This window comes from Physella acuta, unplaced genomic scaffold, assembly GCF_028476545.2.
Source record: "Physella acuta isolate Inbredline_101_S28 unplaced genomic scaffold, ASM2847654v3 ptg001200l, whole genome shotgun sequence".
Classification (NCBI taxonomy): Eukaryota; Metazoa; Mollusca; class Gastropoda; family Physidae; genus Physella; species Physella acuta.
This window is the reverse complement of record NW_026732717.1, coordinates 13,211-138,514: the sequence shown is the minus strand read 5'-3', so window position 1 is coordinate 138,514 and position 125,304 is coordinate 13,211. Positions and strand designations below refer to the sequence as shown.

General features: G+C 40.2%; 1 protein-coding gene across 1 annotated transcript; it reads right to left on the bottom strand.

The window, feature by feature from the left end:
- Positions 1-5,691: 5,691 nt before the first annotated feature.
- LOC131957058 (uncharacterized) lies at positions 5,692-119,938 on the bottom strand (the record flags this gene model as incomplete). The annotated part of the gene is made up of 4 exons (XM_059321759.1): positions 119,481-119,938; positions 100,186-100,816; positions 10,169-10,446; positions 5,692-5,911 (listed from the first exon to the last, which is right to left on the bottom strand). Coding segments are annotated over exons 2-4 (583 nt in total), but the record flags the coding sequence as incomplete, so codon positions are not given.
- Positions 119,939-125,304: the final 5,366 nt, after the last annotated feature.

The following is a 125,304-nucleotide window of genomic DNA, read 5'->3' as shown; positions in this document are numbered from 1 at the left end:
TTTTCCTTCGTGTGTTTAAACGGGATTTAGTAATTTTTTGTTGGAAGTTTTAGGTGATATAGGAGAGTGCAAGAGAAATTGTTGAAATGTTATAATTTCCTTAGAAAAATGCGAATTCGAATAGCGTGACCTTATTATCTGACGTACACAGATATAATATCCTGCAATTTGGCTTTTCCCATAATTTTACTTTGTTTGCATCGTTTACATTTGGCCCAGGTAAACACAGAGTACTTTTATTGATTTTTTTTATATTGCTGGATCGAAACCAGGCCAGACCTACAGCAGACAGATGCAGCAACATAAACTATATGTGTATGTTATGTACACATAGTTTATACATACACGCCTACCTGTGGTCTACTATAATTCACTGTACATCCGCACATAAATCTACCGTTTTATGCGGGCTTAAAAAAATCTGATAAAACATTAAAACTCTCTAATTAGAGTTCATTTCAGCTTTATATTATTAAAACAACTGTGGTAGGTGATCACTAAAATAGATCTGCATCAAACATTAGAGCCCCCCCCCCCTTCCCCCACCCTCCCTCACTCTTCATAGGTGGCGCTGTTTAATTGCCAAATCTTTTCCCAAGACAGCACGTCAAGGGCGTTAACACCGATGCACCTTTAATTCTCCGATGACTTCCCTGTATATTGTTAAACCGCTTGTCCCGAGCTTATGTTCTATATTTGAAGTGACATTAAAAAGTAGGAGGGAACGCTAGATGAAACGGACTCGTGTTTTAAGCGTATTTTTCTACCAGTAGAGCCACTAGTAAAAGGGGAGATAAACCAAGCCATGAAAATCTCGTGCAGGGTAAACACGAACTAACATTCGCACGTGCACTCACTGACTCGGTAGCTAAAAATAGATATGACCTCAATAACCTGCCAGAAAAAAATATGATTTCTTAGCTTAAGAAAACAAGTAAAATTACCAGGCCGTTTAGCCAGTATGTGATAATTTATTAAAAGAAACGTTTTTTTTTTAAAAATTAATTGTTTGAAAACAATAAAGTTTGTTTTTCATGATAAGACACCACCTCAACGTTTGGTCATTGGGTCAAATGACTTTTTGAAAATTTAAAATATAAAAAAAAATATCTACTTCCAGTGAGGAGTCATCCATCTATGACATCTACTAACAATAAACGGAGGGTCCCTTGTACAATTTTTAGACAATCATCAATATCTGCAGCATTTAATAGGAAATGAAGGCAAGTGCATCTGGCGCAGTTGTCTCCAAGTAGTACTCACTACACAAAGGTCAACTGGTTCATACACAGACATATCATGCTACGGACATCTTAGCTAGCCAGCCATGCTAGGGACGGGCCTAGCTAGCCAGCCATGCTAGGGACGGGCCTAGCTAGCCAGCCATGCTAGGGACGGGCCTAGCTAGCCAGCCATGCTAGGGACAGGCCTAGCTAGCCAGCCATGCTAGGGACGGGCCTAGCTAGCCAGCCATGCTAGGGACGGGCCTAGCTAGCCAGCCATGCTAGGGACGGGCCTAGCTAGCCAGCCATGCTAGGGACAGGCCTAGCTAGCCAGCCATGCTAGGGACGGGCCTAGCTAGCCAGCCATGCTAGGGACGGGCCTAGCTAGCCAGCCATGCTAGGGACGGGCCTAGCTAGCCAGCCATGCTAGGGACGGGCCTAGCTAGCCAGCCATGCTAGGGACGGGCCTAGCTAGCCAGCCATGCTAGGGACAGGCCTAGCTAGCCAGCCATGCTAGGGACGGGCCTAGCTAGCCAGCCATGCTAGGGACGGCCTAGCTAGCCAGCCATGCTAGGGACGGGCCTAGCTAGCCAGCCATGCTGGCCGGAGTCTGAAGTGCGTGTTTTGGTCTCCTAACAAACAATAAAGTGTGTTTATAAATACTTGTAAACATTGTTAGGTTCGTTAAAATAGACAAAGGTACGGTTAGTGCAGACTTGTTGAAGAAAATTTTAGTTGACATTTTCATGCATGAAACCAAACTGATCGCATCTTAGGATCTGTAGCATGAGTAGGCTAGCGTAGAAATCTGGTTGGTGTGTGTTGTTGTCTTTTACTCTCAGTACAATGCAGTGCTAGTCTTTAGGCTAGGTGCTAAACCAATGCTAGTTTCTAGGGTAGGTGCTAAACCAATGCTAGTTTCTAGGCTAGGTGCTATTTATATTTATCAGGGTTGTTGTGAGTGGGTGGGGGGGGGGGGGGTGAACTGGTTTATAAACTTGCAACAACAACAACAAACACGCTACTTTTTTGCTGTGCATCTATACAGCGCCTTCAACGTGGGTTTACGTTGGCATATTTCTTTGTTGTGAATGAGATTTTTTTAAAAAGTGAAGCAAGCTTTTTGTAAGTAAATGTATCTGCAAGTTTTAAGGTAGTAAATTTGGTTGAAGTTCAAGATTGAACCTAGTAAACGTCTGCTATGTGCAAGATATTAAGCAAGTAAATTTTAATGTATGCTGTAATGTGCAAGATTTAAGCTAGTAAATGTCTGCTGTAAAGTGCTAGATTTAAGCTAGTAAATGTCTGCTTGAATGGGCAAGATGTAAGAAAGTAAATGTCTGCTATGTGCAAGATTTAAGCTAGTAAATATGTGATGACATGTGCTAGCTCACGTGGATGTGTACTCAGGGGCGTAGCGAGGGGGGGGGCGGGGGGTGCGGACCGCACCGGGTGACACCATTTAGGGGGGTGACACCAAGGCAAAAAATAGCAAAATATATAGAGAAAAACTCGAGGGGGGGGGGGTGCAAATCGAAAGTTTGAGGGGGGGGGTGCAAATCGAAAACTTGAGGGGGGGTGCAAATCGAAAGTTTGAGGGGGGGGGTGCAAATCGAAAATTCGAAAGTTTGTCCCAGAGATGGGTCTCTATGCCTCTGGGGGGGGTGACACCATTAAGTGCCGCACCGGGTGACACCCGACCTCGCTACGCCACTGTGTGTACTACACACTAACAACACACCAAGCGCCACTAAATTATCGACAACACACCTTCCCATCATCAGCGGCGTCTTGTTAAGTTTAATCCCCCCCTAAACTTTTACTTAAAACTAACTCTAAACTTTTACTTAAAACTAACCCTAAACTTTTACTAGAAACTAAACCTAAACTTTTACTAGAACCTAACCCTAAACTCAGCCAACCTTGTATTTTATCTGGACTCAAACCCAAACCCTAATCAGCCGCCGCTAGTGATGGTAAGACACCTGGTGTAGTAGCAAGCAGAGGGGTTGTGTACAACAGAAATAATAATAAAACGTTTCAAGAAATCAAGAAAATGTAAACGTACCTGGGTTATGTGGAGGTTTTTCTAGAGAGATAAAAAAAATATATTTGATAATTAGCAAAAATAATTGACGGAATTGACAGATTATTTGTCAACCATCAACATCATATCTAAGTGTTTTAGACTAAATGGTTTCACTTTCCATGGTCGTTCATAAATGGAAAAGTCTTGAGATTGTCATTATTTAATTAACCTTAGCAAAAATGTTGACCATACAAAATTGACCTTCTATTGAAGATTAATCTTAGAAAATTGACATTAACAAAAACATTGAGGATAAATTACTAAACTGATCCTACATACAACAGTGAGGTGGATCTTACCTTCAACAGGTGGACCTTACCTTCAACAGGTGGACCTTACCTACAACAGGTGGACCTTACCTTCAACAGGTGGACCTTACCTACAACAGTGAGGTGGACCTTACCTACAACAGTGAGGTGGACCTTACCTACAACAGTGAGGTGGACCTTACAACAGTGAGGTAGACCTTACCTACAATAGTGAGGTGGACCTTACCTACGACAGTGAGGTGGACCTTACCTACAACAGTGAGGTGGACCTTACCTACAACAGTCAGGTGGACCTTACCTACAACAGTGAGGTGGACCTTACCTACAACAGTCAGGTGGACCTTACCTACAACAGTGAGGTGGACCTTACCTACAACAGTGAGGTGGACCTTACCTACAATAGTGAGGTGTACCTTACCTACAACAGTGAGGTGGACCTTACCTACAACAGTGAGGTGGACCTTACCTACAACAGTGAGGTGGACCTTACCTACAACAGTCAGGTGGACCTTACCTACGACAGTGAAGTGGACCTTACCTACAACAGTGAGGTGGACCTTACCTACAACAGTGAGGTGGACCTTACCTACAACAGTGAGGTGGACCTTAACTACAACAGTGAGGTGGACCTTACCTACAACAGTGAGATGGACCTTACCTACAACAGTGAGGTGGACCTTACCTACAACAGTGAGGTGGACCTTACCTACAACAGTGAGGTGGACCTTACAACAGTGAGGTGGACCTTAGCTACAACAGTGAGGTGGACCTTACCTACAACAGTGAGGTTGACCTTACCTACAACAGTGAGGTGGACCTTACCTACAACAGTGAGGTGGACCTTACCTACGACAGTGAGGTGGACCTTACCTACAACAGTGAGGTGGACCTTACCTACAACAGTGAGGTGGACCTTACCTACAACAGTGAGGTGGACCTTACCTACAACAGTGAGGTGGACCTTACAACAGTGAGGTAGACCTTACCTACAATAGTGAGGTGGACCTTACCTACGACAGTGAGGTGGACCTTACCTACAACAGTGAGGTGGACCTTACCTACAACAGTGAGGTGGACCTTACCTACGACAGTGAGGTGGACCTTACCTACAACAGTGAGGTGGACCTTACCTACAACAGTGAGGTGGACCTTACCTACAACAGTGAGGTGGACCTTACCTACAACAGTCAGGTGGACCTTACCTACGACAGTGAAGTGGACCTTACCTACAACAGTGAGGTGGACCTTACCTACAACAGTGAGGTGGACCTTACCTACAACAGTGAGGTGGACCTTACCTAAAACAGTGAGGTGGACCTTACCTACGACAGTGAAGTGGACCTTACCTACGACAGTGAGGTGGACCTTACCTACAACAGTGAGGTGGACCTTACCTACAACAGTGAGGTGGACCTTACAACAGTGAGGTGGACCTTAGCTACAACAGTCAGGTGGACCTTACCTACAACAGTGAGGTTGACCTTACCTACAACAGTGAGGTGGACCTTACCTACAACAGTGAGGTGGACCTTACCTACGACAGTGAGGTGGACCTTACCTACAACAGTGAGGTGGACCTTACCTACAATAGTGAGGTGGACCTTACCTACAACAGTGAGATGGACCTTACCTACAACAGTGAGGTGGACCTTACCTACAACAGTGAGGTGGACCTTACCTACAATAGTGAGGTTGACCTTACGTACAACAGTGAGGTGGACCTTACCTACAACAGTGAGGTGGACCTTACCTACAATAGTGATGTGGACCTTACCTACAACAGTGAGGTAGACCTTACCTACAATAGTGAGGTGGACCTTACCTACGACAGTGAGGTGGACCTTACCTACAACAGTGAGGTGGACCTTACCTACAACAGTCAGGTGGACCTTACCTACAACAGTCAGGTGGACCTTACCTACAACAGTCAGGTGGACCTTACCTACAACAGTGAGGTGGACCTTACCTACAACAGTGAGGTAGACCTTACCTACAACAGTGAGGTGGACCTTACCTACAACAGTGAGATGGACCTTACCTACAACAGTGAGGTGGACCTTACCTACAACAGTGAGATGGACCTTACCTACAACAGTGAGGTGGACCTTACCTACAACAGTGAGGTTGACCTTCCAAACCATTTTCTCCGTGGCGATGATGGCACACTGATACTCGCCAGCGTCGGCCATCTTGACCTCATTAATGACCATGTTCCATGCGCTGACCCCTGCCGGCCAGGAGTAATGGCTGATCCTCAAATTGGGGTCGGGGGCCCAGATGTCCGTGCCTATACTTAAGAAATGACCGATGCCCGTCTTTGTCCAAGTTACCTGGGTAAAAAAATTAATCATATGAAAATTGCAGCTTGATCGAGAATTACATGAGGTAACCAGGATAATACAGTCCTGTTTAATTCAGAGTTTAAGGATGCAGTTCTAGAATACAGTAATACGTCACTTAGGATACGCCGCAAAGCGTACAGTAACTTTAAAGATATGCACCATCGTAGGTCTAATACATTATTATATTATAGTATTAGATAACTAGGGATATTTTAATACCGTTTTTTTTTAAATTTAACTAACATTTTATTCCTTTTTGTTTTATATATTCTGTCGATTCCACGTTGCGTTTGAAAATAAATGAATTTATCAACAATCTATACGACTAAAATGTAAAATGTTCACTAAAATGTAGATTTCCTTGAAAATTAAACCAAGCTTGCACAGAGATTTAAAAAGATCTACGCTAACAATGTGAACTGAATTATTTCCCTATCTGGACTCGAGTCGCAGGGGTGGTAATAAAAATAATTTTGCGATGAAAATGAGTTAATGCTGAGTTACTTCACTATGTTATGAGTCTTGTTGGTATACAAACAAAAGCAGCAATTGCGTTCAAAGCAAGACAACTATTTAAATACATTTATTATCCCTAGTTATCTCTCTTTGTTTAGCGGGAACAGGGGCATCAGCGTTTAGACTCCGATCAAAATAAATATAAAATTAAAAAAAAATCAATAAATATTCTATACATGACAATGACACTACTTTTTCTTTAACAAATCCAATAAAAATTGTTGATGGTATTCTGGTATCAGCGAGATTGTTTGAGAATAGACCTCTATGACGTCACACAATGGCTAGACGGAGTTCAACCAAGAGTAGGTTTAAAAGAGAGCATACAGTCAGTCATTGATGAACTAGGCTGCGCATTTTTTATTTAGTCGTGTTACTGCAGGATAATGGTGCATAGCTTGTTCGATCATAGATGGTGGCAGTTTTTTTTCAGGCACCTTCTCTACCGCCCCCAGGAAATTTTAGTCCCCACACCACCCTAAAACTGATGTCTACACCAACTACCTTTCTCTGCCCCTATGATGTCTACACCATCTACCTTTTTCTGCCCCTATGCTGTCTACACCAACTACCTTTCTCTGCCCCTAGAACTGAAGTCTACACCAACTACCTTTCTCTGCCCCTAGGATGTCTACACACACTACCTTTCTCTGCCCATAAAACTGATGTCTACACCACTTACCTTTCTCTGCCCCTATGATGTCTACACCAACTACCTTTCTCTGCCCCTATAATGTCTACACCAACTACCTTTCTCTGCCCATAAAACTGATGTCTACACCAACTACCTTTCTCTGCCCATAAAACTGATGTCTACACCACTTACCTTTCTCTGCCCCTATGATGACTACACCAACTACCTTTCTCTGCCCCTAGAACTGATGTCTACACCAACTACCTTTCTCTGCCCCTATGATGTCTACACCAACTACCTTTCTCTGCCCCTATGATGTCTACACCAACTACCTTTCTCTGCCCCTATGATGTCTACACCAACTACCTTTCTCTGCCCATATGATGTCTACACCAACTACCTTTCTCTGCCCATATGATGTATACACCAACTACCTTTCTCTGCCCCTAGGATGTCTCCACCAACTACCTTTCTCTGCCCCTAGAACTGATGTCTACACCAACTACCTTTCTTTGCCCATAAGACCAATCAAGTCCTCATCGATTGTCGTCTCGCCAAGCAAACAGTTCGTCACAGCTGAATAAAGTTTACTCAAGCGATCATAACGAACAATCAACAAAGATTGAGATATTTCTACAAAACGGAAACGATTTCCTCTTAAATTATATATTTGAGCTTTTCTAAAGAGAAAAATGAAACAATCATTAAGAAGGCGGGGGAGGATGTGAGTGGACGTCAGTTGGTTGGGATGTTTGAAGAAAAGACGTCAATACAGGAACACAGAATGACGTGAAGAGGTCAGGAAGACGTCCTTAAAGGATGGGAGGACGTGAGTAGCACTTTACGAGGACGTGAGTGACGTGCACAGGACGTGAGTGACGTCATTAGGACACGTGCAGGGGATGATGGGAAGCGTCTGACAGCTGATGCCAGACATACACACACAGAAAAACACACACACACACAGACATACACGCATGCAGCAAACATCTCCAGGCTCGCGAGATTCTCGACAATTTAGACTTGCAAGCTGATCCAAGTCTCGCCATTAGCCCGGGGATGTCTGGGGCGTGGGTTGACCGTCAGCCGGACCCTCCCCGGGACAGCACTTAGATGAACCCCACGGGGTAGGAGGTAGAGACCCAAGGATCTTGAGGGTTAGTCTGTACAGGGGACTATGTCTTAATTCACCCCTCCTACCCCCCACCAAACACGACATGCTATCTAAATAATATTATAGTCGAATCTAGCAGCAGGCAGGATATGCTACATCTAGTTATATTAAGCTAGTTCTTGTGTCACCTCTAAAGACTGACCCTTTGTGTCACTGACCTACCGACTGACCCAAGTGCCACTGACCTGCCTAGTCCCCAGGTGTTACACCATACAGGGGGGATCGCCCTCTCCCCGCTGTGAGCGACACTGACCTACCAACTGACCCCAGTGTCACTGACCTACCAACTGACCCCAGTGTCACTGACCTACCAACTGACCCAAGTGTCACTGACCTACCAACTGACCCAAGTGTCGCTGACCAACTGACCCAAGTGTCACTGACCTACCAACTGACCCAAGTGTCGCTGACCAACTGACCCAAGTGTCACTGACCTACCAACTGACCCAAGTGTCACTGACCTACCGACCCAAGTGTCACTGACCTGCCTAGTCCCCAGGTGTCACTGACCTGCCTTGTCCCCAGGTGTCACTGACCTACCTAGTCCCCAAGTGTCACTGACCTGCCTAGTCCCCAAGTGTCACTGACCTGCCTAGTCCCCAAGTGTCACTGACCTGCCTAGTCCCCAGGTGTCACTGACCTGCCTAGTCCCCAGGTGTCACTGACCTACCGACCCAAGTGTCACTGACCTGCCTAGTCCCCAAGTGTCACTGACCTGCCTTGTCCCCAGGTGTCACTGACCTGCCTAGTCCCCAAGTGTCACTGACCTACCGACCCAAGTGTCACTGACCTACTGACCCAAGTGTCACTGACCTGCCTAGTCCCCAGGTGTCACTGACCTGCCTAGTCCCCAGGTGTCACTGACCTACCTAGTCCCCAAGTGTCACTGACCTACTGACCCGAGTGTCACTGACCTGCCTAGTCCCCAGGTGTCACTGACCTACCGACCCAAGTGTCACTGACCTACCGACCCAAGTGTCACTGACCTGCCTAGTCCCCAGGTGTCATTGACCTACTGACCCAAGTGTCACTGACCTGCCTAGTCCCCAAGTGTCACTGACCTGCCTAGTCCCCAAGTATCATTGACCTACCGACCCAAGTGTCACTGACCTGCCTAGTCCCCAGGTGTCATTGACCTACTGACCCAAGTGTCACTGACCTGCCTAGTCCCCAAGTGTCACTGACCTACTGACCCAAGTGTCACTGACCTGCCTAGTCCCCAGGTGTCACTGACCTGCCTAGTCCACAGGTGTCACTGACCTGCCTAGTCCCCAAGTGTCACTGACCTGCCTAGTCCCCAGGTGTCACTGACCTGCCTAGTCCCCAAGTGTCACTGACCTGCCTAGTCCCCAAGTGTCACTGACCTGCCTAGTCCCCAAGTGTCACTGACCTGCCTAGTCCCCAAGTGTCACTGACCTACTGACCCAAGTGTCACTGACCTGCCTAGTCCCCAGGTGTCACTGACCTGCCTAGTCCCCAGGTGTCACTGACCTACCTAGTCCCCAAGTGTCACTGACCTACTGACCCAAGTGTCACTGACCTGCCTAGTCCCCAAGTGTCACTAACCTGCCTAGTCCCCAAGTGTCACTGACCTACTGACCCAAGTGTCACTGACCTGCCTAGTCCCCAGGTGTCACTGACCTGCCTAGCCCCCAGGTGTCACTGACCTGCCTAGCCCCCAGGTGTCACTGACCTGCCTAGTCCCCAGGTGTCACTGACCTGCCTAGTCCCCAGGTGTCACTGACCTACCGACCCAAGTGTCACTGACCTGCCTAGTCCCCAAGTGTCACTAACCTGCCTAGTCCCCAAGTGTCACTGACCTACTGACCCAAGTGTCACTGACCTGCCTAGTCCCCAGGTGTCACTGACCTGCCTAGCCCCCAGGTGTCACTGACCTGCCTAGCCCCCAGGTGTCACTGACCTGCCTAGTCCCCAGATGCTGCACCATACAGGGGAGGATCGCCCTCTCCCCACTGTGGACGACAATCTCCGTCTCGCCCGGCATGAAACTCGGGTCTGGAATGAAGGGGCGTGGACCGTCCGGCACGAACTCCGGGAGTCGGGTGGTGGTGTCCTTGTCCGGGGGCGTGTAAATCATGCCGTTAAACAGCCCGGGGAAGAAGTCGGGGTCCCCCTGGCTCTTCTTGACGGGCGGGGCGCCCTTGGCTGGGGCAGACGGAAGTAGAGGCTCATGGTTGTCTGCAATAGATAGGAGGGACATTCTCAAGGGCAAGGTCACTCAATGGTCAGTGAATAAAGGTCACAGAGTTGTTTGTTGATAAAAGTCTCAAGGTCAAGGTCATTAAATGGTCAGTGAATAAAGGTTACAGAGTTGTTAATTAATATACGTCTCAAGGACAAGGTCACTAAATAGTCAGTTAATAAAGGTCACAGAGTTGTTAGTTAATAAATAAAAATCTTAAGGACAAGGTAACGAATATGTGAATTAATAAAGTAAGGACCCAAGGGCAAGGTCACACAGGTGTTATTAAATACATGACTACGAACGAAATAACAATGGATTATCGAATGGTAAATTTGGTGATCATTAAAATGGTGATCATTAAAATGGTCATCATTAAAATGGTCATCATTAAAATGGTCATCATTAAAATCGTCATCATTAAAATGGTGATATGAAAAGTAGAAAAAAACCTTTGAGTTATTTTAGTAATTTATTGAACCTAATATTATTATTTTAATCCTAATTAGATGTTAATATCAGATACATATATCAAAGATCACACAGATTTACTGTATTTTTTAAAATAGTATGTTGTAATGTGCTTGTTGGAGTTATTATTGATGAAAATAACTGGAGTATAGAAAATGGATTATTGGCTTAAAAGTTAAAAGAACAGTTACATTGTTAGACCGAATGGTAAATATGACAGCTGAAACGCACAATGAATAGTAAAAAACTATTAATGACAGGGGCGGCAACTCTAGGTTAAACTAATGGTATAGATTATCCTAACGGTATAGAAATGGTATAGAAATGAGACGGACAGGGGCGGCGACTCAGTGTTGAGTGAGATCAAACGTCAGGCCTGTGTTTAGCTGCACTAAAATATCGCAGGATGTCTTTTGAGCCGGATCATGGTGGAGGAAAACATCAAACACGACGGAGGTTTGGTGGTCTGGGGGTGGGGGTGGGTGGGGTGATACAAGGTTTACACAGGTAGGTGGGTTTACTTTAGACAGCTGGGCACGAACCAGACCTTCTAGCCCTAGAGCTAATGCGCTATTCCTGGGTGTGATGTATTTGTATGTTACCGTTACATCACAGGGACGGCAGGGTAACGAGGTGGAGCCGGTGCTCAGCTGTGCCAGTACTCAGCATTTGTTGGGTGTTGTTGTTTTTGTTTACTGACCCTGACGCATGACGCAGAGTCACAGATAGCCTAGCCAGTGATGTAACTAGACGCCATGCCTTTTTGATGCAGATTGCGACATGAGCGAACTCATGCAATTGCATACCTAGACGCTATGTCATGACACTTGTCTATAACAAGAGCAAACTTATGCATTCACAAACTAACCTAAAACTCACGATTAAACTGGCGTATGTATAAAGCAACACTAACCTAAAAATAACGACTAAACTGGCGTATCTATAAAGCAACACTAACCTAAAACTCACGATTGAATTGACGTATGTATGAACACTAACCTAAAACTCACCTAAAACTCACGATTTAACTGACGCATGAATGAACACTAACCTAAAACTCACGATTAAACTGACGTATGTGTAAAATAACACTAGCCTAAAACTCACGATAGAACTGACGTATGTATGAACACTAACCTAAAACTCACGATAGTACTGGCGTGTGTACAAAGCAACACTAGCTAAACCTCACCTTTAAACTGACGTATGTTATTGCAGCACTAACCTAAACCTCATGATAGAACTGACATGTGTGTCACATAACCAGGTTTAATGGCCGATATGTGCACAGTTAAAGTTTATACTTTGATCTGTCTGTCGTCATAGTCTGTCTGTAGGGGAAGATCTAAGGGTGATCGGGTGAGCTGCGGTAATTAATTAATGGAGTGTCGAGTAAACGTTGATGTGTGGGAGAGATCTATGGGGGTGGGGATGTGTGGGTGGGGGTGTGGGGTAAATATGTAGGATAGGAATGTGGACTAGGGATGTGAGGAGGGGATGTGGGGGTAGAGATGTGGGGGTATGGGGTATAAATGTAGGATAGAGATGTGGGGGTGTGGGTATATATATGTAGGATACCGATGTGGGGGTAGAGATGTGGGGGTAGAGATGTGGGGGTAGAGATGTGGGGTGGCGTGTGGGGTAAATTTGTAGGATACCATGTGGGGGTAGAGATGTGAGGTGGGGGTGTGGGGGTAGAGATGTGAGGTGGGGGTGTGGGGGTAGAGATGTGGGGGTAGAGCTGTGGGGTAAATATATAGGATACCGATGTCGGAGATGGGGTGTGGACTTTGAAATACAAGTTACATACATTACGACATAAACGAAACTTAAAAATAGAACAAACCCGGATTATCTGGCAAGGAGCACACGTTTGAACTTAAGCCGTGCCATTAATCTTAATCTGCTCCGATATATTCAAACTTAATTTTGTTTATAATCTGCTCCGATAATTTCAAACTTAATTTTGTTTATAATCTGCTCCGATAATTTCAAACTTAATTTTTTTCATAAATCATGTTTCAAAGCTGTAATTTCTTTGTAACGTAGCTAGCAATCCAATTATATTATGCCACTAATGTATATATCTTTATATATAAATAAGAACCCACTTAAATGATCAGAGGCTAGATTCTTCGAGATATGTCTTGCTTTTACAAGACAGCGTTATACGTTTTTTTTTAAAACAATTATTTCGTACGAAAAAACAAAGCGTTGTTACTTTCTGTATTGTTTAAAAAATGAATCTGTGGTATAATGGCTAGATAATGCTGGTGATATATGTTATAAAATGACTTAATAATGTTGTTGATATCTGCAGTGGCGTAGCGAGGTCGGGTGTCACCCGGTGCGGCACTTAATGGTGTCACCCCCCCCAGAGGCGTAGTGACCCTTCCCGGGGACAAACTTTCAAGTTTTCGATTTGCACCCCCCCCCCCCCCTTCAAACTTTCGATTTGCACCCCCCCCTCCTCAAGTTTTTGTCTATATATTTTGCTTTTTTTTTGCCTTGGTGTCACCCACCCCCCTAAATGGTGTCACCCGGTGCGGTCCGCACCCCCCTCGCTACGCCCCTGGATATCTGTACTCTCACAATTCAAGTCTTACGGTAAAGTTTGACTGGATCAATTAGTGAGATGACAGATAAAGATCGGTGTCATTCCGGATGTCATACAAGCAAAGATGTCGGTCACCATTAGGGATGCTCGACTCACTTAGATGTCTGTCATAAATGTCAAATAAAGATGTCTGCCACCATTTGGGGTGTCAACCAAAAATGTCACGCTCTAGTTAACCCCACCATGTACGCCTAACCATGACATCATGTACGCCTAACCATGCCACCATGTACGCCTAACCATGACACCATGTACGCCTAACCATGACACCATGTACGCCTAACCATGCCACCATGTACGACTAAACCTAGATGACACCAGACAGAAAGTGGAACGACTTTCCTGGAAGATTCGTATCGCTCCCTAACGTAATTAAATCAGTAATCGATTCTCGAGCAACATGGACTCATTTACGTAGATGATTCGATTACAACAAAATGTCATGACACAATGTAGTACATAAACATACGAAAAACGGGTCGGAAAAAGAAATATTTTTAAACAAAATCTACTAAATTTAATCGAAGTTTAAAAGGAGTATTGTATTCGTGCAAGAAATAATAGTCGATATTATGACAAATCTCGACGTTTAACATTCCATAGATGAAAAATCTCAATTTTGCGATCTTGTCTGTCTGTTTGTGTTCGTTGGCCTGTGTGTCCAGTGGCGTAGCCAGAAATTGGTCATGGGAGGGGTTCAACCATTTCTCCATATGTATACAATCCTATATATATATATATATATATATATATATATATATATATATATATATATATATATATATATATATATATATATATATATGTATATATATATATATATATATATATATATATATATATATATATATATATATATATATATATATATATATATATATATGTAGGGATCCATGGGAGGGGTTATAACCCCCCCCCTACCCCCCTCCTTGCCTACGCCAGTGTGTGTGTCTGTATGTGTATATATGTATGTGTGTTTGTGTGTGTGTGTGTTAACACGACAACTCAAGCGGATGGAATTTCACGTAATTTTTCAAGTATTTTTCTAACAACACCAAAAAAAAATCTAAATACCGTATCAGTTTCGTAGACGATATTTCATATACACGTAAGTAAAATACGTAGGTTTCTTTCAAATTCTGAGCAATTTCCGGTAACCGGAAGTGGCACTTCGCGGTTTATCAAAAGCCTTCAGTATTTTATGGATTTATTTCAAATTCCCATAATCAGAATATCCAAAGAAGTTTTCGCCTTCATATATTTTCTTGCTTAAATGAGCGGTTTTGTCACAAACTTATCAACCATTTCTATAGCTCAATTCCATTGGAAATGCCATTCCAACCACTACTGTTATATAAGAACATACAACAATACTTAGGGGCGCTTACTCTCGCTTTTTCTTTTTCTTTTGGTTTTGTTTTGAGAAACTCGGTCAGTTTAGTATTATATTTATAGCTTGCCTCTGAATGGGTAAACACCGTCTGTGACGTCACCTCTCACGTGACACTATCGCCTGCTCACACACATCTCAATGTCCCACACCGACGCTCTCCAAGTGAAGTGTGGGACACTCCCATTGGAAAACACATCCCTCCATATAAGGAGTAATGTCCTTCTTCCTCTCAGAGTGTGGCGTGTAGAAAGAATAAGAGCCACTCCACACCCCCCGCCCCTCTTAACGGCTGGTGTACTTTATTCGTCTCAAGACACAGCTCCAAGTTAGATACGTCTAAGACGCTCAATTCCTTGTCACTTCAATGGTTTCTTCCCCTTGTCACCATCAGAGTTCTCCCCCTGCTAGATAACTCTTCTCTCGCGGAGTTGGAATAAATTTGAATGATACCACTTGTTCAGGCGGTTCTTAGAGTGATTTCCCTTGGTAAATAGTTTCATCTTAAAGATAGGGTTTATACATAAACCACATTAGCGGAGCAATAAAAGATATGGCTCTCCTCAAGCGCTCCTACTAATGTTTCTATCCTGAGTACGCTACGTTTAGAAACACGCGAAACTTGCAATTCACATAGAAAAAAAAGACATTTTGTTGTGCTTAGGTCTAATGAACTGAGTTGATAGGAGATAAGGTAAATCCTTTAGAATAGACGTTCATCAAAACTATCTTAGTTACTGTGTTTATGTTTTTAGACTAGTTGATTACATTTTCAGTAGCGGATATTGTCAACAGTTGTTGATTTCATGAAAAGTGATATTCAGACTATATTATGATGGCCACAGTGGGAAATATGTACTTGAGTTACTATTGATCTAAATGATTTAAGAACTGCTTAATGTTTGATTACATCCATTAAAACATACTTGTAAATTTGGGAGATGGAAAAAGTACCCAAACGGTTTACACAAAAGTACTTTTTCCACTGGGCCTTTCACACTGTTGTCACTGTGGGTTATCAAAGTAAGCTGGGACTTATTTGGTGGGTTAATTTAAGGGCAAGTAGTAGTTATAGGGTTAATGATGTTTGCTGATCGTATGACATTGAATGATGTTTAAAATAACTTTCTGATGTTTGGTGCACGATGAACATCTAATGATGTTTAGTACAGATATTACATCTAATGCTAGTTGCTACATGTATTACAACTTATAGTCAGTTCATCTACACGACTATGTACCCACACAACTCTGTACCCACACAACTCTGTACCCACACAACTCTGTACCCACACAACCCTGTACCCACACAACTCTGTACCCACACAACTCTGTACCCACACAACTCTGTACCCACACAACCCTGTACCCACACAATTCTGTACCCACACAACTCTGTACCCACACAACTTTGTACCCACACAACTCTGGGCCCACACAACTCTGGGCCCACACAACTCTGTACCCACACAACTTTGTACCCACACAACTTTGTACCCACACAACTCTGGGTCCACACAACTCTGGGCCCACACAACTCTGTACCCACACAACTTTGTACCCACACAACTTTGTACCCACACAACTCTGGGTCCACACAACACTGTACCCACACAACTCTGTACCCACACAACTCTGGGTCCACACAACACTGTACCCACACAACTTTGTACCCACACAACTCTGTACCCACACAAGCCTGTACCCACACAACTTTGTACCCACACAACTCTGGGTCCACACAACACTGTACCCACACAACTCTGAGACACTACTCCCCGGTCCTATGGACCGTCGGGTCAAAGGTCGTGTTTACTATTTACTCCAAGTGCTTTGCACTTTAACTTGAGGGGAATATGAGAAATGAGAATGTGATTGGTTTCATTACGTGAAAAGCTTTAACCTTAGATATAAAATAATTCTAGCATTCGGATCGTCCTGATACTACTTTAACAGAGCCACTGATTGCCATTAACATACTAGAACACACACACACACACACACATATATATATATATATATATATATATATATATATAAACATACATACATATATATGTAAATATATATATATATACAAACACACATATGTACATATATATATATATATATATATATATATATATATATATATATATATATATATATATATATATATATATATATATATATATATATATATATATATATATATATATATATATTGCGCGTTTTTCTTTAACAGAATGTCTTTAAAAAACTGTGCACACTCTTACACATGAGCGGCCACCCAAGCCTTAAAGTAAAACATGGCGTCTAGTGGCGAGTGAAAAGATGTGTCCCTCACGCGAGGGGCTATCAATCTCCCGTGTCACCCCCCGTCCAGTTACCCCCTCCCCCCCTCCCTCTACAGAACGTGCTTATTATGTCATCTGATTTTATGGATTACATCACAGTTCATGCCCTTTACATCCGTCTATCGGCATTTACTCACACAAAAACGGTTTATTTACCCCCCCCCCCCCTTCCCCATCCCCGGGGTGTGGAGAAATAAAAGGCGGACAAGCACCAGGAAAACAGGTTGTTGACATGTAAGGAAGAGGCTAAGTTTGATAAACTACAGGGGTGAGAATCACAGGTGAGTAGTATTTGAGATTTTTAAATATGGGAGTGTTGAGGAAAGAATTGGGTATTATGTGGGTTATCGAAACATTAAGGACTGACAAAAACAGATATTAAGATATTATATACATTGAATATTTGACCCGTAGACAGATACTTTTATGTATACACATATTTATATTATATATATATATATATATATATATATATATATATATATATATATATATATATATACTTTTATATGTAAATGTGATATGTTTATATATAAATATGTACCGCCTATATAATTTTCATCTTTTATTTATTGATTTATTGTAAATAATCATTACGTATTTACACATGTATGTATCAAAACTAAGAAAACGGATGCTAGGCTGTAAAGCAGATTTAGTAATAACATATATGTAATGGCCGGCAACAAAATAAAAATATGCTAAAGTTAAATGAATCAACATGGCCGCCAGCGGAACCGGATGTTGTCAATAAGATTGCGGGGACCTGCAGGAGCTGAAAGACAGTACAAGAGCATCAGGAATCAAAGCTTTTAGAACATTGCTCGCCGCTCATGAATAAACCGGATAAAAATATGGCCAACCAAGTTACCCAACCGTCGTAAGCAACTGACCCCAGGGTGCCGTCTGGCAAGTGGTACAAGTTCTTTTAACATGGACCTGTTGGTCTGAGGGGTTACTGAAGAATTCACAGGAAGGCTATGTCCTGTTACATGTGTGCATCTATATATTATTGCATCTGTACCTCAATAGATGAAATACCACAGATTTTACGGAAATCTGAGGTATTTCATCTATTGATTTACAGAGAATCTGATGTATTTCATCTATAAATGCACACAAGTAATAATATATAGATGTACACAAGTAATAATTCAAGTATGACAACATAGGTGTACGCTCGTAATAATACAAGTATGGTAAACTGTTGGTATAGATGTACACATATAATCCTAATATATAAAAGGCCATGTGCGCTCTTCTCTCTCCCTCTCTCTCTCTCTCTCTCTCTCTGTCTGTCCGCAAAATATTTTCGCCGGACATCACGTCAGAATCGGCAGCGATATATGGATACCTTTATACGGACTTTTGTTGAAAATAATATCTTAGATGTTTTAAATGTATAACCACAATTTTATTTAAAGAAGAAAAATAAAAAAATAAAGGCGTATTCGAATGTAGAGAAACAGTATTCTTTATGCAACCGGAAAAGTGTATAAACTTGGGACAAGAACACATTTAACTATGACGTCGCTTATTGTTTACACTAAAAAAAGAGCACGAAACTGATAACGTCATCTTCCGAGTTTAGAATAAAAAGAAATGAACTATTTCATTCAAATATGATTTAGAGCTATGTACGCTATGAAATGTATACAATACGATTTTCTCGGCCTAAACTTAAAAAATTATTTTATCTATTTGGATTCTAGATCTAGAGATTCTAGATCTAGATATTGATCTAGATATTCTAGATCATCTAGATCTAGAGATTCTAGATGATCTATAAAGCCAAGTTGTCGGGTGCCCGATAGGGCACTTCCCGCCGCCGCAGGCGCTTCAAATTTGGCAGGATCTTGTCTTGGGGCGACAGAACACGGGGGCCGGTTGGCCGAAAAGTCTACGATGAGGGGGTCAAAACTGACCTCGACTGACCGGCGCCTTATATGGGCGTATTAATTAAGCATTCAAATTCTCAATGTTTTCGAAAGCCTAAGCAAAGCTGGGCAGCATGCCTAGTAGTTCAAGAATGGTAAATTGACGATAGATGTACGCACGTAATAATACAAGTATGGTAAACTGTTGGTATAGATGTACACATATAATAATACAAGTATGGTAAACTGTTGGTATAGATGTAAACAGATCATCAATACACCATCACTTCTCGGCTATTTGTGATTGTTGTGGTGTTAGTTTAGCCTCCAAGACTCGATGATTAAAGATCTCTGGTACCACATCGGCCTATTCCCATGTAATAGCAGGTATTGTTTTCGTGAGTTTTGTCAGATGTGTTATATCGTTTTCCTTCAGGTCAAGAGGGGAGTCCATATTTTATTTGTGTAGGCTGAGTCGTGGGTTTAGGAGAGTCAGTCTATGTGAGGTGTCCACGTAAACAACATGTCAGCTTGTTACAAGAGTCAGTTTATGAGAGGTGTCCACGTAAACAACATGTCAGCTTGTTACAGAAGTCAGTCTAAAAGGTGTCCACGCCTGATACAGGTAGTTAGTAGGACACTGGGATGTCAGTTAAATGCTAAGTTGATACAATGTTTGTTACCTATAGAAATGTAGAGTTGAATGACATTGTTTAGCAAAATCTCTCGCTAGATCGTTAAGATTTAGTTTTCTGGGTTCAACATTTACAACTAGAAAAAAGAAAGTTGAATATCTGTGATCGAGAGAAGTCAGTTCGATGCTATAGTGAAACACCAGCTTTTGTCTCTAGTTGTTCATTAACTGACGTCTGCACTTACAATAAAGGTAAATGTCCATTTCTTAGTCGCTAAAAGAAGCTGAATGAAATTAAACTGTTTTTAGTCAGGAAGAGTGTCATTTGATATACTACAGTACTGGCATTGTGATGCACGCAGTACTTGAGAAGAACTACGTGTCAAAAACACTTCGAACATTTTGGTCGGTTGTAAATATTAAGTCTATGTCAGTCTATGTCAGTCTATGTCAGTCTATGTCAGTCTATGTCAGTCTATGTCAGTCTATGTCAGTCTATGTCAGTCTATGTCAGTCCAAAAAAAAAAAAAAAAAAAAAAAAAAAAAACCTCGCAATTTAAAAAAAAATGATAAAGCAATGTGGATTGCTGATGAGAAATGGATTGCTGATGAGAAATTGGGCAATTAAGAAAACGGTACCAATAAGCGCGATGAGAAATGTTTAAAACAATTAATTGTTTTCGGTGTTAGTGTGAGATTAGTGTTAGTGTGAGATTAGTGTTAGTATGAGATTAGTGTTACTCTGAGATTAGGGTTAGTCTGAGATTAGTGTGAGATTAGTGTTAGTCTGAGATTAGTGTGAGATTAGTGTTAGTCTGAGATCAGTGTGAGATTAGTGTTAGTGTGAGATTCGTGTTAGTGTGAGATTAGTGTTAGTGTGAGATTCGTGTTAGTGTGAGATTAGTGTTTGTCTGAGATTAGTGTGAGATTAGTGTTAGTCTGAGATTAGTGTGAGATTAGTGTTAGTGTGAGATTCGTGTTAGTGTGAGATTAGTGTTAGTGTGAGATTAGTGTTAGTGTGGGATTAGTGTTAGTGTGGGATTAGTGTTAGTGTGAGATTAGTGTTCAACTGATTTAGTGTTAGTGTGACGCCCAGTGTCCAACAGCGACCCTACCCCCTCCGGGAGAAATGTCAGAATTCCTGATAGTGTGACGTCCAGTCCAGTGTGAAGCTAAAATCGTGTTATCTGGACGTCCTGTGGCTGCTTGATTGAATGTTTGCTCACGTCTAGTGCAGGGTCATGTCAGTGCAGGGTCATCTCAGTGCAGGGTCATCTCAGTACACGTCAGGTCGGTTAAGGTCAGTTGAGGACAAAAACGTTACCAGAAAATTGTTGTTCCAGAACGTCAGGAGCCACCGCTAGAGGGCTGGAACTGTGACGTCAGGAGCCACCGCTAGAGGGCAGGAACTGTGCGTCATCACTGACACGTGACAGTTGCCCGGGGCTGAGGCCACACCCACACGTCTCCATCTGATACAGCCCTGCTCGACAGCACGGCAAGTTTAGTGCCAGAGATCTACAGGCTGTTCTATAGTGGACATAGAAGCTGTCTTATAGTGGACATAGGGTCTGTCTTATAGTGGACATCAGGCTCTCTCTTTGTGGACATAGGGTCTGTCTTATAATGGACATACAAGCTGTTCTATAGTGGACATAGAAGCTGTTCTATAGTGGACATAGAAGCTGTTCTATAGTGGACATAGAAGCTGTTCTATAGTGGACATACAGGCTGTTCTATAGTGGACATACAGGTTGTTCTATAGTGGACATACATGCTGTTCTATAGTGGACATAGGGGCTGTTCTATAGTGGACATAGAAGCTGTTCTATAGTGGACATAGAAGCTGTTCTATAGTGGACATAGAAGCTGTTCTATAGTGGACATACAGGCTGTTCTATAGTGGAATTAGGGCTGTTCTATAGTGGACATAGAAGCTGTTCTATAGTGGACATAGAAGCTGTTCTATAGTGGAATCAGGCTCTCTCTTTGTGTACATAGGGTCTGTCTCATTGTGTTGTTAAATAGTTGCAATGAAGAAAGATACAATGACGATGTGAAAAGGATTATTATTTGAGGCTCTACGAATGTCAAAACAATAGAAGTATAGGCCAACATCTTTTAGATGACTATTCGAGTTTTTAAAATGAGATTAAATGCACTTTGAAAACCTCAAATGTAGGCTAATATGAATAACTAATTAAAAAATAACTCATATACAAAAACATATATTCTGACCACTTTCCTGATATTGTAGGTTCCAGTTAAAAATAGCGCCAGGAGCAAAGCGACCACCCTTTACTACTAACATCAATGTACCACCATTTACCACAAGGTACCATTATTTACCACCATTTACCACAGTGTAGTATCATTATTTACCACCATTAACCACAATGTACCACATTTTACCACAATGTACCACCATTTACCACAACGTACCACATTTACCACTAAGTACAATGTATCACCATTTAACACCATTTACCACCAAGTACAATCTCCTACCACATAATCCCAATGACACGCAACGCCCAAATCAAACACATTCACCGAGCGTTCTAAAATCTGCCATGCACGCGATGTAAGAAATATTTCTTGTAATTCTACAAGAAATATTTCTTGTAATTCTACAGATTTATCAACGTCACCCTCATGTGTTTGATGTCTAACAGCAGTGATATCAATGATTAGCTCAGGAATTGTAGCAATTAGCTCGAGCTTAAACTACGGCCATAATTCAAGGCGTTTCATCCATCACACACCCTAGTCCGTGAATTATAGCCAATGTAATTGAATCGCACGGCATCAAAGGCGCCATCTTGTGACTGAATGTAAATACATGCAGGTATTAGGCATGTGCGAGTAATTAGTAAAAAAAAACTTCAAGGATAAAATCTGTTTGTCACGCGAAAAGTATTTACTAAAACAATTTATCCAAACGATTAAATGTATTCTATTGCTCCAAAGTTTCAATGATTTTTCTTGTTTCCCAATTTTTTAGTTAAATGTATTGGTGCCGTAAATGTCATTCAAATGCCCAGCCCACAATTTAAGTGAGGTGACAAAGTGGGGGGGGGGGGGGGGGGGGTTGTGGGGTAGGGGCGTGACATTGAGTAGCATTAGGGAATTAACAGTAGCCAGACTTATTTCATTTGTTTCTTCTCCCTATTTTCTGGTTATCTCCACATTTGGAGCGTGTTGAAATGTTTTCTGTGTTGTATTAGCATTACATGTAAGATGTAATATTAATGAACCAGCCGCTGTAGAACAACATAGATCAATGTGATAACATTATATTTGGGCTGACTGAAACACAGTGGCGGCAAGTATCCAGCTAACAACAACAAATGTCGCATACACTTCAGCTAATGGTGTCTACACCCAGCAAATGGTGTCTACACACCCCAGCAAATGGTGTCTACACACCCCAGCAAATTGGGGATACACACCTAGCAAGTGGTGTCTACACACCCAGCAAATGGTGTCTACACTCCCGCAAATGGTGTCTATAACAAAACAAGCATACAACAACGATGATGACACTCAATGCCACCACTAGTGTATTGTAAACAATACAAACACGATCAACCAGCGTCGCTTACAGCTGTACAAACTTCATAAAACCATCCGTTGCTTAAAAAACGGTATCTCCTTTAGACAGTGAAAAAGAATTTGGCCATTTCAAATTTCAATGTTGATTAGCCACTTATTGATATCATGTAATACTAAAAAAGCGGGAATAATCTTTGGTAAACTTTTTCCGTGCGGCGTCAATTCGGCCAATGACGAAACGGCCCCGTCAAAACGACCCCGACAAAACGACCCCGTCAAAACGACCCCGTCAAATCGGCCCCGTCAAAAGGGCCAGCGACATATGGACCCCGTCATATAGGCTCCCGACAAATAGGCTCCCGTCATTTAGGCTACCGACAAATAGGCTCCCGTTATATAGGCTCCCGACAAAAGGGCTCCAGTCAATAAGGCTCCTGACAAATAGGCTCCCGTCATTTTGGCTCCCGACATATAGTCTCCCGTCATTTAGTTTTTTCCACAAAACGGCCCCCGTCATTACGACTCCCGACAAATAGGCTCCCGCCATTTAGTTTCTCCACAAAACGGCCCCCGTCATTACGACTCCCGACAAATAGGCTAGCGTCATTTTGGCTCCCGACAAAAAGGCTCCTGTCAATTTGGCTCCAGACAAAAGGACCACTGACACAGTGGTGTAGCTACCGTAAAGCTAGCGTAAGCAAGGCATGGGGGCCCAAGGCACATAGGGGCCCTTTTCCCTCATAAAAAATTAAAACTTTTACAATGGAATTTTAATGTTTGTTACATATAAATAATTTTACAAAAGAAAAAGGTTAAAAGTTCCAAAAAAGCCCCCCCCCCCCCCACCGTTTCGGCAGTGGGATTCAGTGTTTGTGGGTCAAACAGAGCCCATTTGTTATAACAACACTACAGGCTATATCACTTTGTCGTGCAAGACATTGAGAGAATCAGCCTATAAATAAACTTTTTAGCAGTAGTAGGCAAGCATAATAATATAGTATAAATACAAAATCAGGACATATAAAATACAAAATGTTGCCTTCAGAATATTTATATATTAAAAAATATCCATCGTAAGTAGAAGTTGATCTCTTCGTTTAACTCCTCTGTAGCCTAACGCAGAGGCGTAGCGAAGGCGAGGCGGGGGGTGCGGACCGCAACGGGTGACACCATTTAGGGGGGGGGGGGGTGACACCAAAGGCAAAAAATTGTAAAATTTATAGAATGAAATGCCATTTTCCAGATCCATTAGTTAAAGTTAAATAGTCTTCTAAGTACAAATCGAAAATTATATCAAGAGGGGGGGGGGTGTGACACCACGACGTAAACGTAAACTATAAAGAGAAGAATGCTACATCCAACTGTATTATAAACAGACTGTAGATAAACATCGTTACTATTAAGTCAGCAGTGATTAAAGCTTAAACACGTACGTGTACCAGTATGTGGCATATATATAAATTTTAGGCCTATGTAGGCCGACACACACACACACACACACACACACACACATATATATATATATATATATATATATATATATATATATATATATATATATATATATATATATATATATATATATATATATATATATACTTTGTTTCCTGGGAGGGGGTGACAATACGAAGTGCCGCACCGGGTGAGACTCGACCTAGCGACGCCACTGGCCTAACGGCTGACGAGGGGGCCCACTGATAATTTTTGCATAGGGGCCCAAAAATCCTAGCTACGCCACTGCACTGACAATACCGTTTCTGTAGAGACTAAGTCTCCCGGCAAAGCGGTCTCGTTGAATATGACATCTGCCAGTGGGACCCCTTCATCAATATTCTTTAGAGTTAGCTTATCCAACACTCTTATGTAATACAACGTATGCATCTCTTGTTCGGCAGACCTTATTTTTATATTAGTTTATCTATTATAAAATATAGTATGTTTTAAATTCCGCGCAGCCTGGTGCCCTCGGACTCCCCGCAGCCATGTGGGCTGGAGTGGATGAACAGGGACTGGGAACGAAAGGGGTTTTTATGGCCCTACGGCAGATGTTTCGACCTGAAGCTACGACCTCCTCGTGGTCGCGGAAGGGGACCCGGGTTTTTACCCGGGGAGCTAGCGGTAGCTAGGGCCTTTAATCTGTACGCCCGAGACCTACGGAAGGAGCCGCTGTAGGACTTTCGTAGGACGGGCTCCGAAGAGCCTGGTACGTCGGACTCCCAAGACCCCTACATGAGCGAGCCAGGAGATTTGTCCGCATTAGACGGGCGAATCTCCGTTGCTTGCTCTAAATAGCGTGGGGGAGGAGAGGTGCAAGACTGCCGGGAACCAAGAAGGGTTTTGCTCTCGACCCTAACCAGATGTCTTGACTTTAAGCTGCGGCCTTTACGTGGTTTCGGATGTGTGCCACTAGTCGGACCAAGCTCATGACCCCCCTAGTGGGTGCGGAATGGCCAGTGGCAGATAACAGCAGCTAGAGGGTTTTGATCTGGCGGAATGCCCCCCACGATCAAGCTGGGTACCAGGCGGTGGGACGACGTCCCGCGACTGGTGGGTGGGGAAGGAAAGCCCGGTGAGAGCCCACGGAAGTAGCGACCGATGTGTGGGGAACTCTTGTGGTCGGAGTTTGCTACACTGAGGCCTGCCTGGCTGATGGAAGTCAACCTTCTGAGCCGGTTTCCGTATAAGGAAGGAAGGAAGTATGTTTTAATTTAAGGGTCATCTATCTATGACATCCATAATTGAGTCGGTTATAGGCTGTTCCAACTCATTGTGTGGGGAGAAGGGTCCACGCTGTACCTTCCTAACTGCAATATGCTTGTACAGGGGCGTAGCGAGGGGGGGGGGGTGCGGACCGCACCGGGTGACACCATTTAGGGGGGTGACACCAAGGCAAAAAATAGCAAAATATATAGAGAAAAAGTTGAGGGGGTGGGGGTGCAAATCGAAAGTTTGGGGGGGGGGGGGGGTTGCAAATCGAAAACTTGAAAGTTTGTCCCCGGGAAGGGTCGCAACGCCTCTGGGGGGGGGGGGGGGACACCATTAAGTGCCGCACCGGGTGACACCCAACCTCGCTACGCCACTGTGCTTGTAGGTTATCAAAACAAAATGCTGTTATCATGTTAACATCATGTATATCATACATTTACACCTCTGTGCTCGCTTTTAAGCAACAGATCTTTTCTGTTGTAAATTAAACATTATCAAAACTTTAGAATTAGTGGAATTTAGCTGTTAAGGGCTCGATTTGTTTGTGAATTAATGTTGGTTCATGAAAAAATAATTTCATTCGGGCATTAAAAAGAGGTTGTGGTGGTATTGGAGGTAGGACACAATGGTTACTTTTATGCCAATAGTGGTCATATCATTCATTTTTCTGGAGCCAATATGTCGGGAGTCAATTAGTCAAAAGCCAATATGTCGGGAGCCCAATTGCCGGGAGCCAATATGTCGGGAGCCCATTTGTCGGTAGCCAAAATGTCGTGAGCCCATTTGCCGGGAGCCCATTTGTCTTGAGCCCTTATGTCGGGAGCCAATATGTCGGGAGCCGCTTTGTCGGGAGCCAATATGTCCTGAGCCTATTTGTCAGGGGTTAATATGTCGGGAGTCCATTTGTCGGGAGCCTAAATATCGGGAGCCCATTTGTCGGGAGCCTATATGTCGCAAGTCAATATGACGGGAGCCCATTTGACGGGAGCCAATAAGTCGGGGCCCTTTTGACGGGGCTATTTTGACGGGGTCGGTTCGTCGGGAGTCGATTTGACGGGGTCGTATTAACGGGGCCGTTTTGACGGGGCCGATTTGTCCCGGGCCGTTTTGACAGGGCACCACTTTTTCGAATATTCTTATATACGGGGGATGCCAACTCGGGGTATAGACATGTTTTTTAATCAATTTTTACATACTTAAACTTTTTAATATAGAATAGAATATAGTAGAAAAAAGAATTGCGCACCAACTAAACTGCAAACAATGCGTGTATAATATTGCGGAACATTAGTACTTTATAAATTCATGTGTTTTTTGAGACATCGGAAATAGCGTAATGTACTACTTCCGGTCATCGGAAATTACTCAAAATTTAATAGAAAAAAGATAATTAGATCCTTTACTTATGTATGAAGTTTCATTTATCTATCTGAAACAGTACTCAAGTTATAGGCTTTTGAAAAACTGAAAGTAGAATAAATTCCACTTCCGGTTACCGGAAATTGCTGAAAAGTTGATCCACAACTACAAATTTGATATAATACTTATATATGAAATTTCATCAACCGAGCTGTAACTGTACTCGCTATCGTGTTTACAGACACATAGACACACATAAAGACAAGATTGCAAAATTAAGTTTTTCCAAATCAAGGAGCTCTAAAACGTTGAGATTTGTGAAATTCTCGATTTCGATTTTGTTGCATGATTACAATACTTCTTCTATACTCCGTATACGAGAAAGTAAAAATGACCACATATTTAATGTTATGAATCCTCTGACGTAGAACACCACCCTAAACACAAGAATAGCCATATGAGCACAGACGCTACTCTTACCTTAGATTTCACTAGCGCTAAATTTGACATTTTGGCTATTTAGCCTGGTGAAATGACATTGACTGTAAATCGTAACATGACATCGAATATACATGCTGACATGACATTAATGACATGACATTAACTGACATGCTGGCATGACATTAGCTGACATGACATTAACTGTACATGCTGACATGAGATTAACTGTCATGTTGACATGACATTAGCTGACATAATGACATGACATTAACTGAAATGCTGGCATGACATTAAATGACATGAGATTAACTCGGACATGACATCAACTTGACATACTGACATGACATAACTGACATACTGGCATGAGACTAACTCTGATATGACATCAACTTGACATGCTGATATGACATCAACTGTGCATGTTGACATTCCTCGCTGGTGACGCGTCACACTCGATGCACTGATCCCCGCCCACCGACTGTCATTATGGATTAGTCAACTTTATCATGAGCCATCACGCATGCGCACTAGCAGGAACCGTGCCTCGTCTACCAGGCGTGATCTCAATAAGTAGATAAGTCAAGAGACATGGGGAATGCAGGCAGGGGAATGTGGACAGGGGAATGTGGGCAAGATAGGATTCATCGCAGACCGGAGAACAGAGGCAAAATATTACATGCAAGAAAATTCAGTCAAAATAAATATCGCTCTACGTGACCTAGGCAAGAAAATATAGACAAAAAATATCGCTCGACGTGAACTAGGCAAGAAAATATAGACACAATAAATATTGCTCTACGTGAACTAGGCAAGAAAATATAGACAAAATAAATATTGCTCTACGTGAACTAGGCAAGAAAATATAGACAAAATTAATATTGCTCTACGTGAACTAGGCAAGAAATATAGACAAAATAAATATTGCTCTACGTGAACTAGGCAAGAAAATATAGACAAAAACTATCCCTCTACGAGTCTACGTGACCTATTTTCGAGCCTCAGTAATGACATTTATAACTATACATTAAAGACACCCATCTTCCCCCCCCCCCCCCACCTGTTGCAAATTCTACCCGTGAATTAACGAAATATTTCCGCCCTTTGTCAAGAGGGGGGAAAAATTGATAGCTGAGAATGCATCAATGCTGCAGGAAATATTCGCAATGGTTCCAGAGATTGTTGTTTTATTGGTACAATAAGACAGTTTACCCTTTGTGTGATAGGAGAGACCTGTACTGTTTTAATGACAGTGTGTCAAGAGAGATGGGGCAAGATACTAAGATGAGTGCATGATGGAGAGAGGGAAGGTGAGGGATACAGAGATAGGAGGAGAGAAGAAGAGAAAGATTGGGAAAGATTGAGAGAGCAAAAGAGATAAAAAGAGAGAGGAAGATAAAGTAGGCGAAAAAGGGCGATAGAATGAGAAATAGATATAGAGAGAGATAAAGAGAGAGGGGGTAGTAGCACAACATGTTTGCTACAGTTGACCTTTGTAAAGAAAGTAAGACAAACAGGCAGCAGGCTTGGATGTCGGGTAATCTAATCGCGTGAAACTAGAAGACCATGACTGTGGTGAGTTGTCGATCCGTGCAAATAGACAAAACAAATCTGACGCATTGGAAAGGTTGGGCGCCTATACTGGTAGTTAACGTTAGAGGTTGCAGGTTTGTCAGTTGTTTTTGTATAGGTTGGTGGTTGGTGGTTGGTGGTTTTTAGACCTGATACAGATTTGTTTGTTATTTCTGTATAGGTTGGTGGTTGGTGGTTTTTAGACCTGCTACACTTTTGTCAGTTATTTCTGTATAGGTTGGTGGTTGGTGGTTTTTTTTAGACTGTTATAAATTTTGTCAGTTGTAGGTTGGTGGTTGGTGGTTTTTAGAAATGTTACGGGTTTGTCAGTTATTTTTGTATAGGTTTTAGGTTAGTGTTTTATTTTTTTTTTTACTCACAATTTTTGTCAATTATTTTTTAAAATAGGGTGATGTATTTTTAGCTCAGTTGCTAACTTTTTAAACCAGTTCAGATGGTCTGATTTATTTGACGTTAACGGGAAGAAAATTTTCAGGATTTAAATTATCCTTAGTTAACGGCAAGTAAATTTTCAGGCCATAAATTATCTTTAGTTAAAGGATTATAGATTGTAACTAGCTAACTGAATGGAAATTGGCATTAATAAGCGGAATGCACATTGTAATTAGTTGACGGAATTAATTAACTGCATTAGTTGATTTCATTGCGTGACTGAATTAGTCGACTGACTGAGTTGACTGAACTTGTTCACTGACTTACTTGATTGACTTAGTTGACTCAATTAGTTGACCCAATTAGTTGATTTCATTAGTTGACTGAATTCGTCAAATGAATGTACATTGTTATTAGTTGACTGAATTACTTGACTGATTTAGTTGACTTGATGAGTTGACTGAATGTGAGTTGCCATTAGTGAAAAGGATGCAACCTACGGATGTGTTATGGATGTAAGCGAAGATAAGCCGCCAGTAAAGCAGGCAACTCGTAACGCGGCCGACATCTTCGCTGAAGGTTCGACTAATGGGAATTCCCGCACGTCTAGACATTTAGTTTCAAGTCTGTCACCAATCAATAGGTGTGTGGGGGATTGTATTGGCAGGGAAGCTGGTGAGTGAGTGTGTGGGTATGTGTGTGTGGGGGAGGGAGGTGGGATGTAGATGGAGTTTGTTGATTAAAGTGAAGTAATTAAACGGCTAATGTAAGACTTGGATTTTTAAGCATCACGTAATGTAATGCCTAGATTTTCAATGGCAGGATGTGTTGAAATTTATGTAGATGTGAAATAAAACATGAGTTACGATTTTTTCACCCGATAAAATATCGATCTATCTGTATATATTTTTTTACTCGTTAAAAATATCGATCTACATGTATATCCTATTTTCTATCTGTTAAAAATATTGATCTACCTGTATATAATTTTTTTACGTTACAAATATCGATGTAGCTGTATATCATATTTTTTTCTAAATCTCCTGGTAAAAAAAACCAATCCAGGAGAAAACGAAGCTTTTGAAATCAGCTTAAACACGGGGTACAGCATAATACACCGAGAACAAACAAAACAAGTTTTAAACAGTGGCTTCAAAACTGAATGAAAGCAAATTTAAAATAAAAAGCCTATCACCTACGTAGGAAAAATTGTAAACTGGAAATTACTGTCAATTAAGCTTAGACTCTACATTTTAAATCTTTTCTATCCCCAATAAGCCATAGATTTGGCCACTTTATCAATAAGCCAGATATTTGATAACTTTATCCATAAGCCAGAGATTTGACCTTTTAATCCATAAGCCAGAGATTTGACCACTTTATCAATAAGCCAGAGATTCGACCCTTTGCCCCACTAAACAATGCCAGAAAAGTCGGAACTTGACCACACAAGATAACAAGCACTCGCACTTGCAGACGTCTCATGATTCATTTGGAGGGGGGGGGGGGAGGAGGAGAGGAGGGGTCTGGAGAATTGACCCCGGGGTCTGGGGAGTTGACCGTGTTGTACTTAGGCTGATGACCCCCCCCCCCGCTCCACAGATGTAGAAGCATAAATAAGCAACGATATATATATCGTATGTATGGCCAGATGACACCATGACAGGTGCATTAGATCTATAGAACACGGTCTAACGTTACAGATACAGATGATAAATATGTCAAGAGAATAAATATGACCAGATAATTATCAACAGGCTGTTAAACGCATCTTGTGCTGTTTTTTTGTTTAGAGTGGTTATCTTAAAAAAACTGATAGCATGTGTCTTGAAATTTGCTGACTTTAAGTCTGTGGTATGTGTCTTGCAGTTGCAGTTACAAAACTGCATGCGTCAAAGGTCTAATATTTCATGCCCACTACACGAAAAAAAAAATTAACTGACAACAAATTTAAATAAAAAAATGTCCTGCCCAACTAAATTTAAAATTTAAAAATTCGTGCCCATGTGGTAAAATCTTTGAGCAAGAACAAAAAATAAAATAAATAAATATCCTAACTATGAAAGCTACTAAAATTAAAATTTCAAAAATTCCGGTTCATGCAGTTAAAGCTCTTGCAAGCTTTCAGATGGGCCATTACATGTGTGACCTACTTAGGTCTAGTAATGTTTTATTTTGACATTGTTATAATACCATATATGCAGAGCCGGCGTTAGGGGTACGCGGGGCCTATGGCCAACCATCCGCGCGGGGCCTTATATTTTTTTCATTGGTGTATAATTAAATAAAACATGTACAGTGAGGCGTTTTTTTTCTTCTCAACGCGAATTAATATTTATAACGATATATATGGTATTTTTAAGCTGTTTATCAATGTCGTATTAACATTAAGACACTGATTAACAAATAATTTGTTTACTTAGAAGTGCTTTTGAAACGTTGCTTGTTTCTGTTAAGGCTTTTTGTTTGAAAAGTAAAAAATAAAACAGATATAAGTTTGAGACACGCATTAAAGAGACGATGAACGTCAGCTTCAAACCTGATTTTTTTACATTAATGTTTATTTATGAAAATCTTACCAGTACGTTCACAAACGAAGATCTAATTTTCTTGCCTTTCGTGAGGAAAATTCCATGATAATATCATCATAGTCCAAACTGGAGGCTATGTCTTTTTCTATTGACAGAATCGACAGGCCGCAGAGCCTGTCTTTGGGACATCGTTGATCTCAAATAGTTCTTGATCAACTTCAGTTTGGAGAAACTTCTTTCGGCGCTTGCAACTGTGACTGGAACTGTTAGCAAGATTCTGTAGGCGATCGCCGTATTGGGAAAGGAATCCCGAATACTCCAAATGTACTGAAGGCACTGTTTGGCTGACTTAATACCTTATGGCACTTTGAAGCAACGTTAAATCGGTCCACAGTGGCAGGTGATAGTATCGATATTTTCTCAATTTATCGAGTGTTAACAGGGGCATTCAAAGTGTGTGGATGCCGGGGAAAATAGCAAAACATTGATAGATTTCGGAATAAGCTCGAATCGTAAAAAACACTGTTTACAGCTATAGATATCCAAATGAAATGACTCTCAAATGTAATCACGGACGCTCAGTAGGGTGGAACACTGGGGGGGGGGGGGGGGGGTGACAGTTGGTGGGGTGAGGTGAAGCCCGTGAAGGATAACTGTACATTTAAATCTATGGGATGCCAAACCCTAAAAAAATCAGTTCGGGTACTACGTTACTGGATCTCTGACCGCAGCCATTCAAGAGAAGGTGCGTGTTTATAGAGCGTCCACGTATTACATTACAGGTTAAGACCGCGTTCTCACAAGAGAAGGTCCGTGTCTATAATTAGAAAGTGAACCATGTGACACCCTGCTTCATGTTATTTATGAGTTTCGCGATTGCATGCTCGGACTGCCGGTAATTTAGACGTTTTAGAAATCATGAGAACTTTACCATAAAACAGTCTCGGCCCGATGTATCAAACAGTATAGACTTTATAATTTGTTTAGTGTGCCTACACTATTTTAAAACAAGAATCACTATGGCCTTAACTATTATACTGAATATCCCTACACAGAGGCGTAGCGAGGGAGGGGGGCGGGGGGGGGGGGGGTGCGGATCGCACCGGGTGACACCATTTAGGGGGGTGACACCAAGGCAAAAAATAGCAAAATATATAGAGAAAAACTTGAGGGGGGTGCAAATAGAAAGTTTGAGGTAGGGGGGGGGGGTGCAAATCGAAAATTTGAAATTTGTTTCCCGGGAAGGGTCGCTACGCCTCGGGAAGGGGGGGGGGGGTGGGTGACACCATTAAGTGCCGCACTGGGTGACACCCGACCTCGCTAAGCCACTGTCCCTACAATTAATTAAAATAAACATGTGCTTAATCACTTTACGAATACCGTTAAAGTTTACCAAAATGAAAATGGACATAATTACTGTATAAATGCCCTTCAAAAATATAAAAATAAATACAAGTATAATGTATTTAAAGATGACCTGACAATATATAAAATAAATATGAACATAATTACTGTATGGATGCCTATCAAACGTATCGTGGTGAATATGCATAATTACACAAAAGATGCCCATACAGTGTATAAATTATGATTTAAGGGATAAATACTCTGGATTTCCGGGGCATGTCCCCATCCGCTCTCTCCCCCCCCCCTCCTCCTCTGCAAGCCATCATCAGGTCACTGACTGTTTACTACAGGCACCCCCGCCTGCTCACTAAAAAAAACCTCTTCAACGGTCCGCAAACAATAGGGTATCTTTTTACGTTTTTCCCGATTTTACCTCCCATGTCAGGTCGGGGGCTAATTCGCGACCGCCATCTCCAGTCACCTCAGGACAATAGCGAGTCGACCGTGCCAGCGATGTGTGACACAAATGTCTTCGTATCGAATAACGGTCTGTACCAGTCCATGTAGAGGATAACTCACTAACATCAGCCGTGGCCTCAGTTTTAACATCCAACAATTTCGGCCATTTAGTAGGGTTTTTTAAAATTTAATTCATCAAAGATTATTTAAGTTTACAAACTAATTCAGACAACTATGGCGTTGCTGAAGCGCGGGGCCCCTTCAAGCGCGGGGCCTAGGGCGACCGCCCCGTTTGCCACCCCCTAACGCCGGCTCTGCATATATGGTTGATGGTGCAACAACCGGGTTTTTTCCACTGTCTTATTAAGAGTGTCTAAGACTCAGAAATTTTCCATCAAGATCTGATTGATTGATTCAGATCAGATGACCACCCCAACCAATGGCTACATGAGTTGAGGATAATCTCCCCTGTTGCCTAAGTCTATAACTGGATCGCACACAGGCAGCACGAAGCAGTCCATCTTGACCAGGCCGTCCATTTTGTCCGGCAATTCATTCTGACCATTTGAACGTGAGAGAGCTTAAGTCCTGAGTGTGCTATGCATTCTTAAGTTGTTTTAGTATTCTAGTATTATATTACTTGTCGCCAAGTGATTCTTGATGCTATAGCAGTGTTATGTGACCTGTGGCTATTTTTATAAAGTGTTAGAATCTGTGATAGTATTTTTCTCTTACGCTTTGTAAGTTGGGTTTTGCTATTTTCTAAATTAAATATTTTATCTTGTTTAACCTTGTGTTCTGCCACAACTGTGTTCGCTTATTAAAGGTTGTATGCAGATTGAATGAGTTGTTAACTTCAATAGTTTCACTAGTTTTCCCTAGACATCGAAATCGAGCCCTAGTGTGTTGTTGAGTTAGTGTTCATTCATTTAGGCTTTATGTCATTTGCATATAACCCCAAGAAAGAATCCGGGGGCGTTCACCATCTATCTGGCTGGTAGATAGGTGTCCGTTACAAAGTGGGGGCTCGTCCGGGATTTAATCTGTCGTTCCAGTTGTTGGTTGTATCAGTTAAACACTAAGTTTAGTTTGATTTAGTTGTTTTTCTATCCAGTGAAGCCGTGTTATTAAAACGCGCGCAAGGCTAGAATTATCTAGGTCAAAAGCCAGACGTGTCACGTCCTAGATTGAAGAGGTCAAGTTCATAACGCAGCGTTGGGCCGTGTTAATTTAGAGAATCTAGGCTTGTTGTGATTTTGAAGTTAGTGTTATGGAATCTTTTTTATCTAATCCCACTGTTGAGGAGGTAGAAAAGTTGAGTAGGAAAGTTTTGATTAGTGTTGTTAAGGAATTGAAATTGGATTATTCTGTTACGCAGAAATCAGAGGTGTTGAGAGATAAAATTGTTGTTCATTTTATTAATGAAGGTGTATTTGATGAAAGTTTGTTGGCTGGGGTGATACTCCGTGAGGAGAAACCTCTAGAGAAGATAGAATTAGAAGCTAGAATTGCTTTAGAGAAACAGGAATTGGAGGCTAAAGTTACTTTAGAGAAGGCTTTAAAAGAACAGGAGTTAGAGGCTAAAATTACTTTAGATAAGAGGAGGTTGGAATTAGAATTTGGTAAAGTTAGTGAAGTCACTTCTCTGGTAGATCCAAAAAAGTTGTCGGTGGGGCAAGTGATTGCCAAATTTGGGAAATTAGTTCCTAAATTTGATGAAACAGATTTGGTCGTTTTCTTTAACTCATTTGAGAGTTTAGCGAAGACATGTGAATGGCCCGAAACTTCCATTACTGCTTTATTGAGCACGGTCCTTACAGGGAAAGCTGCAAAAACATACCAGGCACTCTCTCACGACGTTCAAAATAACTATAGTTTGGTCAAGACTGCCATTTTGAAGGCCTACGAACTGACGCCCGAGGACTATCGGATAAAATTCCGAGCACTCCGCAAGTTACCCACTCAATCATATGTGGAATTTCTCTTTGAAAAAGAGAAAATTTTCTCAAGGTGGCTACACTCTGAGGAAGTTTCTGAGTTTGAGAAACTCAGGTCACTTATCCTAAGGGAAGAATTCCTAAAGTCCTTGCCTGAAGACATACGACTACACATACTGGATAACAAGATAATTGACATCCAGAAGGCTGCTGAGTCGGCTGACACATATATGTTGGTGCATAAGAAACCACCAGTGTCGGGAAACCGCCTCAACCCCGTGCTCCCCCTTTTTGGCAGCAATCCTCCTGTTGGCCAACACTTGAAGGCATTACAGTCCAGAGAGAAACCAAGATCAACTCTCAATCGTCGAGCAGTATGCCAGTTCTGCAAAAGACCTGGTCACCATGTCAAGGACTGCTACAAACGTCTTCAATTTAACAGAGAGGCGGCGCGTACCTCTGCGCACTATGCTCTATCCCCTCAAGCAACCGGTTCAAATATGAACTCTAGAATTCTAAGGGACGCTAACCCTAAGTGTCCGCAAGAAGGCAGTCAAGTCTCCACACATTATGTGCAGTCACATTTTGATTGTTCACGCCACCATCCAGTTTCTTCCGAGTCTACCGATCTCGAGGGATCGAGAAAGGTTGACTTTTCATCTTTCATTACAGAGGCTGTCATTAGCAAACCAGGTGATCCGTTGTCTCAGCGGAATATCACCGTCCTAAGAGACACAGGAGCGTCACAGTCACTTCTTTTGAAAAGTTCAATGAACATTACACCAGAGACGAACACCGGAAACGTTTCCATTATCCAGGGAGTGGGGACAAAATCTACTGTCGTCCCTCTACACAAGTTTTCCCTGAAACATCATCTCGTAGAAGGCGAAGTCATTTTAGGTGTGATAGATAGTATTCCTGTCCCAGGAGTACACCTACTTCTAGGGAATGACCTTGCGGGAAGCAAAGTATACCCCTGTACGGTTCCAAACCCTTTGTCAACAGTTCCAGATAATGAAAATGAACTGTATCCTGCATGTGCGGTGACAAGAAGCCAGACCAAACAATTAGCTGACACAACGTCTGAACCACACCTACCATCATCGTCAAGTAATTCGACTCCCAAACTGGAGTCTATGCTTCCAGAAAACACAAGCCTGGGCTTACCCCTGAGGATATCTCAGGAAGACATCATTAAAGCTCAACAAGTCGACGCGGAACTCAAAGCAATGGTCGAAAAATCTCTCTCATCTGACGATGGGGAATATTTCTCCGAGAACGGCCTCTTCTTTCGTCGCTCTGTACCAGTGGATGCCTCACCTGTCGAACCATGGTTGGGTAAAAACCAGCTGTGGGTCCCTCTACCTTATCGGCATGAAATACTGAAACTGGCACATGACCATCCAATGTCAGCGCACCCAGGAGTCACTAAAACGACGGCGAAGATCAAAGAACTGTTCTTTTGGCCCAAAATGAGAAATGATGTGTCGCGTTACTGCAAAAGTTGCACGAACTGTCAGTTGGCCGGAAAGCCAAACCAGAAAATTCCTAAGGCCCCTTTGAGTCCGATTCCTGTATTAGGAGAACCCTTTTCTAAAATCGTCATGGACTGTGTAGGTCCCTTGCCTAAAACCAAGGCGGGCAACGAGTACCTACTTACCTTTATGTGTTCAAGTACCCGTTTTCCCGAGGCGTTCCCCTTACGGAACATTAAGGCAAAGACTGTAGTCAGAGCCATGACCCGGTTCTTCACTACCTTTGGATTACCTAGAATCGTTCAAACAGATCAAGGCAGCAACTTCACCAGTCACCATTTTCAGGAAGCGCTAGCCAAGCTAGGCGTTACCCACATCACCAGCTCAGCCTACCACCCTCAGTCTCAAGGCGTACTTGAGAGGTTCCACCAGACCCTAAAATCCATGCTAAGAACATTCGCTAAAAGTAACACCCAATGGGATGAGACTGTTCCATGGATTATTTTCGCCGCGAGAGACTGTGTCCAGGAAGCTTTAGGTTACTCTCCTTTTCAACTTGTGTTTGGACATTCTGTCCGTGGTCCCCTGAAGCTGATCCACGAGCGTTGGACAGGTACCAGTGATCATCCAGTGGAAAACTTTGACGATTTTCACGTTCGACTGAAAGCCGTGTGCGAAATGGCTCACAAGAACTTAAGAAAGGCCCAAGTGAGAATGAAAGGACTGTATGATAAGAGTTCTCGCAAACGAACATTCAATCCAGGCGAGAAAGTTCTTGTGCTAGTGCCTAATCTGAACAATGCGTTATCCTTAAGATATTGTGGACCCTTTACTGTGCATTCAAAATTAAGTGATTTGAACTATGTTGTCAATACGCCAGACAGGAGAAAGAAACAGACAGTGTATCATGTTAACTCACTGAAAAAGTATTATGATAATTGTAACAATTTTCATTCCACAGCTAAAATTACTTTACATGTATGTTCAAATGTTTCTGATGATGTGATACATGATAAATTGAAACCCCCAAAATTGGTAAATTCTTCCTTTTTAGATCATCTAAATGACCACCTTATGCATTTGTCCACAGAGGAAAGCCATAAATTGTCTTAATTATTTGAGACATTTCCCTCTATTTTTGGGGATGTCCCCAAAGAAGCGAAGGTACCACCTCATGATGTAGACGTAGGTGATGCAAAACATATCAAACAACACCCCTATAGAGTTAACCCGGAAAAAGCTGTTTTGATAAAAGATGAAATTGATTATATGCTCAAGAATGATATCATTGAACCCAGAGTTCCCCATGTCTTCTAGTCCCGAAAGACGGTGGATCTTTCAGGTTTGTGACCGACTTTAGGAAGGTAAATGCGCTCACCAAAGCTGATTCCTATCCATTACCTCGAATAGAAGACGTTATTGATAAAGTTGGTCAAGCTAAGATAATTTCCAAAATTGATTTACTTTCAGGATACTGGCAAATCCCCTTATCTGACCGTGCAAAAGAAATATCTGCTTTTGTAACCCCTAATGGTTTTTATAGATACAAACGTATGCCCTTTGGTATGCGAAATTCTGGTCAATGTACATTACATATATATATATATATATATAAATATATATATATATATATATATATATATATATATATATATATATATATATATATATATATATATATATATATATTGTGCGTTATTCTTTAACAGAATATCATTCAAAAACTGTGCACACTCTTACACATGAGCGGCCACCCAAGCCTTAAAGCAAAACATGGCGTCTAGCAGGGAGTGAAAAGATGTGTCCCTCACGCGAGGGGCTATCAATCTCCCGTGTCACTCCCGGTCCAGTTATCCACACCCCCCCCCCCCACCTCCCTCTACAGAACGTGCTTATTATGTCATCTGATTTTATGGATTACATCACAGTTCACGCCCTTTACATCCGTCTATCGGCATCTACTCACACAAAAACGGTTTATTTTACCCCCCCCCCCCCCCTCCCCCCGGGGTGGAGAAATAAAGGACGGACCAGCACCAGGAAAACAGGCTGTTGACATGTAAGGAAGAGGCTAAGTTTGATAAACTACAGGGGTGAGTGGGTGAGAATCACAGGTGAGTAGTATATGAGATTTTTAAATATGGGAGTGTTGATGAAGGAATTGGGTGCTATGTGGGTTATCGAAACATTAAGGACAGATAAAAACAGATATTAAGATATTATATACATTGAATTGTTGATGCGTAGACACATACTTTTATTATAAACATATTATATATATATATATATATATATATATATATATATATATATATATATATATATATATATATATATATATATATATATATTATATATATATATATATATATATATATATATATATATATATATATATATATATATATATATATATATATATATATATATATATATATATATACTTTTTTATGTAAATGTGGTAGGTTTATATATTAATATATAACGAGTATATAATTTTTATCTTTTATTTATTGATTTATTGTAAATAATCATTACGTATTTACACAAGAATGTATCAAAACTAAGAAAACGGTTGCTAAGCTGTAAAGCAGATTTACTATTAACATATAGGATGGCTTGGGACTGTAATGGCCGGCAACAAAATAAAAATATGCTAAAGTTAAATGAATCAACATGGCCGCCAGCGGAACCGGATGTTGTCAATATGATTGCGAGGAGAAGCAGCAGCTGAAAGACAGTACAAGAGCACCAGGAATCAAAGCTTTTAGAAAATTTAGAACATTGCTTGTCGCTCATGAATAAACCGGATAAAAATCTGGCCAACCAAGTTACCCAACCGTCGTAAGCAACTGGTTTTATGGATTAAGCAACTGGCCCCAGGGTGCCGTCTGGCAAGTGGTACAAGTTCTTTTAACATGGACCTGTTGGCCTGGGGGGGTCACTGGAGAATTCACTGGAAGGCTATGTCCTATTTCTTGTGTGCATCTATATATTATTACATCTGTACCTCAATAGATGAAATACCACAGATTTTCCGGAAATCTGAGGTATTTCATCTATTGATTTACAGAAAATCTGAAGTATAAATGCACACAAGTAATAATATATAGATGCACACAAGTAATAATTCAAGTATTACAACATAGGTGTACGCTCGTAATAATACAAGTATGGTAAACTGTTGGTATAGATGTAAACAGATCATCAATACCATCACTTCTAGTCTATTTTTAAATTGTTATTTTTTTAGTTTAGTCTCTAAGACTCGATGATTAAAGACCTCTGGTACCACATCGGCCTATTCCCCTGTAATAGCAGGTATTGTTTTCGTGAGTTTTGTCAGATGTGTTTTATCGTTTTCCTTCAGGTCAAGAGGTGAGTCCTAGTTTATTTGTGTAGGCTGAGTCGTGGGTTGAAGAGAGTCAGTCTATGAGAGGTGTCCACGTAAACAAAATGTCAGCTTGTTACAAGAGTCAGTCTAAAAGGTGTCAACACCTGATACAGGTAACTACGTGTAGTTAGTAGGACACTGGGATGTCAGTTAAATATTTAGTTGATACAATGTTTGTTATCTAAAGAGTTGAGTGACATTGTTTAGCAAAATCTCTCGCTAGATCGGTAAGATTTAGTTTTCTGGGTTCAACATTTACAAGTTTATCTTAGAAAAAGAAAGTTGAATATCTGTGATCGAGAGAAGTCAGTTCGATGCTATAGTGAAACACCAGCTTTTGTCTTTAGTGTCACATCAACCGACATCTGCCCTTACAATAAAGGTAAATGTCCATTTCTTAGTCGCTAAAAGAAGTTGAATGAAATTAAGAGGAAGAGTGTCATTCGATATACTACAGTACTGGCATTGTTATGCACGCAGTACTGGAGAAGAACTACGTGTCAAAAACACTTCGAACATTTTGGTCGGTTGTAAATATTAAGTCTATGTCAGTCTATGTCAGTCTATGTCAGTCTATGTCAGTCTATGTCAGTCTATGTCAGTCTGTGTCAGTCCAAAAAAAAAACCACCTCGCAATTTAAAAAAAAAATGACAAAGCAATGTGGATTGCTGATGAGAAGTGGATTGCTGATGAGAAGTGGATTGCTGATGAGAAATTAGGCAATTAAGAAAACGGTACCAATAAGCGCGATGAGAAATGTTTAAAACAATTCATTGTTTTCGGTGTTAGTGTGAGATTAGTGTGAGATTAGTGTTAGTGTGAGATTAGTGTGAGATTAGTGTTAGTCTGAGATTAGTGTGAGATTAGTGTTAGTCTGAGATTAGTGTGAGATTAGTGTTAGTGTGAGATTCGTGTTAGTGTGAGATTCGTGTTAGTGTGAGATTAGTGTTTGTGTGAGATTAGTGTTAGTCTGAGATTAGTGTGAGATTAGTGTTAGTCTGAGATTAGTGTGAGATTAGTGTTAGTGTGAGATTCGTGTTAGTGTGAGATTCGTGTTAGTGTGAGATTCGTGTTAGTGTGAGATTCGTGTTAGTGTGAGATTCGTGTTAGTGTGAGATTCGTGTTAGTGTGAGATTAGTGTTAGTGTGAGATTAGTGTTTGTGTGAGATTAAAGTTAGTGTGAGATTAGTGTTAGTGTGAGATTAGTGTTAGTGTGAGATTAGTGTTAGTGTAAGATTAGTGTTTGAGATTAGTGTTAGTGTGAGATTAGTGTTAGTGTGAGATTAGTGTTAGTGTGAGATTAGTGTTAGTGTGAGATTAGTGTTAGTGTGAGATTAGTGTTAGTGTGAGATTAGTGTTAATGCGAGATTAGTGTTAGTGTGAGATTAGTGTTAATGTGAGATTAGCGTTAGTGTGAGATTAGTGTAAGTGTGAGATTAGTGTTAATGTGAGATTGGTGTTAGTGTGAGATTAGTGTTAGTGTGAGATTAATGTGAGTTTGAGATTAGTGTTAGTGTGAGATTACTGTTAGTGTGAGATTACTGTTAGTGTGAGATTAGTGTTAGTGTAAGATTAGTGTTTGAGATTAGTGTTAGTGTGAGATTAGTGTTAGTGTGAAATTAGTGTTAGTCTGAGATTAAAGTTAGAGTGAAATTAGTGTTAGTGTGAGATTAGTGTTAGTGTGAGATTAGTGTTAGTGTGAGATTAGTGTTAGTGTGAGATTAGTGTTAGTGTGAGATTAGTGTTAATGGGAGATTAAAGTTAGTGTGAGATTAGTGTTAGTGTGAGATTAGTGTTAGTGTGAGATTAGTGTTAGTGTGAGATTAGTGTTAGTGTAAGATTAATGTTAGTGTGAGATTAATGTTAGTGTTAGATTAGTGTTAGTGTGAGATTAGTGTTAATGCGAGATTAGTATTAGTGTGAGATTAGTGTTAGTGTGGGATTAGTGTTAGTGTGAGATTAGTGTTAGTGTGAGATTAGTGTTAGTGTGAGATTAGTGTTAGTGTGAGATTAGTGTTAGTTTGAGATTAGTGTTAGTGTGAGATTAGTGTTTGTGTGAGATTGGTGTTAGTGTGAGATTACTGTTAGTGTGACGTCCAGTGTCCAACAGCAACGCTCCCCCTCCCCTCCGGGAGAAATGTCAGAATTCCTGATAGTGTGACGTCCAGTCCAGTGTGAAGCTAAAATCGTGTTATCTGGACGTCCTGTGGCTGGTTGATTGAATGTTGGCTCACGTCTAGTGCAGGGTCATTTAAGTGCAGGGTCATCTCAGTACAAGTCAGGTCGGTTAAGGTCAGTTGAGGACAAACACGTTACCAGAAAATTGTTGTTCCAGAACGTCAGGAGCCACCGCTAGAGGGCTGGAACTGTGCGTCATCACTGACACGTGACAGTTGCCCGGGGCTGAGGCCACACCCACACGTCTCCATCTGATACAGCCCTGCTCGACAGCACGGCAAGTTTAGTGCCAGAGATCTACAGGCTGTTCTATAGTGGACATAGAAGCTGTCTTATAGTGGACATACAGGCTGTCTTATAGTGGACATAGGGTCTGTCTTATAGTGGACATACAGGCTGTTCTATAGTGGACATACAGGCTGTCTTATAGTGGACATCAGGCTCTCTCTTTGTGTACATTGTGTTGGTAAATAGTTGTAATGAAGAAAGATACAATGACGATGTGAAAAGGATTATTATTTGAGATTCTACGAATGTCAAAAGTGGTTTTGCACCCCACTTTAACAATAGAAGTATAGGCCTACATCTTTTAGATGACTATTCGAGTTTTTAAAATGAGATTAAATGCACTTTCAAAACCTCAAATGTAGGCTAATATGAATAACTAATTTTAAAATAACTCAAATACCAAAACAGATATCTTGGCCACTTTCCTGATATTGTAGGTTCCAATTAAAAATAGCGCCAGGAGCAAAGCGATGGCACAACCGCAACATCATGTACCACTAACATCAATGTACCACCATTTACCACAATTTACCACAATGTACCACCCTTTACCACTAACATCAATGTAACAACATTTACCACAATGTACCACCCTTTACCACTAACATCAATGTACCACCATTTACCACAATGTATCACAATGTACCACAATGTACCATTATTTACCACCATTTACCACAGTGTATCATTATTTACCACCATTAAACACAAGGTACCATATTTTACCACAATGTACCACATTTTACCACAATGTACCACCATTTACCACAATGTACCACATTTACCACTAAGTACAATGTAACACCATTTACCACCAAGTACAATCTCCTACCACATAATCCCAATGACACCATAGTTAACACCCAACACCCAAATCAAACACATTCACCGAGCGTTTTAAAATCTGCCATCCACGCGATGTAAGAAATATTTCTTGTAATTCTACAAGAAATATTTCTTGTAATTCTACCGATTTATCAACGTCACCCTCATGTGTTTGATGTCTAACAGCAGTGATATCAATGATTAGCTCAGGAATTGTAGCAATTAGCTCGAGCTTAAACTACGGCCATAATTCAAGGCGTTTCATCCATCACACACTCTGGTCGGTGAATTATAGCGAATGTAATTGAATCACACGGCATCAAAGGTGCCATCTTGTGACTGAATGTAAATACATGCAGGCATTAGGCATGTGCGAGTAATTAGTAAAAAAAACTTCAAGGATAAAATCTGTTTGTCACGCGAAAAGTATTTACTAAAACAATTGATCCAAAAGATTAAATGTATTCTTCGAATGTCAAAAGTGGTTTTTGCTCTAAAGTTTCAATGATTTTTCTTGTTTCCCAATTTTTTAGTTAAATGTATTGGTGCCGTAAATGTCATTCAAATGCCCAGCCCACAATTCAAGTGAGGTGACAAAGTGGAGGGGGTGGGGGGTGGGAGGGGGGTGGGGGGTTGTTGGGTAGGGGCGTGACATTGAGTAGCATTAGGGAATTAACAGTAGCCAGACGTATTTCATTTGTTTCTTCTCCCTATTTTCTGGTTATCTCCACATTTGAGCGTGTTAAAATGTTTTCTGTGTTGTATTAGCATTACATGTAAGATGTAATATTAATGAACCAGCCGCTGTAGGACAACATAGATCTATGTGATAACATTATATTTTGGCTCACTGAAACACGGCAAGTACCCAGCTAACAACAACAAATGCCTACACTTCAGCAAATGGTGTCTACACACCCCAGCAAATGGTGTCTACACATGCCAGCAAATGGTGCCTACACATGCCAGCAAATGGTGTCTACACATGCCAGCAAATGGTGTCTACACACCCCAGCAAATGGTGTCTACACACCCCAGCAAATGGTGTCTACACACCCCAGAAAATGATCTCTAAACACCCCAGCAATTGGTGTCTACACACCCAGATAGTTAAACTATTAATATAGAATAGAGTATCATAAAAAAAGGATTGCGCACCAACTGAACTGCATACAATGCGTGTATAATAGTGCGGAACATTAGAATTTATAAATTCATGTGTTTTTGAAAATCCGAAATAGCGTAAAGTACTACTTCCGGTCACCGGAAATTACTCAAAATTTTAAAGAAAACAGAATTAGATCTTTTACTTATACATGAAATTTCATTTATCTATCTGAAACAGTACTCAAATTATGAAAGTAGAATAAGTTTCAATTCCGGTTACCGGAAATCACTGAAAAGTTGCTACACAACTATAAATTTTATGTAATACTTATGATTACAATACTTCCACTATACTCCGTATAGGAGAAAGTAAAAATGACAAGTTATTTTATGTTATGAATCCTCTGACGTAGAGCACCCCTCTAAACACAAGAATAGCCATATGAGCACAGACGCTACTCTTACGTTAGATTTCACTCGCGCTAAATTTGACATTTGGCATTTTAGCCTGGTGACATGACATTGACTGTAAATCGTAACATGACATTAACTGTACATGCTGACATGAGATTAACTGACATGGTGACTGACTTTAACTGATATGCTGACATGACATTAAGTGACATGACATAACTGACATGCTGGCATGACATTAACTGACAGGAAATTAACGGACATGCTGACATGACATTAACTGACATGCTGACATAACATAAACTGATATGACATTGACTGACATGACATTATCTGACATGCTGACATGACATTAACTGACATGACATAACGGACATGCTGGCATGACATTAACTGACATGCTGACATGGCATTAACTGATATGACATGGACTGACATGACATTAACTGACATGCTGACATGACATTAACTGACATGCTGGCATGACATTAACTGACATGACATTAACTGACATGACATTAACTGACATGACATTAACTGACATGACATTAACTGACATACTGGCATGAGACTAACTCTGACATGACATCAACTCGACATGCTGATATGACATCTACTGCGCATGTTGACATTCCTCTCTGGTGACGCGTCACACTCGATGCACTGATCCCCGCCCACCGACTGTCATTATGGATTAGTCAACTTTATCATGAGCCATCGCGCATTCGCACTAGCAGGAACCGTGCCTCGTCTACCAGGCGTGATCTCAATAAGTAGATAAGTCAAGAGACACGGGGAATGCAGGCAGGGGAATGTGGGCAAGATAGGATTCAACGCAGACAGGAGAACAGAGGCAACATATTACAGGCAAGAAAATACGGGCAAAATAAATATCGCTCTACGTGACCTAGGCAAGAAAATATAGACAAAAATATATCGCAGTACGTGAACTAGGCAAGAAAATACAGACAAAATATCGCTCTACGTGAAATAGGCAAGAAAATATAGACAAAATAAATATCGCTCGACGTGAACTAGGCAAGAAAATACAGACAAAATAAATATCGCTCTACGTGAACTAGGCAAGAAAATACAGACAAAATATCGCTCTACGTGAAACAGGCAAGAAAATATAGACAAAATAAATATCGCTCTACGTGAACGAGGCAAGAAAATATAGACAAAAACTATCCCTCTACGAGTCTACGTGACCTATTTTCGAGCCTCAGTAATGACATTTATAACTATACATTAAAGACACCCATCTCCCCCCCCCCACCTGTTGCAAATTCTACCCGTGAATTAACGAAATATTTCCGCCCTTTGTCAAGAGGGGGGGGGGGGAATTGATAGCTGAGAATGCATCAATGCTGCAGGAAATATTCGCAATGGTTCCAGAGATTGTTGCTTTATTGGTACTATATGACAGTTTACCCTTTGTGTGATGGGAGAGATCGGTACTGTTTTAATGACAGTGTGGCAAGAAAGATGTGGTAAGATACTAAGATGGGTGCATGATGGAGAGAGGGAAGGAGAGGGATACAGAGATAGGGAGAGAGAAGATGAGAGAAAAAGAGAAAGATGGGGGAAGATACTAAGATGGGTGCATGATGGAGAGAGGGAAGGAGAGGGATACAGAGATAGGAAGAGAGAAGATGAGAGAAAAAGAGAAAGATGGGGGAAGATACTAAGATGAGTGCATGATGGAGAGCGGGAAGGAGAGGGAAACAGAGATAGGAAGAGAGAAGAAGAGAGAAAAAGCGAAAGATAGGGGAAGATTAAGATTGAGAGCAAAAGAGATAAAAAGAGAGAAAGATAAACAAGAAGGCGAAAAAATGGTGATAGAGAAATAGATATATAGAGAGATAAAGAGAGAGGGGGGGTAGTAGCACAACATGTTAGCTACAGTTGACCTTTGTAAAGAAAGTAAGACAAACAGGTTACAGGCTTGGATGTCGGGTAATCTAATCGCGTGAAACTAGAAGACCATGACTGTGGTGAGTTGTCGATCCGTGCAAATAGACAAAACAAAACTGACGCATGGGAAAGGTTGGGCGCCGATACTGGTAGTTAACGTTAGATGTTGCAGGTTTGTCAGTTGTTTCTGTATAGGTTGGTGGTTGGTGGTTTTTAGACCTGATACAGATTTGTCAGTTATTTCTGTATAGGTTGGTGGTTGTTGGTTTTTAGACCTGATACAGATTTGTCAGTTATTTCTGTATAGGTTGGTGGTTGGTGGTTTTTAGACCTGATGCAAATTTGTTAGTTATTTCTGTATAGGTTGGTGGTTGGTGGTTTTTAGACCTGATACAGATTTGTCAGTTATTTCTGTATAGGTTGGTGGTTGTTGATTTTTAGACCTGATACAGATTTGTCAGTTATTTCTGTATAGGTTGGTGGTTGGTGGTTTTTAGACCTGCTACACTTTTGTCAGTTATTTTTGTATAGGTTGGTGGTTGGTGATTTTTTAGACTGTTACAAACTTTGTCAATTGTAGGTTGTTGGTTGGTGGTTTTTAGACGTGTTACAGGTTTGTCAATTATTTCTGTATAGGTTGGTGGTTGTTGGTTTTTAGACCTGATACAGATTTGTCAGTTATTTCTGTATAGGTTGGTGGTTGGTGGTTTTTAGACCTGCTACACTTTTGTCAGTTATTTTTGTATAGGTTGGTGGTTGGTGATTTTTTAGACTGTTACAAACTTTGTCAATTGTAGGTTGTTGGTTGGTGGTTTTTAGACGTGTTACAGGTTTGTCAATTATTTCTGTATAGGTTGGTGGTTGTTGGTTTTTAGACCTGATACAGATTTGTCAGTTATTTCTGTATAGGTTGGTGGTTGGTGGTTTTTAGACCTGCTACACTTTTGTCAGTTATTTTTGTATAGGTTGGTGGTTGGTGTTTTTTTAGACTGTTACAAACTTTGTCAATTGTAGGTTGTTGGTTGGTGGTTTTTAGACGTGTTACAGGTTTGTCAATTATTTCTGTATAGGTTTTAGGTTTGATGTTTTATTTATTTTTTTACTTAGAATATTTGTCAATTATTTTTTTTAAATAGGGTGATGTATTTTTAGTTCAGTTGCTAACTGTTTAAACCAGTTCAGATGGTCTGATTTATTTGGCGTTAACGGGAAGAAAATTTTCAGGATATAAATTATCATTAGTTAAAGGATTATAGATTGTCACTAGCTAACCGAATTTGAAATTGACATTAATAAGCGGAATGTACATTGTAATTAGTTGACGGAATTAGTGACTGCATTAGTTGATTTCATTGCTTGACTGAATTAGTTGACTGACTGAATTAACTGAGTTAGTTGTCTACTTGGTTGACTGAATTAGATCCCTGTATTAGTTAACGGAATTAGTTGATTTCATTGCTTGACTGAATTAGTCAACTGACTGAGTTGACTGACTGAGTTGACTGATTTTCTTTATTGACTTAGATGACTGACTTAGTTGACTGACTTGGTTGATTGACTTAGTTGACTCAATTAGTTAACCCAATTAGTTGACTTCGTTAGATGATTTCATTAGTTGACTGAATTCGTTAAAGGAATGTAGATTGTTATTAGTTGACTTCATTAGTTGACTTGATGAGTTGACTGAATGTGAGCTACCATTAGTGAACAGGATGCAACCTACGGATGTGTTATGGATGTAAACGAAGATAAGCCGCCAGTAAAGCAGGCAACTCGTGGCTCTACCGACATCTTCGCTGAAGGTTCGGCTAATGGGAATTCCCGCACGTCTAGACATTTAGTTTCAAGTCTGTTACCAATCAATATGTGTGTGGGGGATTGTATTGGCAGGGAAGCTGGTGAGTGAGTGTGTGGGTATGTGTGTGTGGGGGAGGGAGGTGGGATGTAGATGGAGTTTGTTGATTAAAGTGGAGTAATTAAACGGCTAATGTAAGACTTGGATTTTTTAAGCACCACGTAATGTAATGCCCAGATTTTCAATGGCAGGATGAGTTGAAATTTATGTACATGTGAAATAAAACATGAGTTACAATTTTTTCACCCGTTAAAATATCGATCTATCTGTATATATTTTTTTACTCGTTAAATATATCGATCTTCATGTATATCCTATTTTTTATCTGTTAAAAATATTGATCTACCTGTATATAATTTTTTACGTTACAAATATCGATGTAGCTGTATATCATATTTTTTTCTAAATCTCCTGGTAAAAAAACCAATCCAGGAGAAAACGAAGCTTTTGAAACCAGCTGAAACACGAGGTAGAGCATAATATACCGAGAACAAACAAAACAAGTTTTAAACAGTGGCTTCAAAACTGAATGAAAACAAATTTAAAATAAAAAGCCTATCACCTACGTAGGAAAAATTGTAAACTGGAAATTACTGTCAATTAAGCTTAGACTCTACATTTTAAATCTTTTCTATCCCCAATAAGCCAGAGATTTGATCACTTTATAAATAAGCCAGAGAATTGACCACTTTATCAATATCAATAAGCCATAGATTTGATAACTTTATCAATAAGCCATAGATTTGAGCACTTTATCAATAAGCCAGAGAATTGACCACTTTATCAATATCAATAAGCCATAGATTTGAGCACTTTATCAATAAGCCATAGATTTGAGCACTTTATCAATAAGCCATAGATTTGACCACTTTATCAATAAGCCATAGATTTGACCACTTTATTAATACACCATATATTTGACCACTTTACCAATAAGCCAGAGATTTGACCACTTTATCAATAAGCCATAGATTTGACCACTTTATTAATACACCATATATTTGACCACTTTACCAATAAACCAGAGATTTGACCACTTTATCAATAAGCCATATATTCGACCACTTTATCAATAAGCCATATATTCGACCACTTTATCAATAAGCCATATATTCGACCACTTTATCAATAAGCCATATATTCGACCACTTTACCAATAAGCCATATATTCGACCACTTTATCAATAAGCCATATATTCGACCACTTTACCAATAAGCCAGAGATTTGACCCTCTGCCCCACTAAACAAAGCTAGAAAAGTCTAAACTTGACCACACAAGATAACAAACACTCGCACTAGCAGACGTCTCACGATTCCTTGGGGGGGGGGGGGGGGTCTGGAGAATTGACCCCGGGGTCTGGGGAGTTGACCGTGTTGTACTTTGGCTGACGACCCCCCCCCCACCCCCGCTTCACAGATCTTGAAGCATAAATGAGCAACGATATATATATATATATATATATATATATATATATATATATATATATATATATATATATATATATATATATATATATATATATATATATCGTATGTATGGCCAGATGACACCATGACAGGTACATTAGATCTATAGAACACGGTCTAACATTACAGATACATGTGATAAATATGTCTGGAGAATAAATATGACCAGATAATTATCTGCAGGCTGTTAAACGCTTATTGCGCTGTTTTTTTTTGTTTAGAGTGGCTGTCTTTAAAACTGACGGCGCGTGTCTTGAAATTTGCTGTCTTTGAGTCTGTGGTATGTGTCTTGCAGTTTCAGTTACAAAACTGCATGCGTCTTAGGTCTAATATTTCATGCCCACTACACGAAAAAAAAATTAACCTACAACAAATTTAAATTAGAAAATGTCCTGCCCAACTAAATTTAAAATTTTAACCTGCCCATGTGGTAAAATCTTAGAGCACGAACAAAAAAAATAATTTCTAACTATGAAGGCTACTAAACTTAAAATTTCAAAAATTCCGGTTCATGCAGTTAAAGTACTTGCAAGCTATCAGGTGGGCCATTACATGTATGAGCCGTCAGATGGGCCATTACATGTATGAGCCGTCAGATGGGCCATTACACGTATGAGCCATCAGATGGACCATGTTAGATGTATGAGCCATCAGATGGGCCATAACATGTATGAGCCGTCAGATGGGCTATTACATGTATGAGCCATCAGATGGGCCATGTTAGATGTATGAGCCATCAGATGGGCCATAACATGTATGAGCCATCAGATGGGCCATGTTAGATGTATGAGCCATCAGATGGGCTATGTTAGATGTATGAGCCATCAGATGGGCCATTACATGTATGAGCCATCAGATAAGCCATGTTAGATGTATGAGCCATGTGTTAGATTGAGCGCGTGCTATTAGTTAAATGAAATGGACTGTACCACTCCCTCATCTCTCTCTACTGTGGTAACCATAGCAACGCATTTAATTGTTGATAACATTAGCATATAGTGACATTTAAACAGAAATCATTGGTGGTAAGATGGTGTGACATTTTAACACCATACGCTGGTAAGAAATTAAAACATCATTATGGATGGTGACCCATTGAAACACAGCTTTGTGATGGTGACACATTGAAACACCGTTTGATGTGGTGACACATTGAAACTCAACTTTGTGATGGTGACACATTGAAAAATTAACTTTGTGATGTGACACATTGAAACACTGAGATGGTGACACCTGAAACACAACTTTGTGATGGTGACACATTGCAGACCTGTGACATGATAAAATGTGATGCGAGCTTGTGAGTGTGGCAGGTGTTTGGCGTGTGTGTGTGTGTGTGTGTGTGAGTGTAGCAGGTGATTGCCGTGTGTGAGTGTGAGTGTAGCAGGTGACTGACGTGTGTGTGTGTGTGTGGCTGGTGATTGACGTGTGAAGTGAGCCAGTTATCAGCTCATAATTATTCAAAGTACAAAGATGTACATTAATATTGGATAATTTTTAGACACATTTTAAACCGTCTATAGAAGACGTGTTATATACAGCGCTGTTGATCCACTTATGTTGTGTCTATCAGTACCCACTTATGTTGTGTCTATCAGTACCCACTTATGTTGTGTCTATCAGTACCCACTTATGTTATGTCTATAAGTACCCACTTATATTGTGTCTACCAGTAACCACTTATGCTGTGTCTATCAGTACCCACTTATGTTGTGTCTATCAGTACCCACTTATGTTGTGTCTATCAGTACCCACTTATGTTGTGTCTATCAGTACCGACTTATACTGTGTCTATCAGTACCCACTTATGTTGTGTCTACCAGTACCCACTTATGTTGTGTCTACCCACTTATGTTGTGTCTATCAGTACCCACTTATGTTGTGTCTATCAGTACCCACTTATGTTGTGTCTATCAGTACCGACTTATACTGTGTCTATCAGTACCCACTTATGTTGTGTCTACCAGTACCCACTTATGTTGTGTCTACCCACTTATGTTGTGTCTATCAGTACCCACTTATGTTGTGTCTACCCACTTATGTTGTGTCTACCAGTACCCACTTATGTTGTGTCTACCCACTTATGTTGTGTCTATCAGTACCCACTTATGTTGTGTCTATCAGTACCCACTTATGTTGTGTCTACCAGTACCCACTTATGTTGTGTCTACCCACTTATGTTGTGTCTATAAGTACCTACTTATGTTGTGTCTATCAGTACCAGCTTATATTGTGTCAGACAGCAACCTACCCATTAATTTTCTGTTTCATCATCGTCGTTTAATTTAAAAAAAGACTTGAGCGTTTTAAACTGAACATTAACGTCCTCTGTAGCGAGAGAAAGCCATGATTAGCAGAACACCACTCTGGCTAATTTCTCCCTGAGTTGAGCAGTAAAAACACACTCCTCCCGGAAGTCTGTCAGTGGTTGTAGTGAAAGGCGTGTAATTAGCTTTGTGTTTGACTTACAATAACATACAAATACTTGACACAATTTCGATAATTTGATAAAACAAGCTTTTGAAAACTTAATTATTTTTAAAATACCCAAAAATTGGACATAATATTTTTTTGAGTTTATAATTTTATTTAACTTCTTGAACTTGGAGTAATGTTTTTGGTATTTTTAGCTTGTCACACCTTAAAAACTTTTCGTAATTCGAATCAATGTACCAACCCGAATCTATTTACATAGACCCTATATCTGTTCGTAGTTTGAATCAATGTTCGTAACTCAAATCGGTGTTCGAACCCCATATTTGTAACAAATCTGTGTTAAAAAAAACCCACATATGTTTACGCAACCCCTCCCTGTATTGCCACACGCCAGACTAACGTAACCACATACCTGCACGATGCGCTACAGTTGTCTTACACCCCCACACTAATTCCACCTTGAACTACCCCTCAGCCTTGTGCCACGAACCCCCCTCTCCGTCTTGTGGCGCGACCCCCCCCCCCCCTCAACCCCCGGGGGTTAAACCCTAACACCGTATCATTAACCGCCTCACCACTGTGTATCCCCACCCCCAGACAGGTAGTTAGTACGCTGGGACGTGAAATTACAGGTAGTTAGTACATCCTGTCAGGCTGGGACGTGACATCACAGACAGTACCGTGACAAAAATCGATCACGCTCCACCTGCAGACGTACCGGCAGACTAGTACCACATCACGTGATCTATTGAGTTTTGCAAACCAATTTTTTACAGGAGTAAAAGAAAAAACAGTCGAAGTTGTCAGAAAAAATAACTAAAGTGAAGAAAACATATAAATAATACGCTAGAAATATTTTCTTGACTAGGAATTAATGGCAAAACATCCTTCATTTTTTAGCGTGTGTATCTTCCGGGCTTGGAAGAGATGAATGCATTTGTACATACACATATAAACATATATAATTCTATATGTATGTTCATGTTACAATCAAAGCCCGAAGATGAAGAATGTACCCATTGGCCGGCCAGTGGGCGCATTGACCCCCATTGACCGGCAAAAGACAAATTTTTATTGATTTAGGACATAATTGGCCGCGTGCATTGGGCATATATGTGTACATACATATATATATATATATATATATATATATATATATATATATATATATATATATATATATATATATAAATAAGCCTATATATATATATATATATATATATATATATATATATATATATATATATATATATATATATATATACAGCCTCTATTGACATACATTTATGTTTCCGGCAGAGGTTAACTGCTTCTGGCTGCCTCTACCAACATATGCCACTAACAAAGAGTCTGCCACTATAGAGATGGGAGAAACTGACGCTCAAAGAGATCTACGGCTACTCTAGTTGGATGGAGACAAATGTGAAAGATACATTTGGTAAATTAGCGGGCGAGGGTGCGGAAAGGAGGGGAGGGAGGGCGCAAGTGGCGCCCTAAATATATTCCACGTCTTTAAACCTTATTGCTGGGTCCCCCGGGGCGGGGCTTACATCTGAGGGTCGGGGTGAATCATTCGGTTTGAGTCTTGACGGTAGGAGGCAAGGACCGTAACTCTTCAGTGCATCGGTTCACACCAAGAGGGAATGTGATGGATCGTAGTGTGGAGGGTAGGGTGGAGGGGGGGAGGGGTCAGGGGGTGGTGTAATGAGGGGGTGAGGGAATAGGGACTCCCACTGTAGATAACTTGATGGATCATAAGCCATGGGTAGTGTGGGTTTTGTGAGACTCGGGGGGTGGTTTAGGAGTTATTTTTGGGTAAAGTTGGGAAAGGGGGGGGGACAAAGAGATAGGGTGGGTGGGGTAGAGGAATGGGTGGGGGTGTTGTTATCGATACAGGGAAAAAAATCGAGTTTCGCCGAGAAAAAGGAAACAAAGCGAGCAAGGGAGAAAAATCAATCGATATTTCTCACCGAAACCAGCAGTTTAAAAATATATTGTAAGAGCGTTTTGTAATTCAGTTGTTAAACTTTTGTTTAGTTTTCAAAGATGCTGTTAAACTATTGTTTAGTTTACCAAGATGCAGACCAATGTATGTGTTTGACACTTGAAATAGCAGGGCTAGGCCTGTGATACATACAGATAGTTTTGTTGATAAATATAGACCACGTGACCTGGCCCATCCCATCTGGCTTCACTTTGCACTCAGTTGTATCATACATGTATCATGTGTGACACGACAGCCCACCAAAACTACAGCCCACAATAGCCCATCTCTACTAAAACAACAGCACACCAACATCACACCCCACCAATACAACATCCCACCAACACTACAGCCCATCAATACAACAGCCCACCAACACAACAGCCCACCAACACAACAGCCCACCAACACAACAGCTCACCAACACAACAGCCCACCAACACAACAGCCCACCACAGCCCACCAACACTACACCACATCAACAAAATAGCCCACCAACACAACAGCCCACCAACACAACAGCTCACCAACACAACAGCCCACCAACACAACAGCCCACCACAGCCCACCAACACAACAGCCCACCAACACAACAGCCCAACAACACAACAGCCCACCAACACAACAGTCCACCACAGCCCACCAACACAACAGTCCACCACAGCCCACCAACACAACAGCCCACCAACACAACAGCCCACCAACACAACAGCCCACCAACACAACACCCCACCAATACAACAGCCCACCAACACAACAGCCCACCAACACTACAGCCCACCAACACTACAGCCCACCAACACAACAGCCCACCAACACAACAGCCCAACAACACAACAGCCCAACAACACAACAGCCCACCAACACTACAGCCGACCAACACAACAGCCCACCAACACAACAGCCCACCACAGCCCACCAACACAACAGTCCACCACAGCCCACCAACACAACAGCCCACCAACACAACAGCCCACCATAGCCCACCAACACAACAGCCCACCAACACAACAGTCCACCACAGCCCACCAACACAACAGCCCACCACAGCCCACCAACACAACAGCCCACCATAGCCCACCAACACTACATCCCACAAACCAAACAGCCCAACTACAATACAGCCCACCATCTCTTTCAGTACTGCTATCCTAAATCACTATAACAAACTACCAATAAAACCCCTTTAAATATCAAAATCATCTCATTATTACGCACTAAATTATTGTTACGCGCAGATCCAGCTTAAAACGCACATAAAAACGTGTGCAGCTGTAAACGTGTAATCACTCACACAACAGCTTAATTCACCAGGAACGAATCCCAGCGTCGGCTAATTTATACCCCCCCTCTCGCCTTAATAGAATTGGTATTGTCAAGTTGTGTGGATGTGTGTGAGTATGTAGAACTGTTACTGTCAAGTTGTGAATGTGTGTGGGTGAGTAATGCATGCCCACGCGCCTGACAGTTGAGTTAATGACTGGAGTGGCTTCAGCTAATGGAAACATCAGCAAGACCAGCCTTCCAGACAATGGGGGGGGGGGGGGGGTAGACTTGAAGACATCGCACGGAAAATTAATGAGACATTAATGAGCCGACACCCTCACAAGTCATAGGCGCCACGCAACACCAAAGAAATTGTCTTGTAAATTAGTTGTAGGGAACCAGCGACGTTTGTTGTAATGGTAGAAATAGGAGAGATTTTGTTCATCTACTTACAGGTAGATTGGAAGATTAACAGGTAGATTGGTAGATTAACAGGTAGATTGGTAGATTAACAGGAGATTGATAGAATTACAAGTATCAATAGAATTAAAGAACGTAGAATGTTAGATTAGCAGGAAGATTGGTGGAATTACAGGCGTTGGTAGAATTAAAGCTTGATTGTTAGATTAACAGGTATCTTGTTCGAATTACTGTTAGATCGGTAGAATTCCAGGTGCAGTAAAAGTAGACTGGTAGAATTACCGGTAATTATAAAATACCGGTAGCTCTATCTAAAGATACACAAATCTACCAATAGTTCCACAAATCTTCCTATAATTCCACAAATCTTCCTATAGTTCCACAAACCTACCTATAGTTCCACAAATCTTCCTATAATTCCACAAATCTTCCTATAGTTCCACAAACCTACCTATAGTTCCACAAATCTTCCTATAATTCCACAAATCTTCCTATAGTTCCACAAACCTACCTATAGTTCCACAAATCTTCCTATAGTTCCACAAATCTTCCTATAGTTCCACAAATCTTCCTATAGTTCCACAAATCTTCCTATAGTTCCACAAATCCTCCTATAGTTCCACAAATCTTCCTATAGTTCCACAAACCTACCTATAGTTCCACAAACCTACATATAGTTCCACAAACCTACATATAGTTCCACAAACCTACATATAGTTCCACAAATCTACCTATAGTTCCACAAATCTTCCTATAATTCCACAAACCTACCTTTAGTTTCACAAACCTACGTGTAGTCCTACCAGTCTCCCTCTACTCAGATCTGTAATTGTGAAGATCTACCTGTAATTCTACCTGTAATTCTACCTGTAATTCTACAGGTAGATTTGTGGAACTATAAGTAGATTTGTGGGTCTTTAGATAGACTGCCAAATTTGCAAGTGGATTATTAAAAGTGCAGCTAGATTGGAAACGCCTAAGGTTGGTAATTAGTGCAGGTGAAATAGAATGGAAGTTTGTATCAAACTACAGGTAGAATTAAATCAGATGTAAAGTATTTTTCTGATAGTTTGACGAAAGTTTCTGTTTGTTGATCTAAAACTATAAAAGTGGGAGCGTGAAGGTAGGCAGGTGGGGACAGGGAGTGTCTTACTGTAGTTTACACTCTTGCAATGCCCCTGGGGTAGAGCGGCTTGCGGGGAGGGGGGGTGATGATATTTTCTACAGAAATATCGACACTGCTAGAGTATTCTACAAGAGGTTAAACATTCGTCGCTGCTCAGACTGGAAATATAATATATTTTACAACCGCACCCCATCTTTTAGTACGGCGACGCCCTATTATTTTAGTAACTCGGCGCCCCATTATTTTAGTACCTCGGCGCCCCGTGATTTCAGCCCCTCATCCCCCGTTAATTTGGTGTTCCTGTGATTGTAGTTCCGTGCAAGCATCAGGCAGTGGTGACTATCGAGCGGCCTACTTGTGTGGATGCCTGATCGAATCAAATGATGACATATCCGCTGGATAATCGGCTGGTGTTATCCACACGACGTAGGAGGGCGGAGAAGTTAATTGACAGCTGGGGAGGGGGTGTTATCAAAACTCGCGAGATTAGGAGGACTCGATGAATTTTTTCTATCAAGTAGTGAGGGATGGTGTGATATGGGGGTGGGGGTGGGGGGGGGAGGCTAGTGACGATGGTGTGGTATGGGGGGGGGATATTAATAGTGGTAAATGGGGTTAATGTTAGATGTTGTATTAGTAGGCTTAATGTAAAAGGTTATATTTATCAGGGATGACCTTGGGCGATATATATTAGGGATGGCCTTGGCATTTTATATCAGGGATGACCTTGAGCGTTATATCAGGGATGACCTTGGGCGTTATATATCAGGGATGGCCTTCGGCTTTATATATCATGGATGGCCTTGGGCGTTATATCAGGGATGGCATTGGGCGTTATATATCAGGGATGACCTTGGCATTTTATATCAGGGATGGCCTTGGGCGTTATATCAGGGATGGCATTGGGCGTTATATATCAGGGATGACCTTGGCATTTTATATCAGGGATGGCCTTGGGCGTTATATATCATGAATGGCCTTGTGTTTTATATATCAGGGATGGCATTGGTCGTTATATATCAGGGATGGCCTCGGGCGTTATATATCATGGATGGCCTTGGGCGTTATATATCGGGGATGGCTCACGACGTCATGATGTATTTCACAAACATTTAGTCCCTTTGCAGCAAAACAAGCTAATTATTTAAAACATACAACTTTAGTTGATGACGCCATACACATCCCATATGCTATGTCATCAAGTCTTATAGTACGCAACCTGTTTTTTTTTAAAGACATATGCTGCGGTTTGTGTTAAATTCAGTTAGGTTTGGAGTATTTTTTTTACTTATGTATAGTTGGCACTGTTATTTTTTTTACGTATGTAGAGTTGATATTGTGTTTTTTTTCCACTTAAATCGACAGAAACTGTGTTTCTCTGTTTTCAAATATAAGGCGATAGGGATTGAGAAATGGCAAATGTTTATCTGTTTCCAGACTGTCAATATTTCCCTTACTGCTTATTGTGTCAGTATTTGTTGTGGGGATGGTTTATCGGAATTTTTTCCCAGCTGATACAATTCCGGTATGCGGAACAGGAGACCATTGATTGCCAGTTGTATTGATACCCCCTTAAACTTAACTATCTTCAATGCTAACCCTCAGTGGCGTAGCGAGGTCGGGTGTCACCCGGTGCGGCACTTAAATAGCAAAAAATATAGAGAAAAATGATAATTTTACTTAATTAAGTGATTAATTCGAGTGTTTAATAGTCTTTTAAGAATTGCAAATCGAAAGTTTGAGGGGGGTGGGGTGCAAATCGAAAGTTTGAGGGGGGGGGGGTGTAAATCTAAAATTGAAAGTTTGTCCCCGGGAAGGGTCGCTACGCCTCTGGGGGGGGGGGGGGGGTGACGCCATTAATTTGCTATTTTTTGCCTTGGTGTCACCCCCTAAATGGCGTCACCCGGTGCTAATGATAATTTTACTTAATTAAGTGATTAATTCGAGTGTTAAATAGTCTTTTAAGAATTGCAAATCGAAAGTTTGAGGGGGGTGGGGTGCAAATCGAAAGTTTGAGGGGGGGGGGGGTGTAAATCTAAAATTGAAAGTTTGTCCCCGGGAAGGGTCGCTACGCCTCTGGGGAAGGGGGTGACGCCATTAATTTGCTATTTTTTGCCTTGGTGTCACCCCCTAAATGGCGTCACCCGGTGCTAATGATAATTTTACTTAATTAAGTGATTAATTCGAGTGTTAAATAGTCTTTTAAGAATTGCAAATCGAAAGTTTGAGGGGGATGGGGTGCAAATCGAAAGTTTGAGGGGGGGGGGTGTAAATCTAAAATTGAAAGTTTGTCCCCGGGAAGGGTCGCTACGCCTCTGGGGAAGGGGGTGACGCCATTAATTTGCTATTTTTTGCCTTGGTGTCACCCCCCTAAATGGCGTCACCCGGTGCTTTCCGCCCCCGCCCCCCCCCCCCCTTCGCTACGCCCCTGTTAACCCTAACTCTGTAGCGCCTTCAAATCAAGTTGACACTAACCTTAGCACTCCACCATTGATCGTATAAAATTATCCTACAGCAGGATGTTTGTCAATAACCATGTGTTACGTCTAACGGAAATGTGCATGTGATGTTTTCTATATACTTTGGATGATGGCGTATACCATCTAGACGAGGTCGAGGCTGTCATCTTGTCAGCCGTTACGTAATCACTACCAGGGTTTCTTCCAGACTTTTTTCTCCGGGGGGGCACTTGAAATCTTCGGGGGGGCGGTAAACTTTCTTCAGGGGGGCGGACACTGTTAAAAGTATATATTTTCTATATAAATTATATAAATTTCATTTCGTTCGGGGGGGGGGGGGGGCGGTAAAAATTTTTCGGGGGGGCTTTGCCCCCTCCCCCCCGAAGAGATGCCTGGAAGAAACTCTGATCACTACGGCTAGGGACGTGAGAGATGCTGAATCAGCAGGATCAATGTCACCACAGCAAGGAGAGATGCTGAATCAGCAGGATCAATGGCACCACAGCAAGGAGAGATGCTGAATCAACAGGATCAATGGCACCACAGCAAGGAGAGATGCTGAATCAGCAGGATCAATGGCACCACAGCAAGGAGAGATGCTGAATCAGCAGGATCAATGGCACCACAGCAAGGAGAGATGCTGAATCAGCAGGATCAATGGCACCACAGCAAGGAGAGATGCTGAATCAGCAGGATCAATGGCACCACAGCAAGGAGAGATGCTGAATCAGCAGGATCAATGGCACCACAGCAAGGAGAGATGCTGAATCAGCAGGATCAATGTCACCACAGCAAGGAGAGATGCTGAATCAGCAGGATCAATGGCACCACAGCAAGGAGAGATGCTGAATCAGCAGGATCAATGGCACCACAGCAAGGAGAGATGCTGAATCAGCAGGATCAATGTCACCACAGCAAGGAGAGATGCTGAATCAGCAGGATCAATGGCATCACAGCAAGGAGAGATGCTGAATCAGCAGGATCAATGGCACCACAGCAAGGAGAGATGCTGAATCAGCAGGATTAATGTCACCACAGCAAGGAGAGATGCTGAATCAGCAGGATCAATGGCACCACAGCAAGGAGAGATGCTGAATCAGCAGGATCAATGGCACCACAGCAAGGAGAGATGCTGAATCAACAGGATTAATGTCACCACAGCAAGGAGAGATGCTGAATCAGCAGGATCAGTGGCACCACAGCAAGGAGAGATGCTGAATCAGCAGGATCAATGGCACCACAGCAAGGAGAGATGCTGAATCAGCAGGATTAATGTCACCACAGCAAGGAGAGATGCTGAATCAGCAGGATCAGTGGCACCACAGCAAGGAGAGATGCTGAATCAGCAGGATCAATGGCACCACAGCAAGAAGAGAGATGCTGAATCAGCAGGATCAGTGGCACCACAGCAAGGAGAGATGCTGAATCAGCAAGATCAATGTCACCATAGCTGAATAAGACGTTCTGGTACCGCCAATACAAGGCTCGAGGTTCTAGTCCAAACTTTCTTGTGTCTGCAGGGTGGTTACATTAGGACGGGGCTTAGATGAAAATTTAATAATTTTATTAGACGGTTTAAACAAATAAAATTCCATTGGGACTAAATTGATGTTGTTTTACAGTTTTTGTGTTCTTCACCAATTCTTAGAGGAAGTGTGGGCGGCAAGGAACCACGTATGGCATTATCACGACACGGGCACAAACGTGACACCATCACGTAAAGGGAGTAAACGTGGCACTATCACGTCACGGGATCACGGCAAACAGATTGACAATTATATAATGTCCACGTTGTCAACATGTACCCAAACTACCCATCACGACTTTTCTGCAAGTCAACTTCACTAGTCAACTTTATTTGTCAACTTCTCAAGTCAACTTCTAAAGATTACTACTTTAGTCTAGTACTGGTACTTTAGTCAAATTCAGGACATGTCCAAATGTTTAACATATTTCCAGTCAGCCTATCCAGTCAACTCATCGAGACAACATCTCTAGTCAACTTCTCTAGTCAATTTCTGAACATTTCTTCGCCAATCAGCAAAGATCTGTTTGCGCTTCCATTACCAAAGAACGAAATAAAAAAAAAAAAAAAACGTCCAAAATTTCTGGAATTGAAATGAAAACGTGTCACTGGAATTGAATTTAGGAAATTTCATTTGGAGGGTGGTAAAAACAAACAAGGAGCCCGTTCTGCAATTATTGAGCGGACGACAAGGAAATCAGCCAAGTGTCGATGGAGGAAGGAGATAAACCCGGGGAGGGGATGACGAGAGTTGGGGGGGGGGGGGGGTGATGAGAATTGGGTAGGACAGATTGAATGAGTGTAGATCTTCAGACAATAGGAAGAGTATTGTTGTTTTTTTAAAAAGTTGGAAAGTGGTTGCCAGAAGAGATGAGGTGAAGGTCAGATCTAGATCACGTGTGAGGTATTGCAACAGGTGAGATTACGGATTTTTAGGTTGGGGTGGGGGGGGGTCGTGTTTTATATGATGGGTTGGAGGGTCGGGGTGGGGATTTGCAAGAAGTTTATTTAAGAGGTTTGAAAGGATTAATGTTGACTTGTGGGGTTGGGGGGGGGGGGGGGATTTCGTGTTAGTTTTCCTTGTCCTCCCCAATATTTAAAGCTAACCTGACTGAGGTCTTTAGCACCAGCGTAGCACCAGTATCCACTCGCCTGCCAGTTTCTTAGCACCAGTATCCACTGGCTTACCATTTTTTAGCACCAGTATCCACTGCCTACCAATTTTTAGCACCAGTATCCTCTGGCCTACCATTATTTTAGCACCAGTATCCACTGGCCTACCATTTTTTTAGCACCAGTATCCACTGGCCTACCATTTTTTTTAGCACCAGTATCCACTGGCCTACCATTTTTTAGCACCAGTATCCACTGGCCTACCATTTTGTAGCACCAGTATCCACTGGCCTACCATTTTCTAGCACCAGTATCCACTGGCCTACCATTTTGTAGCACCAGTATCCACTGGCCTACCATTTTGTAGCACCAGTATCCACTGGCCTACCATTTTCTAGCACCAGTATCCACTGGCCTACCATATTTTAGCACCAGTATCCACTGGCCTACCATATTTTAGCACCAGTATCCACTGGCCTACCTACCAGCACATACAGTAACGCGAGTTGAGCGCTCTAGCCGAGAGAAAACCAGGGAAACACAAAGTAATGATGTAGCAGGAGAAACCTGTCGGCTCAGCAAACACGAACATTACTAGATCAAAGTACTTCCAGTTTTTTATTTACTTGTTTTAAATAAATTATCAGCATCTTTTAATGTGATGAAATTTAATATTTCCATTTAAAAAATGGAAAGAAACAAAGCAAAAAAAAAAATGAAATAATATGAAAAACATTGAATTACCGAGACAATGGACGGAAATTATGTTGTATCTTGAATTGGACTGAAAAACTAGTGGTATTTGGCGTTACTAGGTAGGGTGTCACCCGATGCACAAGCTCAAGGTGTCACCCCTCTTCCTCCAACACCAACAATTTACCATTTTAGACACGGTGTTACCCCTTTTTAGTTACTATTTTATTATTTTAACACCGAAACTATTATTTTTAGTCTCTTTCTTCTTCTTCGTTCTTAATTATTAGTGTTGAAGGGGATCGAGATTTATCTGCCAGTGGGTTTGAACTCGAGACTTGTTTTTGATTGCATTTATCAACCATGATCTTTTTGCCGACTCGACCACGCCTCCAACACAATTAAGCGTTACGTGTCAACTGGTTATGCGCCATTGAGGCCATTGACTCCGATTTCAGCCTGCTTTTCTTTTTGGATTTGCTTCCATAGCCTTTGTCCAACCAAGAACAAACTACAAGGCAGCAGTTGTTTAATTTTGGAGTTGTCTCTCCTAGAAGAGTGGCTGTCCCCAGCTAACGAGCCTCATCTGCCCAAGGGTTCGAACTCGAGACTTTTTCGGTTTAGCAACCATGAGCTTTACCGACTCGACCACGCCGACCCCTCATTTTTAGTGAAATGCGATTTTTTTCGATTAGGCGTCACATGGCGTGGATCGTACACCCCCCCCCCCCTAGCCGTGTGGAGCTACTGACATGTGTGGTACCAACTGATGCATGGACACACGGTGCGACACATGACGGTCCTCGTATTGTGGATTATAGGACCCCTACCAGTGTAGGGCCAGGGAGGGTCAGGTACTAAGATGAAGACAAAGGTCTCAAATAGTCTGAGACAGTTAATGAGCCGTCTACCACGCCCAGGACTCACCGGGGAGGGGGACCAGGACTCCCCGGGGAGGGGGGGGGGGGGCAGCACTCTATTGAGTGAACTGTCAGAGATGGATGTGAAGGGACCGTGAAAATCAGGTCACACACCAAGTTGTGAGACTCGGGGGGGGGGGGGGGAGTGGGGTGTCATGATGAGATTAGGTTATTTAGTTGGGTGTACATGGATTAGGTTATTTAGTTGGGTGTACATGGATTAGGTTATTTAGTTGGGTGTACATGGATTAGGGTATTTAGTTGGGTGTACATGGATTAGGGTATTTAGTTGGGTGTACATGGATTAGGTTATTTAGTTGGGTGTACATGGATTAGGTTATTTAGTTGGGTGTACATGGATTAGGGTATTTAGTTGGGTGTACATGGATTAGGTTATTTAGTTGGGTGTACATGGATTAGGGTATTTAGTTGGGTGTACATGGATTAGGTTATTTAGTTGGGTGTACAGGGATTAGGTTATTTAGTTGGGTGTACATGGATTAGGTTATTTAGTTGGGTGTACATGGATTAGGTTATTTAGTTGGGTGTACATGGATTAGGGTATTTAGTTGGGTGTACATGGATTAGGTTATTTAGTTGGGTGTACATGGATTAGGTTATTTAGTTGGGTGTACATGGATTAGGTTATTTAGTTGGGTGTACATGGATTAGGTTATTTAGTTGGGTGTACATGGATTAGGTTATTTAGTTGGGTGTACATGGATTAGGTTATTTAGTTGGGTTACATGGATTAGGTTATTTAGTTGGGTGTACATGGATTAGGTTATTTAGTTGGGTGTACATGGATTAGGTTATTTAGTTGGGTGTACATGGATTAGGTTATTTAGTTGGGTGTACATGGATTAGGGTATTTAGTTGGGTGTACATGGATTAGGGTATTTAGTTGGGTGTACAAGGATTAGCTTATTTAGTTGGGTGTACATGGATTAGGTTATTTAGTTGGGTGTACATGGATTAGGTTATTTAGTTGGGTGTACATGGATTAGGTTATTTAGTTGGGTGTACATGGATTAGGTTATTTAGTTGGGTGTACATGGATTAGGTTATTTAGTTGGGTGTACATGGATTAGGTTATTTAGTTGGGTGTACATGGATTAGGTTATTTAGTTGGGTGTACATGGATTAGGTTATTTAGTTGGGTGTACAAGTTATGGCGGGATCTTACAGAGATTAGGTCATTTATCTGTGTGTACAAGATAGGACAGGACCATGGACAGTAGGTGAAAAATGCAGGGCTCCTATAGAATAGATTTCGTTTTTAGGCAAAGTACGAGTTATCTCGAATAATTTTATGTTACATACATTTTCTGCACATGGATAGACTGCCTCAGCATATATATATATATATATATATATATATATATATATATATATATATATATATATATATATATATATATATATATATATATATATATATATATATAATGTATCTTTGTTTGCGTGTGTTCCTGAAACAGACTACCATGTATGATACAGACAAGCATAATATACTACGTGCCTGATAAATCTGTTTCGCTTCACATGACATGTCTTCACATTAGAACTCTGCACAGAATTTGTGTACAAAAGCCAATTAACTAACGTCACGTGTGTGTACGGGAGACGTACAGAATTGTACCTGCAGTGCCGCGAACATGCAGGCCGATTCCATGCAAGTCTGGCTGAGAAATGTCAGATTCGCCAAGGGAGAGAATAGATCAGCGGGGGAAATAACATGGAGTTACCTGGTCGAGTCACTTTTGTTTAACTGCTGGGGCGGCTGGTTGGGTGATATACGGTAGGGCGGGGCACACGGGCGCGTTTACGGCTGAGGTCTGGCACTGGGAGGGTTAAGTAGGGGTACTTTAAGAGATAAGTAGTGAAGCTTAAAGGGTTAAGTACTGGGACTTCAAGGGTTAAGTGTTACAGTTTAAGGAGGGTTAAGATGTGAAGCTTCAAAGGTTAAGTCTTGAAGCGTTATGTGGTAATACATAGACTTGTGTAGTAAAAAAAGCGAGAAGGGGCTCTCTTAAAGTTTCTGGTTTACTCGTATACAACAATAAGGGTTAGCATGGCACTTCAAGTAAGGTCAGGACGTAGAAATGGTAGGTAGTAGAGTAGGTACGTTTGTGACATAGCTGCTCGTTTAATAGATGAAACACATAGATCTAGAGGCGAAATGTTCGCAGAATATGCTTTATGAGAAACTAATATAAGATTCTTAGATCATGGAGGTTTTTTTTTTAAGAAATTGGAAGTGGCGTACAGTAACACTTACTGTCACAAAAAATCGCTAGAAAGTTGAAAGAAAACTACGTGTTTGATCTAATATTTACATATACAATTTCGTCCACCTAACTGAGACGGTACTCAAGTTATCGTGTTCACACACTCAAACAAACAGAAATACAGACACACACAGATACTTTGATGGGTCTGTGACGCAATTTATAAGGTCGAGTCGCGAAGATACAGAATATATTTGTAGTGCCTAAATAGGTATATCGTAGAGTTTAAAGGGTTAAGTATTGAAGCTACAAGAGTAAAGTAGTGAAGAGAACTAGATACAGTAAGTTAAAGGTTATTTAGTGAAGCTACAAGGGTAAAGTATTGAATATAACTAGATACAATAAGTTAAATGTTCTATAGTGAAGCTACAAGGGTAAAGTTAAAGGTTCTACAATGAGGCTAGAATGGTAAAGTAGTGAAGAGAACTAGATACAGAAAGTTAAAGGTTGTTTAGTGAAGTGTAAAAGGGTTAAGCTTTAAAATAATGTTGACTGACGGTTGGATTACACATGCACTAATTGGGTAATCAATAAAGCAATGCCTCAGGCAATCACACCTTTGTTGTTTCTGATGGGAAACATTGATTTTATCCCGTAATTACATTCTGACTGACTGGTCACTTAATTAAACATCATCAGCAGATAATTAAGTGTGACTAGTCAGATTAAACGGTCGACAGGGTTGTGCAGGTTGTCAGATGCGGGTTGTCACGCTTGGTTGCTCCCCCACTAAGATGTGTTCTAAAGTTACAGGCGCCAGGAAGCCGCCCCGCCTTTGTGCGTTTTAATCTTCAGGTTTCACATTTTTTTTTGTTTCAATGTTGGTCTTTTGTGTCATATTTTTCGGTCTTAATTTTGTTAAAATTCTTTTTGGTCACCACACCCCCTCCCCCTCCCCCCAACTTCATATTGGTGAAATAAATAATTGAAAAGTTTGATGTAATGTGGTAATGTGTTATAGTTAGTAATTTTCAAAGGTGTCAATTCATACATAATTATATATTTAGGCCTATATATATATATATATATATATATATATATATATATATATATATATATCCGAGGCACTCTATAAATGGCCAAAACATGTATGTAATTATTCGAGATAACTCGTACTTTGCCTAAAAACGAAATCTATTCTATGTATTTATATTAACGTCAGATCAGCCATCAGTATGTATTTTTTTAAAGTTTTTATTGAAGACAGATGACATACCGGTAAACAAAGCCCCCCAAAAAACGCCCCACACAGCTAAGCCCCCATCACTGATAGCCTCTATACATGCAGATTTTAATGGCGCGTCATCAAATGTAAATAGAACAATGTTTCTCTACGGTGATGATTTCTAGATGAGTACATAATTTATTCATAACAAGCAGAAATGTCGCAAGTGGCGTATGAATATGGGCAGGGAGAAAATTCAGCGAAGTATGACGTCATATAATATGTAGACCTTATATCACATGTAGACCTTATATCACATGTAGACCTTATATCATATGTAGACCTTATATCACATGTAGACCTTATAACACATGTAGACCTTATATCACATGTAGACCTTATATCACATGTAGACCTTATAGCACATGTAGACCTTATATCATATGTAGACCTTATAACACATGTAGACCTTATATCACATGTAGACCTTATATCACATGTAGACCTTATATCATATGTAGACCTTATATCACATGTAGACCTTATATAACATATAGACCTTATATCACATGTAGACCTTATAACACATGTAGACCTTATATCACATGTAGACCTTATATCATATGTAGACCTTATATCACATGTAGACCTTATATCATATGTAGACCTTATAACACATGTAGACCTTATATCACATGTAGACCTTATATAACATATAGACCTTATATCACATGTAGACCTTATATCACATGTAGACCTTGTATCACATGTAGACCTTATATCACATGTAGACCTTATATCACATGTAGACCTTATATCACATGTAGACATTATATTACACTTATAATTCATATCATACGTAGACTTCATATCGCACCAATGTATTCTCACTAGACACCCATACTAAAGTAAGACCGTCACTGGAATTAAATTCATGACAGCATTACTCAAAATCTGGGTAGATTCTAGATCTATTCTGAGGCGATCCAGATGTGTAAATCCAGTGATGTTTATTTTGCATTAGAAACTTGTTAAACGTTTAATCTCCTTGGTTGGACAAACTGGCAGGTTCATGCCCTGGCTGGCTGCAGGTCTGCTGGGCAAAAATCTGGCAAGTTAATTGTCAAAACGTTTGAGGTACTCCTGGGCTGTGCCAGGAAATTTTACAAATCTGGCCGTCTGAAATTTCCTGGACTTTGATTCTCGTAATTTTATCTGGCAAGTGTGCTCAACGTTTTTATTCCCAGCAGTCGCGTATCTGGCCAGACTACCACATTGCCTGATGTACGTTTTTCTTAATGCTACTAATATTTACATTGTCAAATTGAAGTACAAACTTTGTTTCGGGAAGTTCCAATAAATCTGTCAAGCTGCGAGTAAGTCTTAGTAAGTCTGTGTGGGCGAGTGAAGTATCGTTGTATGCTGCATGACAGATGACGTCAAGTATCGTTGTATGCGGCATGACAGATGATGCCAACAATTGTTGTATGCTGCATGACCGATATAAGGTCTACATGTGATATAAGGTCTACATGTGATATAAAGTCTACATGTGATATAAGGTCTATGTATAAAAAGCCTTCACGAGAGTTAGATACTACTTGTACATAAGTTGACAAGGGAGATAACTTACAAGCGAGAAGAGAGCTTCGAGCTGCCTTTAAAATTATGAATAAATGATTGGTGGATTAGAGAGCCGAAAGATACTTACATCCCTCAATCAGAGGTCCAGGAGCGAGACGCTCTCCCACCCTCTCTCCTGCCTCACCCTCCCCCCTTCCCCTGGCGATTATTTACCCATTTCTCTGTCCAGTTATGGGATTTTTCGCTCCGGCGACTTGTTGAGTTTCTCTCGTTAGATCACGAGCAAAATTTACGTTTAGACCGAGGTCTTGATGTGGGGGTGTACTGGACACTGTGTGGGGGTGTACTAGACAAGATGTGGGGGTGTACAAGACAAATTGTGGGGTGTACTGGACAAATTGTGGGGTGTACTAGACAAATTGTGTGGTGACTAGACAAATTGTGGTGTGTACTAGACAATTGTGGATGTACTAGACAAATTGTGGGGTGTACTAGACAAATTGTGGGGTGTACTAGACAAATTGTGGGCTGTACTAGACAAACTGTGGGGTGCACTAGACAAATTGTGGGGTGTACTAGACAAATTGTGCGCTGTACTAGACAAATTGTGGGGTGTACATGATAAATTGTGGGGTGTACTAGACAAATTGTGGGGTGTACTAGACAAATTGTGGGGGTGGACTAGACAAATTGTAGGGTGTACTAGACAAATTGTGGGGGTGTACTAGAAAAATGGTGTGGGTGTACTAGACAAATTGTGGGGGTGTACTAGAAAAATGTGGGGTGTACTAGACAAATTGTGGGGTGTACCAGACAAATGGTGTGGGTTTACTAGAAAAATGGTGTGGGTGTACTAGATAAATTGTGGGGGTGTACAACAAAACTTAACGTTTAAATTGAAGGGTGGAAGGATGCTACGATACAAAGTGTACAGATATAAACAAATCCATCAACAATTCCATCAACAAATCCATCAACACATCAATCCATCTACAAATTCATCAACAAATCCATCAACATATCTAAAGATTGTCGTAAAGACGTATCCGATGTCGCTTTAGGCAAAAACATATTTAACGTACGTTTAAGCAAGTCTTTTCAATATCTGCTGTGCTGTAGTAGACTCCATAATATTTTCTTTTAAATTTCCGCTTAACAATTTGAAATGCTTCCTATTAGATTATCGATATTTTAAATATTTTAAAAACATTAAGAAAGAAATTAAAAAAAAAACAATATTGAGATTTGAAATATTGTTAAGAATAAAAACGGTATTGCATCAACGAATCAATAGAGTATAATTGAACTGCATGCTGCCGTAATGAAAAGATTTTAGAATTATAAACTTGGCCGGGGGGAGGCAGGAAACATTTTAAATGCATCAAGTTCCGGAAAATACCGAATGATGAGATAAGCACAACGTCTAGACATAGATAGATACGATACATTAGATAAGATACATTGGAGTTATAAAGTTTACAAAAGTGCATTGGAGTTCTAACAAAGGGAATCTTGTAGTATTCCTCTTAATAGAGGAAAGTACAATGTCGTGTAGGTTGAGCTGCTTCTTTATATTCTGAAAGCTACATAACCTGTTCAGTCTAAAAAAATTACCTGCTCAATCTAAAAATATTTTATTCATTGTAAAAAAATATCCTGTTCAGTCTAAAATATTTCCTGTTCAGTCTAAAAAATATTTTGTTCAATATAAAAAATAACCTGTTCAGTCGAAAACAATAACCTGTTCAGTCTAAAAAAATATCCTGTTCAGCTTAAAAAATATCCTGTTCTGTATAAAAAATATCCTGTTCAGTCTAAAAAATATCATGTTCAGTCTAAAAAATATCATGTTCAGTCTAGAAAATAACCCGTTCAGTCTAGAAAATGACCTGTTCAGTCTAAAAAATAACCTGTTGTGTCCAAAAAAATATCATGTTCAGTCTAAAAAATATCATGTTCAGTCTAAAAAAAACAACCTGCTCAGTCTAAAAAATATCCTGTTCAATCTAAATCATATCCTGCTGTCTAAAAATATTTTGTTCAGATTAAAAAAATAACCTGTTCAGTCTAAAAAATATCCCGTTTAGTCTAAAAAAAATAACCTGCTCAGTCTAAAATATCCTGCTCAGTAAGTCCTATAGATCGTCCTGCTCAGCGTCTATCACGTCTTGATCTGAACACATTTTGTTAAAAATACAACTAACCACTGAATGCCAAATACATCAATACAATTAAGCTTTACTGAGCCATTTCCTACAGCAACATTACGTTGTCTAATTAAATGACAAACATAGGCAGTCTTGTCTATGGCTTGGGCCATTCATTCCTGATACAGAAACTATATGGCTTGCATTATTTTCTGAGAATTAAACTCTTATACAACATGAACATGAACTATTTCTTGATGATTCAACTCTTATACAACATGAACCTAAACTATTTCCTAATGATTCAAATCTTATACAACGTGAACCTAAACTATTTCCTAATGATTCAAATCTTATACAACATGAACCTAAACTATTTCCTGATGATTCAACTCTCCTACAACATGAACCTGAACTATTTCCTAATGATTCAACTCTCCTACAACATGAACATGAACTATTTCTTGATGATTCAACTCTTATACAACATGAACCTAAACTATTTCCTAATGATTCAAATCTTATACAACGTGAACCTAAACTATTTCCTAATGATTCAAATCTTATACAACATGAACCTAAACTATTTCCTGATGATTCAACTCTTATACAACATGAACCTAAACTATTTCCTAATGATTCAAATCTTATACAACGTGAACCTAAACTATTTCCTAATGATTCAAATCTTATACAACGTGAACCTAAACTATTTCCTAATGATTCAAATCTTATACAACGTGAACCTAAACTATTTCCTAATGATTCAAATCTTATACAACATGAACCTGAACTATTTCCTAATGATTCAACTCTTATACAACATGAACCTAAACTATTTCCTAATGATTCAAATCTTATACAACATGAACCTAAACTATTTCTTAATGATTCAACTCTCCTACAACATAAACCTGAACTATTTCCTGATGATTCAAATCTTATACAACATGAACCTAAACTATTTCCTAATGATTCAAATCTTATACAACGTGAACCTAAACTATTTCGTGATGATTCAACTCTCCTACAACATGAACCTAAACTATTTCCTGATGATTCAAATCTTATACAACATGAACCTAAACTATTTCCTGATGATTCAAATCTTATACAACATGAACCTAAACTATTTCCTGATGATTCAAATCTTATACAACATGAACCTAAACTATTTCCTGATGATTCAACTCTCCTACAACATGAACCTGAACTATTTAATTATTCAAGCACCAGACCCTGACCTTTGTCACGTGATGTACATCGTCCAAAAAGGTCACGTGATATTCGATGTTTTTTTTTACCTTCTCCAAGCTGGCCTGAAGTTTGTCGTGAGTTCCAACTCCATTAACGGCCCAGGCGGAAATTAATTAAAACGCGAGGAATAATTACACCAATTAGCAACTGGTAGGAGCCCCAGGCTCTAATCTTAACCTATTTAAATTTCACGTGTTTTTTTTTCGTATTTTAATTCAGCCAACCGCATGAAATATTTTAAGAAATTTGTTTTTGACTTAATTTTTTTCGCACAGTCAAGTGCCAAGTATGCCCGTAGATACAAATAAAATTGTATCCCCTTAGGTAGAAATAAAACTTTATGCCCGTAGACAGAGGCGTAGCGAGGGGGGGGGGGGGTTGCGGACCGCACCTGGTGACACCATTTAGGGGCGGTGACACCAAGGCACAAATAGCATAATATATACAGAAAAATGATAATTCCACTTAATTAAGTGATTAATAAGAGGGTTAAATAGTCTTTTAAGAGCAAATTCGACAAATCCCTACAAGGGTCAAGGAGGTGACGTAAACCTGCTAATGATAGAGAAAACATGCTTCATCAAGCTGTATTTGTAACTGTCTATAGATAAAAATCGTTAGTATTATATATGAGCAGATGTCGGCGCCCGGGGACATATATATATATATATACACATGCGTGTATATATATATATATATATATATATATATATATATATATATATATATATATATATATGTATATATATATATATATATATATATATATATATATATGTATATATATATATATATATATATATATATATATATACATATATACATATATATATACATATATATATATATATATATATATATATATATATATATATATATATATATATATATATGTATATATATAAAAGTATAAATATATATAACATTTTTACGGGGGGAGGGTGACACCATTAAGTGCCGCACTGGGTGACACCCGACCTCGCTACGTCACTGCCCGTAGATAAAAATAAAACTATGCCTGTAGGTAGAAATAAAAATGTGCCAGTAGGTAGAGTTAAAACTGTATACCCGTAGGTAGAACGTGAGTAGTCGCTGGCCAGACGACCCACTGTCACCCACAGACTGGTGCGACTCGAGTGACCGCCCTTGGTTAACGACATCGGTCCAGAGGTCAGGGGAGAGCACCAATTATTTCTGGCTGACCTCCCTTACAAAGGATAAATTATCGCGTCGTCGCTGTATTTAAACACAGGGTAGACGGGGTGTTTAAACACAGGGTAGACGGGGTGTTTAAACACGGGATAGACGGAGTGTTTAAACACGGGATAGACAGGGTGTTTAAACACGGAATAGACAGGGTGTTTAAACACAGGATAGACATTGTGTTTAAACACAGTGTATACTGGGTGTTTAAACACATGATAGACGACGGAGTAAGATGGTTTATTGATGTGGTTGTTTTCTGCTGTGTGTGCTCGTGGATGACATTGGGCTGGACGATTGGTATAAAATATATGTTAAGTTTAACGATGCTATAAAAATATATGTTAAGTTTAACGATGCTATACAGCCATTTTGGTTGTTGCAACTTACACGTGGGTGTTGAGACCTATTCACGTCGGTGGTTTATTGATGGTGTAGGACAGGTCATTGATGGTGCGTGTTCCTGTTGATGTGAATTAATTTTAGCGTGGGTATGTGTTCCCAAATTTCAATCTTTCTAACCAAAAATAAACCTAATTCACATCTGAACCCAAATCTCACACGCAATCCACCAAAACAGAAAGACGGTAAAAAAAAAGTATTTAAAAACCAAACTCGTCCAAACAAGTCGAAACGAAGAAAGACAGGTATAGAAAATGGGATAAAAGAAGCCACTTAATGCCGGGGAAGCCACGGCTGGAACCTAATCACCGGCCAGACCTGTTGGACGGCCCGCGAGGTGGCGTAGGTGTTCCTTCTGGTCGGCTATTGGCTCCACACTGTCACGTGGTCTCGGATACTAAATGGATTTAGACACTTCGACTTCGTCATCAACGTCAGGTTTTAATTAATTTTATACCATTTTTTCCTCATTTATTCAATTCAACAAAGCTGCGTTCTTTTATTGAATATTTCAAAAGTCACCTCCAATATTAAGGCCTGCTAGATCAGCAGTTAGGTTAGTGTTTTTAAGTTAAGCGTTGTTCGTTTGAATCGTTTTTATAGGCAAAGTTGGTTTCTTTTTTAAAACATTCAAATCATTTAGTACATTTTATTTTTTTAAAACATGTGTTTAATTGCCAGTTGTCTGTCATTCTGATACGTCAGCATTGTCGTCTCAGTTTTCTTGTGACACCCAGGCTTCACTGAAATTCAGGTCAGTGGGACTCTCTGTCAGTCTTTCTGTTTGTCTTGCTGTCAGTTGTACCACAAATAAGTGTAGGTCACCCCCACTTTCATATCTTCTAACTCCGTCCTTTTTGCTGTTGTTGCATGTCAGTTTACTTATCTCACAAAGCAGCTAGAAAAAAACTTCGTCAACTTACTTATCTCGCAAAAAAAAAAGGAAAAAAGGGCATGTCAATTTATTTATCTCACAAAGCAGCTAGAGAAAAAAACTTCATGCCAACTTACTTATCTCGCAAAAATAAAATCCTGCCGTATCTTACAGGAAATGTGAAAACGGAAATGACAGATGGACATCGTTCACAACTAGAGGTCAACTCGCGTACACTAGATATATATTTTAATAAATAGAACTAAAAAAAGCATCGTTAAATGCCCTTAAAAATAAAAATCTTTCTATTATAAAATTTGCATGTTTAGCCTTCTGCACTTGATACCACTACAGATAATTTATTTAGCAACTTGTTTATTTTAGCTTATAGATCTCCGAACATAGCAGGAGCTTAGTACAGAAGGAGCTAAAGTTTTTCAGGACGCTGAGCTAATCTTTGGACAAATACAACGACATTTAAACTCCAACAGGTAGCGAATTTGTTTGATAACTACGTCAGCAGGTATGAGTCTTCTTAAAACACCACAAAAGTCACAAGCTGGGTACACATCGCAGATACTAGCGACATCGATATACTCATGCATTGTTCAAATAGCAGTTGGTTAACTTACAATATCTTTTCAAAGTAGTGATATAAATTGAATTAAAGCGAGATAAAATGTTTTTTTACCAAAGTATCTATGAAGCCATGTACACCATGAGTACATCACATGTGAAATTATGCCACATATTATTAATTAATTACCATGTCAAAATTTAAACATCATGCGTCAATTATTTGGTGCACTCATGTAATTTCTTTAAAAAAATCTCCTGGTCAAGTTTAGCTTAACCGTTCCCAGAACGTTGTGGGAAAAATGCTCCGTGTGGAGATAGTGACTTTGTGTTGTCTTCACGCTAAAATGTAGCACAAGTAAGTTCTATAAGAGTTTCTTTTATTATAAGGCCGTTTTAAATGTTATTCTAAACATATGGTGTGGCGTTTCTAGATGTTTCCGTCTTCAATGAGTGAGGAGGGAGGATGCGAGGTGGGCGTAAAAAAGGGGGGGGGGTATTACAGTATCTCTTTATCAATGTAAGTATAGAGGTCTAATAAACATTAATAACGAATAAACTGTGATTATGAAATAGACCTAACGATTCACCAATTACAAATCCATTCCCTCTGTGCACGCCCTAGATTTATCTTTCCCTGCGCAAATACAGGCGAGCATAGAAGACTTAACAATAAACTTTCCTGCTTTGAATTCTGCCCGTGAGTACTGACGGCGCTTTACGATAGTATCTCCGGGAGAGATTTCAAAGCCTAGACGTCAGGCGAGTGGCTCGCATTACATACCTACACAGATAAGACGTCCCGTTATCTTACAGAGTGCTGCTACCTACAGGGCCGCCCCTGGAGTCTGAGAACGTTACACGTGTATGCTACAGATTACGGGAGGTGGAGGGGGGGGGTGGTGCAGCTGATTGAGGGAGCTGATATGTGGGAGATGTTGGCAGAAGTTGTACAACTTTTTGTTATGAAGTGAACCGCGGTGACGTATCAGTGAAAGGTTAATTGACGCAAACAGGAGATAGTAGGCTGTTGTTATTTTTGGTCTTTTTTTTGGTAAATGTCCATAATTTAGGCAGGGAGAAGATTGTAGGCTGTTGTTATTTAAAAAAAAATTTTTGGTAAATGTCCACAACTTAGGCAAATAGGAGATTGTAGGCTGTTGTTATTTTTAAAAACATTTTTTGGTAAATGTCCACAATTTAAGCAGATAGGAGATTGTAGACTGTTGTTATTTTTGGGATTTTTTTTAGTAAATGTCCACAATTAAGGCAGGCAGGGGATTGTAAAGTAATGCTATTCCTTTTTTTTTAAATGATCACATTTTTAGACAGGGAAAACAGCCAGAAAGATGTCAGGAGAAAGATGTGATGTTGAATGTTGTAGAAAGTTTGTCGTTATGGTGATGTTGTCTAGTGACTGTAACGACAGCGAAACAAATGTTACAGGTTACCCAACACCCTCACGTGGTGTTACAGGCTCCAAGTTACAGGGATGAGGGTTGGTATTGGAACAAAAGCTGGAACTGTTACAGCCTCAGCCTCTCCTTGTGACATGGTTTACAAAACAAGGTTGCCAGAACAATATTCGGGTTTCTGGAACAGGTTGGGGTGTATGGAATCTGGCTCGATTCTCATACGTTTCTATGTGCAAAGCTAAAAACGAACCAATCTGTTTGAAGATAATGCTGTGCCACCAGGCCTACTTAAAACTCCAAAACTATCTGAAATTCCCAACATTGCGTCATTTATAACAGATGTATATGGTGTGGCGACATGCACAGCTGACCACCCCACATATAAACTTGTTAAGAAGTTTATATGGAGTGACGACATATTTCTGATCACCCCACATATAAATGTGTGAGAAATCTACGACATACAGAGTTTCTTCCAGGCATCTCATCGAAAGAGATGGATTTTATATAGTAAACATACACTTTTACTAGTGTCCGCCCCCCCCCCCCCCCCCGAAGAAAAAAGTCTGGAAGAAACACTGACGACATATATATCAGATCACCCCCACATATAAACGAATGATATATATATATGTTTGGCCACCCCACATATAAACGTGTAAGAAATCTCAAATTGATTTGCATTGCACGCGTCAAACACGCGCCAACGATCAATCGGTTTAATTTATAATCGATACCACTCTTGCCCTGTCCCCTGTACCCCCCCCCCACCTAACCAAACTTTGACGTCATTTCTCTGTAACCCCCCTATTTGCATAATGTTGTTTTCAACGTCACAAGTAAAGTACCGAGACGGCTAAAGAAATCCTCAAGATGTGTTTTTAAAGATCTTTGTGACGTAGAATACTGTCTACTGTTTTTGTAAGATTTCTTTTTAAAGATGTGACGTGGTCTTTTTAACTTAAAATACTATCGTATACTGTTTTCGAAAGTTACATTTTTAGTCAAAAGTTTCAATATTTATTGGGGTTTTCTATAATTAGCTTATGCGTTTATCAAACACCAGAATGTTAACTTATACGCTCATTTGAAAGACATAAAAGTACACTGAAATATAATTTTTAACACTCTTCTAAGAGGACTCACTGGAGCTCACTCAGCTAATTTAGGTACACAGCGGTAAAATAAAATTCTCTCTAGCAAACTGTAAAGCACGCCCACTCCCTCCCCGCTCCCTTTCTTCAATCTCACACTCAACTGGTGGAACTCCTGAATTTTTAAAAACTTATTTTTTTCCTAGAATGAGAAAAATAGACAGAATTTAAAATGCTTAATTAACTTTTCAAAACTAAATTAGCAGACATTTTAGTTAATTAGCAGTGTAGGCAATTTTTACCCCCAAAAACTATCCACCATTTTTTTAAAGTCCTCACACAGCCACAAAAACCACATATCAATATCAGGACCTCTTGAGAGCTATCCACGGAAGCAGGAAGTGTAACAATACATGAGGGTGGGGTTACGGGAGGCTATTGTTACAAGTGTGAAAACGACTTGAACTCAACCGCTACAAAAACATTGGGATAAAATTGCTGTTCTGCGCTGGTCTAAGTGTATCGACCTCGTCTGGAGACCCGTGTCTTTAAGTTGATTCAGGACTGAGAACAATTCAATTTCAAAATTTATTCCAAAAGTGGGTATTATAATACGTTATTTTTTTTTTAATTGGGAGACAAAATCAATGCAGGGGAAATAATCTATCGAACGGTAACTTTTTTACCAAGCGTCATTAGAGCCCTTGACGCAAGCGATTAACCCAAATCTCGCAAATCAATTATTTATTGCTAATCCCCGTTTCAGCCGGTTCTCTAAATCTCACCTGTCGTGGCATGGGGTGAAGGGTCTGTCTGGAAGTGTTTTACATTCTAGTGTGGCTAGATCCACAACATCCACAACATCCACTAGATCAACAAGATCCACTGACTAAAGTGTGAGCTAACTCGACAAGATCCACTGACTAAAGTGTCGGACAGATCCACAAGATCCACTGACTAAAGTGTCGGACAGATCCACAAGATCCACTGACTAAAGTGTCGGACAGATCCACAAGATCCACTGACTAAAGTGTCGGACAGATCCACAAGATCCACTGACTAAAGTGTCGGACAGATCCACAAGATCCACTGACTAAAGTGTCGGACAGATCCACAAGATCCACTGACTAAAGTGTCGGACAGATCCACAAGATCCACTGACTAAAGTGTCGGACAGATCCACAAGATCCACTGACTAAAGTGTGAGCTAACTCCACAAGATCCACTGACTAAAGTGTGAGCTAACTCCACAAGATCTACCCATCAAATGACTCACAGATTTCATCAAATGACTCACAGATTTCATCAAATGACTCACATATCTCCCCCATCAAATGACTTACAGATTTCATCAAATGACTCACAGATCTCCCTCATAAAATGACTCACATATCTCCCCTATCCACATCTGATATTTGACCACTGACATGCTATTCACCTCGCGATAAATTTTACCTGATCAACTTCAACCTGAGCCCCACCCCCCTCATCTGATGGGAAGATGAAACAAAGGCTCAAACACACATCCCACCCCTCTACTGGCTCAACCACTTTAATACCACATCAACAACAAAAACTTTGATCCATCCAGAGATGAAACTACAAGCGCTAATACCCACTTACACAAGTATTATTCACCCCACCCTCCCGTCCCCCCGGGGGTAGGGCTACGTCGGTGTTTAACTGTAATGTATCCGACTTTTATTAGCGTGGTCGCATTGTTAAATGATTAATTAGCATAAATATGCGGCACCACTAATAAATGAAGTGTGCGCAGGTCTAATAGGATTAGATTACTCACACAGGTAAGCACGTAAGGCAGCTGGCCGTTTTTTATGATTGTTTGAATGTTTGTTTATAACTGTATGATTATGCAACGGTTGTTTTATTACAGGCAAGTGTCACTCACACAAATGTTAGTATTTTATTGGGTCTTGATCGTTTCGTGGATTGACTTGAGCAAGTTGGTTTACAGTTGATTGTTTTTACCTTTACAGGGGATTTTTTGTTTTACATTTATCTTAACATTTGTTGTTATTGGATTAATTTTGAATAAATGAAGTTTTAGTCTGTAAAGCTTGTTTGTGTTTGTGTCAGTGTTTGTAGGCCAGTGTTTGTATGTCAGTGTTTTTTCGAGGTTTGTATGTTAGTGTTTGTAGGTTGATGTATCTGTCAGTGTTTGTAGTTTAATGTATGTGTTAGTGTTTGTAGATTAATGTATGTGTTAGTGTTTGTAGGTTAATGTATGTGTCAGTACTTGTAGGTTAGTGTTTGTAGGTCAGTATGTCAATGTTTGTAGGTTAGTGTATGTGTCAGTGTTTGTGTGTCCGTGTTCTTGTGTTTGTGTACATTATTCGTACAACTGCAATCATTATATTGTAATTATATTTGTACATCTGCAATCATAATATAATGCAATTATGTTTGTACATCTGCAATCATTATATTGTAATTATATTTGTCCATCTGCAATCATTATATTGCAATTATATTTGTCAATCTACAATCCTTATATTGTAATTATATTTGTCCATCTACAATCCTTATATTGTAATTATATTTGTCCATCTACAATCCTTATATTGTAATTATATTTGTCCATCTACAATCCTTATATTGCAATTACATTTGTCCATCTGCAATCATTATATTGTAATTATATTTGTCCATCAAGCTTTGATTATTTGGATTTAATGAGTGACAAACTCAGGTCAATGAACCCTAAGACGCATGTCACGACTGACGACAGCGTGGTTTTGATTGATTGATTTATTGGAAAGTAATCGATGACCGCAAGCTAACAATGGGCGCAAGTCATTCAAGGCTTCAAGTAACCAAGGCAAAGTAATCAATGGCCTCAAGTAATTAAAGACAACAAGTAATCAAGGTAAAGTAAATAATTGCCTAAAGTAATTAAAGACCACAAGTAACCAAGGCAAAGTAATCAATGGCCTCAAGTAATTAAAGACAAAAAGTAATCAAGATAAAGTAAATAATTGCCTAAACTAATTAAAGACAACAAGTAATCAAGGCAAAGAAACTGATGGCCTTAGGTAATTAAAAGCAGAGATTAATTAAATTCGTTAAATAATGAAATTAAAGTAATCAAGGCCTCAAAGCAAAGCGAATAATCGTCTCAAATTATTTAAAGACTAAAATAATTTATTACCTTCATAAAATCAAAACTAATCGATGAAACATCAATGATATTGTACTCAGCGTGCCCATGTTATGATATGTGAAAAAACCTAAACAAAGAGAGAAAGATAAACGACGATACTATATGCTATACATAATGAAACCATTGCCCACAGTAATTAACGCAGAATGTAAACGATCTCCCATAATGTAAGCAGTGTAATCTACGACTGGCGAAAATTAGCATAAAGTCATCAGCAGGCACGTGTAATCAGCAGATGCCGGGGTGGAAATAATGGCACGGACTCACTGGTCAGGTCAATTGTACACAGATGTTTTGTTTACACGGATGTTTTGAGAACAGAGATGTTTTGTGTACGCAAATGTTTTGTGTACACAAATGTTTTGTACACAGATGTTTTATGTACACAGCTGTTTTGTGATGTTTTGTGTACACAGATGTTTTGTGTACACAGATATTTTGTGATGTTTTGTGTACACAGATGTTTTGTGATGTTTTGTGTACACAGATGTTTTATGTACACAGATGTTTTGTGATGTTTTGTGTACACAGATGTTTTATGTACACATATGTTTTGTGATGTTTTGTGTACAGATGTTTTGTGTACAGATGTTTTGTACACAGATGTTTTGTACACAGATGTTTTGTGTACACAGATGTTTTGTGTACACAATTGGTGGGTTGTGGTGTACTTGTACACAATAGCCAGACCAAAGGTGGCCAAATACTCTGAACATCCATCACGGCTAGATGGCCAAACATTGTCCATATCCATCACGGCATGATGGCCACACATTATCCATATCCATCACGGCATGATGGCCACACATTATCCACATCCACCACAGCTAGATGGCCACACATTATCCACATCCACCACAGCAAGATGACCAAACATCCACATCCACCACGGCACATGTTCTTTGAGAACATCGAGCCATTGTTGTATTAGCACATCCGCCTAATGTTCTTTGTCTGCATTATGTCAGTGTTAGGTTACAATAACAACATCCTATGGATCATTGAAAACGATTGTCCTTTTAAACCATCCCCATTTTGTCCTTTAAGACCATCCCCATATTGTCCTTTGAAACCATCCCCATATTGTCCTTTAAAACCATCCCCATATTGTCCTTTAAGACCATCCCCCTATTGTTTTATTAAAAAACCGCTGAGAGCCTCACTCTAATGCTGGGCCGTTGCCCACAAAGTCAATTTTTAAATCAAGAAAAGATTGTTGGTGGGACTGATCGTGTGGCTGATCGTGTTGTTGGTTGTGTGTGGGGATTGTGTGGCTGGTGGTGTGGGGATTGTGTGGGGATTGTGTGGCGGGGTGCGGGTGTAATCGAGGCCGTGTCTAGACAGTTGTCTTGTAATCAGGCGAGCATCGTTTCCCCGGGATCACACTCTCATTCAGCCATTCTTCAGCCTAATGCATCGGACAATATTAGGAAGTCAAAAATAAAATCTCATCTTCTCTTGGCAACAAAAGCGGTGTGTGTGTGTGATGATGGGGGAGGGGGTGTTGAGGATGGAGATGGCAATGGGCGGGGTAGAGGGTGTAATTGTTGAGGTGGCAATATAACTATTGAACTATTGAGGTGGATGGTGTAATTGTTGAGGTGGATGATGTAATTGCTAAGGTGGAGGATGTAATTGTTGAGGTGGGAATATAACTATTGAACTATTGAGGTGGATGGTGTAATTGTTGAGGTGGATGATGTAATTGCTAAGGTGGAGGATGTAATTGTTGAGGTGGGAATATAACTATTGAACTATTGAGGTGGATGGTGTAATTGTTGAGGTGGATGATGTAATTGCTAAGGTGGAGGATGTAATTGTTGAGGTGGGAATATAACTATTGAACTATTGAGGTGGATGGTGTAATTGTTGAGGTGGATGATGTAATTGCTAAGGTGGAGGATGTAATTGTTGAGGTGGGAATATAACTATTGAACTATTGAGGTGGATGGTGTAATTGTTGAGGTGGATGATGTGATGTAATCGTTGAGGTGGAGGGTGTAATTGGCGAGGTGGATCTGTAATTGCTAAAGAGTGGTGGATGCAGAGAGCGGAGTATGTGACAATTACAGAAGACATATGTGTATCGGGGCGTGGGAGGGTAGGGGGGAGAAGGAGTCCTCATATGGACATAATACCAAAGTACCCCACGAGGATTCGATTCTTCTGGATTTATAAATATTTCATCAACCACTGGTTACGTGATCTAGTGAGAAGGGCGAGTTTTTATATGACGCCAGAGAGTTGTCCCAATTTATGCTGGAAATGTTTGCTGCTGATGTTCTTGGCTGAGCCTCATTTCACCAAGATGGTCTCTAGATAGTTACAGTTTAGCGGGTTGGTCAAGATGGTCTCTAGATAGTTAAAGTTTAGCGGGTTGGTCAAGATGGTCTCTAGATAGTTACAGTTTAGCGGGTTGGTCAAGATGGTCTCTAGATTGTTACAGTTTAGCGGGTTGGTCAAGATGGTCTCCAGATAGTTACAGTTTAGCGGGTTGGTCAAGATGGTCTCTAGATAGTTACAGTTTAGCGGGTTGGTCAAGATGGTCTCTAGATAGTTACAGTTTAGCGGGTTGGTCAAGATGGTCTCTAGATAGTTACAGTTTAGCGGGTTGGTCAAGATGGTCTCTAGATAGTTAAAGTTTAGCGGGTTGGTCAAGATGGTCTCTAGATAGTTACAGTTTAGCGGGTTGGTCAAGATGGTCTCTAGATAGTTACAGTTTAGAGGGTTGGTCAAGATGGTCTCTAGATAGTTACAGTTAAGCGGGTTGGTCAAGATGGTCTATAGATAGTTATAGTTAAGCGGGTTGGTCAAGATGGTCTATAGATAGTTACAGTTTAGCGGGTTGGTCAAGATGGTCTATAGATAGTTACAGTTTAGCGGGTTGGTCAAGATGGTCTATAGATAGTTACAGTTAAGCGTGTTGGTCAAGATGGTCTATAGATACTTAAAGTTTAGCGAATGTTTTTATAAACGTAAACGTTGACTTAACCAGGTAATTCATTATTTCAATGTTTTTATTTCAAATTTAATGTTTGCAACGGTATACAACAAAAGCCGGGTACAATGATCTGTGATTATAAAATGTGACTGTGAGGTGTGTTGGATAGGGTGAGGGGGAGTGGAGCTAGAATTTGATGAAAGTTAGAGGGGTCTAGGGTTGGTGAGGTGTGTGTGTGTGAGGGGGGTGGGGGTTGTGTGGGTGTCCTCTTTAAAGACTTTTAGATGTTCCCTGTCGGGTGGTGGTGTTCGATATCACGTGGAAGGGGGGGGGGGGTGAGGGGGGGGTAGCGCCAGTTTTCTTACACTAAATCTAGTCACTGTCTGGCGGAGATAGCCTGACTTGATGGGACTACTTTTTTTCTATTTTTTTCTTCGGGGGGGGGGGGGGGGGGGGGGAGGGGGGAGGGAAATGAGGAGAGTGTAGAGATACTGAACCGTGTAGGGTGGGGGTAATATAGTGTATAGTACAGTGTGGGGAAAGATTATATTTGAGAGTAGAAACCATCCTTTTTAAAACTGTACAAAGTGACTTCGTGTGTACGCATATAATATATTGATGAGTCGCTGGATTCTCTTGAATAGCAATATACAAATACAAATGGGAAAAGCTGGTAGCAAGATTAGCTGGACATCTGAATAGCATTGTTTGTATAGATATACATATGAATATGTATATGCATTCGTATGTGCATAGCCTACGTCTTCGTCTATACCTACACCTACGCATGGATATACTTTGCATGTATATACTCACAAAACAAAAATGCTTACCCATATTATATATATATATATATATATATATATATATATATATATATATATATATATATATATATATATATATATATACCCCTCTCTAAACTTTCTCGTTATATATATATATATATATATATATATATATATATATATATATATATATATATATATATATATATATATATATATATATATATACATATATATATATATATATATATATATATATATATATATATATAAGAGAAAGTTTAGAGAGGGGTAGATAAAGAAAGTGTGCGTTTGTTGTGACCTTTAATTAAGGGCACATTAAAAAAATCGCAGCCTCTCAAAGAGAAAATAAATGATACAATTAGTCCGAACGGATGCACCCGCTTTAAATTCCCAATCAACCTGGAGTCGCCTTTTGTTGCGTGCGTGCAAGCCAAGGACCAGGAAATGCCGTAATTTCCAGTACAAGGGCATTGTCCCAGGACCAGAGCGGTGGAGGTTTAGCGGAATTATTCATACCACAGTGGTGGGATGAGACCGTTTGATTTATTGATTGGAGGCGAGCCCCCGGGGGTGGGGGGAAGGGACTGTTTGGGCTATTGTTGTAGTTAATGGTGTGAATGTGGTATTTTGGGGCGGATTTTATTGTTGAAATAATTGGGGCAAAGTTTGTGGTAAAAATAGAAAAAAAAAGTCTTTTTATCGGATTTGAAAGGATTTTTTTTTCTTTTTTTTTTATTCCGAGAATATTTCAAATGGTGTCACGCACCGTTATACGTGACTTAATTAAAAAACAACAGGACAGTATCAGGACAACACCACAACAGCAAGACAACAGGACAACAACAATAGCAATAAAATATAACCATGGCTGCATATATTGTTATTTGTATTATATAAATATACACGTTTGTGAAACATAATACCGCATCGTATAATACAAAGTGAAACTAACCACATTTGTATTTTATAAAGTGATGTCATCAGCATATTGCAAACTTACACATACGCGCACATCTCATACTTCAACACACACACATCAACACATCACATACTCTCCCACACACACATCACCACATCCCATACCCCCCACACACATCAACACATCACATACTCTCATACACACATCAACAGATCACATAGTCTCCCCCCCCCCCACACACACATCAACACATCCCACACTCCCACACACACATCACCACATCCCATACTCCCACACACACATCACCACATCCCATACTCCCCCTCCCCCCCCCCACATCACCACATCCCATACCCCCTACACACATCAACACATCCCATACTCCCACACAAACATCCCCACATCCCGCAGACGACCAGACGACAGCAGAACACGTTGAGCAACTCCCATCAGAGATCCACCCGTGATCTATTGGTACCGTGACGCTGACATTAAAGGCCAAGGTCAAGGGTGAGCAGGCACCAGGGCGGGTGACGAGTGGTGGGAGGGGCAGTTAGAGTAATGTTACCGTCTGACCTTGAGCAGATCGGCTGACGTCTGCCAGGAAATGGCTGCCGTTGCCGGCACCGCACGAAACGGGCGGTAAGTACTCACGGTGCTGATGGGTGCACGGTCTTCAGGCCGCGCTGGGAGATGTCAAGACATGTCATTTGATTGTTAGATGACACCAGGCGATGCCACAATTTGTCATTTGATCGTTAGATGACACCGTGCGATGCCACATTTTGTCATTTGATCTTTAGATGACACCAGGCGATGCCACGATTTGTCATTTGATCGTTAGATGACACCAGGCGATGCCACAATTTGTCATTTGATCGTTAGATGACACCAGGCGATGCCACAGTTTGTCATTTGATCGTTAGATGACACCATGCGATGCCACAATTTGTCATTTGATCGTTAGATAACATTAGGCCATGCCACAATTTGTCATTTGTTCGTTAAATGATACCATGCGATGCCACCATTTGTCATTTGTTCGTTAGATGACACCATGCGATGACACAATTTGTCATTTGATCGTTAGATGACACAAGGCGATGCCAGAATTTGTCATTTGATCGTTAGATGACACCAGTCGATGACACAATTTGTCATTTGTTCGTTAGATGACACCAGGCGATGCCACCATTTGTCATTTGATCGTTAGATGACACCAGGCGATGCCAGAATTTGTCATTTGATCGTTAGATGACACCAGGCGATGACACAATTTGTCATTTGTTCGTTAGATGACACCATGCGATGCCACCATTTGTCATTTGATCGTTAGATGACACCATGCGATGCCACCATTTGTCATTTGATCGTTAGATGACACCATGCGATGCCACCATTTGTCATTTGATCTACAGACCATTCCTAATGCAACAACTTGTCATCTGACCAGCCGATCTCACTAGAGATGCCACAAGTCATTAGACGAATACACCACGTTAAAAGATGACATACCATGTCATTTGATCAGCAGATGACATCAGGCTTTTATCTGTATCTACCATCAGAACATTAAATCTCCGTTAATTAAAGTGACGTATTACGACTAATGGGAATCGATGTTTGCAATGTAAACGATCCCAAGATAAAGTTCACAATAACACTCTCAAAGTGGTCTCATCGGTGTTGAGGCAAGCGGATACTCCGGATAAAATAGTGCCGGGTTTCCCAGATTAATGCGCTGATTACAGCGAGCAAGGAAATCCATCCGCCGCGTCATACCTTTAGACCCTAATCCGCCGCACTAAACCGACGGCCTCACCCGAGACACGCACACCCCCTGATGGGATCGTAACCAACACCGGAAGCACTTTGAGGGATCGTCCGGCGGGCCAGGGACCGGCACGGCGTCGTCTGCTGTTGTACGTTGTTGTCGTGGTCGTGCTTTTTCATGTACGCTCGGGAGACTAATCCGTCTGAGATTTATTGTTGTGGGGGGGGGGGGGGGGGGGGGGGGCGATAGCATCATACAAGACAGGGTAGAGTTTGGGAGTGTAAGGATTAAATTCGTTGAGAATGGAGGGGGGGGGGATAAGTTCTGTAAGGGTTAAGGAAAACTGGGGGGGGGGGTGTCTGAGATTGATCGAAGTAGGATTATGGTATCTGAGCCATCTATGTAGAGAGGGGGGGGGGGGATATTTATTGTCAAAAGCGGAAAGCTAGGATTGTAGATGAAAAAATATTAGACTTGATATTTTTTTACAAAATGTATATAACCGTATCTACGTATCATACAGCACAATTTAAAGTAATGGTTTCTATAAGTCATTGGACAGGAAAAATAATCAAAATAATTAATTATTTAAAGTTAAATCTCTAGGAACATTAAAAAAATTAAATTTTTTACATTTTTTAAACGGTAATATAAGAAAAAAAAAATTAAACGGTAATATAAGAAAAAAAAATTTAAACGGTAATATAAGAAAAAAAAATTTAAACGGTAATATAAGAAAAAAAAATTTAAACGGTAATATAAAAAAAAAAAAAACTCTAATAGAGTAGCAGCCAGTCTTATTTCTATATATCCTGGAGACTCTAGCTACAGAACACCAGTTTTATTTTTTGCACGAGTATTTTCTTCTCAAAGTAATTTTTTCAAGTTTAAAAAACTCAGAAACTAAGTAATTTACTTTACAATTTATTTTTTACATTTCAGCCGCAATTAAATTTTAAGTGGGTCGTTCCATTAATTATTTAATGGCGCGTGATCGACCTATTATCAACCTTGCGCGTGCTGATTAAGCAGAATGTGATTGGTTGGAGGTTTTGTTTCAACTCACATCAGTTATATACTCGCTGTTCTGGTTTGGTGGAGAGTTGTGCGACTTAAAAACATTTCTGAGTTTAAAAAACATGTGTTTAAAACGTGGAACAGAATTATAATATCGCTACGGAGCTTAAATTATTTTTTTTTAAAATAGATGAATAGAATATGACGGAGTTAAGAAGTGCGTTTGCTTTTAAAAAGAGGAACAGAATTATGATAGCGCTAAGGAGCTTAAATATTTTTTAAAATAGAGGAATAGAATTATGACGGAGTTAAGGAGCTTAAACGTTTTTTTTAAAAGAGGAACATAATTATTATAGTGCTAAGGAGCTTAACATTTGTTAAAAAAGGAATAGCATTATGACGGAGTTTAAAAGGTGAATAGAGTTGAGTGTTTGCTTGACATCTATTTTGAATTGACCTGTATACATACAGTTATCCGTCAGAAATAAAACATATAAGCCTCAAATGAGCAAGTATATTGTCGGACGGACAGTGGTTAAATTATACATTTGTATACATTTTCTATGTAAATTCTATTTCGTTCTGGGGGGGGGGGGGGAGAGGTGGGGAATGTTGAGAGTGGCTAACGGTCTTCAGCCCCCCCCCCCCCCACATCCGAATAGATTCCAGAAAGAAACTCCGGTTGTTATTCCAACTCTTTGAATTGTAATTCACTTCATCACCGTTCGCTTACAAAAACTGCAGTGTTTTGTTTTGATATTGTTATTTCTTCTTCCGTTTCTTTTATTTTTTTTTGTTTCTCTGTTTTTGTTTTTGTTTCCAATCAAGACAGAGGCGAGAGAATTAGAATATGATTTCAGCGACCTGCATATCGCCCGGTATTTTCCCCCTCAATCATTTGGTTTTTACACGCCTCTGATGACACAGGGGTCAGGGTCCGACCCAGAGGTTCCCAAACTTTGATGTTCTCGGCCACTTTATTTCAAAACATCTTCACTGGGTCCTATATCTGGGCCACTTTATTTCAAAACATCTTCACTGGGTTCCATATCTGGGCCACTTTATTTCAAAACATCTTCACTGGGTCCTATATCTGGGCCACTTTATTTCAAAACATCTTCACTGGGTTCCATATCTGGGCCACTTTATTTCAAACCATCTTCACTGGGTTCCATATCTGGGCCACTTTATTTCAAAACATCTTCAATGGGTCCTATACCTGGGCCACTTTATTTCAAACCATCTTCACTGGGTCCTATATCTGGGCCACTTTATTTCAAACCATCTTCACTGGGTTCCATATCTGGGCCACTTTATTTCAAACCATCTTCACTGGGTCCTATATCTGGGCCACTTTATTTCAAAACATATTCACTGGGTCCTATATCTGGGCCACTTATTTCAAAACATCTTCACTGGGTCCTATATCTGGGCCACTTTATTTCAAACCATCTTCACTGGGTCCTATATCTGGGCCACTTTATTTCAAAACATCTTCACTGGGTCCTATATCTGGGCCACTTTATTTCAAACCATCTTCACTGGGTCCAATATTTGTGCCACTTTATTTCAAAACATCTTCAATGGGTCCCATATCTGGGCCACTTTATTTCAAAACATCTTCAATGGGTCCTATATCTGGGCCACTTTATTTCAAAACATCTTCACTGGGTCCTATATCTGGGCCACTTTATTTCAAACCATCTTCACTGGGTCCTATATCTGGGCCACTTTATTTCAAACCATCTTCACTGGGTTCCATATCTGGGCCACTTTATTTCAAACCATCTTCACTGGGTCCTATATCTGGGCCACTTTATTTCAAAACATATTCACTGGGTCCTATATCTGGGCCACTTATTTCAAAACATCTTCACTGGGTCCTATATCTGGGCCACTTTATTTCAAACCATCTTCACTGGGTCCTATATCTGGGCCACTTTATTTCAAAACATCTTCACTGGGTCCTATATCTGGGCCACTTTATTTCAAACCATCTTCACTGGGTCCAATATTTGTGCCACTTTATTTCAAAACATCTTCAATGGGTCCTATATCTGGGCAACTTTATTTCAAAACATCTTCACTGGGTCCTATATCTGGGCCACTTTATTTCAAACCATCTTCACTGGGTCCTATATCTGGGCCACTTTATTTCAAAACATCTTCACTGGGTCCTATATCTGGGCCACTTTATTTCAAAACATCTTCAATGGGTCCTATATCTGGGCCACTTTATTTCAAAACATCTTCAATGGGTCCTATATCTGGGCCACTTTATTTCAAAACATCTTCACTGGGTCCTATATCTGGGCCACTTTATTTCAAACCATCTTCACTGGGTCCTATATCTGGGCCACTTTATTTCAAAACATCTTCAATGGGTCCAATATCTCGGCCACTTTATTTCAAAACATCTTCAATGGGTCCTATATCTGGGCCACTTTATTTCAAAACATCTTCAATGGGTCCTATATCTGGGCCACTTTATTTCAAACCATCTTCAATGGGTCCCATATCTGGGCCACTTTATTTCAAAACATCTTCAATGGGTCCAATATCTCGGCCACTTTATTTCAAAACATCTTCAATGGGTCCTATATCTGGGCCACTTTATTTCAAAACATATTCACTGGGTCCTATATCTGGGCCACTTTATTTCAAAACATCTTCACTGGGTCCTATATCTGGGCCACTTTATTTCAAAACATCTTCAATGGGTCCAATATCTCGGCCACTTTATTTCAAAACATCTTCAATGGGTCCTATATCTGGGCCACTTTATTTCAAAACATCTTCACTGGGTCCTATATCTGGGCCACTTTATTTCAAAACATCTTCAATGGGTCCAATATCTCGGCCACTTTATTTCAAAACATCTTCACTGGGTCCTATATCTGGGCCACTTTATTTCAAAACATCTTCACTGGGTCCAATATCTGGGCCACTTTATTTCAAAACATCTCAATGGCGCATAACAAGCTGACACGTATACTTAATTGTGCTGGAGGGGATCCCTTCAAACACTAAAATTAAGAACGAAGAAGAAGAAAAAAACGTCTTCACATCTCCCATACAACATGAAACGAAAATCAGGAAATTGTAATTGTATCCTGAGTGCCTTCTTCCGATATCAAGGGTAACTAATGTTCTACAGATGTGCTAATGTAGCAGGCTTGGTATTACTGTGTTAATGTAGCAGGCTTGGTATTGCTGTGCTAATGTAGCAGGCTTGGTATTGTGTTAATGTAGCAGGCTTGGTATTGCTGTGTTAATGTAGCAGGCTTGGTATTGATGTGCTAATGTAGCAGGCTTGGTATTGCTGTGCTAATGTAGCAGGCGGCTTGGTATTGCTGTGGTAATGTAGCAGGCTTGGTATTGTTGTGCTAATGTAGCAGGCTTGGTATTGTTGTGCTAATGTAGCAGGCTTGGTATTGCTGTGCTAATGTAGCAGGCGGCTTGGTATTGCTGTGGTAATGTAGCAGGCTTGGTATTGCTGTGCTAATGTAGCAGGCTTGGTATTGCTGTGCTAATGTAGCAGGCGGCTTGGTATTGCTGTGGTAATGTAGCAGGCTTGGTATTGCTGTGCTAATGTAGCAGGCTTGGTATTGCTGTGCTAATGTAGCAGGCTTGGTATTGCTGTGCTAATGTAGCAGGCTTGGTATTGCTGTGTTAATGTAGCAGGCTTGGTATTGCTGTACTAATGTAGCAGTCCTTGGTATTGCTGTGCTAATGTAGCAGGCTTGGTATTGCTGTACTAATGTAGCAGGCGGCTTGGTATTGCTGTGGTAATGTAGCAGGCTTGGTATTGCTGTGGTAATGTAACAGGCTTGGTATTGCTGTGCTAATGTAGCAGGCTTGGTATTGTTGTGCTAATGTAGCAGGCTTGGTATTGTTGTGCTAATGTAGCAGGCTTGGTATTGCTGTGCTTATGTAGCAGGCTTGGTATTGCTGTGCTAATGTAGCAGGCTTGGTATTGCTGTGCTAATGTAGCAGGCTTGGTATTGTTGTGCTAATGTAGCAGGCTTGGTATTGCTGTGCTAATGTAGCAGGCTTGGTATTGCTGTGCTAATGTAGCAGGCTTGGTATTGCTGTGGTAATGTAGCAGGCTTGGTATTGCTGTGCTAATGTAGCAGTCTTGGTATTGCTGTGCTAACGTGGGATTCCTGTTATTCCTGTGTTAATGTGTTTCATCTACATAAGCGACGTATTAGACACCAAGTTAGAGGAAGTTAATTAGGTGTAATTAAGTCAGTGATGTGGAGGTTAATTACGTGTAATTACTTAAGTCAGCGATACGGGCACCTGAGCTGTACCTGGAGTCAGCCACGATATAGGCGTCAGTGGCGTCATTGGCGTCACAGTGTGATGTCTGTTGTTCTGTTCTTTGTGTTTTTCTGTGTTCATCTTTCACGCGCTAATCTCTTTGTCTGTCACGCGCTAATGTGTTGATCTGTCACCTCCTTATGTGTTGGTATTTTATGCTAATAACTTTGAGACGGTTAGAAACAGCAATACAAAATATAAATTATTATCGAGTTTGTAACACTAATATCATTAAACTACTGGCATGAGGTAGCACAAAGTGGTGGTGCGACAGAAATAAATAGTACATGTACGTGTGTACATGACCAGTAGTGTACACATCACATGTCATCCCCACCCTTCCTGCTTGTGTACTGGGTTGATATTTTTGTTTCTTCACGTATCACATAGATAAACACAATGTTAAATGTTACGTAACGTGATTTTATTTCATTCAGCATGGAGCAAACTGACAAGGGAAAGTCTGACATCGTAACAGTTCTGACCGTAGATGACCATGGTTGAGCTTTCTTTAGTCATGACACACTGCCCAACGATAGGTTTTGACCCTAACAGACCTCAGACCTAGCCCATGTGAGTTTCGTTTGACGATAACCCACTGTACACCAAACACAAGGGTCGACGTCAGTGACATTTGGGTGGCTTAAGTGACCTCGTTCTGACCCTAACTGGCCACATTATTGGTCTAAGTGAGTTTTCATCAGTGGCTTTGCACTGAACAACATCTTTTGACCCTAACTGACCAGAGACTTGACCCACGTAAGTTTCATTCAGCCAAAGTGCACTGACCACCAACATCTTTTGACCGTAACTGACCCCAAACTTGACCCAAGTGAGTTTTATTCAGCCAAAGTGCACTGACCGACAACAACCTATGACCTCGATGACCAGTCTCTTCCCATTACCCAAAACATTTTTAACCCTAAATGACCTTAATCTTGACACAGTTGAGTTTTATTCAGTCATGACACACTGACCCTAACAATATGTGACCTAGCTCTAGACTTGGTTAAACTGACCCTTACAGTTTGAACCCTAACTGACCATATGTCTGGCACAGGTCAGGTTTATTAGGTCACGACAACAATTGTTTACCTTGATGACCTGTTTACATTCAAGTGATAGAAGACAGTTATGGGAGGGGACACATGTACTATTGACTTATTAAGCAATTTAGTAGGTAAGAAAAAAAGACATACGTACTTGCTGAATGGGACAGAGGATATAAGGTTCGGGTTTTAGTTTACGGTTTACGACTTATATTTAATCAACTGTACTGCACTGTGCACTCTGATATTTTAATTATTTAATGTTGATATCGTTAAACTACCGTACCTCGCTGACTTAACTTAGATATGGTAACATAGATGCGATAGTACCATCAGTCATGTGTTTTTTTACTACATCATTGTAATCTGATGTAGTACAACGACCTTGTAGCATAGACTTGTAGCATATCACCACTTTCCCCATCATAGCATATCACCACTTTCCCCATCATAGCATATCACCTTTTCCCCATCATAGCATATCACCACTTGTCCCCATCATAGCATATCACCACATTCTCCCATCATGGCATATCACCACTTTCCCCATCATAGCATATCACCACTTTCCCCATCATAGCATATCACCACTTCCCCCATCATGGCATATCACCACTTTCCCCATCATAGCATATCACCACTTTCCTCATCATAGCATATCACCACTTTCCCCATCATAGCATATCACCACTTCCCCCATCATAGCATATCACCACTTTCCTCATCATAGCATATCACCACTTTCCCCATCATAGCATATCACCACTTCCCCCATCATAGCATATCACCACTTTCCCCATCATAGCATATCACCACTTTCCCCATCATAGCATATCACCACTTTCCCCATCATAGCATATCACCACTTCCCCCATCATAGCATATCACCACTTTCCCCATCATAGCATATCACCACTTTCCCCATCATAGCATATCCCCTTTTCCCCATCATAGCATATCACCACTTTCCCCATCAAAGAATATCACCACTTTCCCCATCATAGCATATCACCTTTTCCCCATCATAGCATATCACCACTTCCCTCATCATAGCATATCACCACTTCCCCCATAATAGCATATCACCACTTTCCCCATCATAGCATATCACCACTTCCCCCATCATAGCATATCACCACTTTACCCCATCATAGCATATCACCACTTGTCCCCATCATAGCATATCACCACTTTTCCACATCGTCCCCAGCTGACCAGCATATGTCCAAATTATTTAACAAAGCCACGACATATAACATATAACATTCAACTAGATAATTGCCTTGTCCTGTCTGGTCCCAATTAGTTTACACGGCCAGGTCATATTTCACTAAGAATATATTTGACCTCGCTGACCTGTAAAAATCCAGATGACCAGGCATTAATGTGACAGTTAACAATGTGTTATGTAACTCAATCTATCAAGGTGAAATGTCAACTGTTGACTGTTTGATTACCAGTATGAGCTAGTACATATGGCGTACTAACAAACAATAACCTCTGATCCCGATGTTCAGCCTTAGCCCAGAAACCAAAACAACGTTGACCCTAAATGAGTTGAGTTAAATGATGTAGCGCTGACCAACATCAATGTTTGAACTGCGATGGTCAGTCTTGGCCCGGTAACCAAAACATATTTGACCCGAACTGACCACAATCTTGGCCCAGGTGAGTTTTATTCGGTCATGACGCACTGACCAACAGCCTTCAAACCCAGACTTGGTCCAGTGACCAAAACAACTTTGACCCTAACTGACCATAATCTTGGTAGGGTGAGTTGTATTCGGTCATGACGCACTGACCAACAGCCTTTGAGCCCAGATGACCAAAGTGTTGGTCAAGGTGAACTTGGTTAAATCTTGACCCAGAGAATAGCAACACCGTATGACATAGGTGGCATGTCTTGGGTTAAGTGATCAAACTCTGGCTTGACTGATCACTGTCCTGAGCAATGTGAAAAACTGTTCTGTCCATTATTTGAACACATAATACAAACACGCATAGTGATTTGGTACATACAAACAATAAAAGTTGAAGATTAACGCGGGGCGTAGTCAGGGTTTAGTGACAGGAAGAGTGGCGGGTGAGTATATATATATATATATATATATATATATATATATATATATATATATATATATATATATATATATATATATATATATATATATATATATATAGACGATGTGAAGAATGAACGCTGAAGCATTGTAGCACCATAATTGACAAAATACAGGAACCGGTGAAAGAAAGCGCTGTGTACATTTCTTCTAAATCCCGTCCCCCACATCCCATCCCCCCCCCCATAGATTGAGGCTGGGGACGGTGATAATGCCGGAGACAGACATACATCAGACTTCCAAAGATGGACGCTCAACCATAATAACTTCACGGCTATTTTTAGCCCGCGCAGCGCCTCGCGTCTCATTACGGGAACTAATTGTGCATCGACGTGACCTTGAACTTTGCCTTCAGAGATGTCGAAAAAGCTCGAGAAAAAAAATATCGTGCATCAAACGCTATCTGATGTGATAAGATAGCCCTATTTTTTTCTCTTATTTTTTTGTTTACTTCCTGTGAAAGATTAGCCGTGTTTGCTGCTTGCAATATTTTAAATACAAACTTGAATGACAGACATTGGATGACAAAAGATGACGTCATGAGCCTTTCGTCTTCTGGCCAGTGGATCCATTTGCTCCGTGAAAAGATCTGCTGCTGGCGTGTTTTTGTTTTGTTGCTTCGCGGATTTGGAAAGAATGATTCGCGCGGGAGAAATAAATATGTTTTGATGGAATATTTAAGGTATGGTTTGTGTTTGTGAGGTCTGCGTTTGTCTGCTTGTGACGTCAATGAGGTTTGTGTTTGAGATCGGAGGTTTGTGTTTGTGTGGTTGTGACGTTTGTGATTTTTCAATTTTTTAAAACTGTCGAGTGTACCTAGACATCAAATATTAAATTATCAGACCGTATTATTTCAATGTAATCTCAATATCAAAATCCTAAAGATTCGATCAGTTTACTTAAAGAAAGAATATTTAGTGATTGATTTTTGCTTAGGGGAATAATATGAAATAAGATATAATTATATGAATTAAGATATACTAATAAGAAATAAGATATAATAATATGACATAAAATATAATAGTATGAAATAAGATATAATTATATGAATTAAGATATACTAATAAGAAATAAGATATAATAATATGACATAAAATATAATAATATGAAATAAGATATAATTATATGAATTAAGATATACTAATAAGAAATAAGATATAATAATATGACATAAAATATAATAATATGAAATAAGATATAATAATATGAAGTAAGATATAATAATATGAAGTAAGATATAATTATATAAAATAAGATATAATAATCTGAAATATGATATTATAATATGAAATAATATATAATATGAAATAAGAAATAATAATATGAAATAAGATATAATAATATGAAATAAAATATGATAATATGAAATAAGATATAATAATATGAAATAAGATGTGTGCCAGAGTAAACACAATATCCGTTTACAAAAAGTTTTAAGAAAACAATGGTTGTCTACAGAGTCCAATGCAAACGAAGAATTGATAGAGTTGATTTTCGGCAACTTTACATTCACCGGAGACAGCCGGAAGACAGAAATTAAGAAAAAAGGAAAGTTAACATTTATCCAGGAGGTGGGAGGTAAATCCGATTGTTCACAGGAAGTAAATGGGGATGTAGGACGGGGAGGGGGGGGTGTCTAGGTGGGCGACTGGAAGGAGTTGGACAATTTAGAAAGGGGAGGGTCATCTGGGTGAGTGGACATAGGTTGTAAGAGTGGACATATGGGAGTAGGTTGTAAGACTAGACCTATGGGAGTAGGTTGTAATAGTGGACATATGGGCGTAGGTTGTAAGAGTGGATATATGGGAGTAGGTTGTAAGAATGAATATATGGGAGTAGGTTGTAAGAATGAATATATGGGAGTAGGTTGTCAGATTGAACATATGGGAGTAGGTTGTAAGAGTGGACATATGGGAGTAGGTTGTAAGAGTGGACATATGGGAGTAGGTTGTAAGAGTGGACATGGGAGTAGGTTGTAAGAGTGGACATATGGGAGTAGGTTGTAAGGGTGGACATTTGTGAGTAGGTTGTAAGAGTGGACATTTGTAAGTAGGTTGTAAGAGTGAACATACGGGAGTAGGTTGTAAGAGTGGACATATGGCAGTAGGTTGTAAGAATGGACATGGAAGTAGGTTGTAATCTACAACATTTTGTTAATATATCTTCTACTTGAATTCCATTGAAGATGTACTAATCTCGCTGTTCGACACAGTCAAAGACTGATGGAATCTGAACCAAAATACTGCCAGATATTCCAGGGCAAGCCCGCGGCACGGTGTGGAGTAATCAACTTTGTAATCAGTAGCGTAACACGCCCCCTCTTAACCTAATTACCCCCTCTCTTGTAAGCTAAATAACAATCTCCTCCCCCGCTGGGGTCGAGGTTTTGATTTTTCACTTTCAGCTGAGCAGACGAGAGTTCTAACTATGCAGACGTGAATAATGAGCTGACTTAAGGTAGAGAGGCGGTGAGGGTAGTGCTGGGGTCAGATTTGGTAGAGAGTAGGTGCCACATAGTATGTGAAATTTGAGGAGTTGGGGGAGGGATACACATTTACTACTAGAAACTTTAAATAGCGTACCAATACTTTGGTACTATCTGTCACCAATTCAAAAATAAGGTTGGGTAGAATCACTGTCTCTGTGTGTGCGTGTGAGGGGGGGGGGGGGAGTGTAAGGTGGGGTAGAATCTGTATGGGATGATTTTGGGATAGAATACCTGTGTGGGGGGGGGGGGTGAGGTGGGGTAGAATCTGTGTGGGGGTGATCTTGGGATAGAATACCTGTGTGTGGGGGGTGAGGTAGGGTAGAATCTGTGTGTCTGTGCGGAGAGGGAGGTGAGAAAGGGTAGAATCTGTGTTTGTATGTGTGTGGAGGTGATATTGGAATCTGTGTGTACAGGGAGGGGATGTACGGTGGGTGTAGAATATGTGTGTGTGGGGGGTGATATTGGCTTAGAATATCTGTGTGTGGGGGGTGAGGTGGGGTAGAATCTGTGTGTGTGTGTGTGCATGGGGGTGGGGGTGAGACAGGGTAGAATCTGTGTATGTGCGGGGGGGGGGGGGATGGCTGAGGTAGAGTAGAATCTGAAAATGAACTCACCCGTTGCCATGGTACAGACGGCCAGTATCAGAAATATCCAGGTCACCCGGCTGGGCACTGCGAGAAGGTCCAAACATTCAGCCATTCCGAGGGTGCCGGTACGTGGGGGGACACATCGTGGTCCTGTCGTCTGGGTGCCGGGGTTCTACTCTCTGGTGTAGGGGTCTTCTGGGGTGTAGGGATCTTGTCTTCTGGGGTGTAGGGGTGCTTTCTTCTGGGGGGTGTAGGGGTCCTGTCTTCTGGGGTGTAGGGGTTTTGTCTTCTGGGGTGTAGGGGTGCTTTCTTCTGGAGTGTAGGGGTCTTGTCTTCTGGGGTGTAGGGGTGCTTTCTTCTGGAGTGTTGGGGTGTTGTCCTAGGGGTGCCGGGGTCCTGTCTTCCGGGGTGTAAGGGCCCTGTCTTCTGGGGTGCTGGTGGTACTGCCGTTTGGGGAGCCGGGGGTTTCTGTGCTCAGGGACGCTTGGGGTCCCCTTGTGGCACTTTAGTTTGTGTGGTCCTATTGTCTTGCGGTTCTTTGATGTGATGGAGGGAAACGCCTTTGTCGTGGTGAAGTAGAGTTGCTGTAGACACTCTAAGCTTTTGGTGTGATGTGAAGGGTTTACTCTTTGGTGAGGCAGAGAGGTTGACTGAGATTCTAGAGAGAGAGAGAGAGACAAAAGTTACACGGTTACTGATTGATGAAATTTAGAGTTTTAGTGTCTAAAGTTTTCGTTATTCTAGTTTTCTCGCCTGTTCAACTTCCTATTGAGTTTTTAGTATTGAAAACAAAAACAATGAAAAAACACCATCGTAAGTTGTCTGTCTGCCTTGTTGGGCTGTGTCAGTTGTTGTCTGTCTTGTTGGGCTGTGTCAGTTGTTGTCTGTCTGTCTTGTTGGGCTGTGTCAGTTGTTGTCGGTCTGTCTTGTTGGGCTGTGTCAGTTGTTGTCTGGCTTGTTGGGCTGTGTCAGTTGTTGTCTGTCTGTCTTGTTGGGCTGTGTCAGTTGTTGTCTGTCTTGTTGGGCTGTGTCAGTTGTTGTCTGTCTGTCTTATGGGCTGTGTCAGTTGTTGTCTGTCTTGTTGGGCTGTGTCAGTAGTCTGTCTTGTTGGGCTGTGTCAGTTGTTGTCTGTCTGTCTTGTTGGGCTGTGTCAGTTGTTGTCTGTCTTGTTGGGCTGTGTCAGTTGTTGTCTGTCTGTCTTGTTGGGCTGTGTCAGTTGTCTGTCTGTCTTGTTGGGCTGTGTCAGTTGTTGTCTGTCTGTCTTGTTGGACTGTGTCAGTTGTTGTCTGTCGTGTTGGGCTGTGTCAGTTGTTGTCTGTCTGTCTTGTTGGGCAGTGTCAGTTGTTGTCGGTCTGTCTTGTTGGGCTGTGTCAGTTGTTGTCTGGCTTGTTGGGCTGTGTCAGTTGTTGTCTGTCTGTCTTGTTGGGCTGTGTCAGTTGTTGTCTGTCTGTCTTGTTGGGCTGTGTCACTTGTTGTCTGTCTGTCTTGTTAGGCTGTGTCAGTTGTTGTCTGTCTGTCTTGTTGGACTGTGTCAGTTGTTGTCTGTCGTGTTGGGCTGTGTCAGTTGTTGTCGGTCTGTCTTGTTGGGCTGTGTCAGTTGTTGTCTGTCGTGTTGGGCTGTGTCAGTTGTTGTCTGTCTGTCTTGTTGGGCTGTGTCAGTTGTTGTCTGTCTTGTTAAGCTGTGTCAGTTGTTGTCTGTCTGTCTTGTTGGGCTGTGTCAGTTGTTGTCTGTCTTGTTAAGCTGTGTCAGTTGTTGTCTGTCTGTCTTGTTGGGCTGTGTCAGTTGTTGTCTGTCTGTCTTGTTGGGCTGTGTCAGTTGTTGTCTGTCTTGTTAAGCTGTGTCAGTTGTTGTCTGTCTTGTTGGGCTGTGTCAAGTGTCTGTCTTGTTGGGCTGTGTCAATTGTTATCTGTCTGTCTTGTTGGGCTTTGTCAGTTGTTGTCTGTCTTGTTGGGCTGTGTCAGTTGTTGTCTGTCTGTCTTGTTGGGCTGTGTCAGTTATTGTCTGTCTTGTTGGGCTGTGTCAATTGTTATCTGTCTGTCTTGTTGGGCTTTGTCAGTTGTTGTCTGTCTTGTTGGACTGTGTTAGTTGTCTGTCTTGTTGGGCTATGTCATTTGTCTGTCTTGTTGGGCTATGTCATTTGTCTGTCTTGTTGGGCTCTGTGTGTGTTGAAGTCTTTCTGTTAGGGGTTGTGTGCTGCTGAATCAAATAGAGTTTCCAGTGAAATCCCGCAGCTTCTAATATTGATTTTAAATGATATTTTAAAAGTATTCAATGATCTTCCTGGTTTTCTTGTTACTATTGTATTTCTATGTATTTTTAACGACCTTTGGGAAATCCCCGTAAATACATTCTAAACAACCAATCAAAACCTTTTATAACTAAGACACATTAACCTTCAACGTAAAACAATTCCAACCATATTTAAACATATAATTGTTACGAAACAATGATGAAGTACATTATGTAAAGGATTATTTAATTATATATATATATATATATATATATATATATATATAAATATATATATATATATATATATATATATATATATATATATATATATATATATAAATATATATATATATATAATACGTTAGAACTAAATGTCCATCTAGCAATATTTAAACTTTGTGTCAAAAAGATAATGTAAGAATCCACAGGTAGTTGTTTTCTTTAGTGGCGTAGCGAGGGGGGGGGGGGGGGGCAGGGTGGGGGATGCGGACCGCACCGGGTGACACCACTTAAGGGTGACACCAAGGCAAAAAATAGCAAAATATATAGAGAAAAATGAAAATTACACTTAATTAAGTGATTAATTCGAATGTTAAAAAGTCTTTTAAGAGCAAATTCGAAAGTTTGAGAGGGGGAATGCAAATCGAAAATAGGAAGTTTGTTCCCGGGCGCCGGGAAGGGTCGCTACGCCTCTGGGGGGTGACACCAGTGCCGCACCGGGTGACACCCGACCTCGCTACGCCACTGATTTTCTTTAATGGTATGCGTAATGGTTTGATCAATTTTAATACCAATAATAATAGCCGTAATAATATAATTATTATAATTATTTTTATAGTTATTATAAAATGTTATTTTTATTTGCTTTATTTTGCAAGTTGTAGACAGATTGTAAAAAAATAAAATTCATTTAAAAACAAATAAAAACATAAATTACAAAAAAAATTAATAGGATTTTGTTGTAACCCAATTTATGAGGCAATAGAATATTTCATGATTAGATCGTATAATTAGATTGGGGAGATAATTGCATACTTTGGCGCCTGAGCATGCAAAGCTGTCTTTGGAGAGAATAAATGTATTTGAAATGGATCCTTGCTCCCTAAATGTTTTATGTCAAGATCTTTAGTAAGATCAAAGAAAAATGTATATTTAACTGTCTTCTAGGGCATTTGAAATGTGTTATTATATTAGTTGTTTCAAATAATCGTTTATTAAGTTTTTAAAAACGAGTTGTCGTTTGTATTTGTTTCGCTAATGTGTGTGTTTAGAGAGGTAGCAACATTTAATTAGCCCGTCTGTGACGCTTAACTAAAAATAAACCGAAATTACTCGATCATTGGGAGAAATCAATTCCGCTAGAGGGCGTGGGAAAGTTCATAAGTGATGTCAAAAATGACGGAAGGTTAATTATAGAGTAAGATAAATTCACTCTGTAACGAGTTTTATTTAAATACTCCAGTAAAGGAATGTTCGCTAGTTTAGGACGAGAGGGTTCGTTCAAAGGATGTAAGATAGAAGTTTCCAGTTAATGTAGGGTTCGCTCGTGTGAGATAAGAAGTTTCCAGTTAATGTAGGGTTCGTTCGTTAGGATTAGAAATTTCCAGTTAAAGTAGGGTTCGTTCGTTAGGATTAGAAATTTCCAGTTAATGTAGGGTTCGTTCGTTAGGATTAGAAGTCTTGTAAAAAGAGGGTTCGCTCGTGTAAGATTAGAGGTTTCCAGTTAATGTAAGGTTCGCTTGTGTGAGATTTGAAGTCTTGTAAAAATAAGAAGGTTCGCTTGTAAGAATAAAAACCTTGTTAAAAGAAAAATCGCTTGTGTTAGATTATTAAAAGCCTCGTGAAAAGATGTCGTAAAACAGGGTCGCTTGCATAAGATAAAGACTCGCAAAAAGAAGATTCGCTTGCATATGATAAAGACTCGAAAAAAGAAGGTTCGCTAACGTAAGATTAACTCGAAAAGTCGTGGTTTTTGTTGCTTGTCAACTTTTACAGTGCTCAGGAGCTGTAATTGATTATGTTACAGTGGTATGGGAGCTGTAATTTATTATGTTACAGTGGTATGGGAGCTGTAATTAGGTATGCGTAGTGCTTCACGAGCCGTAATATTATACTAGCAGTGGTATACAAGCTGTAAGCGGTGCTTTGAGAGACGAGTATTGATATCACTCCTCTTCTAACCGGATTATTATTTATTTTAAATTCTACCCCTCCACCATGCCATTTCCCAACCGTTTTTATCAATCGTCGCTCACCCTTCAACTGCCATCTAAAGCTCGCTCAACAGCGGATGAGCTGACACTCATCGAGTCACAGAATGGTGCTTACAACAAGAGCCACACAACCCCCCCCCCCCCCCCCGTCATAGAATGTTGCATACAACAAGCGCCACACAACACTCCCACCCCCCCCCCCCCCTAAACAGCGCCCGATTAGGATAATAGCACGTCTCCATTTCCCTGCCGGCCTCATCTCTGCCGGTTAGACAATGCCGGTCTCATCTCTGCCGGTTAGACAAAAAAAAAAAATCTATTAACGTGCTCCTCACAAGGGACAGAGCGGTATAAAAAGTGGCCGACATCTATTTATTTTATTATTAGATTTGTTTCCTTGATTAGAGCCTCGCTTCTTTGAAAGTATGACAGAGTAAAGGTAATTAAATAGCGTCAAATATAGATTTGAAAGTATGACAGAGTAAAGGTAATTAAATAGCGTCAAATAGAGATTTGAAAGTATGACAGAGTTAAGGTAATTAAATAGCGTCAAATATAGATTTGAAAGTATGACAGAGTTAAGGTAATTAAATAGCGTCAAATATACATTTGAAAGTATGACAGAGTAAAGGTAATTTAATAGCGTCAAATATAGATTTGGGTTAAAATGCTGCTCGTTCTCAGTTTATGATAGGCGTCTGTGACGATGTATATAAAACTTGTCTTGTGACGTTGGTGTAAAACTTGTGACGTTGGTGTAAAACTTGTGACGTTGGTGTAAACCTTGTGACGTTGGTGTAAAACTTGTGACGTTGGTGTAAAACTTGTGACGTTGGTGTATAAAACTTGTCTTGTGACGTTGGTGTAAAACTTGTGACGTTGGTGTATAAAACTTGTCTTGTGACGTTGGTGTATAAAACTTGTCTGTGACGTTGGTGTATAAAACTTGTCTTGTGACGTTGGTGTATAAAACCTGTCTTGTGACGTTGGTGTATAAAACTTGTCTTGTCTGTGACGTTGGTGTATAAAACTTGTCTTGTGACGTTGGTGTATAAAACTTGTCTTGTGACGTTGGTGTTAAAAACTTGTGACGTTGGTGTATAAAACTTGTCTTGTCTGTGAAGTTGGTGTATAAAACTTGTCTGTGACGTTGGTGTATAAAACTTGTCTTGTGACGTTGGTTTATAAAACTTGTCTTGTGACGTTGGTGTATAAAACTTGTCTTGTCTTGTGACGTTGGTGTATAAAACTTGTCTTGTGACGTTGTATAAAAGTTGTCTGTGACGTTGGTGTATAAAACTTGTCTAGTCTTGTGACGTTGGTGTATAAAACTTGTCTTGTGACGTTGGTGTATAAAACTTGAGACGTTGGTGTATAAAATTTGTCTTGTGACGTTGGTGTTTAAAATTTGTGACGTTGGTGTATAAAACTTGTCTGTGACGTTGGTGTATAAAACTTGTGACGTTGGTGTATAAAACTTGTCCGTGACGTTGGTGTATAAAACTTGTCTTGTGACGTTGGTGTATAAAACTTGTCTTGTGACGTTGGTGTATAAAACTGTCTGTGACGTTGGTGTATAAAACTTGTCTTGTGACGTTGGTGTATAAAACTTGTGACGTTGGTGTATAAAACTTGTCTTGTGACGTTGGTGTATAAAATTTGTGACGTTGGTGTATAAAACTTGTCAGTGACGTTGGTGTATAAAATTTGTCTTGTGACGTTGGTGTATAAAACTTGTCAGTGACGTTGGTGTATAAAACTTGTCTATGACGTTGGTGTATAAAACTTGTCAGTGACGTTGGTGTATAAAACTTGTCTTGTGACGTTGGTGTATAAAACATGTGACGTTGGTGTATAAAACTTGTCAGTGACGTTGGTGTATACAACTTGTCTTGTGACGTTGGTGTATAAAACATGTCTTGTGACGTTGGTGTATAAAACTTGTCTTGTGACGTTGGTGTATAAAACTTGTCTTGTGACGTTGGTGTATAAAACTTGTCTTGTGACGTTGGTGTATAAAACTTGTCTGTGACGTTGGTGTATAAAACTTGTCTTGTGACGTTGGTGTATAAAACTTGTCTTGTGACGTTGGTGTATAAAACTTGTGACGTTGGTGTATAAAACTTGTGACGTTGGTGTTTAAAATTTGTGACGTTGGTGTATAAAACTTGTCTGTGACGTTGGTGTATAAAACTTGTGACGTTGGTGTATAAAACTTGTCCGTGACGTTGGTGTATAAAACTTGTCTTGTGACGTTGGTGTATAAAACTTGTCTTGTGACGTTGGTGTATAAAACTGTCTGTGACGTTGGTGTATAAAACTTGTGACGTTGGTGTATAAAACTTGTGACGTTGGTGTATAAAACTTGTCTTGTGACGTTGGTGTATAAAATTTGTGACGTTGGTGTATAAAACTTGTCAGTGACGTTGGTGTATAAAATTTGTCTTGTGACGTTGGTGTATAAAACTTGTCAGTGACGTTGGTGTATAAAACTTGTCTATGACGTTGGTGTATAAAACTTGTCAGTGACGTTGGTGTATAAAACTTGTCTTGTGACGTTGGTGTATAAAACATGTGACGTTGGTGTATAAAACTTGTCAGTGACGTTGGTGTATACAACTTGTCTTGTGACGTTGGTGTATAAAACTTGTCTTGTGACGTTGGTGTATAAAACTTGTCTTGTGACGTTGGTGTATAAAACTTGTCTTGTGACGTTGGTGTATAAAACTTGTCTTGTGACGTTGGTGTATAAAACTTGTCTGTGACGTTGGTGTATAAAACTTGTCTTGTGACGTTGGTGTATAAAACTTGTCTTGTGACGTTGGTGTATAAAACTTTTGACGTTGGTGTATAAAACTTGTCTTGTGACGTTGGTGTATAAAACTTGTCTTGTGACGTTGGTGTATAAAACTTGTCTTGTGACGTTGGTGTATAAAACTGTCTGTGACGTTGGTGTATAAAACTTGTCTGTGACGTTGGTGTATAAAACTTGTCTTGTGACGTTGGTGTATAAAACTTGTCTTGTGACGTTGGTGTATAAAACTTTTCTTGTGACGTTGGTGTATAAAACTTGTCTATGACGTTGGTGTATAAAACTTGTCTGTGACGTTGGTGTATAAAACTTATGACGTTGGTGTATAAAACTTGTCTTGTGACGTTGGTGTATAAAACTTGTCTGTGACGTTGGTGTATTAAACTTTTCTTGTGACGTTGGTGTATAAAACATGTCTATGACGTTGGTGTATAAAACTTGTCTGTGACGTTGGTGTATAAAACTTATGACGTTGGTGTATAAAACTTGTCTGTGACGTTGGTGTATAAAACTTATGACGTTGGTGTATAAAACTTGTCTTGTGACGTTGGTGTATAAAACTTGTCTTGTGACGTTGGTGTATAAAACTTGTCTTGTGAAGTTGGTGTATAAAACTTTTCTTCTGACGTTGGTGTATAAAACTTGTCTATGACGTTGGTGTATAAAACTTGTCTGTGACGTTGGTGTATAAAACTTATGACGTTGGTGTATAAAACTTGTCTGTGACGTTGGTGTATAAAACTTATGACGTTGGTGTATAAAACCTGTCTTGTGACGTTGGTGTATAAAACCTGTCTTGTGACGTTGGTGTATAAAACTTGTGACGTTGGTGTATAAAACTTGTCTGTGACGTTGGTGTATAAAACTTGTCTTGTGACGTTGGTGTATAAAACTTGTCTATGACGTTGGTGTATAAAACTTGTCTGTGACGTTGGTGTATAAAACTTGTGACGTTGGTGTATAAAACTTGTCTGTGACGTTGGTGTGTAAAACTTGTCTTGTGACGTTGGTGTATAAAACCTGTCTTGTGACGTTGGTGTATAAAACTTGTCTTGTGACGTTGGTGTATAAAACTTGTCTTGTGACGTTGGTGTATAAAACTTGTCTATGACGTTGGTGTATAAAACTTGTCAGTGACGTTGGTGTATAAAATTTGTCTTGTGACGTTGGTGTATAAAACTTGTCTTGTGACGTTGGTGTATAAAACTTGTCTTGTGACGTTGGTGTATTAAACTTTTCTTGTGACGTTGGTGTATAAAACTTGTCTTGTGACGTTGGTGTATAAAACTTGTCTTGTGACGTTGGTGTATAAAACTTGTCAGTGACGTTGGTGTATAAAACTTGTCTTGTGACGTTGGTGTATAAAACTTGTCTTGTGACGTTGGTGTATAAAACTTGTCAGTGACGTTGGTGTATAAAATTTGTCTTGTGACGTTGGTGTATAAAACTTGTCAGTGACGTTGGTGTATAAAACTTGTCTATGACGTTGGTGTATAAAACTTGTCAGTGACGTTGGTGTATAAAACTTGTCTTGTGACGTTGGTGTATAAAACATGTGACGTTGGTGTATAAAACTTGACAGTGACGTTGGTGTATACAACTTGTCTTGTGACGTTGGTGTATAAAATTTGTCTTGTGACGTTGGTGTTTAAAATTTGTGACGTTGGTGTATAAAACTTGTCTGTGACGTTGGTGTATAAAACTTGTGACGTTGGTGTATAAAACTTGTCCGTGACGTTGGTGTATAAAACTTGTCTTGTGACGTTGGTGTATAAAACTTGTCTTGTGACGTTGGTGTATAAAACTGTCTGTGACGTTGGTGTATAAAACTTGTCTTGTGACGTTGGTGTATAAAACTTGTCTTGTGACGTTGGTGTATAAAACTTGCCTTGTGACGTTGGTGTATAAAACTTGTCTGTGACGTTGGTGTATAAAACTTGTCTTGTGACGTTGGTGTATAAAACTTGTCTTGTGACGTTGGTGTATAAAACTTGTCTTGTGACGTTGGTGTATAAAACTTGTCTTGTGACGTTGGTGTATAAAACTTGTCTGTGACGTTGGTGTATAAAACTTGTCCTGTGACGTTGGTGTATAAAACTTGTCTGTGACGTTGGTGTATAAAACTTGTCTTGTGACGTTGGTGTATAAAACTTGTCTTGTGACGTTGGTGTATTAAACTTTTCTTGTGACGTTGGTGTATAAAACTTGTCTATGACGTTGGTGTATAAAACTTGTCTGTGACGTTGGTGTATAAAACTTGTCTGTGACGTTGGTGTATAAAACTTGTCTTGTGACGTTGGTGTATAAAACTTGTCTTGTGACGTTGGTGTATAAAACTTGTCTGTGACGTTGGTGTATAAAACTTGTCTTGTGACGTTGGTGTATAAAACTTGTCTTGTGACGTTGGTGTATAAAACTTGTGACGTTGGTGTATAAAACTTGTCTTGTGACGTTGGTGTATAAAACTTGTCTTGTGACGTTGGTGTATAAAACTTGTCTTGTGACGTTGGTGTATAAAACTGTCTGTGACGTTGGTGTATAAAACTTGTCTTGTGACGTTGGTGTGTAAAACTTGTGACGTTGGTGTATAAAACTTATGACGTTGGTGTATAAAACTTGTCTATGACGTTGGTGTATAAAACTTGTCTATGACGTTGGTGTATAAAACCTGTCTTGTGACGTTGGTGTATAAAACTTGTCTTGTGACTTTGGTGTATAAAACTTTTCTTGTGACGTTGGTGTATAAAACTTGTCTGTGACGTTGGTGTATAAAACTTGTCTATGACGTTGGTGTATAAAACTTGTCTATGACGTTGGTGTATAAAACTTGTCTGTGACGTTGGTGTATAAAACTTATGACGTTGGTGTATAAAACTTGTCTGTGACGTTGGTGTATAAAACTTATGACGTTGGTGTATAAAACTTGTCTATGACGTTGGTGTATAAAACTTGTCTTGTGACGTTGGTGTATACAACTTGTCTTGTGACGTTGGTGTATAAAACTTGTCTTGTGACGTTGGTGTATAAAACTTGTCTTGTGACGTTGGTGTATAAAACTTGTCTGTGACGTTGGTGTGTAAAACTTGTCTTGTGACGTTGGTGTATAAAACTTGTCTTGTGACGTTGGTGTATAAAACTTGTCTTGTGACGTTGGTGTATAAAACTTGTCTTGTGACGTTGGTGTATAAAACTTGTCTTGTGACGTTGGTGTATAAAACTTGTCTGTGACGTTGGTGTATAAAACTTGTCTTGTGACATTGGTGTATAAAACTTGTCTTGTGACGTTGGTGTATAAAACTTGTCTTGTGACGTTGGTGTATAAAACTTGTCTTGTGACGTTGGTGTATAAAACTTGTCTTGTGACGTTGGTGTATAAAACTTGTCTGTGACGTTGGTGTATAAAACTTGTCTGTGACGTTGGTGTATAAAACTTGTCTTGTGACGTTGGTGTATAAAACTTGTCTGTGACGTTGGTGTATAAAACTTGTCTTGTGACGTTGGTGTATAAAACGTGTCTTGTGACGTTGGTGTATTAAACTTTTCTTGTGACGTTGGTGTATAAAACTTGTCTATGACGTTGGTGTATAAAACTTGTCTGTGACGTTGGTGTATAAAACTTGTCTGTGACGTTGGTGTATAAAACTTGTCTTGTGACGTTGGTGTATAAAACTTGTCTATGACGTTGGTGTATAAAACTTGTCTGTGACGTTGGTGTATAAAACTTGTCTATGACGTTGGTGTATAAAACTTGTCTTGTGACGTTGGTGTATAAAACTTGTCTTGTGACGTTGGTGTATAAAACTTGTCTATGACGTTGGTGTATAAAACTTGTGACGTTGGTGTATAAAACTTGTCTGTGACGTTGGTGTATAAAACTTGTCTGTGACGTTGGTGTATAAAACTTGTCTATGACGTTGGTGTATAAAACTTGTCTATGACGTTGGTGTATAAAACTTGTCTATGACGTTGGTGTATAAAACTTGTCTTGTGACGTTGGTGTATAAAACTTGTCTGTGACGTTGGTGTATAAAACTTGTGACGTTGGTGTATAAAACCTGTCTTGTGACGTTGGTGTATAAAACTTGTCTGTGACGTTGGTGTATAAAACTTGTCTATGACGTTGGTGTATAAAACTTGTCTTGTGACGTTGGTGTATAAAACTTGTCTGTGACGTTGGTGTATAAAACTTGTGACGTTGGTGTATAAAACCTGTCTTGTGACGTTGGTGTATAAAACTTGTCTGTGACGTTGGTGTATAAAACTTGTCTATGACGTTGGTGTGTAAAACTTGTGACGTTGGTGTATAAAACTTATGACGTTGGTGTATAAAACTTGTCTATGACGTTGGTGTATAAAACCTGTCTTGTGACGTTGGTGTATAAAACTTGTCTTGTGACGTTGGTGTATAAAACTTGTCTGTGACGTTGGTGTATAAAACTTGTGACGTTGGTGTATAAAACTTGTCTTGTGACGTTGGTGTATAAAACTTGTCTTGTGACGTTGGTGTATAAAACTTGTCTGTGACGTTGGTGTATAAAACTTGTCTGTGACGTTGGTGTATAAAACTTGTCTTGTGACGTTGGTGTATAAAACTTGTCTGTGACGTTGGTGTATAAAACTTGTCTGTGACGTTGGTGTATAAAACTTGTCTTGTGACGTTGGTGTATAAAACTTGTCTATGACGTTGGTGTATAAAACTTTTCTGTGACGTTGGTGTATAAAACTTGTGACGTTGGTGTATAAAACTTGTCTATGACGTTGGTGTATAAAACTTGTCTTGTGACGTTGGTGTATAAAACTTGTCTATGACGTTGGTGTGTAAAACTTATGACGTTGGTGTATAAAACTTGTCTGTGACGTTGGTGTATAAAACTTGTCTGTGACGTTGGTGTATAAAACTTGTCTTGTGACGTTGGTGTATTAAACTTTTCTTGTGACGTTGGTGTATAAAACTTGTCTATGACGTTGGTGTATAAAACTTGTCTTGTGACGTTGGTGTATAAAACCTGTCTTGTGACGTTGGTGTATAAAACTTGTCTTGTGACGTTGGTGTATAAAACTTGTCTATGACGTTGGTGTGTAAAACTTGTGACGTTGGTGTATAAAACTTAAGACGTTGGTGTATAAAACTTGTCTATGACGTTGGTGTATAAAACCTGTCTTGTGACGTTGGTGTATAAAACTTGTCTATGACGTTGGTGTATAAAACTTGTCTGTGACGTTGGTGTATAAAACTTGTCTATGACGTTGGTGTATAAAACTTGTCTATGACGTTGGTGTATAAAACCTGTCTTGTGACGTTGGTGTATAAAACTTGTCTGTGACGTTGGTGTATAAAACTTGTGACGTTGGTGTATAAAACTTGTCTTGTGACGTTGGTGTATAAAACTTGTCTATGACGTTGGTGTATAAAACCTGTCTTGTGACGTTGGTGTATAAAACTTGTCTTTTGACGTTGGTGTATAAAACTTGTCTATGACGTTGGTGTATAAAACTTGTCTTGTGACGTTGGTGTATAAAACTTGTGACGTTGGTGTATAAAACTTGTCTTGTGACGTTGGTGTATAAAACCTGTCTTGTGACGTTGGTGTATAAAACTTGTCTTGTGACGTTGGTGTATAAAACTTGTCTATGACGTTGGTGTGTAAAACTTGTGACGTTGGTGTATAAAACTTATGACGTTGGTGTATAAAACTTGTCTTGTGACGTTGGTGTATAAAACTTGTCTATGACGTTGGTGTATAAAACTTGTCTGTGACGTTGGTGTATAAAACTTATGACGTTGGTGTATAAAACCTGTCTTGTGACGTTGGTGTATAAAACTTGTCTTGTGACGTTGGTGTATAAAACTTGTCTGTGACGTTGGTGTATAAAACTTGTCTGTGACGTTGGTGTATAAAACTTGTGACGTTGGTGTATAAAACTTGTCTTGTGACGTTGGTGTATAAAACCTGTCTTGTGACGTTGGTGTATAAAACTTGTCTGTGACGTTGGTGTATAAAACTTGTGACGTTGGTGTATAAAACCTGTCTTGTGACGTTGGTGTATAAAACTTGTCTATGACGTTGGTGTATAAAACTTGTCTTGTGACGTTGGTGTATAAAACTTGTCTGTGACGTTGGTGTATAAAACTTATGACGTTGGTGTATAAAACTTGTCTTGTGACGTTGGTGTATAAAACTTGTCTTTTGACGTTGGTGTATAAAACTTGTCTTGTGACGTTGGTGTATAAAACTTATGACGTTGGTGTATAAAACTTGTCTTGTGACGTTGGTGTATAAAACCTGTCTTGTGACGTTGGTGTATAAAACCTGTCTTGTGACGTTGGTGTATAAAACCTGTCTTGTGACGTTGGTGTATAAAACTTGTCTTGTGACGTTGGTGTATAAAACTTGTCTGTGACGTTGGTGTATAAAACTTTTCTTGTGACGTTGGTGTATAAAACTTGTCTTGTGACGTTGGTGTATAAAACTTGTCTATGACGTTGGTGTATAAAACTTGTCTGTGACGTTGGTGTATAAAACTTGTCTGTGACGTTGGTGTATAAAACTTGTGACGTTGGTGTATAAAACTTGTCTTGTGACGTTGGTGTATAAAACTTGTGACGTTGGTGTATAAAACTTGTCAGTGACGTTGGTGTATAAAACTTGTCTTGTGACGTTGGTGTATAAAACTTGTCTATGACGTTGGTGTATAAAACTTGTCTGTGACGTTGGTGTATAAAACTTGTCTTGTGACGTTGGTGTATAAAACTTGTGACGTTGGTGTATAAAACTTGTCTGTGACGTTGGTGTATAAAACTTGTCTATGACGTTGGTGTATAAAACTTGTCTTGTGACGTTGGTGTATAAAACTTGTCTTGTGACGTTGGCTTATACATTTTGTTGTATCTTGAGTCTTGTGAATATAAAAACAAAGTAGCCAGCTCCCCCATTGATATTGATACACATAGAAAGTTGAAAATATAATCTACATAACGGCCATCTGATTAAAAAAAAACAACTTCTTAAATCCAACTTCTGATCTAGTTACAAGATAAATCTTCACTGCGAACCCGAGACTGAATGCATGCATCACAAATAAGGGCGACATACTAACTTAACCTATGCTAATATAGGTTTAAAACATGGTCGGAATTGTAAACAAGCCCATGTCTGACTGTATTTTGGTTGATGTGTCTGGGTGTCTTTTAAGTAGTAATGGGTCTGGCAGTGTTTTAGTGTTATCTCTGGCTGATATGTGGCTGTATTTCAGTTGATATATCTGGCTGTTGTTCTAATACAATGTCTAGCTCATAAACCTGGCTGTAGCTGTATTTCTGTTGATATATCGTGTTGTATTAATGACGATATGCCTCCTGTTGATATATCGTGTTGTATTAATGACGATATGCCTCCTGTTGATATATCGTGTTGTATTAATGCCAATATGCCTCCTGTTGATATATCGTGTTGTATTATTGCCAATATGCCTCCTGTTGATATATCGTGTTGTATTATTGCCAATATGCCTCCTGTTGATATATCGTGTTGTATTATTGCCGATATGCCTCCTGTTCACATGAACATTAGATTCCCCCCCCCCCCCGTACCCTACACCATGAGCGTATCCTCATAATGTCAGTCGATGTTTAGATGAATGTGTCTATGTTGAGTTGGCAGAGTTTATTCTTTGGTGTATGTAGATCATTTAGTGCAACATAATTATGTCTGATGTGTTGGTGTATGTAGATCATTTAGTGCAACATAATTATGTCTGATGTGTTGTTGTATGTAGATCATTTAGTGCAACATAATTATGTCTGATGTGTTGGTGTATGTAGATCATTTAGTGCAACATAATTATGTCTGATGTGTTGGTGTATGTAGATCATTTAGTGCAACATAATTATGTCTGATGTGTTGTTGTATGTAGATCATTTAGTGTAACATAATTATGTCTGATATGTTGGTGTATGTAGATCATTTAGTGCAACATAATTATGTCTGATATGTTGGTGTACGTAGATCATTTAGTGCAACATAATTATGTCTGATATGTTGGTGTATGTAGATCATTTAGTGCAACATAATTATGTCTGATATGTTGGTGTATGTAGATCATTTAGTGCAACATAATTATGTCTGATATGTTGGTGTATGTAGATCATTTAGTGCAACATAATTATGTCTGATATGTTGGTGTATGTAGATCATTTAGTGCAACATAATTATGTCTGATATGTTGGTGTATGTAGATCATTTAGTGTAACATAATTATGTCTGATGTGTTGGTGTATGTAGATCATTTAGTGCAACATAATTATGTCTGATGTGTTGGTGTATGTAGATCATTTAGTGTAACATAATTATGTCTGATGTGTTGGTGTATGTAGATCATTTAGTGCAACATAATTATGTCTGATATGTTGGTGTATGTAGATCATTTAGTGTAACATAATTATGTCTGATGTGTTGGTTCATGCAGCTGGCATGTAGTTCTTTTTTTGTGTTAGCCTGTCTCCCCCTCATATAATTTTATGTCGGCCTGTCTCTACTTTGACACCCCCCCCCTCGTATACTTTTATGTCGCCCTGTCTGACACCCCCTCCCCCATATACTTTTATGTCGCCCTGTCTGACACCCCCCTCCCCCATATACTTTTATGTCGGCCTATCTGACACCCCCTCCCCCATATACTTTTATGTCGCCCTGTCTGACACCCCCCTCCCTCATATACTTTTATATCGGCCTGTGAGTCTCTAATGTACAACAGACAACTCATCTCTCAAGCTGTCCCAGCATTATTTTGTTCAACAAAGCTTTCAACAATGGTAACCATGGACACGTACAATGCTTTAATCTTTTTAAAAAAAAACCTTTGAATCTTGCACGAAAAAATCAGCTCGAATAAAAATAAAATAAAATAAATACAAAAGTATTTCGACGCAAAAACATTTTTAGCATTCAGAAAATAAAAATATCGAACATATTTAAAAAATAAGATTGATAAGAAATACATAAATGTATCAAGACAAACAAACACTAATGCAATGTTGTTTTCTAAAGGGAAGAGTCATAAAAAAACCTTACGATGCTAGTTGACATGCGCAAAGAATATTTTTTAAAGTATCTTCCATCCTTCTTAGCGAGAATGAGAACAGTCTCAGTGAGTGCTCTCAACTCGGATCTTTACACGCTATAAATTTCTCATTGTCGCAGTAGACCTAACAGAAAGTGTCCGGTTAATTCAACTGACAAAACCAGCATATCTTTCTGGCATCTCTACCCAGTGCTCACCCAGGAGCACGTCCAGCCCCCACACCCCCTGGAATAGAAAATATACACTTTAACCTTCGTCCGCCCCACCCGGAAATTTCATAGTCCCCATCCGGAAGTTTCTAGTCCCCATTCGGAAGTTTCTAGTCCCCACGCCGGAAGTTTCTAGTCCCCATGCCGGAAAGTCTAAGTGCCCACCCCCGGAGCAAAATGTCTGAAAAAAAAGTGTGTAGCCACCCAGCATTCAGTCAATCTTATTACACTATGGGTTTATTCTATTAGTTATTTTTTTTCTATGATAAAATGCTTAAGTTGGAGCTATGGCTAGAATGTTATACAGTTATTTAAGCATAATGACACACTTAAAAGATGAAAAAAAAGTTATTGTCTGATATTGAAAATGTAAAATAAGTTCGTATATTCGTATATACGTATATTCGTATATACGTATATACGTATATACGTATATACATATATACGTATATACATATATACATATATACGTATATACATATATACATATATACGTATATACATATATACATATATACGTATATATATATACATATATACGTATATATATACATATATATATATATATATATATATATATATATATATATATATATATATATATATATACAATATATATATATATATATATATATATATATATATATATATATATATATATAATATATATATATATATATATATATATATATATATATATATATATATATATATATATATATAAGGTTTTGTATAAACAAAAAAATAATGTTTTATAAATGTTAAATACACTTTTTTTTAAAAAAGTGTAGAATTCATAGTAAATTATTGAATTGTACAGAAAACGTTGCTTTAAAGCTTCCTTTTGTACCGTGTACACCCGGTACACAACGCTCGAGTTCACACACCCGCCATGTTGAATGAGCGCATTCACGGCTGATTCACTGACCTCTGACCTCGCCGTTCTGCACGGATTCCGTCGTGCACGTGCGACCTTTGGCTCAAGCGTGAGCTTTGGAACTATCACGTGACCTCGTGTCGCTCAGCCATGCGTGACGACGATTAATTCACCTCTCATTACTGCACATTATTGTGAGAAACACGCAGGAAGTTGACAATGGGGTGGCGAATTACGCGCCAGTGGAGCAGAACTTAGAAGTCTCAAATCAGAACTTAGATGTTTCAAATCAAATGTTTAAATGGTTTATGGTTAAACAATTTCAATAAAAATGTTTTATGCGTTTATATGGGGCTTAATATGTAATGAGGCTTCTAAAAAGTGTAGTTTGATCTTTGTTTGACTCAAATTTGTATCCTTGTATATTTGTATAAATAAAAGCCTTGTGTTTTTTTTAAAAGTTGCTTTTTAATTACTTGCTTTTGTTCTTGAATAGGCATTAAATGCATCTTTTAAGCATATATTCGCTTTATTACATCACGCGATTTCTTAAAAACTTTGACTCTGATAATAACGACAGGGTTAATTATTTCGTTTTTTTGTGTTCTTATTTGTTTTAAATAAAGAAATATTGGTGTGTGTGTGGGGGGGGGGGTTGTCTGATAATTTGATAAGTACCCCACCCTCGTTTATTCTTCAGCAGTTGCGTTTCCCTCAAGGGGGGATATAGTCTAACCGTCGTTGTTGGCCCCCAAGCACACACCCCCCCAATTCATTTCTCACACCCAAGTCTGTAATTGGCTCACTCATAGTCACGTGACCACATGTATGGCAGTCGTCAGGTATAGAATACAACAGGACCAGTTTCGACGTGAGTAAGGTCAGGTGAAGTTTGGGTCAAGTCGACCTATGAAGTTCACGTTGAACTTCAGAAATACCCCTCCACCCCCATTCTTAATGTTCACTCGTCGACACCCCCCTCCCCCACCCCGTCCTTGTTGTCGTCCAGACAATTAAATTGTCCTGCTCCCAATTCCTCTGAAATCTAATTCAAAACATTATTTTTAATGTGTACATTGCAATGCTAATAACTTTAATGTAGCGATTTATTATTTTCAAAATGATAGGTAATTAATGTAATTAAAAGAAGGACATAGAATGTATAAGAAAAAAATAAAGATATTTTGTTTTCTTTATTAACCAGTTGCAGACCAGTGACGTCATTAGTGCGGATGTCATCCTGTGTGGCAATTGAGGGTGTCATCCCCCCCCCCCCCCCATCCCCCCTCTAACAATTTTGCTTTTTCGTTCTGGTGTCACCCCTCTCCTATACTGTTAACTGGCAAAAAGAATCTTTGGAAAGTAAATTTTACAATATTTCGTTGCATGGTGTTTGCTTTAACGTATAATTATTTAGATGTTAAGTGAAACATGTAGATATCCACAATGGACTCGAACTCCCGCCCCTCAATACACACGAGTCAACAATAGCAGTCGAATTTTTTACACCCCGCCCTTATTCTTACCCTACGCGTGGACGTGATAAAACGATAACCTCTACGTAGACAGCACTAGATAGTAGCATCAAGTTAAACTATGACAGGAGGTTAAGCACAGTAGGGGCGGGACTAAGTCAACCTACGATATACAGGCACCAGTAGCGAAGCGAAGGGGGGGGGGGGGGGGGCGGGGGGGGGGGACATATGTCCCCCGGCGCCGACCTAAGGGGGCACCAAAATGGGTTGGAAAAATAAATTGAAAGGTTGAGGGGGGTGCTATCGAAAGTTTGAGGTTTGAGGGGGGAGGGTGCAAATCGAAAGTTTGAGAGGGGGTGCAAATCGAAATCTTGATTGGGGGGGGGGGGGGTGCAATTAAAAGCTGGATTAAACTGGCCTACCTGTTTAGCTTTTAATCCGGTATGACGTCACGTTCTACATTAGACCAGTCTCCCTTCGGCACATTATCCAGTTCATGTCGTCACAACACAGCCACATTAGTTAATAAGAACATCACATCCATTGAATAGGCGACTACATTATATCCAAAAAGGGTATCCACGTGTATTTTCAGGTTATCACGCACTATATATATAACAGCTATATCCACACGTTGTGATCAATTAATGTATATCCACAGAATTATATAACAACCAAATCCACAGCAATTATCGTAACGATAGCAAATCCAGAAACGTATCCACAAAAAGTAGCTACTAACTACACCAAATCCACGGAATGTTGAATTAAATAGTGACCCACGTTTTTAAACGCACACTTTATCCACATCGAAATTTTTCATGATTAAATTTTTTTTTTAATTCACTCACTGAAGATTAAACTTTTACTAACACCTAATCCAGAATGTATCTACGAGGATAATCCAGTGGATGAGCGGGATGAGCGTATTGTGTGTACACAAGTATCGCTTTATCCCATCCAAGTCAGCTCACATACACACACCGTGTTAACACACCGTCTAACACACCGTGTAGCGACAGGTACGCTTCAAGCTGTGGGGAAGAAAAAAGTAAACAGTATAAGCCACAGTTAATCAATTAATAGGTCTAGTTTTTTTTTTCCTTTTTTAACTAGGATTTGAGGATAAAATATCCCGGGGAGGGGAGAGGGGGTGGAGCTATTACACCGTGTTTACTGATCGTGTTTGGGGGTCTGGTTTATCGATGAAAATGATTTTTTTTAAGGACGGTCTAGGGCGGTGAAATTGCACGCGCATAGATGACAGAATCTGTACTCAGCTAAGACGGTGATTATAAAAATACGCGCTTTGAAGAGACACGGTTTAAACCTCGTCAGACCAAAACAATCAATAGTTTTTCATTAGGCCGTTGGCTGTGTCTGTGAATTTATTTTTTTTTAACAAAGATATTGAAGTAAAAATATCTAGCCTAAATAAGACTTTTTTTTTTAAAGTGGACGTTATGATTGAAGGTCTTTTCAAGGAGCAATTCGCAAATTTCTGAGCAGAAAAATAAATATCAATAGCTAATTGTTTGTTATTGGTTTTTGTTTATAGCATAACTTATTGCGTGATTTTTTGTCAATCAGTTTTAATTAAGACAAACAAAGCCAGATGTGCATTAAAACGATGCATTTTAAGGGAAGATTGTAGTTCTAGTTTCTGGATAGCTTGACCTGGCAAAGTTGGCTATTTAAAGATCTAGTTTCTGGATAGCTTAATTGCATAAAGTCTGCTATTTAAAGATCTAGTTTCTGGATAGTTTAACTCTACATGGTCGGATATTTAAAGATCTTATGTCTGGATAGCTTAACTCTACAGACGTGGCTATTTAATAATATGGATAGCTTGTTGGCTATTTAAAGATCTGATATCTGGATGTCATAAATTAACAAAATTGGCTATTTAAAGATCTAATGTCTGAATAGCTTAATTCAACAGAGTCGGCTATTTAAAGATCTAATGTCTGGATAGCTTAACTCAACAGGAAGAGTTTGCTATTTAAAGACAAAAGCCATTGAACACAAAGCTCTAGTTTTACAGGTAGATTTAAGTGTTACAGAGCAGCGTCTGTCCGATCAGGTAAGCATTAATTGTGAACATGGGGTGGGGGGGGGGGGAGTATGGGGGGGAGTATGGGGGGATGTGCTCACCCTACCAAAATAACTGATTAGGAATTTCATTTAAAAGATAATTATGCAATTTTCACTACTAAACAATACGGATGATTTAGTTGTTAACGGCAACGTATTGCCCCGTGAAGTAATACTGATAGAGATTTACAGATACCTCGACCTGTACAGCGCAGATAAAGATAGATTGAGATGTTTAGTCAGCTGCTTGGTGAGACACACCAACCATACCAACCATACCAACTACACCAACCACAGCAACCATACCAACCACACCAACTACACCAACCACAGCAACCATACCAACCACACCAACCACAGCAACCATACCAACTACACCAACCACAGTAACCACACCAACCACACCAACTACACCAACCACACCAACCACAGCAACCACAGCAACCACACCAACTACACCAACCACACCAACCACAGCAACCACACCAACCACACCAACTACACCAACCACACCAACCACAGCAACCATACCAACCACACCAACTACACCAACCACACCAACCACAGCAACCATACCAACCACACCAGCTACACCAACCACAGCAACCACAGCAACCATACCAACCACACCAACTACACCAACCACAGCAACCACAGCAACCACGCAATTCACACCAACAGAACCAACCACACCGATCACAGTAAGGAAACCGACACACCTACCATATCAACCAGAGCAACCCTACCATACACAGGAACCACAGGGACCACACCAACCACAGCAGCCACACCAACTACAGCAAACATACCAACCATACCAACGTCAGCAATCATAACAACCACACCAACCACACTTCTATAAGAACCCCACATACCACAGTAACCACATATACCAACCACATCAACCAGACCACCTTCGGTAATTCGCTAGCCTACTCCCCAGCCCCTCCCCCCCCCCCCCCCCAAACCCACCCGGCATCCTAACAAAGGAAACAATCACACTCACTGAATGAAACTATTAGATCTAGATAGTTCCTTTTGTAGTTTGTTTCCTTTCTACCTACCAACCATGAAATGGGGTCAAGCAAATAAAATCTTGTGAAACCGGAAGTCCTCTGTTCAGCTCAAGTCAAGGTATTTGTTTCCGGGTTGGTTATTGATCATGCAATCCTTGTGAGAATAGCTGACCATAAAACTACAAAAGTTTGGCCTTAAACTTGAACGGTTGTGTTAGAAGTGCTTTCAAAACATAAGCTTCAAAGTAAATTCATTTTATGACGTCTGCCAATGACGTCACATGGAGGTGGAGGTTCCTGGTTTTTGGGAAGGTTTATAACGGCAGGAAATTGTTACGTAACTGATTATATCGTGTCTTTCTTAGATGTAATACTAATGAGAAACATTATGTTATGTCAGTTATACAATTGTCGTTATGAAATAAAATGAATGTACATTAGTTTTGTTCATGCACATTGATTGGTGTTTAAAAAAAAATAGAAAAATCTAAGATCATCAACCACTGGACCGTCGATGAGGGGGGGGGGGGGTGGAGAAGCAAAGGTTTCCTGATTAAAATGAGGGTGGGGGGGGGGACAGTCCGGTTGTGTGGAGGGCAGTGTCGGAGCCAGGATATTTAGCGCCCTAGGCAAAACTTATTAAAAGCGCCGCCCCCCCCCCCCCGCAATTTTTTTCGTGTCCCCGTATTATCAGAGGCGTAGCGACCCTTCCCGGCACCGTGGGACAAACTTTCGATTTGCACCCCCCCCCCCCCCCCTCAAACTTTCAATTTGTTTTTCCAACCCATTTTCGCGCCCCTCCCCCCCCCCCCCCCCCCCCCACGGAGAGCTCCTAGGCGACCGCCTAGTTCGCCTTATAGGTAGCGCCGACCCTGCTGGAGGGTATTGGTTTAAAGTGAAAGTACAAGATCAATACAACAGTTCATTTTGTATGGCCCCCGAGTGTGTGTGTGTGGGGGGGGGGGGGGGGGGTAGATGTCTGACATCTGGTATGGGGAGTATGGACATTATTTCACATCCGGACATGGGATGTCTCGACATCTTATAGAACCAGGACATTGGATGACTGGACATCCTTTTACTACCGGACATTGAGAGCACTGCCTGTGTGGGGATGGGGGGGGATGGGCGGAGTTCTATTCAAGGTTTTGTGTTGGGTGCATCATCCAGTTGACAGGTTCTATTCAAGGTGACTGTACTCACGGTCTGTCTTTGTGCATGTGTGTGTATGTGTGTGTGTATGTATGTGTGTGAGTGTGTGTGACGTGAGGTACCGAGGGCAAGAGCCATTCCTTTAATTGACAAGGGGGACAATGCGGCGGGTGAAAAGGTCAAACCCTACCCAGGGGTCACGACTGACAGGCCGGTGGTTCGCTGCATGACGTCACCTATCCTAGACGTCACTGAGACGTCAGGACGTGTTAACACAAACAGCTAGAGCTGGTGGAAGCTTGTATCAACTAGTGTTCATGGACGTCAACAGTCAGGGGGGGGGGGGGGTTGAGGGTTTTGAGTTATCACCCCACACACACACACACACGTCACATTGATAAACATCAAATGTTGACTCATATTAAGAAAAACACGAATCAGTATAATCGATATCGATTACGGAATTTTAAATCCAGTACAAAGTTATTTCTATTTTCCTTATTTAATACTCGTATCATTATGAGATCACCCTGTCCAGCCCCCCCCCCCCCCCCCCATCCTGCAGGCTGCCATTCTAGCAGAGAACATGCCACTACCTAGTATTGAGACAACTATCTCATTTAAATATGTATAACCTATCTGAATTATAATATCAATAGTGTCAGCTTCCTTTTTGTCTAAACTGATATCACTTGCGTAAATGTATTTTAGGGTTCTACAATATTCATTGTATTGTAATGTTTATAAACTAGCTACAACGCGTGACGTTAATAAATATCTTGAGAACTCTGGAACATTTCTCTAAGGACTAGCAGAATTCCCCGTCTCCGTGTGGGTTGGCTTCTAATATATGTAAGTACCGATGTATTCCGTCAGAGAGCGAATGATTTGCATGCGTGAGTTAATTTTAGTAATGGATCACAAGCGACAGCGGAAATTGTGTACATTTCTTTAAAAGATTCAACGGCCTTGAGCGTGACCTTCCATTACATGTCCTTCACCGCACAGGCTCTAAAATTACCAGGGCCGTTTAAAGATGGCGTCTCTTTGAGTTTTCAGGAACAATTGCAACAAGCAGGTCTAGTTTAACGGGTGGAGTGGTCAGGTGATTGTTTAGTCTGTCTGTTGTGTTTGGGGCGGGGGAGGGTCTGTGTTGAGTGCTAGATGGTGGGTGAGGGAGGCAGAAGCTGCAGACATTGAAGGGTTCTAGGGCCGCGTGTTAACAAATGTACAGGGAGGTGAGTGAGAAAGGCATTGAAGTGCTCTAGGACCACTCTAGGGGCACTCTAGGGCCATTTATGGCCACTCTAGGGCCACTTCGGGCCGCTCTAGGGCCACTCTAGGGCCACTCTAGGGCCGCTTACGGCCACTCTAGGGCCACTCTAGGGCCACTCTAGGGCCACTCTAGGGCCACTCTAGGGCCACTCTAGGGCCACTCTAGGGCCGCTCTAGGGCCGCTCTAGGGCCGCGTGGTAACAAATGTACAGGGATAAGGCAAGTGTTGCAGGCAAGTGTGGCAGGTAAGTGTTGCAGGTAAGTGTTGCAGGTAAGTGTTGCAGGCAAGTGTTGCAGGTAAGTGTTGCAGGTAAGTGTTGCAGGTAAGTGTTGCAGGTAAGTGTTGCAGGCAAGTGTTGCAGGCAAGTGTTGCAGGTAATTGTTGCAGGTAAGTGTTGCAGGCAATTGTTGCAGGTAAGTGTTGCAGGTAAGTGTTGCAGGTAAGTGTTGCAGGTAAGTGTTGCAGGTAAGTGTTGCAGGTAAGTGTTGCAGGTAAGTGTCGCAGGTAAGTGTTGCAGGTAAGTGTTGCAGGTAAGTGTTGCAGGTAAGTGTTGCAGGTAAGTGTTGCAGGCAAGTGTTGCAGGCAAGTGTTGCAGGTAAGTGTTGCAGGCAAGTGTTGCAGGCAAGTGTTGCAGGCAAGTGTTGCAGGCAAGTGTTGCAGGCAAGTGTTGCAGGTAAGTGTGGCAGGTATGTGTGGCAGGTAAGTGCG